Below are 110,000 nucleotides of genomic sequence, written 5' to 3'. Positions count from 1 at the left end.
CAGACAGTAAATACTCACTTAAATCATAAATATGATCAACTAAGACGTGGCAGTAAAGTACTTGCCAAGAGTTAATTAAGTTTTTATCCATGTTTATCTGCTTTTCCACCTAATCCTCATCCCCTCTTTTCTCTGCAGGCTGCCCTCTGTTTGAACCCTCTGAATTAAATCAACACCAAGGTCTGATGCTTTTCCCTTAAATGAGACCTAAAGAGGGTTGGACCGGTGCTGTCACCCTATAACTCTTCTTCTTCTGTGTTTATTGCTCTGGGAGGAGACAACACACTGCCGCAGGATGAGTTTTGGATGTCTGGACCCCTTTTTACCCAACAGAAATGTAATGGAATAATCAGCGGAGAGATCAACTCTGACAGAAGTGGTGATTGTACACTAAAAGTACTGAAAAACAAAACTGATCCCAGCACTCGTTTCTTGTTTTTTTGTGTGGAAATATCGTGCAGGAAGTGGGGTACATGGACAACCCCCTCTTCTTATCTGAGCTAATTCAAGAGTCATGCCTCTCGTAAGATCAGACAAACCCAAGAGTTATCACAAGGAGTTAATTTGATTGTTTTGCCCCGTCCTCTCAAAGGCACAATGGAATAAATTGAGTTCCCAAACGCAAACAACACGACCAGACAGGAGGAAAAACCCTCGAACATCCAGCCCCTTCCCCCTGGCTGCAGTGTGGAAGAAGGGGTGTGTTCGGAGGTTCAGCTCCACCAGGCTGCTGCTCGCAGATGGAGGCCCACCAACACTCCCCAGATAGCAGCAGTGAGGAGTGCACCGTCCTGGAGGCTCCGCCTGGAAAAAACGCCTGCCCGCAGCATGCAGGGAAGGTAGGAATGCAACATATAAGACGCTTCGTACCAAGGTTATTATAGTTAACGAAAACTAACTTAACGAAAAAACATTTAACTAACTAAAACTGTATTTTGTGGTTACAAAACTAACTAAAACTAACTAAAATTATAGTGAAAATGTCCTTCGTTTTCGTTTTTGTCAACTTTTGTCATTCACAATTCAGTGTTTTTATTTGAACATGCAACACATGGTAAATATGTTTACTGAGACTGGGATGTCTACACTAGAACCAAAATTCAAAACACCCAGAACTGTAAGAGATAATAACCTTATTGGGGCTGAGATGATAAACCAAAGGAAATAAAGGAAACATTTATTATGAACTCTTTGAATCACGCACCCTACAAATACCCCATTACAAAAAAAACTAAAACTAACATTAAAACTAATAAAAACTAATCTAAAACTAAGCATTTTCAAAAACTAAAAACTAAACTAAAACTAGAAAACTCACTCTAAAAACTAACTAAAACTAACTGAATTTCAAAACAAAAATTCACAACAAAATTAAAACTAAAACTAATGAAAAATCCAAAACTATTATAACCTTGCTTCGTACTATATCTCTACCGATATGAGTAGATAAAGATAAAGATAGGTGTAGATTCTGGGACTCATGACAATGTTATATCAGCTTGAAACAACTCACTCACTGCTTTGTACCCAAGATTCTCTTTCAGGCAAATCACAACAAAAAGAATCGATTGTTTGTTCCTGAACTTTTTACATAATTTTGGGTTTGCACAGGGCTAAAACTGAGACCAAAACCCAGCCCATTCCTGCACAAGTCCTTTCATTTACATTTAGTCATTTAGCAGATGCTTTTATCCAAAGTGACTTACAGAAAAAGGGAAACAATCAGGGAATAGTGCAAAAAGAGCTGTTAGTGCAACAATAAGTGCTAGTGAGTAGGGCTGGGCGATATGGACCAAAAGTCATATCCTGATATATTTAGGCTGAATATTGATATAAGATATATATCCTGATATTTTTATCACAAAGTGAGAGCAAATGTTCAGTCAAAGTCAAATATGACATGTCACAAGTAATTTTATTCAAATTATTTATTTAAGCGAACATAAATACTGGAGAACAACAGGAGTACCTTTTAAAAAAAAATCAAAGCTCCATAAAGTGCACATTTAAAAAAAAAAAAAACTTAAATAGAAATAGCCAATGAAATAAATCAGGCCAATGTTTTTCTGAACTAAATATATTTATATGAGAAAAGAGAATAACGAACATTACAAAATAACTAAATATGACAAACCCAAGTGAGGGCAGCATTTATATATAACAAAAGGGAAAAAAAGAACTCCATCGATATATATGAGATATGGTCTAATTCCATATCACATTTAAAAATATATCAATATATTTTTTATATCGATATATCGCCCAGCCATACTAGTGAGGCTCTTTAAGGAGTAAAGTTGTCTTGTGGTGCTAGAAGAGATGGTCCTCTCTGAAGGTCTTCAGGAGTTTTTAAAGGTAGAGAGGGACGTCCCCGCTCTGGTAGGAACTGGTAGTGGTTCCACCAACGGGGAACAACAAAAACAAAGAGTTTGCCTTGGCAGCTGTTCATTGGAAGAGCTCAGCAGTGGTGAGGTAGCGTATGCCTGAATCAGGGCGTTCAAGTACCCAACTGAACCAGACGGGACTCCAAAAACGACCTCAATTAGCCTTAGTTTTGCTTTATTTTGTTACATATGAGATGCATATACTTGCATACTGGTTTCTTTCCATTTTCCCACTGGGGATAAAATATTCTCTTGCAACCCATGACATACAGTACCGACCACTTATATTCGGGCGTCAATGCTCGGACCTCATCCATCTTATATCTCAGCCTTCACTTTGACATGCGAAAGGTTTCTTGACTTTATCTTGCATGGTTGTTGGGCTATTGTGACGGATAAATACACAATACATACATACAACACATGGCAAAGTACTCAAAGTATTTAATCTAGTGATTTTATTCGAAATTTGTCTAGCTTCACAAGACAAACAAGGAAGCAAAGTCAGAGAGAGAAAGTGAAAAGCTCTGACAAACACTGCTCCCTGTCTCAGTACACAGTTAAGTGAACTTAACTGTGGTTGTACTGCACTTTATCCAAATCTCCCTCCAACTGTATCCTCCATCCTCCTCGCTTTGTCTTACTAACCTTTCCATCTGCAGGTGGCAGAGCTGTTCTGTTCAGCCTGTGAGTGTGTGCTGTGTGAGGACTGTGTGCCGGAGCACGAGGAGCACCCGAAGCAGCCCCTGATCCAGGCCCTGGAGCAGCACCGCAGCAGCCTGCAGGAGAGGCTGGGGGCCGTCCAGAGCAGGTGGAGCACGTCGTCAATGTGCTTTTAATGGACTCGTCATAATTTAACTTCCATCAACTTCTGTTATTTAGATAATAACACCATCTAAATACAATATTCTTGCCTTGAATACAAGATAAAGTTTGATATCTGCCCACTGTGAGGCTAAAACAAATTGAAAGTACTCATTATAATGGTTTAATGTTTTAACTGGTGAAAGCAAAGCAAATATGTTGTTGGGTAGTTTGATCTGTAACACTAGATTTTAAATACTCATCACCAGTGGTTAAGTAAAAGTGCTAATCCCACACTGTGAAATGACTCCACTACAGTAAAAGTCCTGCAGTCAAAACTTACTGAAGTAAAAGTTCAAAAGCATCAACAAGTACTTAAAATGTCAAAAGTAAAAGTACTCATGATGCAGAATGGACCCACTCAGATTGTTTTATATTCTAAATTTGGTATTAGATTATTATTATTATTGATGCATTTATATAAGCAAAGTTTTCATTTAGTAAAAACAGACAGAATTTTAACTACTTAATATACTGTTATGAGGTTTAATAAAAAAATACATATATATCTTATGTTTTCATGTTAAATCTCAACCTGAAAAGTAATTAAAGCTGAAGAAGAGTAAAAAGTACAATATTTACATCAAAATGTAGTGGAGTAGAAGTATACAGTTAAATAAAATGTATAACCTCAGTATATTACTTGAGTAAATGTACTTAGATACATTTCACCACAGCTCATCACACATGTGTCCTATGTAAAATCTCAATATGCTCAATATAAGTAACTATAGCTGTGGAGTAAATGTAGAGATAAAAAAAAAAGGTGCTGTATTAACCTGTTAACTGTGGTGGAGTAGAAGCATAAAGTAGCCAAAAATGGAAATACTCAAGTTAAGTACAAATGTCTTAAAATTGTAAAGTAAAAGTAGTTAGTAACATCCCACCAATTCTAAACACTCAGGGAATAAACATGCACGAATAGGTAATGAGGCCCAGTTAACAGAGTGAAGGGGAGAGGCTGACACCTGGTGGACATGCAGGGAGATGCAGGCCATGGAACAACAAGGACACAATCATTTCTCTGTATTTATCTCTCCAGACTCCCTCAGATCTCAGACGCCCTGTCCTTCGTTAAGGAGATCCTCCAACAGCTGACTAATCAGAGAGCTTCCATCGAAGAGGACATCCAGTCGAGCTTCGAGGATCTGCACAAGCAGCTGGACGTCCGGAAGAGCGTCCTGCTGATGGAGCTGGAGGTCACATACGGACTCAAGCAGAAGGTGCACACGTGCTTTTGCACCAAACTTTGGTCAGAGATTAATTCCAGTCGATAAAGCGCCTAATCTTTTATCTTTCTCCAGGTCCTCCAGGCGCAGGTGGACAACCTTGTCCGGGGGGAGGGGGACATCATGGCCTCCTGTACCCAGACAGAGGAGGCTCTGGCTGGGGAGGCGTGCGTGGCGAGCCTGCAGGTGGAGCAGGAGCTGCAGGAGAGGCTGGGGGAGCTCACCTGCCTCGGCGTGCCGTGTCAGCCGGAGGAGAACGACCAGCTGGATCTGCTGATGGAGACGGACGGGCTCAGGAAGTCCATTCACAACCTGGGGACCATCGTCACCACCAGGTGAGACAAACCGGGGGGGCTGTGGCTCAGTTGGTAGAGCAGTCACCCACTGGTTGGATGGTTGATGGTTCAATCCCTAACCATGGCAGCTTACATGTTGAAGTATCCTTGGGCAAGAAACTGAACCTCAAATTGCTCCCGAAGCTGCATTCATCAGTGTATTAATGAACTCCCAATGGTGGCAGGTGGCACCGTTTAGGGTAGCCTCTGCCACCAGTATGAATGTAAGTGTGAATAAGTGCAGTCTTTGGTGTAAAGAGCTTTGAGTGGTCGCAAAGACTAGAAAAGCGCAATATAAGTGCAGGTCCATTTACCAAACAACACTCAGGGCCCCTGCTGGAGACTCATTTCTCCATTTAACACAACTTTACTGTCCTGTTCTTCCTCAGCGCGGTGGCGAGCCAGAGTGAAGCCATGGGTGCCGGCCTGGAGCAATGCATTGTGGGACATCCTGCCTCGGTTACAATAGTGACAAGAGACAAGTCAGGGGGAGCCTGTAAAAGTGGAAATGCAATCCTGTCAGCTGAGGTTCGTGTAAGCCCACACGCAAATAAAAGTCTGCAGATACATCAACAAAAAATAACAAAACTCTACATGTCTTAACGCAGGTGTTCACCCCAGATGGCAGCATAGTGGACGGTGAAATAGTGGACCACAAGAACGGGACTTATGAGTTTGTGTACATCGTGCCGAAGGAGGGCGACTTCTCGTTGGCGCTCCGTCTGTATGACCAGCATATCAAAGGAAGCCCCTTCAAACTGACCGTCAATAGGGTCTCAGAGGCAGAAGTAGAGGTGGGTGCAGCTGTCTGTGAAGTTTGAAATGTTACTCGACTAACACTTGAAGATCAACTGGCCTAAATCCTGTCAGTCTCAACAAAAGTGGCCAAATACATTTTCAGTACCTGCTGCAGCTTTCGGAATGATGCCTTTTGGAAAAAAAAGGACAGAAACATGCTGAAAATGAAAAAACATTGCAGACAAAATGAAAAACAATGCAACATGTAAAAGAGAATCTAAATTCTTCCTCCTTTTTAAACATTAGTTTTCAAGTTCACTTTAACACCAACTAAACACCTAAAGTTCATACTTGAAAGCATGGTGTTTTCCCTGCAGGTGTCCCCCTCCACCACCACAGCAACCAACTCTGCCGCCTACGCCACCCCGTCCACCGGCTCCTCTGAGGGGGCAAAGAGACGAGGGAAGTCCCCCGGCCAGAAGAAAAAGGGCTCCAAGAGGGCCAGCAGCGCCCTGGGCACCCCACGGCGCAAAACCCAGAACCCCATCGAGGACGACCTCATCTTCAGGATCGGTGAGACGTTCATCTGCACAGATAAACCGGGGAGCTGGTGCTGCTAGTTACAGCAGACTGATCAAAACATAAACAACTACAATGATAAACTGCAGCTCTAGGTGAAACCTCCTTGACACATAGTTCAGAATGTAAACTGATAACACAACCTGAAAATGTATTTTATATCTATAAAATGACCAAAAAGCAGTAAATAAAGGCCACTCCTTGGTCTTGTCATCAAACACTCTGTGGGTTTGTTTACTCTCTTTTATTTTGTGTAAATACCAAATTACAAACAATCTCTTTCATTTAATTTAAATTTTTTATTTTTCTCTTTTCCAAATGCCCAGAATCTTCACAAACATTGAGGTAAAAATTGGGTCTCGACATATTGAACTATTTGCATTTTTGCAACCTCTTACAGGATCTAGTTTTTCCGAACGGGTGATGTTTTAAAAGAGACATTTTGAATAAAGTGATTTGGGCAGAAATATCACAAGCTTTATTTTGGTTACTTTTTTACTTTTGTCATGGAAATGTGTATATCCAATGATCAAATCAAGGACTGTTGGAAAACATACTTTTCAAATCAGCGGGTTGGTTGGTGGTTGGTTCAGAGGGGAGGATCTTTCTTGGCTCATGCTACACACTTCCATCAAGTTACATGAAAACTGGGCAAGTAGTTTTTTTTAACCTAAACCTGCTGACAAAAACCCCTCAACGCTGTTGTTGGAAAGCCAACGGTTAAAGGAGTAAATATCCTCAAATTGAAACAATAAACTATTTTCCTGCTCTCTTCAGGAACAAAGGGGAGGAATAAAGGAGAGTTCACCAACCTTCAGGGAGTGGCTGCCTCCTCCAGTGGCAGGATTCTGATTGCAGACAGCAACAATCAGTGTGTCCAGGTAACGCACGCTTTGTCCGGCAGTTCAGACTTGGTTTTAAGGGTAAATGTAGGTTTATAAGTTATGTCTATGATGGTCCTCACAACTGTCTCCTCACTCTAGATTTTTTCCAATGAGGGGGAATTCAAGAGCCGTTTCGGGGTGCGAGGGCGGTCGCCGGGTCAACTGCAGCGCCCCACAGGCGTGGCGGTGCACCCCACCGGGGACATCATCATTGCAGACTACGACAACAAGTGGGTCAGCATATTCTCCAGTGAAGGCAAGTTTAAGGTAAGTGCACCGATGTGGCTTTGAGCTGTGAAGAGATGAATGGTTACTGTTAAGTCTGATTGATATAGAAATAGAACTTTCTTAAGCACAAAGGGGTTCGAACTTCATGTCATGTGTTTTGTTGAATGGTTTTTCTCCTCTCAGGCGAAACTTGGCTCTGGTAGACTTATGGGGCCAAAGGGCGTGTCCGTGGACCAGAACGGTCACGTGATCGTGGTTGACAACAAGGCGTGCACTGTCTTCATCTTCCAGTTGACCGGCAAGCTCATCACCAAGTTTGGCAGTCGGGGCAATGGTGATAAGCAATTTGCAGGTAGTTTTTGTTCCTAGACATTGACAAAAAGCTGACACACAATGCCAATCTTCAATGTTCTATAGATTGACGTATGATCTTCCATGATTTATGTCTGCTGATAGCATTTATAACTACGTGTGCAGTTGAAGTTTTTGGTACTGAACCTTGTGAGCCCCTAGGGCTGGGGTTAGGGTCAGACCCAGCAAAAAAGTAACAGAAGAACCATAAGGCCAAAATGAGAGGTAACATCTTCCAGTTTCTGAGAACTTTCTTGTTTAGCATGTGGACCTGCAGACAGGTGGGTTTGAAGAGGTTAAAGAACTTGAAGTGTCAGCTGAAGTGTGAACAGCAGCACTGAAAGCACAATCTGTTTTTGTTGTTTCTGTCCTGAAGGTCCACACTTTGCAGCAGTGAACAAGAACAATGAGATCATCGTGACTGACTTCCATAACCACTCTGTCAAGGTAACAGAACATTTTCACAATACATTTTTTCCTTGACCCATTCAGAATGAAATAATACCTTTAGCTTAGTATCATCCCAGCTAAGAGGCAGATATTTAATTTGTTGTTGACGCTCGAATATGGATCCTGAAATATTCTTTCTTTGTCCCGGTCAGGTTTTCACCCCCGAAGGAGAGCTGGTGTTGAAATTCGGCTCTAATGGCGAGGGAAATGGCCAGTTCAATGCTCCCACTGGTGTTGCTGTGGACATTAACGGGAACATCATCGTAGCTGACTGGGGCAACAGCAGAATTCAGGTACAGTGATCCTGTTCAGTGCTCGTCTTTGGAGTGTTAAGTGCAATAATCAAACCATGTTTTATCTCACTGTTAAAACATTTCCAGGTGTTTGACGGGAGCGGCTCCTTCCTCTCCTACATCAACACATCAGCGGACCCTTTGTACGGACCCCAGGGCCTGTCTCTGACCTCAGACGGACATGTGGTGGTGGCTGACTCTGGCAACCACTGCTTCAAAGTCTACCGCTACCTACAATGATGGAGGAAGGAAAGACAGACGGCGGGAGGCAGTTGTTGTTGGAGAGGAACGGCGTGGTGCACGATGTCAAATTCTGGGAATATTTGCATGAGCCTTGACTGCAGCCAGTTACAATGGAAGAAGGGATGGATAGAAAAGAGGAGGAACAAAGATTAGCCATCATTACATCATTAGAACACGATGAAACTATGATCTTGTTTTGACATCTTTGAAGATTTGGATAAAGTACTGTTGTAGTACATGAAACAGTGGATGACAGAGTTTGGTGGTGCATGATTGGTCTTTGAACTACCTCCTCTGAAAGTCTCCCCATCAAACAGGGAAGAGGAAAGTAGCAGATGAAGGGGAGTGAACTGTTGGTGGTTTAGGGAGTTTGCTGCCCTTATGCAAACTTGAGAAATATTGCAGGATGGGACCCAGGAGTGATGAAAGACTGGAGTAAAAACAGTTATGCAACGACTGATTCATGATGTCAACCTCTGGAACTCCCTCTTTCTCCCGGTTTGGCATTAATAGAGAAACAGTGGGAAAAAAAGGCTTTAAAAAATACATGAAGTACAAATAAAACGTCTTTGGAGACCACTGCTTCCTAAACCGATAATGGACTGAAGATGGACAAAAGGATCAAGGAATTATTAAAAGCATGAGTGAAGAAGAAGGCACCTGAAGAGCGCAGACCTCCGCCAAGGCCATGCCCAATCTCACAAGGTTAACTTAAGTGAAAAAGAAATCAGTACTGCCCCGTGATTCTGACTCCACCTCCAACCTCCACCAAGGTTCATTAAAATTGCCCCAGTTTTTTTCTCCCATAATCCTGCAAACAGAACACACTGAAAACGGGACAATGAGCTTGGCGGAGGTTATAAAATAAAGCATGGTGCTTTGGAGAGAATGGACTGGACGATGAAACACTTTCTAATGTTCTGCCTTCTCATGTTGTATGTAACAGACAGAATAATGGCCAGTGAGCTAAAAGAGGTCTACGTCTTGGTTTGACATCATGTCCAGGTCATTACCACAGATTTATCCTATGTCTTTTGTACCATAGACTAAATTTGTGCACCAACATCAACTCTAATATGTGGAAGCTAACATAAGCTACCAACTCTTAGAGCTTGTCAGGGCGTCATTGAGCAAAGCACTTAACTTTAAACTGGTCCAACAGTAGAGGACTGGTTGGACTGGGTGAGTGGATGTGTAAATCTGTAAATATGCAGCAAGGGACTGCTTCAAAGGGGCGTCCATGCCCAGCCAAATTTACAGTGACTCCATTGTTGAATGAAAGTCATGAAAAAAGATGAAGACATTGGCCACTTTTAGCCTGTTGTCCATTGTTTGTACATTAGGATTGTCTGAATATGGAATGTTTATTTTGTTTCTTGCCATATGCTAGTATTCTTTAAAAGTCTTAGGCAATAGATTCATCATTAGAAATGACTGCTTGACTATGATTATGATTGTTTGGATGATTGTTTCAATTGGTTGATTGACATGGTAGCTTTGACGAGCAGCATCGTCCTATCTATGCTTGGTTCTGAGTGTTAATATATTTTTCCTGAGAAGTCTGCTGCAAGGAAATGGGGGGAAAAAGTCTATAAATCTATCCTATATATTTGTGAGAATACCTCTAATAACATCATGTGAATTGCTCAGAATTAATCAACACATCTGGAATCAATAACAGCTTTACACACTTCTGCTCGAGGACATTCTAGAATGCTTCGATTCATTCTTCAACATTGCCAAGGATTGTAGAATGCTTCGAGAGTTCTTCAACATTGCTGAGGATTCTAGAATGCTTCTAGAGTTCAATATTGTCAAGAATTCTAGAATGCTTTGAGGATTCTCCAACATTGACGAGGATTCTAGAATACTTCGAGAGTTCTTCAACATTGCCGAGGATTCTGGAATGATTCAAGGACTCTAGAATGCTTTGAGGATTGTAGCATGATTCAAGGATTCTTCAACATTGCCAAGGATTCTAGAATGCCTCAAGAGTTCTTTAACATTGCCAAGGATTCTAGAATGATTCGAGAGTTCTTCAACGTTGCCGAGGATTCTAGAGTGCTTCGAGGATTCTAGAATGCTCCAAGAGTTCTTCAACATTGCTGAGGATTCTAGAATGCTTCGAGAGTTTCTTCAACGTTGCCAAGGATTCTAGAATGATTCGAGGATTCTTCAGCAATGTCAAGCATTCTAGAATCCTTGAAAGAGTTCTTCAACATTGCTGAGGATTCTAGAATGCTTTGAGAGTTCTTTAACATTGAGCAGGATTCGAGAATGCTTTGAGGATTCGAGAATGATTCGAGGATTCTAGAATGCTTTGAGAATTCTGGAGAATGATTCGAGGTTTCTTCAGCAATGTCAAGGATTCTAGAATGCTTTGAGGATTCTAGAATGCTTCAAGAGTTCTTCAACATTGCCAAGGATTCTAGAATGATTCGAGGTTTCCCTGAAGTACCGTCGCCGGCTTGTACAATTCCACGTGTTCCGCCATCACTCATGAAACAACGCCTCAGTGTTCTAGCAGCATGCCTCTGTATTTTGTGATTATCGACATCAAAAGTACACATTCTTAAACTTTAAGCTCCCATTTGGACAAAACAACACCTAAGGAGATCTACAGTGATGTTAAGTGCAGTAAAGGATATGAGAAAAAAAGTGACATTATGCTAAGCATTTAAAATATTACTTTTGGAAAAAGTCCTCCATACGTGATAGTAATAAGAGTAATAAAAAGCATTTACATTGATTATTAAACAGGCATTTAAATGACTAAATTCCGCCTTCAGTTAGACAGTTTTACCTTCATCATTAAGCTAACAGGTGCTCGTGGTAGAAGAAGTTCACACCTGAAACGGTAAACGCTATGTTAAGTTATTACTTAATTTATTTATCTATTTATTTATATATTTTGTCATTGTAATCTTTATATCTTGCCATTTGATTGTGTTCCACCGTGTGCATTGAAATTCTTAAGTGCCCATTATATTTCTTCTTTTTGTGCATTTTCTCTGTTTTGTTCCAATCAAAATATGATTGTTGGTATTTGATACATTTTATACTGACTGTTGTGAGTGGACGAATCAGCGTTTCGAGTTTTATTCTATGGTTTATTTTTGTGAAATGAAAGTTGTCATGCTGTGGGGGGAAATAATCAAGCTAGCCAGTTAGCAAAAACAGCTTTTCACACTGTATTTCTGATTGAAACCAATGGACATATGTAGCACAAAGCTAAGCTGGAATGTCCAGTATTAATGTTTTAGAATAAACAATGTGGGGTTTATTCTAAAACACTAATACCGGACATTTTGTAACAAAGGGTGCAACACTGTTTTTGTCTATTTATAGCCGTTGGTTTCCTGATGATGAATGCTAACAAAGCTCGCCGTCAGAGCGACAAAGACACGTTCAACAATTAATCGATTTAAATGAACGAGTCCCAAAAAGATTTCCTGTCGTTTCCGTATTTGTGCCGATCGTCTGTTAAAACATCCTCTGAATTTGTTTAAGCGCCCAATAGAGTTGCTGATTCGCCAACGTTGGGGAGCTGGGAGAAAACTTTTGGATTTGTTGGCGCTATTGATTGTTTCAACAGAATCAGGTTTTGTTTGGTAAAGTATCTGGGCCTTGTTTGCTGGAGCCTTAATGTCATTAATACATATGAATGTTGTTCAAAGTTGATATGATGGAGTTGCCTTCTCACTAAGCTTGATTTTAAATTTGTTGCAAACACAAGTAAAAGGTCATAAATAACCATCCTAAACAAACAGCTCATTTGTAGACTATGCATCCATTTGAGGGAAATTTTCCCAAATTCCTTAATCAGAACACAAAAAATGTTCGTCATGACAAATATTTACATATGGTTTGGTTGTGTATCACCGTTGCTTCAAAGCATTCGATTTATTTTGTCCCTCAAATGGATAAGAAGTGTTTTGACAGCTCTTACAGTGCTGATTTCTTACAGTTTCACCTGCCTGCTCTCTCTCTCTCTCTCTCTCAGTGTATTTACTATCTGTCATGTCTGGTCACTGTTATGGACTGTCTCTTTAAAAGTCACACACACTCAACACTGAAATAAAGCATTGATTCCTAAATGGCAGCTTATTGTTGTGGTTTAGTTTTGTTAAAACTCAACATGTAATGCTGATATTTGCATCCTGACATTAGTGACCTTTAGGGCTTGTGTGCGAAGTTAGTCACAGTTATATCGCACACTGGCAGCCCAAAATTTATATTAAAAAAATATATATAAGCTATCCTAACCTTCTTAACCCAAACAAGCTGTTTCAGGGCCTTTTTGTTGTTCTTGTTGCTCTTTTTACATTCTCCTCTCTGTGTCCTTGTATTTCACGTCAACATATAAAATCTATATAAATCTGTAAGTCTTGCAGCTCTATGGAATCAGTACAATCAGTTTTACAATTCAGTTTTCAGTGAATATTTGTTACATGACCTCAGCAGAGTTAATCATGTCTTCACAGTGTCTCTGAGGAGCAGAATTTAATGTTTTTTAACAGGATCTGGTTAGTGCAAACGCTTTAATTTAAATGACACATGTAGAATAAAGAGATTCTGACACAAATATCAACATTCAACACAAGTTTGGTCACTTTTTATAATGGAAACTTTTGCAACCAATGATCCATTCAAGGACCATGGGAAAGTTCAAACTCTTGACGATAATGCCTGTTTTTATACGACAAACAGCATATTATTTGGCAAATTGTAAAGGGTTTAACTAATGAATATGTCATCTACTTGGAGATCTTACTTGATTTTCCTGCCTTATCCTGATATGGTTGGTTTATGTAACAATATTGAAACCCATCCCCACTTGACTTAACCACCAATGTTGCTCGGGCTACAAACAAAGGTCAAGGTGTTACAAGTTATACAACTGAACCTCCCAACATGACATTAAAGTGAATTCATGTAAAGCTCTTGTATTAAAATTACTCCATCGCATATTAATAGTTTTTTTTCCAGGGCAACACATTGCACCTTGTGGTAAACTAAAGTCCACCCGGCCCCAATGTGCACAATGATAAATGACACTTTAACATATGAAAAGCAATCAGCATTTAATATGAGCTCACTGTGTGGGACTACACCTTAACACCAGGACAACTCACATAATAAACCACAGACACAAACAGCAGCATTAAACACACAGTAGAGATTTATTCAGTCATTTGCATGGCCAGCAGCAGCTATGTAAGTCCTGCACGTCTTCAGAGAACACAACATACTTTTGCATCTCTGACCACAAACACAAAACCAGGACTTGATTATCATATAATCAATAATTTCACTTATAAACCCATTCCTGCACTGTGGGGACATTAAGGCGTATCCTCAATCGTTGATGGGACTTTTGGAGGTTAGGTTTTAAGATAAAGCTCAGAATTAGGTTTAGGTTACATTTATTATAGAGGTTAGCAAGTGAGATGTGATGTTTAAGGTCAGGTTAGGGCCTGGGGAATATATTCTGTTGATCTACTGTGGAAAGACAATCTGAGTGATGTTTATTTGCAGCTGCAACTGCTGAACAAACTTTAAAATATTGCTTGAACACCTGAATAAAACTGTAGTCTGCACAAGAATCCCATCACAGTCCAATATTAGAGCTAGACTAGTCCAAACATATTGCATTTGCTAGAAATCACCCCAAACCACCAAAGAAAATAATAAGCAAACCCCTGCAAAACACAGAGGAAATTACTAGAAATTCTAGAGTTACAACAAGCAAACAAACAAACCAAACCACAAACTCTTAGACAGAAGTAATAAAATTAACTTTCAAACCCAAAGAGAGCACTTGAACGATTTAACATAAAACCAATCTATATATCTTATAACATTGTTGGACTCAAAGAGACAATTTAAACAAAAAGATAAAATTATATACATCAGACCCACAATCTTGGTTGGCTTTAACATTTGACCACCAAAATGCTTCATCCTATTTACATTTGTTTGTGTTGACGAATGCTCATAGGAGTCTATGGGTGGTGTTGACAAATGGTCTATTGTAGCGTTTAGGATGGAGATCTTGTTGCACCATCAGTAAATATCCGTTCACACAGCTGATGTCGCAGCATCTGGAGGAATTTAAGGTGAACACTTCAACATGCAGTATGCCGACCTTCAGGCCTTCCTGAGACATTGGACTGGGAAGACTGGGAAGGACGGATGGATGGATGGATGTGCTGATGGACAGATTTACAGACAACCTGACTACATAGAAGATAGAGGGTCTGCCCACTTTTAGCAGCCACCCCTGCAAGCACCTACTAATAATAGTAACTAACGATCAAACAGATACGCCCCGACAACACAGACCAAACAGTCTAATAAACACTACATAGACCTCTTTGGCATCCTCTCTGACAGCAAAGTCACCACTATGCTTTAACTGTGTAATGTTGTTTTTTGTTTGTTGATTGTTGTTGTTGCATTGTTCATTGAAATTCCAAAAAATGAAGTCCAAAAATGACATTTTTGAGTAAATTGCTGAAAAGAACTGGTGTGATTATTATTTGAGCAGATAAATCTGTATTCTGTTTTAATATTTCTCAAATTTATTCCAATCAGTATTTAATCCAAAATATGCAAAATATGCATAATTGAATGCATATTTTATTTTGTGTGAGCAGTACATTTTATTCCATTTTAATCTATTTAATCTTATTGTAATTTACTGTTCTATTGTTTACATCATCTCTTCGTATTGAGTTATCTATTTATTGTTGTGCAGCACTTTGGAAACCTTGTGTTTGCTAAAATTGTGCTATATTAATAAAGTGGATTGTATTGGATTGGAAAATAGCCTTATCTCACTGAGATAAGCAGAAAACTGACACAGCTGTCAGGTTGGAGGTTGGAGTTCAATAAGAGTCACGTTTACCCTTTTCCTGCATAGAAATGTGTTTCCCACTCTATCTGGTTTAAAATTATGCATGTTTTGAGGCCAGAAATGCTGAATTTTAATTGTCTGTCGCTGAAGTACAACTATATGCAACTTGCCGCTCCGAGCAACGGGGAAATTACTGATGGAAAGGCAATAAATCACAGTGGGCATTCAATAGTTACTTTTACAGGGAACTATGCTGGTGTATTAAGGCTAATACATACTCCGCAAGAGCAGAGAAACTCAAGAGCAGAACTCCTGGGAAGTCCTCATAGGGTCCTCCCACTCCAGCACACGTCTCATTCAAATTCAAATTTATGACCAATCATACAGTAATTGTCGGACACCACACTTCCTGCAGCCCTGGGAGAGAGAACACATTTCTATGTTCTTGTTCTTGGAGTTTGAATTAGCCTTTAGAGAACCTGGTCTCACAGGAATCCGTGAAATAGCCACAGATTCGCTTAACTCAAAATCTGTGAAATAGCCACGGAATAACTCAAATTTCCGTGAAACTGACACGGATTTCACTACAATGCAAGTTAATGACAGTCATATCCCGTGGCTATTGGTTTGTTCCAAGTCACGTGACTTTCAAGGTCCCGGCGGTCAGAACAAAAAACATGGCGGACAGTTGTCTCATTTTTAGAGAAAAAATCTATATTTTGACTTAGTTTCTGCATAAAAATGGATTTTGATCACATTTCTAGCGAGAAATATATGTTTTATTTTCTAAATATTCACTCAGTGAATGTACATAATCACTTTGCATGTTGGAATAGCCACGGGATATGACTGTCATTAACTTGCATTGTAGCGAAATCCGTGTCAGTTTCACGGAAATTTGAGTGATTCCGCGGCTATTCCACGGATTTTGAGTTAAGCAAATCCGTGGCTATTTCACGGATTGCTGTGAGACCATGTTGCCTTCAGACTATATGAAGTTCTGAAAGTATCGGTTTTTATTATAGTATTTGGTGTTTGCTCAGCACCATGGGAGTTTTCCTGCCCTGTGCAGATACAGCAGAGGCAACACCAGAGTGCTGGGCAGATTCAGTAAGAATGCAGATGACATCAGCATACATTTGACATGATTGCTCAACATGTTTGAGGAAAACAGACTAATGGAAACGATAAGCCCCAACAACCACACACCCAGCACCACCAGTATGGCTACGATGGTGTGAAAAGCCCTCCGCTTGGACGGGTCCACCCTTTCCTTCCCCCCGCCGCCGTCCCCCGGCCCCGGGCCGAATATGACGCAGAGCACAGACAGGCTGCAGAAAGACACGACCAGGAGGGAGAAGACCAGGAGGCAGAGCAGAGGGACCACAGGTACGTCCGGCATGTACACGGCTGTGAAACACATGGAGCCAAAGTTCAGCAGCCAGACACACCCGATGCTGACGTTCCTGATCCGGACCCCGCGCCCATTCTTCAGCCCCATGTAGACGACGGGGTGAACCACGGCCAGGTAGCGCTCCACACAGGTCAGCACGTGGAAGAAGTTCTCTCCATAGAGCATGATAGAAGAAGTATAGATTCCCAGTTCTGCCAGCTTTATTAGGTTGGTATTTGCGCCACAGAAGAAGCAGATGCACCCAAAAGCCCAGATCAGAACCACGGCAGTCATGTGGTAGGTGAAGATGTCGGAGTGGCTCGTGGTTTTAAAGGAGCGCTGCTGCCGCCAGCGCTGGAGGCCCAGGTAGAGGACCAGAGCGCAGGGAGGCAGGGAGAGCACGGCCCGGACAGAGATACACGCAAAGCTGATGTACATGCTGACTCTGGAGCTGAGGCAGAGGTGGAGGAGGAGGAGGGAGGTGCTGGAGTTGGAAGACGAGTTAGATGACATATTATCCTCTGAGTGTCTGAGTGGCTGCTGGCCTGAAGGAGAGAGGAGGCGCACAGAAAGGGAAGAAAGTTATTAGACACACTGTCGTAAAAATAAGCAGACTTTCAAAAGCCTTCAGGAGGAGGAGGAGGAGGAGGAGAGAGGAGGAGGAAGAGGAGGAGAGAGGAGGAGGAAGAGGAGGAGAGGAGGGGGAGAGAGGAAGAGGAGAGGAGGGAGGAGAAGAGGAGGAGAGGAGAGGAGGAGAGGAGGAGGAGAGGGGAGAGGAGGAGGAGAGGAGGAGGAGAGAGGAAGAGGAGGAGGAGAGGAAAGGAGAGAGGAGAGGAAAGAGGAGGAGAGAGGAGAGGAGAGGAGAGGAGAGAGGAGGAGAGGAGGAGAGAAGGAGAGAGGAGAGGAAAGAGGAGTAGAGAGGAGAGGAGAGGAAGGAGGAGGAGAGGAGAGGAGAGAGGAGGAGGAGAGAGGAAGAGGAAGGGGAGAGGAGGAGGAGAGGAGAGGAGGGAGGAGGAGAAAGGAGAGAGGAGAGGAGAGGAAAGAGGAGGAGAGAGGAGAGGAGAGGAGAGAGGAGGAGGAGAGGAAAGAGGAGGAGAGAGGAGAGGAGAGAGGAGGAGGAGAGGAAAGAGGAGGAGAGAGGAGAGGAGAGGAGAAGAGGAGAGCGGAGGAGGAGAGGAGAGGATAGGAGGGAGGAGGAGAGGAGGAGGAGGGAGGGAGGAGGAGAGGAGGAGGAGGAGAAACATTACAGAAACATAAAACATGACTTTGGTAGTTAATGCTGTTAATGTTGGACAGCTGAGCCATAAACTGCTCTAACACATTTATTAAACACGTTATATTCCATCATTCTGCTGTAAACATGGAGCAGTGCTCAAGGTTACAATTAGTTTGAATTATTTAAATTCTGTTGTATTTAAATTTAATTACTTTTAAAAATATCTGCAGAAAGTTTAGAAAAGTTAAATGTTCTATAAGCCAGTGGAAAAAACAAATGAATAAACACTGAAAAAAAACCTGTTTAATTTACGGAAAAATCCGGCAGTGTGGTTGCCAGAACTTCACCATAAAAAATACAGTGAGTGGGTTTTCTACTGTAAATTTAAATGTAAATATGAGCAAAAACTGTAATATAGACTGAATAATCCAGGATATTTTAGGGTAATTGTGTCTTTGTGACATTATGGTATTTCTCCATTAATTTGACATAAATTATTTTTTTCATATTTTCATTGTTTAAGTTCTGTATTATTCCTTGATTTACAGTAATTAAGTGTCTACTATGGTGATATAGAATTTTTCAATTTTACGCCCTATTTCTAATTCAATTCAATTGCAATTTGACAGTGTTTTACTGTAACTCTCACCTCACTGGACTCTGTTTATCACTCTGCACTCTGATTCATCACCAGTGACAGTTACTCCACCCATCATTGACTCCTATACAACAAGGTGGGATGGGCACCTTTATCTGTGAGACGAGACATACACTGGTTCCTTTTCATTTATAAAGTCTTGATAGGTGACATGCCACCATACCTCAGCACTTTATTAAACTGGTCACATAGTAATTATCCAACACGCTCTAGTGATTAATGCTTAATGCTCAATGTTCCCCAAACTAATACTGAATTTGAAGGTTTTCCCTCTTACGGAGCAGAAAAACGGTGTTTAACCAGTGCAATCCACTCGTTTAAAGGTACTGCACAGGTGTAGGCATCATTTTCTGCAAGGAAAAACCATGCACAGCCATTATGGTTTTTGTGGTATGAAAATTATTTTATAGCTGCCACGTCACAAATGACCCCTAAGACGATATTTTTACTTATAGGTGTCCAGCTTTTAAGGAAAGAATAAACAAAGGCAGTTTTTTTTTTTACATTTTCTCATGTTGGGGGATCCATTTTGACAGCACAAGAGTTAAAAAAAGCAGCTTGATTGACTGCATTTTAAAACCCAAATCTACTTTGCATGAACAATCCACTTGTTTTTATTACAGCACACCTTTCATGATTGGTTTACTGTTTTACTAAAGTAGGTTTATTTTTTTTAAATTATTTTTATTACTAAAGATACTGCATAGACATAAACGACAACAAATTTTTTAGCATGCGTGCAAGCATGCATGGTTTTTATGTTTTTTTGGGGGTATGAAATGATTTATAGCTGCAGAAGACAAGATTTGCACACTGTTGGTGTTCAGCTTTCATACAAATATGAATAAAGGAAATGTTTATACTTTTTCTCATGTTGAGGTCGTTCTACACTGAAAAAAGAACCAACTGAATTGAATTGTTTCATTTGGTAACACCTAAATGAATTAAGTTCTTTCAAATTAATTTAAAATCAGTTGTGTTAATCTAACTTATTAAATTAATTTGAAAGAACTTAATTCATTTCGGTGTTACCAAATGAAACAATTCAATTCAGTTGGTTCAACTATTTTCTTTTTTCAGTGTAGGAAAAGTCATCAAATTTCAAATTGAGAAAAGATCCTTAAGGAGGTTTCCTCACAGTGGCAACACTAAGACCACACAAGAGGTAAAGTTACCAAAACACACCAACCTGGTGAGTGGTGTTGATGATCCCGGGGCATCAGGCGTTCAGTCGTTGCCCAGCGGAGGAGTTGTCGAATTAAAAAGTGAGCGTGCGGACTACTAATTGTAAGCGACCTCTTAGACTGTGATGGATGGATTTTCTCATTTCCATATCTGTCGCTGAGCCTCAGTCCCTTATCAGGATTCAAACGAGCTGCGAACAGACAGGTGTTCATTCAAATCACGACGGTCCTGCAGAGCGTGTGTACTCAGGGCAGCCGGCCGGAAAATCTCCTTAGTTTGCTTTGCAATGAACCTAAATGCAAACAACTTTAGCGTGCATGACAGCAGCCCTGATTATCATTAGCTGGGTAGAGCCAATAATCAGTTCATAGACTGAAGAAGTACAGTCTTCACTGAGAACTGACATCAATATATTAGCATTTTAGCATCTATAACTGTAGTCAGAGGTGGAAGAATTCAGATCAATTAGTTCAGCAAAAGTACTAATACCACACTGCAGAATTACTCCACTACAGTAAAAGTCCTGCATTCAAAACTTACTGAAGTTAAAGTACAAAATTATCAGCATCAAAAGGGAACGTATCTAGATTGTTTTTGTACAAATCTTTTCTCAAAGTAGGTCATGTACACTGTAAAAAAAAACCTGTTGTTTTTACGGTAAAAAACCGGCAGCTGTGGTTGCCAGAATTTTACCGTAATAAATACGGTGCAACTTTTTTTAATATTACGGTAAAAAGATATTAGCACTGTTGATTTCACATTTAAGAGTGCCATTTTATTAAATTTTTTACTGTATAAATAAAAGATTTTTCCATCAAAAGAAACGCTGTTTTGCCATATAATTGACAAGAAAATACTTTATAAATGCTGCATAAATGAAAGATTTTACCATTAAATATTACAGTATATTTTTGTTACAGATATGGTGTTTAGTACATTTAACAGTGAGAGAAAGATTTTTTTACAAAAGATAAATGCAATAATTACAGTGGTGGCTTGTATATATATTACATTAAATACATATTACAGTGTATTTTACAGTGGAATAATGTATGTTTCAAAAAACAAAACTGTAAAAAATACTGTTTTGGCTGATATAAACATTAACGGTGTTTTATTGTTAGTGAAACTGAATTAAGTCATTCATCATTTTACGGTCTTTTACTGTCGTGGTTTAGCAGTTTTTCACCGTAAAATCTACAGACATTTTTTACAGTGTACTTCTGTAAGCTCTTACAAGGACCGGTGGGTTGGCAGGGCTTTTGGGCCGAATGACTTAAAAAACAAACAAAACAAAATTCATTTTTCATTTCTGTTTTGGTTGACTGATTGCCCAAAGACCAATAAAACAGGTAGAGGGAGGGCCGAAGGCCATGGCCCCTCCTCCTTGGCCCCTTCTGCTGTCAATCAATCAGCCAGTGACATCACGGCCCGACAGGTCCTTTTGGCCGAACAACCTTGTTTTTGGTAGACTCATTGGCCATTGGTAAAAAAACAAAACAGGTACAGGGAGAGCCCTCCTCCTTGGGCCCATCGGCTGTCAATCAATCAGTTACGGCACAGCCAGGTAATAAAAATGTAGAAGAAACGCATAGAAGTCGTGGCGCAATTAAGAGAAAACACAGTGTGTATGTTAAGGTGCAAAAAGGTAAGTCAAGGCAGTGCAAATATGAGTTAAAAGACCAGCATTAGATATTAAAAATGGGCTAAATAAAGTGACTATGTTAGCTGGGGGGCCTTGGCCGTGCAGTAATGGATTGTAAAACACAGCAATAGATGAATAAATAAATATGGGCATTATGGTGTACAGTGTAAACATTGGAAGGAAGATAACAGTCAATACAAGTGTTTAAAGTGCATAGAATCCAGGCTGGAGGGGGGTATAGTAAGTTATTAACTACTACTACTTTTTAACTACACAATGTTTGACTTTTTATTATTTTATCTCTTTTTTTATCCTGCTGTATCCAGCATATGTTTTTATTTCTATTTCCCTGTTTTAATTGACTGTTTTTACTATTTTCAATTGTGTCTTGCTGTTTTTAATGTGTATATAAAGCACTTTGAATTACCTTGTGTTGAATTGTGCTATACAAATAAACTTGCCTTGCCTTGCCTTGCCTTGCCTTGCCTTGCCATTAATGAGGTAAAAACAGTGATGTACAGGACAGTGATGTCATACAGAGGGTGGAGATTATGAAGAGAAGTCCAATTTTTTTGGGTGCGCACAGCCAGAGGGCACGAGCATATTAGAAGAGGAAAAAGAGAGGAAAGTTCCTGCTGTCTCCATTATGTGTTCACTGATGACAGGAAGTTTGGCCCGCCAGGACATTTAGTGGAGTTTATGGACTAACTTAATTAATAAATTGGTTGAATTTCATTGACTGGCACTGCAACATGCTAGACTGTTGTGACCAGTTTAACATTCTAGTGCCTTGTCACAATTACATGTTGGTCAGTCCTGTTAGTGTTGTGAAGCTGATTTGCTGTCCCAGCACGAGTTGTTGACTTTTGTAATGACTGTTGTCTTGGAGGTGATAAACAGACCAGCAGTTAGACCAGACCTGGGCATTGGGCGGCCCGCGGGCCACATCCGGCCCGTTGGCTGTCCTTGTCCGGCCCGCATGAGGTTACCAAGAAATTAGAAATCAATATAACCGCAGTGCTTTTATTTTGAAAAAAATAGCAAACATTATCATTAGCACTAGAGCTAACAAGCACTTTTACTATAGTTAAGACAACAAATATAGCCACTAATATATATGACAGAATAAAATAAACTCTAACAAACCTTGTGTCCTGTCAGTCAGCCACTATAGAAGCCTTTTTCATACTTTATATCAACTTTATATGAATTACGACGCACTCATTATTTACCGTTCGTTTTTTCATTTCACCGTTCTACCGGTTATTTCCTGTCACTACCTTTCAAAATTAAAGCACCCGTTTTACACTGGACGACACCTTTTCAAAATAAAAGCATCACAACATTGTAAAACACCTTGAAAATGTACAAACATGAAAAACAAGCTATATAATAAAAAAAAATCAAATAGGAACCTTGCTAAAGGTCATTTACAGTTGTGTTTAAAATAAATGTTAAAGTGATATAGTGATTGGAGTATTTACTACTTTTTACTGCTATACTTGATTTACTCCACATTAACAGTCTTATCATAACATGTGTTCCTATCAGTAGCAGCTCAAAACCAGATAATTTACTATATTTTATAAAGCGATTACATTAATATTGAGCAGAATTTAGTTCAGAGTTTTGGTCCGGCCCCTGCAACCTTCGTGGTATTGGTCATGTGGCCCCTTAGGAAAATTAATTGCCCACCCCTGAGTTAGACAGTGGAGGTTCTGATATTAGTGTGACAGGGTTAAATGTGCTAGTAGGACTTTTCTGTCTCTGCAGACTAATTTGTATGTATATATGTGACATTTGTTTCTCGAGCATCAGTAAAACAGCATTTTACAGTGAGCAATAGAGTTTCCACTGTACTTCTACAGTACTGTATGTTTTCCTGCAGGCCTATTGGCTTGGTTTGCTGTGCTGCATGTTATCACACTTATATTTAAGTAATCCATCATGACTTCCTGTGTTTTGACTGACACTCAGGGAGAAGGGCTGTCTCATGTAGCCTACATGTAGTATAGTTTGGAGTGATGTGGTTAGTACATGTTCAGGAGAGCGCTAAGATAGTTGCTGAGTCATCTGTTGTGGTGGGCCGGTCGGGGCAAAAATGCCAGGAACGATTTTTTGTGTGGTTATCCATACTTATAAAAAAATGGTTTCAACAATATTGATTGTGTCTGTTGTTTACTGTACTGTTTTTCAGAGGGTGTAGCGGGCTTATTTTTAGGAGTATTCTAGAGATAGTGATAACATATCATACCACGTTGGGAAGTTGTTGAAAAAACGCCGCAAATTTAGTCTGTTTTAGCGATTTTCAAAGCGGTCATGTGACCTCTGACATCATGCTATCAGAATGAAAATAGGCTCTCTGTGTTCCTACAAGTCTCTTCTTTACACACACATGTCTTTATGCTGATAACATGCAGTTTAAGGCAAAAACAACATAGTTTTTCTCATGTGGTACAAATTTGCTATTTCCGCCTACTGTATTTGAATATTTGTACATACTTCTTCTTCTTATCGTGTCCACAAGACAGTCAGTTACAAGGCTTGGCTAGATGTGGTTCAGCCACATCTGAACACATTTCTGTCCCTTCTCATTAAACTCTGCTAAGTCCGATGCTGTGCAGGGCTGTTCCAGCAGGGGGCATATCAGGAGGTGCTGCATGGTCTGTGGTTCAGTGCCACAGTCACACACGGCGTCCCCATCATTCAGATGTCCCCATTTTGCGAGAGTGGCTTTTGCACATCCAACACCAGATCTTAGTCTGTTTAAGCATTTCCACATTGTGTAGTTGGTGTCTGCTCCGGGGGGCAGTGCCTCACTCGCCTTTAGCTCCATTGTTGTTTCTGGTGGAAGGTTGTCAAGTCTTTCTTCACGCCGAGTGACTCTTTTGCTACTTGTGCTCGGTGTTCCGAGGGGTGGGACACTTTTCAGGAAACTTTTTCTGGACTTAAGGCGGCTTTTGGCTGGTAAATGGCCGAAGAGAGGATGTCTTTGGTCAGTGGACTGTTGTTGCCGCTCCTTCTTGCTTGCTGCTTGTCGTCGTATCTCTGGTGGGGCTGTTCCTGCCAGGATGTACAGGCGCTCTGTAGGTGTTGGTTTTAGGCAGCCGGTGATAAGACGGCAGGTAGCATTTAGGGCGGGGTCCAACTTCTTGGCATGGGCAGCTCGCTCCCATACTGGGCAGGCATACTCAGTAGTAAAACTCAGTGTACATACTGAGGTCCCTAAACAGGCTTTTAATGACATAAACTGGGTATCAGTGTAAAGCTGAGACTCTTGTGGATTCAATGAGCCCAGTTCTCTTCATGTGGGAAGATGTCAGTCATCAGTAGTAGTCAGTTCATTGCAGTGAGGGCATTTCTTGAGTCTGGACCTCAGTGTATAAAATGAGCTGCTGTGACCTCTAGGATAATCACAGCCTCATGAAACTTTACAACCACAAACTAGAGACCTGGAGCATTCAGAGGATGTGCAGCTTTACTAGGTATATTGACAATAAGGGGTTTCTCAGCAGTTTGTTTGTTTCTGAAAATACAGATATCTCCAAAATGACCAAAGGTTTTGAACCCAAATCACAGCAAGGATTCTACTATGTTGTTCCAAAGGTCTTGGCATGTTGATGTTATGTTCTGGAGGGATTTTCTGACCATTTTTATCCTTTCTCGTTATGAATAAAATTGCAATATTCAGCACCAAATGTGTGTAGCAAATGATATCGACCCAAAAATTGCTGCAAAAACAACACAGTTGAACACGGACTGCACTTTAATGTTTATTGTTTATTGTATCCTCTGGATCCCCATTAGTCTTCATAGGGTCCACATTAAATCAAACAATTATTACACAATTACATCATTACAGAATTTATACAGAGAATAACATGTTTTGTCCCTTTATTCAACATAATAGGCTTCAATAAATAATTAATTAATTCATGAAGTCATTTTAATCAGATATTTTTGACCAGAACAAATTGTCACACAGTGCTGAGCTGCATCTCTTCAAATCTTCAGCTTCACAGCTTTCAGATGATGTCACCACCAAGGTTATTATAGTTAACGAAAACTAACGAAAATAACGAAAACTAGAATTGAAAAAACATTTTCGTTAACTGAAATAAAAATAAAAACTAGAGTTTTTAAAAAAACGATAACTAACTGAAACTGTATTGCTTGGTTACAAAACTAACTAAAATTATAGTGAAAATGTCCTTAGTTTTCGTTTTTTGTCAACTTTTTTCATTCATAATTCAGTGTTTTTATTTCAACATGCAACACATGGTGAATATGTTTACTGAGACTGGGATGTTTACACTAGAACCAAAATACAAAACACCCAGAACTGTAAGAGTTAATAACCTTATTGGGGCTGAGATGAATAAACCAAAGGAAATAAAGGCAAAATTTATTATGATCTATTTGAATCTCGCACCCAACACATAGCCCATTACAAAAAAACTAAAACTAACACTAAAACTAATAAAAACTAAACTAAAACTAAGCATTTTCAAAAAATAAAAACTAAACCAAAACTAGAAAACTCACTCTAAAAACTAACTAAAACTAACTGAATTTGAAAACAAAAATTCACAACGAAATTAAAACTAAAACTAATGAAAAATCCAAAACTATTATAACCTTGGTCACCACTTCTATGTGGCATTTATTGTTGACCTGCTATCTCCCCCTAAACATCCACTGCCCACAAACACCAAAAAGCTCTTTGAACAATAAGAGGTTAAAACAAACACAACTTTGAAAAGCTGATAGAGAATCATTTTTGCATGTTTGTGCATGAATGGAAACATAGAATAACACCACTAGCTTTTAGCCAAAGCACACAATGACCAGCTGCTATATGTCTATATTACCATCTATTTCCATGTTCTAAGATTCACAATATACCCGGCTGGTGGTTTTGGTCCTGCCTCCGAGTACGCTTAACATAATACACATACATTACTACACACACACAGCAGTCAGCAGACAGGACAAGACGGATCAGCAGCCAACTCTTCACCTACGTAAGATGGCAGTTGTTTTTTGGTTTTTAATCATGTTGATTTAATCTTCGTTGCTTCATCATTTTCTGTATTAAAACTGTCAAGACTTAGCTATTTTTTTTACAACAAAAAGGTCAATGATTTCAGTCAGACTTAAGTCTTAAGTAATAAACTTAACTTAAATGCAAATATTTCTGGTCACTGCCACAGAATTGATTTAATCATTTAATCAGTGGCTTTACTTAAAAAAATCATATAATTTGGTTTGAATGTCCGGTATATAAATGCAAAATGTCATGGGCCACACCCAGTGGAGGCAGTTCATGATAGAAAACATTATTCATCTTTTTATTTTTTTAACCCATAAGAACCCATGGTGACACCCATGTAACAAACACGTTAAATCTTCTATTTTTTGTTACTAGGCTAAGTTTAAACCCATTTAACTATTCTAATCCGTTAACAGGGTGTCCTGTATTGCATTTAACTTGTTTTGAACATATTTCCTGAACAAATTAAAGTCACAATTTTGATAAACAAAAAGACACATGGTTATTTGTATCTATTTATTATCGATTTATTATTATTATGCTACTTTAAAACAAATCTAAAAAATAATTTGTTGTTAAACAGAACTAATAATGTCACAATTTTGATAGATGTTGTGGGGATGCAGAGAAAAAGGCAAATTTGTGTCTCGTTTTTTTTTTTTTAATTTTAAAATACGAAATATTATAAACATAAATATTATAAACATAAATACTATAAGCGCCCAATGTAATGTTTATGTCACATCACAGATCTTTGACATTTAGGGATAGTGTTTTTGAAAACACATCAGAAATGCTGGTATATCCCCCATAACTTTCCTTTAAGGATAACTGGTCTGGGTTCTTATGGGTTAAATGCCTTGCAGTAACAGCATTTATGCTATTTTTTTGTCAAGCCTGTATTACATTATTGCAGCACATTTATTAGGTGTGTGGCACCCTGAATGAGACTCCAAGTACTTCTTGTGATCTTTATCTGATATTCTTGATTATTTTAGGGTTAGGGTTGTCAAACTATATTGACTAGACGGTATATAATAATAATAATAATAATAGTACAGTATATAATATAATATGTAATAATAGATAACAATATAAAAATAAAATGAAAAATATAAATAAAGTAATAATAAGTAAAATAATATGATATATAATAATAATAGTAATAATAATAATAATAAATAAATAAATAGGGCCAGTATAATAATAATAATAGTAGTATATTACAGTATATAGTAATAATAGTAATAATGGCAGCAACAGTATATATAATAATAATAACAGTAATAATATTAATAGCATAGCAAAGTGTCGTGCGTAGATTTAGTGCATAGATTTAGTGCATTTCAGTAATGTTGGTTCTGGCAGAGGTAGATGAGTTATAGAGTCTTATTGCAGAAGGAAGGAACGACTTTCTGTATCGTTCCTTAGAGCAGCTATTCTCAACCTTTTTGAGTTGCGAACCCCAATTTAACATGCATGTTGTCCGCGACCCTCGCTCACTGAACAGAATTTCACACACACAGTTCAGATCACCCAAAAAAGAAACAAAATGACCACAAAAAGACACAAAATGACTAAAAAAAGACACAAAATGACAAAAAAAAGACACAAATTGACCCAAAAAAGACACAAAATGACTAAAAAAAGAAACAAAGTGATCAAAAAAAGACACAAAATGACAGAAAAAAGACACAAAATGACCAAAAAAAGACATAAATGACCAAAAAAGACACAAATTGACCACAAAATGATAAAAAGAAAGACACAAAATGGAAAAAAAGACGCAAAATTACCAAAAAGACTGAAACAAATGAACACTTTAACACAGTGGAGACAGAGCTGACTTCCAAATTGATTTGGCGACCCCCAGAAATCATCTCGCGACCCCAACTGGGGTCCCGACCCCAAGGTTGAGAATAGCTGCCTTAGAGCAGCGGGGTTGTATGAGTCTGTGGCTGAAGCTGCTCTTTATCTTGTTTAGTGTTTTGTGGAGGGGGTGAGAGAGTGAGAAACTACCTGAGGGTTTGCTGTTCACACATTCATATCTCCATCAGAAGGGAATCGTTATAACTTTGGTGACCGACTGACTTTCTAATCACCTCAAAATTAACTGTGTTTGGTGCCATTTTTCAGACGTCAGTAGCCTGAGGAAGTGATCTTTCTCTCACAGAATCAAGCTGTCTTTTTGTTCCTAAACCTAACCACAGGGTTGTAACAAAAAAAAAAAAACATATTTAAAAATCACATTGGCAGCCACAGACTCCTGTTTGTATAATCCTGTGTGAGCTGTTGGAAACATATATGCAGTGTCGCTGACTCCTCAGTAAAGGCTAATACATACTCCGCAAGAACAGAGAAAGTTGTTCTCTCTCCCACAGCTGCAGGAACAGAATGACGTCCGACAGCTATTGTGTGATTGGTCAGAAATTTGAATTTGCCTTTGATGTGTGCTGCAGTGGGAGTCCTGAGTCTGAGAGGAGTCCTGCACTTGAGTTTCTAATGAAGTCTGAAATGTAACACTTTACTTGAAGGTATCGTCATAATAGTGACATGATACTGTCATAACTGTGACATGACACAGTCATAAACATGTCATAAACATTATGTCAATGTCATAAACGTTTATGACTGCTGTCATTAAGGGTCATTCGGTTTTTGTCATGACAAGTTGACATTCCTTGGGTTGTCTTGATTATGACAACTTGACTTTAATCAAAGTGACATTACCACAAAATGTCTTTGTCATGGCAACTTGACATAAACAAAATATGTTTCTATATTTGTGTTTATGGCAAGTTGGCATAATGATTATTATAATTAGATGTGCAAGGTTACAGACCAATTCTAGCACTTGGTCATAGATGTTTGACAGAATACCAACAAGATACCCAAAACTGACTGTCATGACACCATTGTGACGCTGTAATGAAGATATTCTTTGACCTCAAGTAAAGTGGTAGCATTTTGATTTGTACATATCACAAAGTACAAACTGACATACAATTACATATGACAATATTTTTTTTGACTTCACTACTATTTACAGTGCACTAAATTGGAGGAAGGGTTCAGGAGTAGCAATCCAGTACACAAGTTGTCATAATCAAGACAACCCAAGGAATGTCAACTTGTCATGACAAAAACCGAATGACAACGTTGACAACGTGAACGTTTATGACATTGACATAATGTTTATGACACGTTTATGACTGTGTCATGTCACAGTTATGACAGTATCATGTCACTATTATGACGATACCTTCAAGTAAAGTGTTACCGTCTGGAATGTCCTGGCCAGAACTCTGCTGACAGCTGGAGGTTTGGTCTTGTGGAGTATGTATTAAGGCTAATACATACAAATGGGATGTCCGAACAATGAGCAGTCACTATATGTTCAAAAGTTTCAAAGTAATTAAATTCTTACAGCCACAGCTGTACTGTGAGCATATAGACCAGGGGTGTCAAACTCAAATACACAATGGGCCAAAATGTAAAACTTGAATAAAATCGCGGGCCAACATTGAACAAATAAACCTTTTAACGTGCTCAGATTTATTCTCCTCATGCTCACATTTTGTGCTCACGCTCAAATTTTTGCTGCTTTCTTTCAAAATGCTTGCTCGAACTAAAAAAATCACATTATAATATCCCCGCTAATATAAGATTAGAAAAAAATCCAAGAGAAGTCTTTTTAGGATTCCTTAAGATTAATTATACATAAATATGCTGGCGTCTTAAAAAGGTGACGATTCAAATAGCTGGCTAAATTTGTAAATTGGTGTATTTTAAGAGAGAAGCAGTTTTACAAACAGACAATATACTACCCGCCCCAAAAAGGGCGAAGGAACGCACCCAAGACAGCATCCGTCATTTGATTGGTCCACACTCTAGCTGTCTCCCTTTTTGCCGGTGAAGCACGCTATTATGGCCGCGTTCAGACTGCAGGCGAATCTGATTCAAATCAGATTCCTTCTCAAATCCGACTGATCTGACAGGTTGCCATAGTAACGGCGTCAGAGCAATTATATGACGTCTGATGCGGTGACGACGTCAGACGTCATATAATTGCGACAACAACAACAAACATGATGGAGGCAGGTCACCTCAGTATATTGGCCTTATCACTGTCCAGTAGAGGAGCAGAACATCTCAGACGCACCAGGGGAGAAACCGGGCGGATGGACGCCCCCGTCGGGCCCGTATGAGTCGGGCGCGGCTGCCGGTGGACACTCCTCTCCGCGCTGGCGGCGCTACACGTGTGGCGTAGAGTGACGTCACGGACAGTCAAAACCGATCTGAGTGTTTGGAGGTTCAGACTGAGACACATCTGTCCAAATGCGATCTGAAACTACCTCCTGAAGGTGGTTTCGATCCGGTTCGCAAAAATCGGATTTCATGTGATTTGTGACTGTTCAGACTTCAAAAGAGCCATCCAGTTCCAATCTGGATGGGCTAAAAATCGGATTCTGGCTGGCAGTCTGAACGCGGCCTATAAGCTCTGGGAGGGACATCTCCAGTCTGAGCAGTTACCTCAACCTGAGAGGACGTGCCTGTTCTGAGTGCGAGCACAAACGTTTTGAGAGAGCAGACTTTAGATTTGAGCGCGTGTACTTTAAATCTGATCACAGGACATATGTCTGTGTCCAAGAAGAAGAAATGTGGGCATAAGCATGTGATTTTTGAGTTCAAGCAAACATTTTGAAGGAAAGCAGCAGAAATGTGAGTGAGTGCGAGCACAAAATGTGAGCATGAAGAGAATAAATCTGAGCAGGAGAAGGAGCTGTGTCACTGAAAAGGAATAAAATCATGCTCTCAAACTGAAAATCCACGCTCTTGAATAAAGACAGGATATTTCGTCCATATGAGCATTGTAATTATTTGTTCCTACACGGCTGATTTCAATAATTTTATTTGTCTTATTTCCCTTTTCCTCTTCTCTTTCACTCTTTCCCCTCCATCTGTCTCTTCAGGCTCCTTCTGTATGAAAATGTCTGCCAACTTCATTAATGACTCACTCCCTGCTGATGGCTGCATCATTGGTGTGTTCATCTTCTCGGCCTCCACCGTTTTCAGCGTCCTCCTCCTCCTCCCTCTCTGCCTCTTCGTCCTCTATCTGGGACTCCAGCGATGGAGACAACAGCGCTCCGTTTCCTCGGCAGCCGCCAGAAATCTCTCCGACTTCGTCACCTACAACGTGGCTGTCATGGAGCTGATCGGTGTGTTCGGGAGCGTTGTCAACATTTGCGGCTTTTTCATTTTCCAACAGCTGAGGATAGTGGGAGCCTACATTTCGTCTTTCCTCTGGTATGGACAGATGCTCTTCCCAATGCTGACCTGTGTGGAGCACTACCTGGCTGTTGTGCACCCCATCACCTACCTGAGACTGAGGCAGGTGGGCGGGGCCCGGATCAGAAATATCAGTATTGTGTTGATTTGGCTGATGTGTATTTTTGGGATAGTTTTCTTTCACTTGGTGATGCACATCCCTAAATGCCTCTTTATAGCATCGGCCCTCGAAATGATCTTCATATTAATCGCAATGACTTTCTTCAGCCTTTCTGTTCTCTGCGTTCTGATTCGCCCACGGCCAGGAGAGCCGGCTGGGGACAGGGTGCGGGTCGACCAATCAAAGCGGACCGCTTTCCGCACCATTATCATGATAACGGCAGCGATGTTCTTGAGGTTCGGAGGGAATCTGCTTTACACTTCGATAGGAACCTCACCAACACTGAGTCGCAGTGCATGTTTGGTGCAACTATTGATGGGCTGGTTGAATCTGCCTATCAGTCTGGTGTTACCTCTGCTGTTTCTGCACAAAGCTGGAAAACTACCAGGCTGCAAACGCAAAACTGGACTCAGATGAAGATCAGATCAGATTAGTTGCCTTTAAAGCAGCCTGATCTCGCAAAATGATGTGAAATGAGCACGACTTCTTGACGGAAAGTGTGAAAATAACACGCCACCAGCACGAAAGTTCTAAAAATAGCACAGTTCGTGGTTGTAAAACAGCTGCAGTTTCTGTGAGTTTAGGCTACAAAACCACTGACCTAGGTTTAGGGCAGAAACCTTCCTGGTCAGGTGTTCTAAAGAAAGTTTAAACAGGACATAGATATACCGGAAATGCCAGAAGTGAAGCCACAGAAGTTACGTAAAAAAATGTGATTCACAAACCGTGAGCCACGGAAGTTAAATACAGAACTTAAGTTACGTAAAAAGACATAATGTACAAACCATGAGCCACATAAGTTACGTAAAGAACTTAACTTACGTTAAAAAAAACCATAATTAACAAACTGTGGGCCACGTAAGTTACGTAAAAAGTTTTATTTTCATATGGGACACGAATCTCCTGGTGAAAGTTCGTTGCATGATTTTCAAAAATTACATGCCACCAGTAGGGGTGTGCCATATCGTATCGTTCACGATTATACCGGTATATTTTTTTAATGGAAAAAAAAATGCATATCATGATATTTGCAACATCCCTGCTTCTTGACGTAGTAGCACAAGGGTTTCCTATTAATTACCTAGACTGTGAGTAAATCAGTCAAGAGTACTACTACATTTGAGATTCATGATTGATTTTTATTTTGTTCAAGGTTTTTTATTTATTTGTACAGACTAAATCATATTTTCTATTTCTATTTTTCAGTATTTTGTAATATCGTCAAGAATATCGTTATCACAAAAATACCCTGAAATATCATAATAATCTTTTAGGGCCATATCGTCCACCCCTAGCCACCATCACTGAATTCGGTGTTAAGGGGTAATAATTTTGTGAGATCATGCTGCCTTAGAGGTACAATATGGAGTTTCTGACCATTAGTAGCGCAATGGGGCAATGAGTGTGTGAGTAGGCTCCTGAGGATGCACATGCATGTAAATAATGCAGAACGTACATATTGACCTGCTGTAACGGCTACTGCAGGATAAATACAATTATACTATCTTATCTTATATATTCCTTACCCTCTTTGCTGCAGTTATGCTCAAGGAACATAGCACACACACACACACACACACACACACACACACAAATGTAGCGTAGAAGAAGACTAGCAAAGGAATATGCAAAGAATGCACAATCAATTACAAAAAAATTTCCTATGTATATGTTTCATGATAAAGGAAATGCATTCATCACGTGTTCTGCCAAAATGATACGGACCATGTAGTTTGGGGAGAAACTGAAAATAAATAAAACTTTTGCTTGTTGATAATAATGAAATTCTGCAGGGTAGCTTCAGTGTCTGGCTGACGTGGATGCACTGGCTGGCTTTTGTACTTGTGTGTCTGATAATAAAATGCATTTTAAAGTGCCAATGAAACCCTCTGACATGTGTCTGTCTCCTAGGAAACAGCCAATCACAGAAGCTGAGATCTGGATGTACCATTTGTATTTGGTTCATTAAGTTACGTGACTCAATGTCATTTTCTTTACTGATGATGTGATGTTCTTTATGAACACTGACTGGTTCTCGTGTTTCTCAGGATGCTTCCATTGAGCAACTGAGTCAAAAAGTTGAAAAATTCAAATCATTAACAGAATAATGTATTTGACTGTGACTCCCAAAGTGCATTTTAGTAAGAGAAATCCAATTTCCTATCTCAAAATTGTTGTCAGTGTGCAACTTACTGAGTGGAAGCTAAAGATTACAGTACTGAGAAAACAGAAAACACCATCTGGTCATTGGAGCAGTTAATTTTTTAATTCTGGCTCAAATATCCAGTGTTTTTCTATCAAGTGACACTAAGCATGTTATTTAAAGAAAAAATAGAAAGAATCATTAAAATCAAAAGAAAAAAAACATAGAAAGAATATTTAAATTCAAGAAATGAATTGGGCAACAATATAGTTTAAACATTTTAAAAAGCATATTTAATATTTGTATTAAATATTATATTTTTAATATCATATTTGTGCAACAGACATCAGTACTGATTATAACAAGACAATGTTGATTCATTTTCAGAATTTTAACCCATTTGATGGCTTCTTTTTTCTTTTTCATAATGCCACTGTTGCTTTTTCATAAAAAAATATGCAAGGAAATAATAATAATAATAACTTACTGTATACTAATTGAAAGGATTTATTTTATTTTTCCACATGAGTAATACATGCAAAATATATATCAATAAATAAATAAAAAGTGCAAATATAAAGACAAAAAATAAAAAATTAAATAAATGTGGAAATATGAAGACAAATAACAGAATATAACTGAATAATTATAAGATTTTGCATTTCATTTCACATTTTCTGTATATATTTACTAATAAGATAAGTCAAAATAAAGGGATAAAAATAATAATTTGCCTAACTTTCTGTAACAATGAATAAAAGTTGTTAATATTTATGAAGCAGCTAACACATTTCCAACCTTCCATGCGTGACATTAATAAATTTGAATAAACACAAACACTTCAGCCTGCAGCTCATTTGAATCCTGTCCAACATAACAGACAGAGGAAATTAATGATAGGAAAAATAATAACAACATCATTCTGCAGATCAATCTTAATCCTTCCCACAAAAACGCAGAAATCTGACCAATGAATCCATTTCTACTGAGGTATACTGGAGCTGTGAGACTCATCAGCGGCTGACCTCTGACCTCAGCGTGGAAGAATAATATGAAAAAGAGAATTTGCATCCCTCGATTCAGAGTAGAGCAACATGAGATCCATCATTTGTTTGACAACATGCAAAAAAGCCCCACAGTCACACACACATCACAGATGTTAAGATCGCACATGATTGAGTGAGTAGCAGTCAGTGAGTTTGGATGTCCAGGAGAACAAGGTGGGTGTCCTTCATATTATTACATTTTTTGCTATTCCATTATCTACACTGTAGAAATAATGTGCTAAATGTGTACCTTTAGGGGTTCAACAGCTTGTCACTGGCTTGGGAACACATGCTGTATGTACCTTTTTGGCACCAAATAGTAAAAATGAACTTAGTTAGTTGAGTTCCAATAGTAAACCATTGGGATCACACACTATATGGGCCTATTTGGACCTAAAAAGTAAAAAAAAAAAAGTACACCAGTTAGTTGAGGTCCAGTAATGAACCCTTAAGGGACATTAATGTAGGCTGTACTATGGAGGACAAAAATTGAAATTGACTCCTACTTTATTATTGGACCTCAATATGTGTACTTTTCTGAGCCAAAAAGGAACATTTATGTTCCCAAGCCAATGTCAAGGGTGCAACAGCTGTACCTTAAAGGCTACTGCCCCTTGGATAAAAAGTCACGATTACCCCGATCATTTCGTTTTTTTGACATCAATGATGAAAAAGACTTGGTGGTAAAATGGCTGTTTTGAGCCTGACTCAAATTTAAAAAATTTAGCATAGATGGGTCAGCAAATTGTAAATACTATGATGAGAGTCAGTCTCTTTCTGTGGTGCTCCCCCATTTGGTACAAAATTATTTTCTTCCTCATCCTTCATCTCAATATACACAGCCTTCCGAAGAACTACAATTATTTAATTCATTATTTGTCCAGTTTGGATCATGAATTTTCTGTTATTGGCCTTTTGGAAACTTGGTTGGCTGAAGATGTGGAATCTCGCTATGACTGTTCTGTCTCCTTTTTCTCCACAAAGGCAACACCACCAACCCAACCGACATGTCAGGCAACTCCTCCTCCTCCTCCTCCTTCCTTTCCCACTGCATGGACTCCACAGCTGGATTTTTTATGAGTGTTGCCTTCAGCATCACAAAGATCCTCCTCCTCCCTATCTCCGTCCTCGTCCTCTACCTGGGCCACCAACGATGGCGGCGGCAGCGCTCCTTTGCAACTATGAGCCATTCTGACATCTTCACCTACCACATGGCTGCTGTGGAGCTCATCTATGCCGCTGGGAGTCCTGTCTACCTCTTCGGCTGGTACATTGGACACTTTGAGGTGTCAGTGGTGGGGTCCTTCGTGTCCGGTTTGGTTTTTCCTGCACAGATGCTCTTTCACATCCTGACCTGTGTGGATCGATACCTGGCTGTCGTTCACCCCGTCACCTACATGGGGCTGAGGCAGTCCGGCGGGGCCCGGATCAGAAACATCAGCAGCGTGAGTGTTTGGCTGCTGTGCGTCGGATGGAGCATTTTAACAGTCGGCTTCCATTTATCCATCATGTCATTTGTCGGCCTATTGGTCTTCTCTTTGATAGTCGTGTCTTTCTGCAGCGTTCGTGTCCTCTGTGTCCTGATTCGTCCCGGGCCGGGTGAAGTGGGCGGGGGCAGGGGCAGGGAGCGGGTCGACCAATCAAAGCAGAGGGCTTTCTACACCATGACTGCCATAATGGGAGTGCTGTGGCTGTGGTGTGGAGGGTGCCTCGTTTGTGTTGTTCTGGAGAAATCACATGTGCTGCGCCACAGTGACGGCTGTGTGGCGCTGATATTAGGAGTCTGGCTCAACCTGCCAGGCAGTCTGATTTTACCTCTGCTGTTTCTGCACAGAGCAGGAAAACTGCTGAGTTAAGAAACTAATTTGCATTAACCACTACTTACAAATTCATTAAATAGAGAGGATAAATTACAATTTTTGGTGTAGAAATGCCCTGCTGTGAGTAACTATTTCACCAGTTGTTTTTTAGTTTATATTTGTATCTGAGCTCTTAAATTACAGATCAGTTTGTCACATGCTGCTCTTTCTTTCTCTGTATTTACCAAATGTCAATATGTGTATTGCTGCCCATATTCACTTAAAAACAAAATAAAATATACATATTATTGGAGGCCAGTTGTTGTGGTCTTGTTTTTGATGTTTATTGGGCTTACCCAATGTGTTTTACCAATGTTTTATCATGACTAAGTGCTTGTTAATAATACGATTTTTAAAATAATCTAGTAAACTTTAATCTGAGGGGAATCGATCAAATGGAATTGCTTCCCATAAAACTGGATGTTAGATAAGTATTTAAAAATAAGGTGGATGCGATGAGTTGGGGAAGGGAATGGCTTCATGATCAAAACATATTGACAAGGGTTTCCACAAGAAGGCAGATTGGAAGGAAAGTCTGGCTGACTGTGGGTTCTGTGGGTCTCAGAGCTCCCCAAAAGCGACATTAGACAATTATTGTTCAGGTTTTTTTCGTTGGTGGAGGTTGGTTTAATTAAAACATACCAGTTCTCAAGGCCAAAAGACAAAAGTTACTTTGGTGTCAGGACGCGCACACATACTGGACAGCCTCATCGAACCAGAGCCACTGTGTTAAGCAACAAGCCAAGGAACTACGAGTATAACTAAAGAGTGTTAAGCTGAACCCAACATTGATAACTTATGAAGGTCAGGTTTGAAACTAACACAGCTGCATTTGTTGTCACCATTTTGCCTAGAAGTGATCAGTTGAGGTCGATTAAAGTTATAGATTAGATTGTTTTCAAAGACAGTCATCCCTTTAGATGCTGCACAAGTGGATGACATCTGATTATAGATTTCAAGCCATATTTCACTGCCAAAATCAACCTCTTTGATGCAGACTGACAATTACACCCTTAAGGCAGCCAAGCAAAGATGCTAGATTTAAGTCCCTAGAGCTCGTCATGGTGGTGAGTTATTGCTGCAGCTTTGTTGATGTTGGCTGCAGCTCTGATTGCTGATTTCATGGACGTCTCGATCCACGCATGAGGGAAGGCCGTGTGCTCGCCAGCAAAGTGCACCCTGCCCTCACTCCTGAAGAGCTCCTTGGAGTACTCTAAATGCTGGTAGGGTGTGAAGAGAGCAAAGGCCCCCAAGCTGTGAGGATCCTCGCTCCACCTCTTCACCACCACCCCTGTGCAGAGAGACCTGACGCGCTCACCGTGGATCTTGACCAAATCTTTCAGAGCCATTTCTTTCAGGTCTTCATCGCTCGCACCTAAGAAGAGGAGGGAGTCGTCGGACCAGGTGTAGGAAGCCAGGAGGACGCCGATGGTCTGATTAGCTGGGAAGCTGTGGCTGGGGTAGTAGATGTACCGAGAAGGCCTGTCGGTGATGCTCTTTCCTCCTCGGATGCCGTCCTCCTCCCAGAACTTCTTGCTGAAGGTGAGAATGATTTTAGTTGAGCTTTCGTAGTGGACCCCACGCAACACCTCCATCTTTCTGATGGAAAGAGGTGGATGAAAGTCCATGAAAAGGGCTGCTTTGGCTGTTGTTGTTACCAGAACGATGTCAGCAGAAATATCTGTCCAGGGGGAGTGGCTGCCAGTCTGATATGAGACAATTACACCATTATCTGATTGGCTGATGCGTTTGACTTTGGAGTCAAGTAGGATGGGAACATCGAGGACAGTGAGGAAAGCTTTGGTGAGGAGATCTGTCCCTCCAGTCACTTCGCTGTAACTTAAAAACAAAAGGACACATTGTAAGTCTTATTGTATTGGGCACAAATGTTAGTACTGATGTTGTTGTTGCTGTTGTTGATACTTGATGTTAAAGATAAAGCTGAATAAATATACATAAAAGCTACTGGTTGCAAAGATTAATAGAAACCAAAGTGGTGAAACTATGACTCAGTTATGCCCTAAAAAAGAAGCATTTGAGTCTTTGCACACAACCCTGTCTGTGAAAGTGATTCAGTGTGGAATGAGGAAGTGTTATGAAAGTATTTTTGAATTAGTTTTACGCATCAGCTTGCCTTAAACCAAGTGCACGTTGGATTTGCCAAACTCTTTCACCCAAGGTTTCCCAAAGTTAAAAACTCTACGTCTGACAACTTGTCAAAACGGATCTGATGAGAATGTTTCTATTGGTCACATTTGCCAACTTGAGAAAGTAGGCTACATCTGATCTTCTCTTTACTTCTCTTGTTATTGTTCCCAGAACAACGTCCATCTCTTTTCATGTGCACAAATGAGTAAAACATCCTGAAAACCACCAAAGAAGAACTTTGAGTGTGCATTGTTATCTACATTTCTGCTATAAGACTATTTTGATTCCACCCTGGCTTTGAACCAAACAAAAGTTAATGCACAAATGTGTTATATGAACAACTCGTACCTGGTTTTGTCGCTGACATCGCTCTGGATGTAGATCATCTCAGTCAGTGCCAGGTGCATGAGGCTCTGTTCATTGAGCAAGTCTCCGATCATCCTCACTGCTTCTGGACTCAAGCCGCCCTCTTCCTTCAGATACTCCTGCAAAACAACACAAATGTTTTGTTGTTTGGTGTTCAATCACTCAACTTTAAATTTAATCTTACATTCCTGGTGATGTACATTTTGAGCTAAGCATCTTAAAATAAGTTCTCTTTTTCCATATGCGCATCCAATTTGTGCCATGGTTCGGCTGTTTCATTGTTCTGACAGCCCAGTAGTCTGAAGAATTTCCAATTGAACCAAAAACCATTTGTCCGAGGGTCCATTATCCCAAAAACACACTTTCCTTTTGTATTTTTGCTGTTAAGTGTGTTTTGCTACTATTTTCACATACAAGTGATACTTTTAACCCAAACCATAATCCCTAACCCTAAGCAAGTGGATTGGTGCCCAAACCATTTCTTAAACAGCGTCATAAATAAATCTTATTTTTTAAGAAGCACATCAAAACACAACCCGGATTGTTTAAATTGAGAACTATGTTATCAGAGACTGGAAAGTAGAATGGCCACTGGTCACTGGACTCTGAACAAATCCAGCGTATATTTTCAGGTAATTGGGCTGTCGCACCAATGGGTTTGTGTTTTGCGATAATGGGCCTTTGGACAATTGGGCTTTTGGTCCAATGGGACATTTTTTTTAAATATTGGGTTATCAGATCATTGGGACCATCAGATTTGCGTTGGAGGACTACAACATTGACATTTTTTTTTCAGAGCACAAAGTCTTTTGTGTCCGACTTGGTGCTCATGTCGTAGAACGTAACAAGATCACATTGGGATTTACCTTCACAGAATAGTGGTCATACTTCCGTAGTGCAGCTTTGCAGCCATGTGCCTCCACTTCATCTTTCACCTACAGAAAGACACCCAGGTGTTATTTAAGCAATAAGCAAACACTGTTGTTTCCAGAGCTTATTAATGGATATATTTCACCACATATCCAGGTCAGTGCCCACCTTCTGCAGAGCTCGCTGAAACAGATCGTCGGCTGACTTCTTCCTCTCGCTTCTGGGCAGTTTGTACTTCAGGATGTCTGGATTTGCTTTTACTGCGTATGTCCTCTTCCGCAGTCCATGGACAAAGTAAAATGTGTTGATGTCCTCCATTACAAACTTATTCAGTTTGACTCCCAGTTCTTGAGCGAACCAGCGGACGATACTGTGAATAGATGAGACACTTGTTGACATGGAGCTTTTCCACATCAATTTTGAGATCTTTTTCTTAAGGCAAATGAAACAGGAAATGTCACCTGTCAAAAAGTGTTGAGTATATAGGTATTGCACCCAGTGGTTACGACCCAAAATATAACATTTGTGGCGATTTATTTTAAATTGAAAAACATTTTTACTTACAGGTGAGAACTTGGGATCCTCATGGCTCCCAGTTCAGCATACCAGCCCTCTTCTTCATTCCTGTAGGTCTCCACTCGTCCTCCAACACGACCACTCGACTCGACTATGGTAACCTTGTCAGAACCGTAAATAAAGTGCTTCATCAGAAACATTTAAAGCTTTGCTGTTTTGACAATATATTATTATATACTATTCATTTCAGCAGTCACTGAACAAATTCAACGTATATTTTCAGGTCATTTGGCTGTCGCACCAATGGGATTGTGTTTTGGGTTAATGGGCCTTCGGAGAATTGGGCTTTTGGTCCAATGGGACATTTTTTTGGCTATTGGGGTGTCAGATCATTGGGCAGTCCCTATCAGATTTCGCCCGATTTGTGCCATGTTATTGGCTGTTTCATTCGTCTGACAGCCCAATAGTCAGAAAAGAATTTCCAAGTGAACCAAAAACCATTAGTCCCATTAGGCCCATTAACCCAAAAAATACACTTTCCCTGTTGCTATTTATTGTACCATTGCTGGTGTGACTTTTATTTAAAAAAAGGGTTCTTATTCAGACAAATTTCCACATAATTTCCGTTATTGAGCTAGTTGGCCTTTTATTGGTGGTGACAAATCTGTCATCGTGTTTTAACATTTTGTGGCTAAACAAAGCGATGAAAGCAGCTTTAAAGCATCAACTGGTTGCTTGTACCTTGTGTCCTGCGTCTTGCAGTAGTTTGGCAGCCGTCAGTCCCGCCACGCCAGCTCCGACAATAACCACATGATGGGATGTGTTTAAGTGCGGGAGGCCGGTTTTAACGGTGTGCAGCAGCTTGTGATAGTCTTTGTCCTCCAGACAATCAGCCAGATGTTCCTTCATGCTGACAGCAGCAGTGTTGCTGTGGTACATAATGAGCAGCAGCAGCACACAGGCAGCAGCTGGATACACAGAGAATCAAACAGGGAACTCTTGTCAAAAGATGCGTAACCTCCCGTGATGTTGAAATATTCAATCCAAAAGTGTGAAGGAGAAGACTAAAGCCAGAGTCTGGCTAAGTAAACTCTGCCTCTGTTCTTTACCGACCTTTAAAACACAAAGAAGTCATGATTGACGTCTGGCTCCCGCTCTGTTCCACCAGCTTCTCTAACTCAATGTAATCTCTCGTTCAGCATTTTTTTCACAGCCTTTTTGGAAAACTCAAGTATGTTCCTGAGGTTTATGTTCCATACTGTGAGACAAACTCTTGAAACCTGACTTTATTATACCTGGTCTAATTAGGATAAATGTGAAAAATCTAAATTATTTAGTAGTCTTTAAACATTTAGTCCTGCTTGATCATTTATAATAAGAAGTACATTTGCTCAAGTGCTGTACTTAAGTTACATTTTGAGGTACTTGTACTTTACTAGAGTATTTCCACACATGTAACTTTATACTTCTACTACTCTACATTTATTTTTTTTAAATACTTTTTTATTTTCATTTACCATTTTCACTTATGCAGCGCAACAGCTTTCAAACATTTTAAGTTTTCAAACAAAACAAAAAAGCAAAAAATAAATTAATAAAAATGAATGAATAATAGAATAAATATAAAAATAAAATATAAAGTAAATAAAAAAAAATATATAAAATACAATAATAAAATTAATAATTATAATAATACATATTGATAACAATAATTATTATTTTATCAGTAAGAAATAATAATAATAATAATATTATTATTATTATTATTATTATTATTAATAATAATAATAATAATAATAATAAAAAACAGAAAACAAACTAAATAAAACAGGTTGGATATAGACAGGTAGTTCTTACAAACAGGTTGAATTCTGAACATAGTTACCAACATTAAAGCCATGCATTCACCCCTATAAACTGCAAAAAAGGTGTGTCTAAAAACAAGATAAAAACGCTAAATCTGAGGAAAATTATCTTGCTGCATGGATTTCACTTGACAAGATTACTTAAATTACGATTGTTAAATCTAGAAATAAGCATGTTGAACGCTTAAGATAAGAAATTAACTCTTAAAACAAGATAAATTATCTAACACAATTTTTTAAAATCTTGGTAAGAAACAAATAATTTGCAGTGTATATAGGATTTAACCAGGAGAGTTCCATTAAATCGGACTAAACCTTGGGTTGTGAAAGTGCTCTAAGCTGTCATAGCAAGTTGTTATTTTGTCTGCAAATCCTATTTCTTCTAGTCAGTTCGCGACACACTATGAAGTGGAAAAAGTCTGGCTGACTGTCCTCTCCTTATGTCATCTTGCAGTTATGAACTTAAACTGAAACCTTAAAAATCTTGTGCTCAGAGCAGAACTTCTACACACCACTCAAACCACTGGAAAAGAAACAGATGAAGGAACTGACCACTGACTGTCACAGAGTAACAAAATGATTCAAACTGAACTCTGAACACCTTAAAGTCTGTGAAACAGAGCAGCTAATTTCAGGTTTTTAATGGCTTTTATTTTCTTTTGAGGTGTTTTCAGAGTTTTTAAAGCTTGTCTTAATAAAAGAATGCACAATATTGCTGCAAAATACTCACATAATTTCCATTTGAGCAGATGTGGATCCATCGGAGTTTGGCAGCTTTTCTTTCCGTCTTTGGTGGCACAAGGAGACAAAATGTTTAAGTCACATTTTGTAAAGTTACAATACATCTTTTACATTAAAGTTATGTACATTTATGTTATGATCCTGTTGAAAATTGTATTCTGCTATGACACCAAAAGGTCTCTGTTATTCTACATTGTCTTTGGATTACTTTGGTTTATTGATACATATTTTACTGTTATATATTATATAATCATAGTGAGATTTAAAGAGTTATTCCTACCTTTCATGGAGCTTAAACACCGAGCTGTGGTCTGACAGTGATCAGATGTAATCATCTCTTATATACTGCAATTTGACTCAATGCTGGAATTTTTCTCTCATCTGACCGGCCTGATCATAAACATCACGCCTTCTTTTTTGTTACCAGGGGCTTTAAGTTTCATGGTTAACCAGCAATCAGATGATCTCCAATAACCAGCTGAGTCTTATGATCAGAAAAAAAAGTACAGTTACTCAACATCATCAACGAGGAGACGTGAGTCATCTTACGGGAAAGCTGCCAAACCAGATGAGGAAATACAAGGATTTTTTCTGAATCAGTCGTTCATCTACTATCTGTTTGTCAATGCCACAGTCACATGCTTTCAGAGAAGTGAAAGGAATCAAAGTGTTTCATCACAGTGATTCACAGCCCATAAACAGTTCTCTGTGTTGTATATTCTGCAGACTTCATAAGCAGTGGTGGTTTTAGTGTCTGCTGCAGCCCGGGGTGATTAGCTGATGCAGCAAACAATTCACACGTCCACAAACCCAGATCAGTTATAAAATCTTAAAGACACATGTTGCCATTGAGAGCGCTGGTTAGCAAGACAGCAGAGAAGTTGATACAGGATAAACTATTTGAATAGGAAACAAAAATGGGAAATACTAATGAATAAAGTAATGAATTAACAGATAAAATAGAGAGCAAAAAGTAATGGATAAACAGCTAAAATAGTTGTAAAATAATGGATAAAGAGGTAAAATAGTTGTAAAGTAATGGATACAAAGGTAAAATAGTTAGAAAGTAATGGATAAACAGGTAAAATAGTTGTAAAGGAATGGATAAACTGGTAAAATAGTAAAAATAATGGATAAACAGGTAAAATAGTGGTAAAATAATGGAAAAACAGGTAAAATAGTTAAAATAATGGATAACAAGGTGAAATAGTTGTAAAATAATGAATAAACAGGTCAATTTGTTAGAAAGTAATGGATAAACACATAAAATAGCTGTAAAATAATGGATACCCAGGTAAAATAGTTGAAGTAATGGATTAACAGGTAAAGTTAAAATAATAGATAAATGGGTAAGATAGTTAAAGTAATGGGTAATGTTAGAGCATGGGCTTTTAAACCCTCCAACGCTCACCCGGCTCTTTTTTCTAAACTTGGTCTTACAAAACACTCAGAACAAATGAATAAAGTTAACCAATTATTGAAAGAATAATAGCCAAATGCAATGCTCAGCGCTGGACTCTGCAATGTGATCTCGATGATTAGAGAGTGATTACAAATTTTACATTCCTCTTCGTGGGTTGGGCACACCCCGTCCCGATTCATCCTATCTCTCCTCCCTATCTTGCTTCTCATCCCAGCCCAGGCCTGAGCTGAACTCCTACACATGCCTTCTGTTTGAACTTAAGTAACCCGGTCATGAATTAAAAAAACTCAGCCAATCCGAATATATTCTTTATTCCTACAGAAACCAGGTAAATTAGTTAGAAAGGAATGGATAAACTGGTAAAATAGTTTTAAAAAATGGATAAACTGGTAAAATAGTTAAAATAATGGATAAACAGGTAAAATAGTCGTAAAATAATGGATAAACAAGTAAAATAGTTAAAATAATGGGTAACCAGGTAAATTAGTTAGAAAGGAATGGATGGTAAAATAGTTAAAATAATGGATAAACAGGTAAAACAGTCATAAAATAATGGAAAAAAAGGTAAAATAGTTAAAATAATGTATAACAAGGTAAAACAGTTGTAAAATAATGGATAACCAGGTAAAAATAATTAAAGTAATGGATAAAAAGCTAAAATAGAAATAAAAAAATAATGGATAAACAGGCAAAATAATTAAAATAATGGATAAAAGGTAAAATAGATGGCAAAATGTAATGGATAAACAGGTAAACTAGTCACAAAGTAATGGATAAACAGGTAGAATAGTTAGAAAAATGTACGTGTTGAATCTCCAGCTTCTGCTGATCAGATCTAAGTGATCGTAGTAAGGCTGTAAAGTGTCAGGCAGGTGTGTGCAAGGTAGCAAGGAAAAGGACCAAAACAGAGACAATAACACTTCAGTGATTTATTGGTCAATTGATCCATAAGCGTAGAGGTGAGGACTTCATGTCCAGACAGAAGAAGGTGAGAAACCACAAGTTAACAGGCAGCAGCATTAATAATGTGGTGAGAAGCCGCTGAAGACATGCTGGGGATAAATAACCTGGGGAAACAAGTGTATGTAGGAGTCAGGGGGACGTCCATCTGGTTTCATTATATGAAAATATTGTTGAGCAATAGCCATAACTTGTAACATTCAAATGGACATATATGGAATTTGCCCGATGGATTTATCATTAGAAATCAATAACAACAACAACTATTTGTTTTGTTGTAGCTTTATTCCTGTGAGTCAAAGCTGCAGCAACCATGCGGTCATTGGGTTATTACAGTCAGGGTACACCAGCCCAAAGCATCAGCATTTGATTAATATTAGCATTAAGATGTACGATACATTTCAAAGGCTTTAGCTAGATATAATGAACCTTTGGCCTTTAACTCAAACTCCACCCTAGAGCTCGTCATGGTGGTGAGCTCTTGCTGCCGCTTTGTTGATGTTGGCTGCAGCTCTGATTGCAGATTTCATGGACGTCTCGATCCACGCGTGAGGGAAGGCCGTGTGCTCGCCAGCAAAGTGCACCCTGCCCTCACTCCTGAAGAGCTCCTTGGAGTACTCTAAATGCTGGTAGGGTGTGAAGAGAGCAAAGGCCCCCAAGCTGTGAGGATCCTCGCTCCACCTCTTCACCACCACCCCTGTGCAGAGAGACCTGACGCGCTCACCGTGGATCTTGACCAAATCTTTCAGAGCCATTTCTTTCAGGTCTTCATCAGTCGCACCTAAGAAGAGGAGGGAGTCGTCGGACCAGGTGTAGGAAGCCAGGAGGACGCCGATGTTTCTGTTCTGTGGGAAGCTGTGGCTGGGGTAGTAGATGAAGCGAGAGGGCCTGTCGGTGATGCTCTTTCCTCCTCGGATGCCGTCGTCCTCCCAGAACTTCTGGCTGAAGGTGAGGAGGATTTTGGTGGAGCTGTCGTAGTGGAGTGCCCTCAGTGCATCCATCTTTTGGATGGAGAGATATGGTTCAAAGTCCATGTAAAGGGCTGCTTTGGCTGTGGTTGTTACCAGGACGATGTCAGCAGGAAGGTCAGTTAAAGGAGGCTCTTGGCCTGTCTGGTACGATACGATCACACCTTTATCTGACTGGCTGATGCGTTTGACTTTGGAGTTGAGGAAAATTGGGACATGAAGGACTTTGAGAAAAGCTTCTGGGAGGAGGTCTGACCCACCAGTCACTTCTGTATACCTTCGAAACAAGCAAAAAACAACAACAAATAAATAAAAAAAACGAATAAAAAACGTAACTTTCTTTCGCCAACAGGGGGCCCTATAACTTTGTGTCAATATTGATGTATGGCTATGTTCAGGCCTGGACTCTGATCACACATGACACATTTGGTGCAGATTGGACAATGTATTCTCAAGTTAGAGCCACTTCCTGTACAAGCGAGTACTCTAAATTCACCGCGATTCAACGCTGGAAATTTTGTTTAATCACAAAGGTCCGAAGATGATACAGACCAAGTTTAAAGTTATTCAGGTTAAATCTCTAGGAGGAGTTAGTTAAAGTACAGAGCCTGGAAATGGCCCAAAATGCCCTCAATTTGCTCATTAGATTTAAGTTGGCCGACTTTCTATTAGTTTTTCGGTATGAGTCCAAGAGGCTTTTTGTACATCTACACATGTTACATCTATATACCAAATTTCATGTCTCTAAGTTTAACCTACTGCGGGGGTTAAGCTAAGAACTGCATAAAAAATGTCACTTTCTGTCGCCAGCAGGGGGCACTATGACGATCTGTCAATATTGATATAGGGCTGTTTTCAGGGCTGGACTCTGATTATGTATGACAATTTTGGTGCAGATTGGACAATGTATACTCAAGTTAGAACCACTTCCTGTTCATGGCGCTAAAAATTTGCCACACCACCAGAGACATACCGTTTAATTTAAACACACCATCTCGGTGCATAATGTATGTGCACAATGCATCATCATCACGTTGAGGCTTTCCTGACCCATTTTGAAGTTCATATGGTGAACCGGCTAGGAGCAGGAAAAATGTTACTTCCTGTCACCAATGGGCGGCACTATGACAATGTGTCAAAATGGATATTTGGCTATGCTCAGGCTTGGAGTCTGATCGCACATGACAAATTTGGGGCAGATTGGACAATGTATGCTAAAATTATACCAACTTTCGTTTAATTGCGAGTAAGCAATTTTCGCCGCGCTGCCAGAGCCACGCCGCCAGAGCCACGCCGCCAGAGCCACGCCTTTTCATGAAAATGCACATTCTTCTCAACAATACATCATCAACTTGTCAAGGCTTTTCTGACCAAGTTTGAAGCTGATAGATTAACCAGCTTAGAGCAGAACATCATAGAGTAAAAATGTTACTTCCTGTAGCCGACAGGGGGCAATGATAATGTGCCAATATTAATATATTTTTGTGTTCAGGGCTGGACTCTCATCACGCATGAGTAATTTGGGCCAAACTGGACAAAGTTTGCTGATGTTAGAGCACTTCAAGTCATAAGAGTGTGACTTTTGCGAGTCATCGAAATTTGCAAAGCCACCACACCTACACTGTTAAATGAAAATGTACAGTTTTCTCTAAAAAGTGGAGAAAATATGTTGAGCAGGCCAAACTATATAACTACAACTATCGTTAAATATTAACATATCAACGGGTTCAGCCCGGGACTGTCGTCATGCATGAGAACTTTGGGACAGATTGAATAATGTAAGCTCAAGTTATTGCAACTTCCTGTTTTATGAAGAAAATGCCATATTTCGTTGCCATGCCACGCCCACATACTTTAAAAAAAAATTAAATTGCAAACCAGTTTTGTAATCACCAACTTCTTAAGATGATACTGACCAAATTTTAAATTGATGAGGTTAAAACTTTGGGAGCAAAAAACCCCACAAAAAATCGAAGTTTCAGTCAAGATGGCCAACTTCCTGTTCGTTTTCAAGTATGGGTCTTTGAGACTTTTTGTTGTGTCTCCCTATGATAAACGTATGTACCAATTTTCGTTTCTCTATTCTCTTCTGGTTCTCGTTTCTCATTCAAGTGCAAGGAGCCAAATTTTCTTGACTTTCGAGGGGACGCCACTGAGCCTATTTGCCATGCCCTTTCGCGCGACAACTAAAATATAAAATTTTACACCAGTCTTGATGTACGTTCAAAATGTCGCAACTTTTTGAGTATGATAAAGCCTCCAAAAATCCAATTTACTTATTTAAAATGTGGCCAAACATGCTAATACTCTGTTTACCTGCTTTTCCCTTTTCCCTTGGTTTTAACATCAAAGGTTACTCTCCTATACCTAGACTAACTCAGGGATGGTAGGTAAACAGCAGGTAAACTGAGTATCAGCAAAAACAATGGTACAATGGTTTATTAACAGAAAGTGTAGAATGTGGGGCCTCACTCAGTTTGGTCGTTGATGTCAGCCTGGTCGTAGATCATCTCAGTCAGTGCTGTGAACATGAGGCTCTGCTGGTTCAACAGGTCACCAATCATCCTCAACGCTTCTGAACTCAGGCCTCCCACTTCTTTCAGATAATCCTGTTCAACAAACATGACGTGCAGTCAGGGTGGCTCACAAAAAGGTCTCAATTTAAACTTGGTGAACTCTATTTAGTGAGTCAGTGATTTTAAACACCAACAATTATATATATATATATTTGGACATTTGGGTTGTGGAAAGGTTCAATAACCACACCCAATCTATGGTATTTGTAATGCATTAAAATACACAGTGATTTAATTTTTCATTCATGACATCATGTTGTGATTTACCTTCACAGAATAACGGTCATATTTCATCAGCGCAGCCCTGCAGCCATTAGCCTCCACTTCATCCTTCACCTATAAAAAAGAAACTCAACTGTATAACCAAAGTTGACAGAAAATTGGGAGAAGAGGCCCAGAAATAAAACAATTCCAAATACTTTTTTGCGTGTCACTAACCAGGAAACTTTGTCTGCTTAGTGAAGCAAGCATAATTTAGCAAGTATTTTCCAAAGCTGGTGAATCTGTGAAACTATTTTCCTTCATTCTGTCTTCTTACGTACCCGCTGCAGAGCTTTTTGTACCAGCTCGTCAGCTGACTTCCCTTTCTCACTCTCCAGTACGTTGTACTTCAGAACGTCAGGGTTTGCTTTGACTGTGCTCGTCTTCTCCAGCGTCCCGTTAATAAAGATAAATGTGTTGGGGTCATCCATGATGAATTTATTCAACTTGACCCCCAGCGTTTTGACAAACCAGTGGACAATTCTGTGGAGAGAGGAGGTGGCGGTGGCATCGTTAGCTTGTTTCTGTGAGGGATCTTCCCCGTGTCAGACACTAAATACAGAAAGATCCTCCTGGCACAAACCAACAGCGGTTGATGTCCAAGCAAGACATTTAATGCAGGAACATGTACATGTACATCATTTGTTACATTTTGGTGAAGTACAAACCACAATTGACAAGACTGGCAGTCTGCACAATAAATTGTAAAGCATACAATTCATTGTTGACATCAGTGCAGACTGCCAGCCCCCAACTTTAAGGAGAAGCCTGTCCTATTCCTGAGTAAGAAACAGTTTGAACTGTGGAAAAGAGGGGCTTGCTATTAAGTGGGCTGTTGATTCATTGAAGTATTACCTTTTGTGCTACAGACTGATCACAGGCCTTTTAAATGGATGCATCAAAATGGAAGGATCCTGCATTGGTTGGTGCCAAGCTCTCCAGCTATACCCGTTCACTATACAGCACTGTCTTGGTAAGAAAAACCTCATTGTGGCCTCACCTGTGTAAGCTAGAGGGGAGGAGGTGTGAAGTATGAGGAAGCACCAACTCCCTGTGAGCTGATAGCTATCAGCTGATAGCTATCAGCTTGTTCTTAAGAAAGCAGATAGACTTTTCCTTTGTTTTTGTATTTTGGCACAGAAACTTTTTTCCCCGCGTGACTGCAAATAGCAAGATATGGCATGACACAACGACACTGTCACTATGGAGGTGTGTCATTTAACCTCTAAAAGGTTTTCCATTTCCCACAGAATTTATTTTCTAACCACAGTGAAGAGAAACACTTTCACATCAGCTGCCATGCCACTTTGTACGTTTCAAGGAATGTATGCCTTTGGTTGGCATGAAAATTGAAAAAATAAATAATAATAAATCCAAGATTAAAAAAAGAAGAAGAATAAGAGTAGTTCTATTGTACAGCAAGGCAATCAGTGCTCCCTAAAGGCCTCTAGTCACAGCAGCAAATAAACCCTATGTCACCAAGCCTCAAGCACAGCCTTTTTCATGTTTCATTTACTGTCACTTTATGGTGTATTGGGCTGAAATTTGCTGAAATTTGTATCTACTTTGTCTAAATTGCCCAGCATTTGTAAATATTTTGAACCAGTGCTTTGTGTCTGCATAATCATGCATCATCACACACTGCTTAAACCTCCAATTCATTAACCCTCTGGAGTCACCAATCACACCAGCAAGAGCAAATCACATGACAACTTCATGATTCCATGTGTTAGTGTAACTTCACTTGTTTTGACAAACCAGTGGACAATTCTGTGGAGAGAGGAGGTGACGGTGGCATCATTAGCTTGTTTCTGTGAGGGATCTTCCCCGTGTCAGACGCTAAATGCAGAAAGATCCTTCCGGCACAAACCAACAGCGGTTGATGTCCAAGCAAGACATTTAATGCAGGAACATGTACATGTACATCATTTGTTACATTTTGGTGAAGTACAAACCACAATTGACAAGACTGGCAGTCTGCACAATAAATTGTAAAGCATACAATTCATTGTTGACACCAGTGCAGACTGCCAGCCCCCAACTTTAAAATAAAAAAAGACAAAAACTCACTTGTGAAAACTTGGGATCCTCATGGCTCCCAGTTCAGCATACCAGCCTTCTTCTTCATTCCTGTAGGTCTCCACTCGTCCTCCAACACGTCCACTAGACTCCACTATGGTTACCTTGCCAGAACAGATAAATACACATAGGGAAAGTCATGTTATGTTTCAAAGACAGTAGGTGTTGCTGCTGATATCACTGTGCAGAGGTTTTTGTTTGTACCTTGTGTCCTGCGTCTTGCAGCAGTTTGGCAGCCGTCAGTCCCGCCATGCCAGCTCCGACAATAACAACATGATGAGAAGTGTTTACGTGAGGGAGTCCGTCCTCCAGAGTCTGCAGCAGGTCGTCGTAGTCTTTGTCCTCCAGACAATCAGCCAGCTGTGCCTCAATGCTGGGGTCAGCAGCATGGCCGTGGTGGAGCATGAGCAGCAGCAGCACACAGCACACAGGAACTAAAAACCACAGACAAAGAGACAAGTTCTTATCAAATATTCTGTTTTTTATTTACAAAAATAGCTGATAAGAGTTGAATTTAAGAGCTGATATCTAGACAATATTCATGGTTTCTGGATAATGATTTTGGTTATTATCATGAAAACCATGGGCAATGTCTAGATAACAGCTCTTAAATTCAACTCTCATCAGCTATTTTTGTTGTTATTTTTGTCAAAACAAATGTACCTTCACTTGTACTAGAAATTAAAATTAGCAAGGAAATGAAGAAAACAAAGCTGGTCTAATCATTTTTTCATGACTGTAGGTGAGTCAGGGGCAGGCAGGGTCAGCAACAGGAAAGGTGAGCGGTGGAAGGTCTTGCATGAAGGCGTAGAACAATCTGGCAGTGAGTGTGTGCAGGAGCAGCTTCTGTCCTGATTGCAGTGAATTGCAGCTGTGAGTCCAGGTGGGAGGAGTTGGCTGATGAGGTGGGAGTGGCTGGCAGGTAGAGTGGAGACAGGCTGCAGGAATGAGCAGAAGGGTGTGGAGCTGAACTGTGCAGCTCTGAGAACAGAATGCAGAAACTCTTTGCTGCAGCTTATTGATCTTCTTGCTGAGACAGACAAAGCTCTTGCAACTGGACAGCTGGGCAGTCCGTGGCCTAGAGAGTTGCCGGTTCGAATCCCGGTACTGACAGGTTAAGGACTGAAGTGCCCTTGAGCAAGGCACCTAACATCATAGCATATCTAGAATTTACCCATGTGGGATTAATAAAGTAATTAATCCTAAAAAAAAAACCCAGTGAGGACTACTTCATTCTCACAGCCTGCTAACTAACAGTTGGAGCTGCTGAGTCACAGTGACATGACATGACATGACATGGCATGACGTTCTTGGCCTGTGCAGCACTTTGGGACCCATTGCCTTTGCCAATTTAATACAAACCAGATTAACTTGACTACTACAGTAAAAGTCAGAAAGTTAACATTTTAAAGAAACAAAACATTAATTTTTCTAGAAAATACTCACACAGTTTCCAATTTGCCTCACGTAGATCCATCTCAGTTGTTTGTTTTTTTGCCTTCAGTGACCTGAAAATGAAGACGGTGAAGAGAAAAATACACTAGATAACAACTTTCCTGACGTCTCCAACCGTTTCAATTGGTCATTGCCATTTATTTTTTTTACTTACATCTCTGCAATTTGCTGATTATATTAAAAACAAACTCAGCAACAGAAAACCTGCTACAAGGAGCCCTGAAGAAAAATCACCAAGTGTTGAATAAAATTTGAATGATTTTCCATTCTGTAAATTGTAAACTAATGGAATACCACATTAAAAAAATTAATTAATTAATTAATCAAAAGGTTTAAAGCATCTCTCCCTTTAATTCAGTAGTTCTCAACCTTTTTGAGTCGCGACCCCCAATTTAACATGCATGTTGTCCGCGACCCCCACTCACTTTATATTTTATTGTTACTTTTAATCTAAGTCCTTTGCTATAAGTTTAAAGGTCCATTCTGACCTCCTGAGTGTGTAACAGTCAGCTTCAAGCCAGAGACTCCTTGGAAAGTAAGAACTTGGAACTTTGGTTTTTGTCAGAAAAGACACAAAATTACCCAAAAAAAGAATCAAATTGACCACAAAATGACACAAAATGATCAAAAATTACATAATATTAAGCAAAAAAGGACTCAAATTGACCCCCAAATGACAAAAAAATACCACAAAAAGACACAAATTGACCAAAAAAGACACAAATTGACCAAAAAAAGACACAAAATGACCCAAAAAAGAAACAAAATGGCCCAAAAAAAGGAAACAAAATGACCAAAAAGACACAAATTCACCAGAAAAGAAAAAAAATGACCAAAAAAGACACAAATTGACCAAAAAAAGACACAAAATGACCCAAAAAAGAAACAAAATGGCCCAAAAAAAGGAAACAAAATGACCAAAAAGACACAAATTCACCAGAAAAGAAAAAAAATGACCAAAAAAAGACACAAAATGACAAAACAAAGACACAAAATGACCAAAAAATACACAAAATGACAAAAAAAAGACATTAAATTACCAAAAATACTAGAACACATGAACACTTTAACACAGTGGAGATAGAGCTGACTTCCAAAATGATTTGGCGACCCCCAGAAATCATCTCGCGACCCCAATTGGGGTCCCGACCCCAAGGTTGAGAATAGCTGCTTTAATTAACAGTGTATGTTGCAACTTTCACCCACTACATTTAAAAATAAATAAATACTTGCATTAATGTTCTTATTGATATGAAACAAAATGAAATGGCAGATGCTTACCTTGTGAGGTGTGTAAATGTCCTGATCAGCTTTTGAAAAAATCTGCAGTGACAGTGTAACCTCTTATACATGAACATTTTGGCATAGAAACTTTTTTTAACACGTGACCGCAAATAGCGAGACTTGTCATGACTGCTCTGTATTCCTTGGAAAAGCGTCCAACCTCGTAAACAACAGCTAAACCGTTCTGCCCTGAGAACTGCCCCTATGGAGGTGTGTCACTTCTGTTATTGGGTTGTGACAGAAATGTGTTTACATTGTAACATGATTTTCTGAAGAAATACACAATAGACCAGGTGTGGTGAATCAGAAACCTTAACTGCAATGCTTCCTCTAACTGGTTTTCCATTTCCCACAGAATTTATTTTCTAACCATAGTGAAGAGAACCATTTTAACATCAGCTGCCATGCCAAGTTTGTACTTTTCAAGGAACGTAAGCCTTTGGTTGTGTGAGGAAGCACAAACTCCCTCACTAGCTGTTAGCTTAAAGCCTTGTTCTTAAGAAAGGAGGATAAGATTCTTTGTTTCCTTTATTTTGTATCAAATGGTTACAGGTAGTGATGGCAGTATGACACAGCTTCGATATGTGCTTCAACCCCTGAACTACAATTCCATAAACCCACTGCTTCAAAGCTTGCTTGAGTTTGAGAAAAAGCATGTGACATATGACGTCTGAAGCAAAAACTGCTTCTTTGCCTGAAAGACTTGATCCACCATCTAAAGAACATGGTGGTCCAGAGATACGAGGAGGAGAAGACCAAGGCCAATGGTGTCAGGCAGAGGGTAGAGGCTGTGAGCCTGACTGCTGACATGTGGACCTCCATTAATATGGACGCATATCTAGCAGTGCCCTGCCATTATGTGGATGACTCTATGAAGCTTGCCACAGTGCCTTTCCCTGAAGCTCATACAGCTGCTAACATCACTGCTGCAACGAGGTCTCTCATGGGGGACTTTGGAGGCAAAGTGACAGATTCAGGAGCTAATATGGTTGCCTCTGTCAGAATTTTAAATCTAAAATATGCTCATTCACTAAATTTAGTGGTGAAGAAGTCAATTGATGCAACTCCTGGCCTAGAAGACATGTGCACAAGCGCACAAAAAGTGGTCACGTTCTTGAAAACCAGCACAACAGCAAAAGAGAAGCTCAGAGAAGTGCACGAACAGAAGAATCAGCCAGGGAAAAAGCTTATTCAGGAGGTGGACACACGCTGGATCAGCACCTTTCTCATGCTACAACGCCTCTTCGAAGAGAGACAGTGACTCTGACAATCCTATTACAGTAGGATTGCCAGAGGAGAAGAGAGTCTCGGGCTTAAAGGGAAAAATAAGCCACAACACAGCTAAACTACTGATGCTATTTAGACCCAAACAGCACTGACCCCTTTCAACACTGCTGGATCCTACATTCAAAACCATTGGATTCTCCAATCAAGTACAGGCATTCGTAAAACGACTGACAGCACAATGTTCATATGTGATAAGATGCACACCACCTGACACACCTGCAGCCCTCCACATCAGCTCAACCAGCAACAGCAAATTATGAAAATCCATCATCCACAGGTAAAATTATAAATAGTTAATTGATGAAATGCGGGGCAAAATAAGCACAGGTAAAAGAGGATACAAATTGTCTTTCAGATATTAACCTTTGGGAAACTCTGGACAGAGATGCTTCAAAAGAGCCCGGACTTCACAAAACTATTTCTGGTCCAGGTTGATGACTCTGGTGGTGGACTCGGAGCCGTGCTGGCCCAGGGAGAGCCTGACGAGGAGAAGCCTGTCCTATTCCTGAGTAAGAAACAGTTTGAACTGTGGAAAAGAGGGGCTTGCTATTAAGTGGGCTGTTGATTCATTGAAGTATTACCTTTTGTGCTACAGACTGATCACAGGCCTTTTAAATGGATGCATCAAAATGGAAGGACCTGCGTTGGTTGGTGCCAAGCTCTCCAGCCATACCCGTTCACTATACAGCACTGTCCTGGTAAGAAAAACCTCATTGTGGCCTCACCTGTGTAAGCTAGAGGGGAGGAGGTGTGAAGTATGAGGAAGCACCAACTCCCTGTGAGCTGATAGCTGATAGCTATCAGCTGATAGCTATCAGCTTGTTCTTAAGAAAGCAGATAGACTTTTCCTTTGTTTTTGTATTTTGGCACAGAAACTTTTTTCCCCGCGTGACTGCAAATAGCAAGATATGGCATGACACAACGACACTGTCACTATGGAGGTGTGTCATTTAACCTCTAAAAGGTTTTCCATTTCCCACAGAATTATTTTCTAACCGCAGTGAAGATGCCATGCCACTTTGTACGTTTCAAGGAATGTATGCCTTTGGTTGGCATGAAAATTGAAAAAATAAATAATAATAAATCCAAGATTAAAAAAAAAAAGAAGAATAACAGTAGCTCTATTGTACAGCAAGGCAATCAGTGCTCCCTAAAGGCCTCTAGTCACAACAGCAAATAAACCCTATGTCACCAAGCCTCAGGCACAGCCTATTTCATGTTTCATTTACTGTCACTTTATGGTGTATTGGGCTGAAATTTGTATCTACTTTGTTTAAATTGCCCAGCATTTTTAAATATTTTGTGTCTGCAGTGCTGGCAGCGTGTTTCCCTTTAATCATGCATCATCACACACTGCTTAAACCTCCAATTCATTAACCCTCTGGACTCACCAATCACACCAGCAAGAGCAAATCACATGACAACTTCATGATTCCATGTGTTAGTGTAACTTCACTTGAAAATCAGTCCAGGTGCATTTATTATTATAAATTGTGTAAAACTGAAACATGTACCTATAAATAAAAGCAGGCATTTTTTTGGTTGAACTTTTATTTCTGTGAGGCAAAGCTGCAGTAAACATATGGACCAAGTTACAGTAATGTGACAAAGCGGCAATAGACAATACATGATTGGCAGAAAAAAATGTATATTGGAATACATTTTTTCGTCAATATTCTTTATAAAATAATGTTATTTTTCTTATGCTTAAGTGATTATGAAACGCCTCATATTGGTAATACAGGTTTAAATTGATTAATATTAGCATTAAGATGTACGATACATTTCAAAGGCTTTAGCTAGATATAATGAACCTTTGGCCTTTAACTCAAACTCCACCCTAGAGCTCGTCATGGTGGTGAGCTCTTGCTGCAGCTTTGTTGATGTTGGCTGCAGCTCTGATTGCAGATTTCATGGACGTCTCGATCCACGCATGAGGGAAGGCCGTGTGCTCGCCAGCAAAGTGCACCCTGCCCTCACTCCTGAAGAGCTCCTTGGAGTACTCTAAATGCTGGTAGGGTGTGAAGAGAGCAAAGGCCCCCAAGCTGTGAGGATCCTCGCTCCACCTCTTCACCACCACCCCTGTGCAGAGAGACCTGACGCGCTCACCGTGGATCTTGACCAAATCTTTCAGAGCCATTTCTTTCAGGTCTTCATCGCTCGCACCTAAGAAGAGGAGGGAGTCGTCGGACCAGGTGTAGGAAGCCAGGAGGACGCCGATGTTTCTGTTCTGTGGGAAGCTGTGGCTGGGGTAGTAGATGAAGCGAGAGGGCCTGTCGGTGATGCTCTTTCCTCCTCGGATGCCGTCGTCCTCCCAGAACTTCTGGCTGAAGGTGAGGAGGATTTTGGTGGAGCTGTCGTAGTGGAGTGCCCTCAGTGCATCCATCTTTTGGATGGAGAGATATGGTTCAAAGTCCATGTAAAGGGCTGCTTTGGCTGTGGTTGTTACCAGGACGATGTCAGCAGGAAGGTCAGTTAAAGGAGACTCTTGGCCTGTCTGGTACGATACGATCACACCTTTATCTGACTGGCTGATGCGTTTGACTTTGGAGTTGAAGAAAATTGGGACATGAAGGACTTTGAGAAAAGCTTTTGGGAGGAGGTCTGACCCACCAGTCACTTCTGTATACCTTCGAAACAAGCAAAAAACCCAAATCAATCCTGTTATTAAATGCATTCTTCTGGTTGCGATATGTCAGTATGTAGTGAGTTATCATTGGTTATGAATGAGACTGTGAGAGCAGCTTGGAGGCATTCATAGATTATCAAAACAAAACTTAAAATTGTGATATTTCTCTGAAAATCACTTTATTTGACATGTCTTATTTGAAACGTGGACAAACATGTTAATACTCAGGGACAGTAGGTAACCAGCACGTAAACCGAGTATCAGCAAAAACAATGGTACAATGGTTTATTAACAGAAAGTGTAGAATGTGGGGCCTCACTCAGTGTAGTCGTTGATCTGACTCTGCTCGTAGATCATCTCAGTCAGTGCTGTGAACATGAGGCTCTGCTGGTTCAACAGGTCACCAATCATCCTCAACGCTTCTGAACTCAGGCCTCCCACTTCTTTCAGATAATCCTGTTCAACAAACATAACGTGCAGTCAGGATGGCTCACAAAAAAGTTGCAATTTAAACTTGGTGAAATATATCTTTTAAACATCAATAATTATACATATATTTTTGGACATTTGGGTAGTGGAAAGGTTCAATAACCACACCCAATCTATGGAATTTGTAATGAATTAAAATACACAGTGATTTAATTTTTCATTCATGACATCATGTTGTGATTTACCTTCACAGAATAACGGTCATATTTCATCAGCGCAGCCCTGCAGCCATTAGCCTCCACTTCATTCCTCACCTATAAAAAAGAAACTCAACTGTATAACCAAAGTTGACACAGAAAGTTGGGAGAAGAGGCCCAGAAACATAACAATTCCAAATATTTTTGTGCTTGCGTCACCAACTGGGCAACTTTGTCTGCTTAGTGAAGCAAGCATCATTTAGCAAGTATTTTCCAAAGCTGGTGAATCTGTGAAACTATTTTCCTTCATTCTGTCTCCTTACGTACCCACTGCAGAGCTTTTTGTACCAGATCGTCAGCTGACTTCCCTTTCTCACTCTCCAGTACGTTGTACTTCAGAACGTCAGGGTTTGCTTTGACTGTGCTCGTCTTCTTCAGCGTCCCGTTAATAAAGATAAATGTGTTGGGGTCATCCATGATGAATTTATTCAACTTGACCCCCAGCGTTTTGACAAACCAGTGGACAATTCTGTGGAGAGAAGAGGTGGCGGTGGCATCGTTAGCTTGTTTCTGTGAGGGATCTTCCCCGTGTCAGACACTAAATGCAGAAAGATCCTCCTGGCACAAACCAACAGCGGTTGATGTCCAAGCAAGACATTTAATGCAGGAACATGTACATGTACATCATTTGTTACATTTTGGTGAAGTACAAACCACAATTGACAAGACTGGCAGTCTGCACTGGTGTCAACACTGAATTGTATGCTTTACAATAGCGTAACCCACTGAGCCCCCCAGTTTAAAAAAAAAGAAGACAAAAACTCACTTGTGAGAACTTGGGATCCTCATGGCTCCCAGTTCAGCATACCAGCCTTCTTTTTCATTCCTGTGGGTCTCCACTCGTCCTCCAACACGACCACTAGACTCCACTATGGTTACCTTGCCAGAACAGATAAATACACAAAGGGAAAGTCATGTTATGTTTCAAAGACAGTAGGTGTTGCTGCTGATATCACTGTGCAGAGGTTTTTGTTTGTACCTTGTGTCCTGCGTCTTGCAGCAGTTTGGCAGCCGTCAGTCCCGCCATGCCAGCTCCAACAATAACAACATGATGAGAAGTGTTTACGTGAGGGAGTCCGGTCTCCAGAGTCTGCAGCAGGTCGTCGTAGTCTTTGTCCTCCAGACAATCAGCCAGCTGTGCCTCAATGCTGGGGTCAGCAGCATGGCCGTGGTGGAGCGTGAGCAGCAGCAGCACACAGCACACAGGAACTAAAAACCACAGACAAAGAGACAAGTTCTTATCAAATATTCTGGTTTCCAATAATTCTATGGAGTGGTCAATGGTGATAGACATTTTTGGAAGTTTAGGACGTCGTACTGATTTTGTAGCTGGATCGGATCAGCTGACATGACACTCTGCTTCATTCACGCAGCCTCCCAACTCACAGTGGGAGCTGCTGAGTTACTGGGGATTTCCACTGGGTGCATAATGGCCGCAGAACGGCAGCATAGCGAGCCAGCCATATACACGCGAGATAACGAGAACACGTGATAATCCTGAACATACGGGAGACCGCAAGATCCCGTGATAAACTGTGTGTATAAAGTAAACAACAACAACCAACAGCTTACTTTGCTTCTCTGAGGTGAAAGATATGTTGATCTGACCATCTATCCTTATAAAAACAATGTGTTATGTCATAAATGATTGTATGATGTTCCACTTCAACAATCAGTCTCTTGTCGTCCGTGTCGCCGATCCTCTGAGACCCTTTGATTGATTGATTGATTGATTGATTGATTGCTGATCTGGTGCCCCGGTCATAACATAATGTTGATGTGAAGTAGTTTTAGGCTGCATGAACTGCGTATTGTGTTTTATTTTGAAAGGGGGCGGAAGTGTATTATGTTGATTCTGAGTCGGACTTCCTGTCTGGTGCGATCTGCTCTGTTGAGATTTACGCGGTTTAGCAGCGGCTCGCGGAGAAAATAGAAGTCCTACCTAATGCTCACGGAGAGCCGCGGCTGAGACGTTGCTGTCACGTTCCGCGGCGCGCCCGGTGGAAACGCTCTCATTGAAATCAGGCTTTACAGTCATGAGCCCTTTCTTGGACACTGTACCAACTTCCTACAAACCAGACTGACTATTACAGTAAAAGTCAATAAGAGTTTCAAAGGAAGTTAATGTTTATAAACATGTCTTCAATATTAATTGAGCTCAAAAATACTCACACAATTTCCATTTTGCCTCACGCAAAGCCATCTCAGCTGGTCAGTGTGTCCTCTTTGGACTGTTGCTGCCAAAGACACAAATTAAAAATAATTTAAAAATATGTTTCCGGCAGCTGTGTCCAGTTGGTCATTGACATTTCATTTTCACTCTACATTTAATGTCATTTTTACACTTAAAAATATTGAGTTGATTTGAAAGCTCTCAAATAGGTTAAACAAAACATGAGTAATGAGTAAATTAAAGTAATATTTTCAAGTACGTCTGAACGAAATGACTTGGCTCAATAACCACATAAATTAAGTAAATGTAACTGAAATATTATGTTAACCATATGGAAAATATTTAAACCATGTAATCTGTGAGTCAAATAATATAGTCAACTCAAATACTCATCATGATGATATTCAGCATTTTTATTTAGTATGCATACCTCACATTTAAAGGCTCCTTGAATAATTTCTTAGAGTGTATTAAAACACATATAGAAACAATAGAAAACCTGAGACAAGGAACCCCGAAGACAAACCTAGGCATGTGATTTAGATTGTAAATCACCAGGTTTTGAATAAAATATAAAGGATTTTATAATCTGTAAATTGTAATTTTAACAAAATACTGTATTTAAAATATACACTCTCCCTTCAATTAATATGTTGTAACACTATGACAGGCAGGTCATCGTTCTGTTATCAGAGAGGGAGTGAGGTGTCAGAGTTCTTATTCAGCTTATCTACACGTCTATGAGCAATGTGCCTTTCACAGACTGCAAACACACTGTTCACCACAAACTGGGTGACGCTGCACCATCAACTCAGAGTCTGACCACATCCTCCGTGTTTTAGAGTTCTCACCATAGACTGTATATAAATGAGGTTATCACACATGAACAGACAGGCAGGACTTCATTTTGATGGCCACCCCATGCGGCCAATCATGTGCGAGGACAGACTAGGATCATACCATTATGTGAAAGAAGAAAGGGGCGTTTATATTAAGTCTTTTTACTGCTGAAATAGGACGTGCAAACAGTTGTTAGTAGTATTAGTGTGCATTATGTCTAATATCACTCTGATCCCTGTAAATTACCACCTTCATTGACGTTAACCCTGTCGGCTAAAGTAAAAAAGAAAAAAAGTGGCAAATCTAGGAGAAAAAAGTAGCAGATTTATGAGATTAAAAAGTCGGAAAAATAGGCTAGTGTTTTGTTTTTTTAAATTGCTCCATCATCACAGAAGCTGCCACATGCCGTGTCCTCTGTCTACAGGGAGACTTCATCAAATTGTACTTTGCAATTGGATTTAGCAATAAGGAAATAGTTGTGGTTTTAGCCAAGAATCACCATATTATCAGAAGTATCCGGACATTGCAGAGACATTGTTGTGAATTGGGCCTTTTCAGAAGAGAACACTGTACTGATGTGGATGAGGTGAAAGCTTTTCTACATCAGTAACTACAACACACGGACAGATGGGAGGATATCGCTGGTTATATCTATGACACTTTTTTCTCATAAATCTGTTACTTTTTTCTCATAGATTTGCCACTTTTTTCTCGAAATATTACCTCCCTCCCCCAAGACTGTTTTTTTTTTTCATACTTGTCCCTAATACACTGTTGTAGTATTGTACGCAGAGCTGGACTTTTTTTTCTTTTGGGTGGTTAAAAATGGGTAAATGGATGGTTAAAATCAATGATTTAAAAAAAATAATAAAATAAAACGGGTAGAGGTAGGGCTGAGAGTCTAGGCCGTCTCCTCCTTGGGCCCATCAGCAATCAATCAATCAACCAACCAATCAACCAACCAATCAACCAACCAACCAACCAATCAATCAATCAATCAATCAATCAATCAATCAATCAATCAATCAATCAATCAATCAATCAATCAATCAATCAATCAATCAGTCACGGACAGAAAATACAAAAGGAGAAGCAAACATAGACTGACTGACATGTTGAGCAGCAGTCGGACCTTTCTCAGCAGCTGTAGCACCACTGGCTGCAGTGGTGCTCAACGCGTAGCTTTCAAAATAAAAGCACATTGAAGTTTTGACAAGAAAGCTGTCAAAATATGACCCTTTAAATAAACATACAAGAAGCCTTATTAGGGCCACGGGGCAATTGCACCGAGCACTATTGGTATACTGTGGAGTTTTTCTTCTTCCCCTTTCGGACACAATTTCGTCCTGTTACTAGTCCTGCAACTCTTCGAGTCAGCAAAATTTTGCATTGAAGTGAATGGGACGGCTGAAAAAAATGAGCGAAAAAGAACATCAGCTGGAAATTTTCAAACATCTACTTCTCCTGCATGATTTCACCTAGAGACATTAAAACTTTAATTGACTCCCATATTAAAAACGCAGGAAGATTTCTGTAGAAAAGCATATTTAACAGTTTTTCAGATCGCTCTTACAAAGCTATTTCTTCATTTTTCTTCACAAAAAACATATGTAGCTGTTCAGGAAGAACTCAGGACGCTCAAAGTGAAGTCGGATCAATGATAGATATTATGGTTTTGCCAAAAATGCTTTTTGTTCGAGGCCAGAAATTCCAGTCTGTCCACCTCTGGCTGCTGTCACTGTGTCGGAACATTCTACACTGGCAGTTAATTCCGTTGATTGCTCTGCCTTTGATCCTTTGATGTGATTACAGTTACAGATACACGCACACACACACACACACACACTCCTCCAGATACACATGCTTCACCCACACACACACGTAACTTTATGTGATTTTAGTTACACACACACACAAGCGCGCGTAAGCGCGCACACTCCTCCAGATACACATGCTTCACACACACACACGTAACTTTATGTTATTTTAGTTACACACACACACACAAATGCGTGCTTAAGTGCGCACACTCCTCCAGATACACATGTTTCTCACACACACACAGACACACACACACACACACACACATTTTGAGGTTAAAGGTCATAGGTTGCTGTATACATAAATACTTGAAAAGGAATGCTTGTTGTAGGTGTGCTCCTTGTATATTATATAGTATCATAACATTACTAGTATTAATTGTTTGAAATCTCTGAAGAATCTCATCATAGTGTACACACACCGGCAGTAGCCCCCGTGGCCCTTTCAGAATTTCCCCCAGGGAATTTCCTAGTTCTTCTTTATAATATTTCCCTACTTTGCAATCAGGTAGACAAACTCATTATTTTATGATCACAGAATCAGATCAGTGTATATGATGAATACTGGTTTTAGAGTGCAAAAGGCCTCGAAATTGGGCGTGTCTTTTTTTTCACTGTAGTCCATAGTCCTGCACCATGCAAGAACTGTACGGGGCACTAAAACAATACAATGCAAATTGTACCGGATGGTAATGATAGTATCCTTCACTCGGGCCCGTGGAATAATAATTATGCCACTTATATAAATCTTTTTCTGCAGCTCTATGGAATCAGCACAATCATAACAACTCAAACATGTCTTTGTGCAAAAAAACACAGTTCGAATGACAGAAATCATAAGTTGAATTATTTTAAAAAAATTGGAATAAAATGGAATTTATATATAAACACTTTTCCAAGTTCCAACAACTTAAATCAACTTCTCCCCTTAATTAACCCCACATTTTTGGGTGTTTTGAGATTCAACGCATGTTAGACAAATCTTGGTAATAATCTATATTTTTATTTCTTATACTATGAAAGATAAATCAAAACAGCAGATTCTTACCCTGTGAGGAGTTTGGAGGTCAGGATCAGCTGTGAGCTGAGTTACCTCCAGTAAACCCATTTTATGTGAACAAGCTTCCTGTTAACTCAGTTATCATGAACAGACAGACATGAGTATGACATCTCTTCAAAATAGATATGGCTGCTTTGAATTTCACATGTCCTTAAAACAAGGTCATTGAGATACACTGTTATTAAAACGTGAAAGCTTTTTTAATTGTTTTTTTCCTGGTTTTACCAGGAGCATGAGTTTATGTTGTTCTTTCTATGATCTTTGGTGAATTATGATAACCAAATCCTGGTTTAAAAAAAACAAACAGAATAGACTGCTGACTGTGATATTTCATTATGAGCTCAACATCATCATCAACATGTCTATGTGTCATAATCTTAAAATGTCTTTTCTAACCACCTTCTTGTCATTCTCACCTCCTTCTGCTTTTTAGGAAGAGAAATACTTTCGCATGAGCTGCTGCACATTTTTGTACTTTTCAAGGAATTCAATTCTTTGGTGTTAAAATAAGAAGAAAAATAAGTTTCCTGACTTCTCGAACTGACAGCTGTGTTCAGTTGGTCATTGACATTTAATTTCCCATCTACATTTAATGCAATTTGCTGATAATATTAAAACAAATACAGAAACAACAGAAAACCTGAGACAGGAACCCCTAAAGACAAACCCAGTCATGTGCTTTTGATTGTGAATCACCAGATTTTGAATAAAATGTGAAAGATTTTATATTCTGTAGATTGTAATCCTAATAAAATACTGTATTTCAAATAAACACTGTTAAAATGAAAACTTAAAACCATTTCTCCCTTTAATTACCCACTCATTTTTGAAATTTTGGCATTTGACACAATGTTAGACAAATATTGGTAATAATCTATTTTTATTCCTTATATGATGAAACATAAATTAAAATGGCAGATTCTTACCCTCCAGTGAACCCTTTTATGTGAACGAGCTTCCTGTGAACTTACCACACGAGAACAGACAAGTCGCTCTCACTGCCAGTTTGTGTTTGAGGACGATAGGCCAAGTAAAACCAGAGATAAGGTCAAATATATTTAGTATAAAATATAGAAATAGATGTCCTCATTTTACCAAATGATACCAACATGGCAACATTCACAGACTGCAAACACAACACACTGTTTACCACAAACTGTATTTTAAAGCTTCCTGTGAACTAAGTTATCACTCATGAACAGACAGCGATGGAACAAGTCGATCTCACTGACAACTCTTCAAAATAGATATGGCTCTTTGAATTTCACACGTCCTTAAAACAAGCTCAGTGAGATACGCAGTTATTAAAAACAATGTTTACTCATGTCAGACAACTGTAATAACAAGCTGTACCTATTGTTTTGTGAAATGTATTCTTCCATTATTATTATTATTATGCATCATTTATACAAAATTTGCACAGAAATGACCATTTATTTGTAATACAGTGAGCAGATATACATAAAACTGTCTTTTAAAGCTTCTCCTCAGGTCAGCAGCCAGTCAGCGAGCTGTAGGACACAAAGAACAAGTACAAGTTATATAAATACTGGTTCTGAAAACTCTCACAGTGTATGCTTATTTTTGCATGTAAGTGCCTAAAAAAATCATGGGTTCATTATTAATTATGATTAAAGAACCCCATCAAGCAGTTTCAAGACATTTTTTTTGCTCTTTTTCCATTCTCATCTCTGTTCTTGTGTTGCACTGAAATATATAAAACCTCTATAAATCTATAAGTCCTGCAGCTCTATGGAATCAGCACAATCATGGCTGGAAGTGGGTACAACTTAAACACGTCTTTGTGCAGAATAACACAGAATGACAGAAATCTGAAAAAAGGTTGAATTTCTCTTGGAATAAAACAGAATTTATATATAAAGATTTGATATAAAGTGGCCACAAGTATCACAAATGTTGTAAAACCAGTTTTCTCCACACAGTGTACATATAAAAGTATTTTCATGTTTCCAGCCTCTCCTGTCCTCTCCTCTCTGCTCTGTGTAAACAGATTTTCAGTGAATATTGGCTGTGTCTCTGAGGAGCAGAATTTAATGTTTTTAACAGGATCTGGTTAGTGCAAATGCTTTATTTTAAATGACACACGTAGAATAAAGAGATTCTGACACAAATATCAACATTTAAGTTTTGGTCACTTTTTATGATGGAAACTTTGCGTAAATAATGATCTGTTCAAGGACCGTCGGAAAGTTCTAACTGTGACTATGTTTGTTTTTACAGTGTTTTTCTATGATAAACGGAGGATTTTTTAAGGAAACCATCATTTTAAAGCAGTTTAAGCAGGAGATTAAACCCAAAATTCATACATAGTTTTATAGACCAATGAGACCATCTCTGTAATCATACAAGCGGGAAGCCAATCTTTCCCCTCTCTCCCACCCACACCATACGAGCTGAATGCAGCATTAAAAGCAGTACTGGCCTCAGACTTACCTACTGAATGGAGGAATATAAGGGATTCTCTGTTTCATCTGGATATATATCTGCAGCAGGCTCTGCTTTTAAAAAACAGATGGAATTATGTTAGTATGTTGTCTCTCACTTGGTATATATCAACAATATTTAAACAGCTTTTTGATTCCAATAAGTCTCACCCAGTTGTTGAGGGTCTCCCAGGCTCAAGACATAGTAAAGTGGTCCAGGCACCATTTCATCTGCATCTGATGGAGAGAGACAGAGTTATTGAGCTGATATATACATACATTAACTTCTTGATCAATTCAAGATTGAATATGAATCTTAAATCCTAACAGTCAAGCTGTTTTGTGCTGTGGTATCAACCTGACTTGAGGGAGTAAATAACAGTACCTTCCTTCTTCCTGTTTCTTGTCACAGTAGCGTACATCACTCTGTTTGCAGCAGCTGCATCAGCCTCTGCAGAGACTGAAACATTCATTTACACAGAGACATGCACATCTCCCATTAGTTCATTTGTCTTATACCACAAATGTCTCAACAGTTACCCCCTGGACCCCATTCCCTCCATCCTCGTCAATGCTTGCTTCCCTTGTCTCACCCCACTCATAACTGACATCTGAAACTCCTCTCTCACCTCTGGCACTGGTCCCTCTTGGTTCAAGCTTACTGCCATCACACCCATCCTCAAGACCCAGACCCACACAACCCGACAATTTTAGACCCAATTCAAACCTCCCATTTCTCTCCAAAATACTAGAACATTCCATCACTGCTCATGTCAAGCCTACACTTCGACCAACTCTACTACACATTCCAATCTGTCCTCCTTACCCACCACAGCACAAAACCGCTCTATTAAAAGTCACCAATGACCTCCTACTCGACTCTGACTCCGGCTCCCTCAACATACTCGTCGTCCTTCAACACCATCAACCACTCCATTATGCATTGGCATCACTGGCTGAGCACTCTCATGGTTCAAATCCTACCTTTCGGACAGATTTCACTACATCTCCATTAATAACTGCATATCCCATGTCATCCCAGTTACACATGGTGTCCCCCAAGGCTCGGTGCTTGGTCCCCTCCTTTTCATCCTGTACATGCTAACCCTTGGTCACATCATACGCCGTCACGCACTACATTTTCACTGCTATGCAGACGATATCCAACTCTACCTCTCCACAAAGACGTCACTACTGCCATTCTGTACACCATCACTATCTGCCTCACTGAAATAAATAAATAATAATACAGGAAGGCCGGATCATCATCTTACTTTATATTTCTACGTAGGATGCCAAAAATATAGCAGAATATTAATACATGGTTTGTGTTCTCACCTGTTTGGTCTTGAGCCGAGCATAATCCATAGAAAAGTGTAGACAGGTAGGGCAACACTGCAGCAAAATGAAAAGGGAAAATAACAGCATAAAGAGAAAACCAGCAACAGAAGATTTTTGAAAATTGCACTCAACAGAAAGTTTTCTGGGTGAGAATTTTGTACGACGATTTTTGCCCCAAATATTATTAGTGAAGCATTTCCAAACTGTATTTGGGGAGGATTTGACTAACCGCTTCAATCTGTGATACATTGAAGTCACAAAATAACATTTTTGAGAGTAAAAGAACTTTGATTGCAGAGATTCTATCGGGAGGATTTCTGCTTGCAGAACTGGGTTGTTAAAATCAGTAATCCATGGTTAGACAAGGATACATCAAAGCACCATCACACTAAATACAGACATACAGAGACTATAACAAACTCCAAGGTAAGATAAAGCCTAGTGTCACCTCCAGTTTGACTGAAAGATGAACTTTCGGAGGGCAGCGACAGATATCAGAGCTTCCGTAAAATATACACGTACCTCTGTGGTGATAACCTTTGGTGAGGTGAAGAAGCCCCACGACCAGCACGGCCAGCAATAAAACAGTGACGACGACCCACGGGGTTGAATTAGAGGAGGTTGAATCGGAGGACGGTGGTTTAGAGGTATCTTTAGTAAAAACAATAAGAGAATAATTGTAAAGTGCAAGGTGCTTATGCAAGAAAGCACACTTAGATTGCAAAGATCTTTGTAGTTGTAAATGTCACAAATAATAAAAGTGAAGCTAATTAAGTTCAATTAAATGCATGCATGTTATCCATTTTTCAGAATACATGCATTGTATATGGCCTATATTTATGTATATCCAAACACTAAGGAACTGAGTTGGAAATTACGTAAATACATTGTAAAAATGAACATATCTATTTGATCGAATATTCATCTAGTGATATTCTCAGTAGCTTCAATGGATTCTTTGACCCAGAAAATATTTATTTTGACACCTTTAAAGTGTCTTGGAAGACATATCGGTTCTCATAGATTTTATATGGCGGCCATCTTGGATCCGCCATCTTGATAAAGTGGCTCCCACCAAAAATTGTTCGGCATGTCCCCAGATCTGGTCCAAACCCGTCTGACTATAACTGTCTGCATATAAACACAAGCTCATGATTATGACCTGATCATTATTTGTCAGTTTTTCACTTCCTGGATCAACAGCTTGAACCCAACACAACAACAAACAAATCTAACATCTAAGAGGTAAAATTAAGTCTAGTTCTATAGTTTTATACTAAATATTTGACCTTAACACCTTATTTATTATTTGGCCTGTCATCATCAAGCCAGTACTTTAAAGGGATGTCCTGGCTCAACCTCTTCTGTCTTGTGAGGTCAATTCTGGCTCTTATTTTCCTGTACTCTGATTGTATTCTTACTCATTTGCTGGATTTTGTCTTACTTATTTTGCAGATGACAATCAATGTATATATATGAATTCAAATAAACTCACAAAATGTGCTACCTTGTACGATTACTTGGTTTAAGGTTTTTTGACCTTACAACACTGATATGACTCACCTGTAACAGCCAGCCAGCTCTCTGGGGATTCTCCAGCTCCAGAGATGCTGCACTTGTAGAGTCCTTCATCAGACTTAGAAACACTGTCGATGGTCATGTTTCCTGTAGCGCTGCTCTCCATGAAGTCGCCGTCTTTATAGAAACCAGCTGTGAGGTTTGAGGAAGTTGTCTTGTTTCTGCAGCTCAGAGTCACAGCGTCTCCCTCCATCACAGGAAGGACAGGACTCTCCAGGATCACTGAACCATCTGAACGACAAGTGTTTTTTATTTGTTTAATGTCAAGCATGAGTAAGAACAAATCTTGTCTAAATATAAACATACCAGTGACGGTGATGTTGACGCTGTTGCTTCTCTTCCCCCCTGCAGCCTCACACCAGTACTCTCCACTGTCAGTAGTATAAAGATTTTTGAGGGTGCAGGACGACTTGGTGGTCACCCCAGAAATTGGACCACAACTCAAAGCTTCTGTTTTGATCTTCCTTGAAATTTTCCATCCTGTCAACCCCTCGCATACAAAAGAGACAGACTTGTATTCAAAGACTTGGAGTCTAGATGGAATGATCCGAATAGCTGCATCTGTCACAGAAACCCACACAGAACAGAGTTACTGAATTCAATAGTAACCATATCTTATTTTCATCATCAGTCATCAAATCTACTTTAACTACCTTTTATACATAAACAAACAAAACTACGTACCAACTGTCTGAGCACCAGGCTGCAGAAACACAGTCATCACTAGGGAGATAAAGGAAAGAGCGAAACATAAAACAGATGTACATGTATTTAAAAGCTATTTCTGCCTTCTTTATCATATATGATTTCCATAGAAACACTGAAAAATAAAGGATTCAGTTCAAGTCAAAAACACAACTTTATGGTCCAAAAAGTCACTGATAAGTTACTTTCTTGATTATTATCAATCGTTTTTGATAAATATTAACTTAAAACGTTGTCGATGGACTTTGAATATGAAAGAACTTCAGAATGAGGCCATACTCACACAGCGAGAAGCAGAAAGCTGCGACCTCCATGTTGTCTTGCTGCTGACTGACTGATCACTGACGTGCTAAAAGAAGGTGAGCGCTCTTTTCCTGTGTGGTTTATTTCGTCTCTGTCTTCGAGAGTAAAAATAGCCTCAGTAGTGAAGTTAAATATCAGTGGGTGGAACCATAAGATACGACTAGGCCCTTTATCCTGAAACACAGGAGGTTCTGTTTTTCTATTTTATTGACAGTTGATCAAGAAAACATGTATAATATCAACATGATTCCCATTTTCTCTCAGTTTTTTTTCTTTTCTCATCCTTCCTTTCTCTTTAATTGTCACAAACTCACATCTCAAGTCTAACTCCGCCCACTGCAGTACAGCATCCACAATATAGATCTGTTCTTCCACCAGAAAAATATTTATTACATGTACAAAATAAAAAACCAGACATGCATATGGTTGATGTTGATATATTTATTTATTTTTTGCAGACAACTTTACAATCTAAATATTGCACCATAATATTGCAGATACAATTATAATGTAATGTTTAATTTTTATTTTTCAGATAGTAGAAAATTCAAGCAAAGACTGAGACTTAATGTCCTGTTGTATATTTTAATGCACATCATTGCATAATACACTTAAGCATGTGGTGAAGAAGAGCTGCGGTCGCTCTGCAGAGGGTTTCGTACGTGTCACGGTCAAAGTGGACTGTCAAGAATAGCTTCATCTGACTTCTGAGAATCTTCATATCTTGATGCAATCATCACACATCTGCTTCTTGACCCTAAAAATAGTGAATCAGTGAAAAAAAACATCTTAGAGCATCAACCATCATTCTGTCGAACACACTGTATTCAGAAAACAATCTTCCTTTTCTAAATTACCTCCAATGTTCCCACAGTGAAGTATTCCCAGCAACACGAACAGAGGAGCCATCATCACAAGGGGGAGAACAGTTCTTAAGATGAGGAACATGTTGTCTGAGGAGAGATGAGTGTCTGTGTGCAGCGCTGCAAAGAGAACATAAAGGATCATTACATGAGATACAGGGGTGACTCCAGGTGTTATATGTTGTATTCATTTCGTGGCGGTGGTTCGATCCTTGACCATGGCAGCCTACATGTCGAAGTATCCTTGAGCAAGATACTGAACTCTAATTTGCAGGTGGCACTGTTTAAGGTAGCCTCTGCCACCAGTATGAATATGTGTGTGAATGGGTGAATGAGCGCAGTCTGTAGTCTATAGTGCTTTGAGCGGTCGCAAAGTAACTTGAAAAGCACCATTTACCATTACCATTCAAAGATTAGGGTGATGAAATTGGGTGTGTAGTGAGCTGGGTGAAGACTCTGACTGTTGTTTCAAACTGCCTGACCTTCATTGAGTCTCTGGGTGGTGTCCTTGAAAGGATACTGTCTGGGGACTTCAACACATAATGTGGGAACTCAAGTGGTGTTTGGGAAGTCTACTCTTTGCAGATGATGTGGTTCTGTTGGGATTATCAATTCGTGACCTCCAGCAAGTGAAGGCGGGGCAGACAGTAGATGGATAGCTGGGCAACGTGTGAGGCAAACAAGCAGCGTGACTCATCTTCAGGTGGCAACCAGAAGCTGAAGATTTAATACACACTGAGATAACAACAGAGGCAGACACCGAACCACCAAGGGAAGAGACAAACTGGAACCAGAAGTGTCGAGGCAGAACTTGGAGCCAAAAGACGAAAGGCATAGTGGCTGTCCGTGAGTCAGGCAGAACAGGTAAGTCAAAGGCAGGCAAGGTTGGCAACAGGCAGGCAGACTGGGTTAGAGTGTTGGCTGGTCCTGCATGAAGTTGAAGAACAATCTAGCAAGTCCTGGTGAGTCCAGGATAGCTGCATCTGTCACAGAAAACCACACAGAGCAGAGATACTGAATTCAATAGCAACCATATCTTATTTTCATCATCAGTCATCAGATCTACTTTTTATAGCTTTTATACACAAACAAACAAAACTACATACCAACTGTCTGAGCACCAGGCTGAAGAAGCACAGTCATCACTAGGAAGATAAAGGAAAGTGCGAAACATAAAACAGATGTTCATATATTTAAAATCTATTTTGGCCTTCTTTATCATATATGATTTCCATAGAAACACTGAAAAATAAAGGATTCAGTTCAAGTCAAAAACACAACTTTATGGTCCAAAAAGTCACTGATGAGTTACTTTCTTGATTATTATCAATCATATTTGATAAATATTAACTTAAAACACTGTTGATGTACTTTGAATATGAAAGAACTTCAGAATGAGGCCATACTCACACATCGAGAAACAGAAAGCTGCGACCTCCATGTTGTCTTGCTGCTGACTGACTGAACATCACTGACGGGCTAAAAGAAGGTGAGCGCTCTTTTCCTGTGTGGTTTATTTCGTCTCTGTATGCAATAGTAAAAAATAGCCTCAGTAGTGACGTTAAATATCAGTGGGTGGAACCATAAGATACGACTAGGCCCTTTATCCTGAAACACAGGAGGTTCTGTTTTTCTATTTTATTGACAGTTGATCAAGAAAACATGTATAATATCAACATGATTCCCATTTTCTCTCAGTTTTTCTCTTTTCTCATCCTTCCTTTCTATTTAATTGTCACAAACTCACATCTCAAGTCTAACTCCGCCCACTGCAGTACAGCATCCACAGTATAGATCTGTTTTTCCATCAGAAAAATATTTATTACATGTACAAAATAAAAAACCAGACATGCATATGGTTGATGTTGATATATTTATTTATTTTTTGCAGACAACTTTACAATCTAAACATTGCACCATAATATTGCAAAGATACAATTATAATGTAATGTTTAATTTTTATTTTTCAGATAGTAGAAAATTCAAGCAAAGACTGAGACTTAATGTCCTGTTATATATTTTAATGCACATCATTGCATAATACACTTAAGCATGTGGTGAAGAAGAGCTGCGGTCGCTCTGCAGAGGGTTTCGTACGTGTCACGGTCAAAGTGGACTGTCAAGAATAGCTTCATCTGACTTCTGAGAATCTTCATGTCTTGATGCAATCGTAACACATTTGCTTCTTGACCCTAAAAATAGTGAATCAGTGAAAAATACATCTTAGAGCATCAACCATCATTCTGTCGAACACACTGTATTCAGAAAACAATCTTCCTTTTCTAAATTATGTCTCTGATGATCCAAAACAAACAACATGCTTTATTATCTTAACAACCCGACTAGATTTCAGAGTAATCTAACTACTTCAATTGCTACATTTACATTTGAGTGGACATGTGTTATTGTTGTTTACCTCCAATGTTCCCACAGTGAAGTATTCCCAGCAACACGAACAGAGGAGCCATCATCACAAGGGGGAGAACAGTTCTTAAGATGAGGAACATGTTTGAGGAGGGATGAGTCTCTGTGTGCAGCACTGCAAAGAGAACAGAAAGGATGATTACATGAGATACAGGGGTGACTCCAGGTGTTATATGTTGTATTCATTTCGTGGCGGTGGTTCGATCCTTGACCATGGCAGCCTACATGTCGAAGTATCCTTGAGCAAGATACTGAACTCTAATTTGCAGGTGGCACTGATTAGGGTAGCCTCTGCCACCAGTATGAATGTGTGTGTGAATGGGTGAATGAGCGCAGTCTGTAGTCTAAAGTGCTTTGAGCGGTCGCAAAGTAACTTGAAAAGTGCCATTTACCATTACCATTCAAAGATTAGGGTGATGAGGTTGGGTGCGTAGTGAGCTGGGTGAAGACTCTGACTGTTGTTTCAAACTGCCTGACCTTCATTGAGTCTCTGGTTGGTGTCCTTGAAAGGATACTGTCTGGGGACTTCAACACATAATGTGGGAACTCAAGTGGTGTTTGGGAACTCTACTCTTTGCAGATGATGTGGTTCTGTTGGGATTATCAAGTCGTGACCTCCAGCAAGTGAAGGCGAGGCAGACAGTAGATGGATAGCTGGGCAGCGTGTGAGGCAAACAAGCAGCGTGACTCATCTTCAGGTGGCAACGAGAAGCTGAAGATTAAATACACACTGAGATAACAACAGAGGCAGACACCGAACCACCAAGGGAAGAGACAAACTGGAACCAGAAGTGTCGAGGCAGAACTAGAAGCCAAAAGACGAAAGGCATAGTGGTTGTCCGTGAGTCAGGCAGAACAGGTAAGTCAAAGGCAGGCAAGGTCGGCAACTGGCAGGCAGACTGGGTTAGAGTGTTGGCTGGTCCTGCATGAAGTTGAAGAACAATCTAGCAAGTCCTGGTGAGTCCAGGTTGGAGAGGGTGGCTGAGACCGGCAGTGTGAGGTGAGTGGACAGAGAGCAGGTGGACTGTGACAGTGAACCACCTCAACTCCCAGCTAGAGAGACATGTTTAATAGCCATTAAGGGTCTCACCTGTAACAGCCAGCCAGCTCTCTGGTGACTCTCCAGCTCCAGAGATGCTGCACTTGTAGAGTCCTTCATCTGACTTGGAAACACCTTCGAGGGTCATCTTTCCCGTAGAGCTGCTCTCCATGAAGCGGCCATCTTTATAGAAACCAGCTGTGAGGTTTAAGGGAGTTATCTTGTTTCTGCAGCTCAGAGTCACAGCGTCTCCCTCCATCACAGGAAGAACAGGACTCTCCAGGATCACTGAACCATCTGAACAACAAGTGTTTGTTATTTGTTTGACATCAAGCATGAGTAAGAACAAATCTTGTTTAAATACAAATGTACTAGTGACGGTGATGTTGACGCTGTTGCTTCTCTCCCCCCCTGCAGCCTCACACCAGTACTCTCCACTGTCACTATCACTGGCTCAACCTCTTCTGTCTTGTGAGATCTATTCTGGCTCTTATTTTCCTGTACTCTGATTGTATTCTTACTCATTTGCTGGATTTTGTGTTACTTATTTTGCAGATGACAATCAATGTATATATATGAATTCAAATAAACTCACAAAATGTGCTACCTTGTACGATTACTTGGTTTAAGGTTTTTTGACCTTACAACACTGATATGACTCACCTGTAACAGCCAGCCAGCTCTCTGGGGATTCTCCAGCTCCAGAGATGCTGCACTTGTAGAGTCCTTCATCGGACTTAGAAACACTGTCGATGGTCGTCTTTCCTGTTGCGCTGCTCTCCATGAAGTGGCCGTCTTTATAGAAACCAGCTGTGAGGTTTGAGGAAGTTGTCTTGTTTCTGCAGCTCAGAGTCACAGCGTCTCCCTCCATCACAGGAAGGACAGGACTCTCAAGGATCACTGAACCATCTGAACGACAACTGTTTTTTATTTGTTTAATGTCAAGCATGAGTAAGAACAAATCTTGTCTAAATATAAACATACCAGTGATGGTGATGTTGACGCTGTTGCTTCTCTCCCCCCCTGCAGCCTCACACCAGTACTCTCCACTGTCAGTAGTATAGAGATTTTTATCGGAGCAGAACGACTCGGTGGACACCCCCCAATTTAGACCGCAAGTCGAAGTTTCTGTTTTGATCTTCCTTAAAACGTTCCATCCAGTCGTACCATTGCATTGAAAAGAGACAGACTCATATTCAAAGACTTGGAGTCTAGATGGAATGATACGAAAAGCTCCATCTGTTACAGAAAAACACACAGAGAAGAGATGAAGTTACAAAACTTGTTGGTGAAATCAGTAAATCGTAGCTTTTATACATAAACAAACAAAACTACTTACCAATTGTCAGAACACCCAGCTGCAGGAACACAGTCATCGCTGGAGAGACAAAGGAAAGAGTGTAAAAAACATAAAATCGACACTTATATACATACTATCTATAAGCCTGCTCACTTCCGCCATCTTTATCAAATATGATTACCATTGAAACACTGAAAAATAAAGGATCCAGCCACTGTGAGAAGGAGTCGAGTCGAAAACACAAGTTTATGATCCAAAGTCAGTAATAGGTTTTTTGTATTGTTTCCATAATTGGAATCTTTATCATATTTGCTAAATTTGAACTGAAAACAACGTCTATGTAGAATGAGGCCATACTCACACAGTGTGATGTAGAAAGCTGCGACCTCCATGTTGTCTTGCTGCTGACTGACTGAAAGGTTAAAGTCTCTTCCTGTGTGGTTTATTTCTTCTCTTTAAGCAACACTAATATTAGGGCTTTAGAGATGAAACGTGAGCTGCTGTTATGGTAGAAATAGCCTCAGTAGTGACGTTAAATATCAGTGGGTGGAGCCAAAAGATACGACAAGGCCCTTTATCCTTAAACACAGGAAGCTCTGTTTTTCTCTTGTATTGACAGGTGATCATGAAAACAAGTTGACAAACTGGTTCAATATAATATCAACTTCGTGATTCCCATTTTCTCTCTGTTTTTCTCTTTTCTCATCCTTTCTCTCTCTTTAATTGTCACACACTCACCTCTCAAGTCTTATTCTGCCTCCTGCAGTACAGCATGCACAGTATAGATCTGTTTTACCCCCAGAAAAATATTTATGACATTATACTAAATAAAAAACTACACACACATGTGGTTGATGTTGATATATTTATTTTGTTGCAGAGAACTTTACTTTACAATCTAAATATTGCACCATAATATTGCAAAGATACAATTGAAGGGCTTGAAGCAGAAAGAAATCCTGTGCCTGAAATTTTTTTGCCAAAACAAATACTGCATAATGGAAAACTGACATTCTTGCATTGACATGACATTGTTAACAAGATCAAAATACAGAATCCTGTCAGAAATTTTGCTCCTTTCAAAATAAAACAATACGCAGATCATGCAGCCTAATACTACTTCACATCAACATTACGTCTTGACCGCGGGCACCAGATCAGCAATCAATCAATCAAAGGGTCTCAGAGGGTTGGAGACATGGACGACAAGAGTCGGATTGTTGAAGTGGAACAGCATATAATCATTTATGACAACATATTCTTTCTATAAGGAGAGATGGTCAGATCTTACACGTAGGAGAAGCAAAGTAAGCTGTTTGTTGTTGTTATTGTTGTTTACCTTATACACAGTTTATAACGGGATCTCGCGGTCAGGTTCAGGATTATCGCTTGTTGTCGTTACCTCGCGTGTATACGGCTGGCTCGCTACGCTGCAGTTACACGCCTGGTGGGAAGTGACGCCGGGCAGAGGACGGAGCAAACCCACGGCGGAGCCGTTCCGCGCCCGGTGGAAATCCCCAGTAAGGTTGACGTATGGGAGAGCGCACGCACGGACCCTATAGCCATGTTTCGACTACCACCGGGAAAGTCTCATGCCACACCCTCTCAAATGTCCGCTCACTCTGCGTGTCTCCACAACAAGTTAGCCCCCAGAGCGATTTAGAGACTCTGGAGGTGACGTATGGTTTTCGCCGTTGCTAACTGTGCACAGCAAATGATCATAAACAAAGCAGCATGGCTAATTATGATGCACAGTGTCTCCGCTGATCATAAACATAGTGATCGTGAATTAACGGTACGCGCTAACTGTGCACAGAGTGTCCGGTGCTTGTTGTAAACAAACAGATCGCTAAGTGAACACCTCCTGCAGCAGCAGCACATACACACTGTACTGCTACAGAGCTAACTGTTAGCTTGTTAGCACATACACACTGTACTGCTACATAGCTAACTGTTAGCTTGTTAGCAGATACACACTGTACTGCTACAGAGCTAACTGTTAGCCTGTTAACACATACAGACTGTACTGCTACAGAGCTAACTGCCGCTAACGGCGGCTCTTCTTAACGAGCCGGCCTCCGTCTCGTTAGCGGCTCGTTAAGAAGAGTAAGAAGGAGTCGCTGGATTTGTCTCCAATTACTTTCTTGAAAAATAGTAATGACGTGGGTCTAAAGCACGCTTGCCGATGAGTCTTCTTCTCCGGCAGGCCATACGCTATCCACCGTAATGCTGCCCTCCCCGGTCATATCCAGATCTAACTAACTAAGGGTTTTTGTTGTTTTTTTTTTGTTTTTTTTTAAACATGATTAAAAAAAAAAAAAAAAACACCAAAAAAATCCCGAGCCGGATTTCCGGCACCGTGCCGGAGGTCTTCAAGCCCTGCAATTGTAATGTAATGTTTAATTTTTATTTTTCAGATAGCAGAAAATAAAAGCAAAGACTGAGACTTCATGTCCTGATGTATTTTAGCATGTGGTGAAGAAGAGCTGCGGTCGCTCTGCAGAGGGTTTCGTACGTGTCACGGTCAAAGTGGACTGTCACAAATAGCTTCATCTGACTTCTGAGAATCTTCATGTCCTGACGCAATCATCACACATCTGCTTCTTGACCCTGAAAACAGTGAATCTGTGAAAAAACCCATCTTAGAGCACCAACCATCATATAGAAACCAGCTGTGAGGTTTGAGGAAGTTGTCTTGTTTCTGCAGCTCAGAGTCACAGCGTCTCCCTCTGTCACAGGAAGGACAGGACTCTCCAGGATCACTGAACCATCTGAACAACAAGTGTTTGTTATTTGTTTGATATCAAGCATGAGTAAGAACAAATATTACAGTCTAAATATAAACATACCAGTGATGGTGACATTGACGGTGTTGCTTCTCTCCCCCCCTGCAGCCTCACACCAGTACTCTCCACTGTCACTAGTATAGAGATTTTTATAGACGTAGGACGACTCAGTGGACACCCCCCAATATAGACCACAAGTTGAAGTTTCTGTTTTGATCTTCTTTAAAACGCAGTGGCGGGCGGTGCATTTCACACTTAGGCCTTCAGTGATGTCCAACTTAGTCAATAAATACCTTTCATTTTGCCAGCATTTATAACACCAGGACTGGAGAGTAGTTAGAAACACACTTAAGCACTACTAGGCATTGCATCACCTCAGTTGTGTACAAAATGGGCTATTATCCGGCGCATCAGCAATTAAAACATATCTGGTATGCTACTGTCAAAACTTAAAAATAAAAGGGTCTTTAAAATTATCTTTCCAAAAAGTTTTATTAAATGAGTCCGCAAAGAATATGCAAGCTTTAACAAGATTGTACAATACATTGCAAAATCGCAGTTTAATATCAGAAAAACACTAACGAGACGGCCCTACTTTGGCGACAGCGACACAATAAACAAGTCTCTTTGTGAAAAAACGTTTTCATGTCAAAACGTGACGTATCACGACTTTCTGTGACCTGTTGCTTTGAGTACAACCACACAGCTGCGCCAATGCGCCAGATTATTTACATACCGTTAACAGTCCCGGCCGGGTGTGACTCTGTTGATCTGCATAGCGCTGCCGTGGCTCAAACTAGTAAGTATCCATATTATTATATATATATATTATATCCAATCACAGGACGCGTAAATGTCACGTTCAACGTGAGGCCAGCTAGAGGGCCTTACTGACACAACTCATGATCTGATTGGCTATCGCAACTATCTATCAACTGTATTTGCCCGTTCACTTACAGTGCACAGACGCCCGCATTGTTGATTCTGAAGGCCCGGGCAGATTTCATACAGCCTGGCAACATAAAATAGCTGAATTCTGATTGGATAAAAACTCTAACCTAAAAACAACAGCACTGGAAGGAGCATAATATGACATGAAGAGAATATGAATACTTTTAGATATTTTGGGAAAGAAAATTAAAAATTAAATTAACCTTTATCGTAATTATGATCATGATTTCTGGTTATGTTAGGCCAGCAGAGAAGGGCTTGCTGGCCCTGACGGCCCACCACTGTTAAAAAGTTCCATCCAGTCATACCATTGCATTGAAAAGAGACGGATTCATATTCAAAGACTTGGAGTCTAGATGGAATGATACGAAAAGCTCCATCTGTTACAGAAAAACACACAGAGAAGAGATGAAGTTACAAAATTTGTCGGTGAAATCAGCGAAGTAATGACTCTATATCATTTCATTGTGTCATTATAGGCCTATCTACTTTTCGGACGGATAAGTTGAACTGTCAACTGTCTGAGCAGCAGGCTGCAGAAACACAATCATCACTAGGAAGATAAAGAAAAGAGCGAATCATAAAACAGATATTCATATATGTAAAATCTATTTCTTCCTTCTTTATCATATATATGATTATATACATATGATTTCCATAGAACCACTGAAAAATAAAGGATTCAGTTCAAGTCAAAAACACAACTTTATGGTCCAAAAAGTCACTGATGAGTTACTTTCTTGATAATGATCAATCGTATTTGATAAATGTTAACTTAAAACACTGTTGATGGACTTTGAATATGAAAGAACTTCAGAATGAGGCCATACTCACACAGCGAGAAACAGAAAGCTGCGACCTCCATGTTGTCTTGCTGCTGACTGACTGATCACTGACGTGCTAAAAGAAGGTGAGCGCTCTTTTCCTGTGTGGTTTATTTCGTCTCTGTATGTGAGAATAAAAATAGCCTCAGTAGTGACATTAAATATCAGTGGGTGGAACCAAAATATACGACAAGGCCCTTTATCCTGAAACGCGGGAAGTTCCGTTTTTCTCTTTTATTGACAGGTGATCATGAAAACAACTAGACAAACTGGTTCAATTTAATATCAACTTCATGATTCCCATTTTCTCTCTGTTTTTCTCTTTTCTCATCCTTCCTTTCTCTTTAATTGTCACACACTCATGTTTCAAGTCTTATTCTGCCCCCTGCAGTACAGCATCCACAGTACAGATCTGTTTTTCCCCCAGAAAAATATATATTACATATACAAAATAAAAAAACAGAAAAAAACAGACATGCATATGGTTGATGTTGATATATATTTTTTTATTTTTTTGCAGACAACTTTACTTTACAATCTAAATATTGCACCATAATATTGCAATGATACAATTATAATGGAATGGTTTTCTTTTTTTTAAGATAGTAGAAAATACAAGCAAAGACTGAGACTTAATGTCCTGATGTGTATTTTAATGCACATCATTGCACAGTGCACTTTTAGCATGTGGTGAAGAAGAGCTGTGGTCGCTCTGCAGAGGGTTTCGTACGCGTCATGGTCAAAGTGGACTGTCAAGAATAGCTTCATCTGACTTCTGAGAATCTTCATGTGTTGATGCAATCATCACACATCTGCTTCTGGGCCCTAAAAACAGGAATTTATTAATAATCAGTGGAAAAACATCTAAGAGCGCCACCATCATTCTGTCACACACATCATATTCAGAAAACAATCTTCCTTTTCTAAATTGTGTCACTGTTGATGCAAAACATACACTATGATCATGTGTTAGCACAACATGGACTAAATACATTAAAAACGTACATAACAAGACATTCAGAGATGAACAAGAAGCATGTTGAGCTTCCAGATGAAGCATGACTTGATGCTTCATTATCTTAACAACCCGACTAGATTTCAGTATAACCTAACTACCTCAATTGATACATTTATTCTGAGTGGACATGTGTTATTGTTGTTTACCTCCAATGTTCCCACAGTGAAGTATTCCCAAAAACACGAACAGAGGAGCCATCATCACAAGGGGGAGAACAGTTCTTAAGATGAGGAACACGTTTGAGGAGGGATGAGTCTCTGTGTGCAGCGCTGCAAAGAGAACAGAAAGGGTGATAACATGAGATACAGGGGTGGTTCGATCCTTGACCATGGCAGCCTACATGTCGAAGTATCCTTGAGCAGAATACTGAACTCTAATTTGCAGGTGGCACTGATTAGGGTAGCCTCTGCCACCAGTATGAATGTGTGTGTGAATGGGTGAATGAGCGCAGTCTGTGGTCTAAAGTGCTTTGAGCGGTCGCAAAGTGACTAGAAAAGCGCCATTTACCATTACCATTCAAAGATTAGGGAGATGAGGTTGGGTGCGTAGTGAGCTGGGTGAAGACTCTGACTGTTGTTTCACACTTCCTGACCTTCATTGAGTCTCTGGGTGGTGTCCTTGAAAGGATACTGTCTGGGGACTTCAACACATAATGTGGGAACTCAAGTGGTGTTTGGGAAGTCTACTCTTTGCAGATGATGTGGTTCTGTTGGGATTATCAAGTCGTGACCTCCAGCAAGTGAAGGCGGGGCAGACAGTAGATGGATAGCTGGGCAGCGTGTGAGGCAAACAAGCAGCGTGACTCATCTTCAGGTGGCAACGAGAAGCTGAAGATTTAATACACACTGAGATAACAACAGAGGCAGACACCGAACCACCAAGGGAAGAGACAAACTGGAACCAGAAGTGTCGAGGCAGAACTAGAAGCCAAAAGACGAAAGGCATAGTGGTTGTCCGTGAGTCAGGCAGAACAGGTAAGTCAAAGGCAGGCAAGGTCGGCAACAGGCAGGCAGACTGGGTTAGAGTGTTGGCTGGTCTTGCATGAAGTCGAAGAACAATATGGCAAGTCCTAATGAGTCCAGGTGGGAGAGGTGGCTGATGAGGTGAGAGTGGCCAACCGGTGGTGTGAGGTGAGTGGACAGAGAGCAGGTGGACTGTGACACTGAACCACCTCAACTCCCAGCTTGAGATATGTTTAATAACCATTAAGGGTCTCACCTGTAACAGCCAGCCAGCTCTCTGGGGATTCTCCAGCTTCAGAGATCCTGCACTTGTAGAGTCCTTCATCTGACTTGGAAACACCTTTGATGGTCGTCTTTCCTGTAGAGCTACTCTCCATGAAGCGGCCATCTTTATAGAAACCAGCTGTGGGGTTTAAGGGAGTTGTCTTGTTTCTGCAGCTCAGAGTCACAGCGTCTCCCTCTGTCACAGGAAGGACAGGACTCTCCAGGATCACTGAAACAGCTGAACAATGGGTGTTTGTCATTTGTTTAATATTAAGCGTGAGTAAGAACAAATCTTGTCTAAATACAAACATACCAGTGATGTTGATGTTGACAATGTTGCTCCTCTTCCCCCCTTCAGCCTCACACCAGTACTCTCCACTGTCCTCTGGATAAGCCCCTTTAATGGTGCAGGACGTCTCGGTGGACACCCCCCACTCTAAACCACCACAAGTCGAAACTTCTGTCCTGATCTTCCTTAAAACTCTCCCTCCTGCCAAGCCCTCGCATTTAAAAGAGAGGGACTCGTATTCAAAGACTTGGAGTTGGGTTGGAATGATCCAGAAAGCTGCATCTGTCACAGAAAACCACAACCAGAAGTAATGACTCTGTATACTGTTCGTTGTGTCATCATATCTTCTTTTTCTGGCTTTTATACATAAACAAACAAAGCTACGTACCAACTGTTTGAGCACCCAGCCACAGAAACACAGTCATCACTGGGGAGACAAAGGAAAGATATACTGCATCACTACTCTCTCTTTAAATCTGCCGTTTTGATCAGACTAGTTATTGTACAGAAATAACAGATTCAGCCAATGTAAGATGTCGTCAATTAATGATGCAAGATTAAGCTAATAAGTTGATTTCTTGTCACTGTTTTATTGATAAAGTGAGTACTCACACAGTCCGATGCAGGAAGCTGCGACCTCCATGACGTCTCGCTGCTCACTGTTTGAACATCAGACTCACATGTACGAATGAGTTGAAAATTCTCTTCCTGTTTGGTTTATTTCTGCTAATACGACACTAACTTTAGATTGAAAATGTGAGCTGCTGTCGTGGTAGAAAAAGCCTCAGTGGTGAAGTTGAATATCGGTGGGCGGAATCAACAAAAGCCAGACTAAATATTACTGTTTTCTAGGTGGGCTACATGGTGGTGTAGTGGTTAGCACTCTTCACGGCAAGAGGGTCACCATTTCGACTTCGGCCTGCAGCTTTTCTTCTATGTGGAGTTTGCATGTTGTCCCCGTGTCAGCGTGGGTTCTCACCGGGTACTCCTGCTTCCTCCCACAGTCCAAAAACGTGCATTTAGGTTTAATTGATGATTCTAAATTGCCCGTAGGTGTGAATGAGAGCGTGATTGTCTGTCTCTATGTGTCTGCCCTGTGAAAGTCTGGTGACCTGTCCAGCGTGTACCCCACCTTTCACCCATAGACTGTATATAAATAATGGACCCATTGCGTTACACTCATCGCCATCTTGTGTCGCCATCTTGTTTCCGATACGGGGAGCAGACCATATTTGGACTGTGGAGGAGCGAGAGGGATCTGATCACTGACTACAACCTCTCTACACCTCAACCTGACTGACTCATGTTAGCATCAACTGGAGCATTAACTGGGATGTTCATTTTGGCTAGCAAAAAACAAAAACAATATCCGCGTTAGTGACCTCGGAAAAATGAACAGCGATTCCTTGGAGTGTCTATTAGTCCAACCAAACGCTGAACAAGATATTTTTACTGAACAAAACGTTCAAATAAACTGTAATTAAGTGAAAATACAGTGAAATGGTAAGAATTATGACATTAAACCGGTAAATATCCTTTTTTTATATGTATATAACATTATCTATAACTTTATTGACACGTTGCCGTGGATACGCATTATTCTCCTTCTCTTGTGATGACGGCTCGCCTTGTAAGTGACCTGTCAATCAAAGGTAGCCACGCCCCAAATCTTACGATTTGAGGCTTTTATTCATTTTATTACATTATTTCAACATTTATTTTTGTCTTTCAGTGGGAGAGACTTCGGAAAGTTTTTTGATAAAGAAGAAAAAATACGATTCAGAATCTCAGATTTCCAAATGTTAAGTATGTTTACATATACTTTTTGTGATTCTTATCACTTACATTATCAGCATCTCTGATGATTCATCTCTCCTCTCGACTTGAAAGACAAACAGCTGAAGCTCCACAACAGAAGCTGAGAAAGTGGAAACTGGAGCTTGGATATGCTTTGAATATTTCTCCAGTTTTTCATTTTTGTTTACCTGCAAATGTTTATGTCTTTGCATATTAAAAAAAATCAATATTAATCGTTCACTGTCCCTTCATTAGGAGGTCAGTACTCACATTCATCTTACATGGTCTTGAGAGTGACACAAACTGAACCAGGATCAGGAGCAATACCAGTGTGATCCACTGGGGGGCAGCACTGTGCTTGAAATGTTTCTTAATCATTTCATGAGTAATAATTCAGGCTTAATGGATTGTTTATTTGTTTTATATGGTTTGTCTGTTTGTTGATGAACTTACTAAAAGTCAAATACTGTCCAATCCTTAAAATGACACAAAATGACCAAAAAAAGACGAAAAAATGAAAAAAGGACAAAATTGTTAAAAAAGAAACATAATGGTAAAAAAGACAAAATGGCAAAAAAGACAAAATTGTAAAAGTAAAAAAAGGAGACACAGAAGACAGAATGACCACAAAATAACAAAAAAGATGAAAAATGACAAAAAAGGCATACATTAACAACAACAAAAAGCCTACAGAAAATGACCAAAATCAGTTTTCTCCACATATTGTATTGAAGTAATGTCATGTTTCCAGCCTCTCCTGTCCTCTCCTCACATTTTTAAATGGCACATGAAGAATAAAGTGATTCTGACAGAAATATCAACATTTTAAGCTTTGATTTAGTCACTTTTTGATCACGGAAACTTTATATGTCTATAATATGTATATAATATGTCTGTTTTTGCAGTCTTTATGATAAACTGTATTTTTGTTGATCTATAAAAAAAACAACCATAGATTTCTGAGGGTAAAAAACAACTTTCACATCAGTATTTACATAAAGACTATGATTATTTTCAAATAGTTCTGCTATTAATGTGGTCTCATGGTCCAAAATATGAGTAAAGACTTAATATTAATGACGTCACAGGTGGGACTTTGGTCTCTGGTTTCTGTCTCACCATGGAAAATAAAATAGAATGACAGAAACCAGAAACCTTCGACCACCCTTTAACCTTGGACCCACAGTGGAAAACAGCCAGCACTGACTGTATGTGAAGCTGCAGCAGCTCCACTCTGGTAAACAGCAGATAGAACAATGTGGTTACAAACTGATGGCTCCTAAAATAGAAGCGTAACTCTTTAACTGCTGCGAGTTAAAGCTCGCTCTCTCATGAGGAGGCATCAGGTCACTTACACTTCATAACTAGTCAGATATTATCAATAATTAGGGTCAACACACTGAAGAAACACTTCATTTCTTACTCAACCTGCAAAGTATTCCATTGTTTCTCTAAACATTTGTTATAAAGCACAGAAATATGCCTCTATCTTTTTATGAGCATTTAAAATTCTCCAGTGAAAGTGATTAAAAATGTAACAGATATAAAAAGTTCAGTTGATTGTTGATCATAATAAAAATGTCTCCTCTGTGCGGTAATAAGACCTGAACACATCAACGGGACAGAAACAGACTCCCAGAAGTCTCCGCTCACAGCAACCTGCAAGACACAAGAGTCCAAAACCGACGTTATTTATATTAAAAATGCATTTTCCAGCATAAAAGTGTAGATTATGTTATAAAGCTTTTCTCCACACTGCCAGGAATACAATTCTTGTTTGGAAAAAGTGAATTTATTTGGACATGAAGCCCAGTTTTAATATGTTAACAGCCTAAACTTGTTATATTAGATTGTGTGGTTGCATCCTACTCTCCAATAAAGACACATTTAAGTATTTTTTTCTGGCAAAATGAGTACATGAGTGAAATATATCAAGTTCCAGTTGAGTAGTTTTACCTTTTACCACAGTGAACTGTTGGTCAAACGTTGACCAGGCTCAGCGCGTGGTAAACAGCCATCGAGTTCTCTTCGTCATCTACCAGAGACACAGTTACAGAAAGTGTGAGATGATCGTGAGCACATTATTCAACAATAATTTACATACACAAAGCTGTACATACAGGGAGACAATGTGCATCTAGAATAAATGATTACTTCTGATTCGTGGCCCCATTGTGTATGTATAACAGCGGCCGCCTGTCTGTGGGTTTCCCGCGTGGTTTTTGTCTGAGCAGCCTAACACTCCTGAAGCAGACACTTTCTAATAGAGTCTATTCACAGGTTGAAGTTAAAGAGGGCCAGCTGTCATACTAACCGTGTGTCTCAGTGTCGAGGTCATCACCATTCTCAGCCCCGGGTTTTGCGATGGCCGCATATGTTGGCTGGAAGGGAACATCTTCAGTGGCCTCGTCAGTCACTAAAATATAATAAAATACAACATATCAGTAGCAGGTAGGTATAAATGCAGATTGTTCTTTACACTCATAACAGCTGGCAGAAGATACATTAACTGGCTTCCAAAGAAAATATAAAAATTACACTTTAAATCATGGTAAATGGAGTGCACTTATATAGTGCTTTTATCCAAAGAGTATTACACTACACACTACGCTAAATGCAGATAGTTCTTTTGAGTCCAAGTTGACATCTGTGCAAAATTTGAAGAAATCACCTAAAGGAGGGGTTCCTGGGGAACCTGGTCTCACAGGAATCCGTGAAATAGCCACGGATTCTCTTAACTCAAAATTCGTGGAAAAGCCACGGTATAACTCAAATTTCTGTGAAACTGACACGGATTTCGCTACAATGCAAGTTAATGACAGTCATATCCCGTGGCTATTCCATGGATATTTTTTCCTATTAATTTGTTCCAAGTCACGTGACTTTCAAGGTCCCGGCGGTCAGAACAAAAAACATGTCGGACAGTTCTGTCATTTTTAGTGAAAAAATCAATATTTTGACTTAGTTTCTGCATAAAAATGGATTTTGATCACATTTCTAGCGTGAAATATATGTTTTATTTTCTAAATATTCACTCAGTGAATGTACATAATCACTTTGTATGTTGGAATAGCCACGGGATATGACTGTCATTAACTTGCATTGGAGCGAAATCCGTGTCAGTTTCACGGAAATTTGAGTGATTCCGTGGCTATTCCACGGATTTTGAGTTAAGCAAATCCGTGGCTATTTCACGGATTCCTGTGAGACCATGTTGTCCTGGGATATTATATATTGCAAGAATAGTAAAAACAGAGGGTCACAGTACAGTTGCCTTCCTTCATCCTTGAGTCCAAGTTGACATTTGTGCAACATTTGAAGAAATTCCCATAAGGGCGGTTCTTCAAAAAACATGTTGGCAAGAATCGGAAAAAGGGTTACCTTGACCTCTGGCCCCCCAAATCTAATCAGTTCATCTTTGAGTCCAAGTGGATGCTTGTGCCATATAGGAACAAAACCAAAGGTTTTTCCTGATATATGGCTTCATGAGAATGGGTTTGGGCCATGAGGTCACAGGGATCTTAACTTTTGACCTTTGATGCCAAAAATGTCACTTCATCCTTGAGTCCAAGTCGACATTTGTGCAACATTTGAAGAAATTCCCTTAAGGAGGGTTCTTGAAATAATTTGTTTACAAGAATGGGAAACAGGGTCACAGTACAGTGATCTTAACCTTGGACCCCCAAAATCTAATATGTTCATCCTTGAGTCCAATGGATATCTTTAAAACACATATACTCAAAAATACAGTAAAACAGGTTGGTGTTGCTCACCTATTTGTGGAGAAGAGGTCGACGGTAAGGAGGAAGGAGAGGTTGGGGTATCTGCTTGGATAAAAAAAAAAACAGCTCAGTTGTTTCACTCTGTGTCAAATATTAAAGTGGTATTTTAATTTATGTCCTCTGTACCTGTGGAGACCATGTTGTCCTGGGATATTATATATTGCAAGAATAGTAAAAACAGAGGGTCACAGTACAGTTGCCTTCCTTCATCCTTGAGTCCAAGTTCACATTTGTGCAACATTTGAAGAAATTCCCATAAGGGCGGTTCTTCAAAAAACATGTTGGCAAGAATCGGAAAAAGGGTTACCTTGACCTCTGGCCCCCCAAATCTAATCAGTTCATCTTTGAGTCCAAGTGGATGCTTGTGCCATATTGGAACAAAACCAAAGGTTTTTCCTGATATATGGCTTCATGAGAATGGGTTTGGGCCATGAGGTCACAGGGATCTTAACTTTTGACCTTTGATGCCAAAAATGTCACTTCATCCTTGAGTCCAAGTCGACATTTGTGCAACATTTGAAGAAATTCCCTTAAGGAGGGTTCTTGAAATAATTTGTTTACAAGAATGGGAAACAGGGTCACAGTACAGTGATCTTAACCTTGGACCCCCAAAATCTAATGTTCATCCTTGAGTCCAATGGATATCTTTAAAACACATATACTCAAAAATACAGTAAAAGAGGTTGGTGTTGCTCACCTATTTGTGGAGAAGAGGTCGACGGTAAGGAGGAAGGAGAGGTTGGGGTATCTGCTTGGATAAAAAAAAACAGCTCAGTTGTTTCACTCTGTGTCAAATATTAAAGTGGTATTTTAATTTATGTCCTCTGTACCTGTGGAGACCATGTTGTCCTGGGATATTATATATTGCAAGAATAGTAAAAACAGAGGGTCACAGTACAGTTGCCTTCCTTCATCCTTGAGTCCAAGTTGACATTTGTGCAATATTTGAAGAAATTCCCATAAGGGCGGTTCTTCAAAAAACATGTTGGCAAGAATCGGAAAAAGGGTTACCTTGACCTCTGGCCCCCCAAATCTAATCAGTTCATCTTTGAGTCCAAGTGGATGCTTGTGCCATATTGGAACAAAACCAAAGGTTTTTCCTGATATATGGCTTCATGAGAATGGGTTTGGGCCATGAGGTCACAGGGATCTTAACTTTTGACCTTTGATGCCAAAAATGTCACTTCATCCTTGAGTCCAAGTCGACATTTGTGCAACATTTGAAGAAATTCCCTTAAGGAGGGTTCATGAAATAATTTGTTTACAAGAATGGGAAACAGTGTCACAGTACAGTGATCTTAACCTTGGACCCCCAAAATCTAATATGTTCATCCTTGAGTCCAATGGATATCTTTAAAACACATATACTCAAAAATACAGTAAAAGAAGTTGGTGTTGCTCACCTATTTGTGGAGAAGCGATCGACGGTAAGGAGGAAGGAGAGGTTGGGGTATCTGCTTGGATAAAAAAACCCAGCTCAGTTGTTTCACTCTGTGTCAAATATTAAAGTGGTATTTTAATTTATGTCCTCTGTACCTGTGGTGATGGTTTGACGTTTCCTGCATCGCAGCGATCCCACAAACAGCAGCAGAACTAACAGGAAGGCGCAGACACCGATGCAGATCAGCAGATAGAGCTGAGGGACATCCTGAAGCTCTTCTTCAGCTGCTGGAGACATAACGGTAGTGTGAGCTGCATGAGAGATGTCCACTGTAAAAAAACAGAAAAAAAAAACAAAGTTATTTTACAGATAATTTATTTAAAAATACAGATAATATATGTAACATTTCTGTATCTATCTATCTATCTATCTATCTATCTATCTATCTATCTATCTATATATATATATATATATATATATAAATATAGAGTAAATTGTATTTATTAATTTTTTTAGAATATGAAGGGAAGTGTATGGCAACTTTTGAGTTGAGTTTAGACTTTTTTTCTTACGATTACTTTTTAATTTTTCTTAAATTATTAAATTAAAACTTTCACTGTAAAAAAAAACAACCAAAATTTACCTTAATTTTACAGTCAGCATTATGATGTGTATGTTTTTTTGTTTTACATAGAATTCACTATTATTAAACGTTCAAACCCCTTAAGCAATTTAATAATTGTTCAAAACAAAAAACTATGTCCCATTACATCAATTATTTAAAAGATTTGAAACAGATTATATAAATGTAAAACAATACAAATTTTATTAAGTATAAGTATTTTTTTATTGCATTTGCACTTAATGTAGAAAATAACAACCCTAAAAATAATACAGTAAATTACTTTTTTTTACAGTGTGGTTAATAGTGCACATTCATTACAATAACTTTGTCCATTTCTGCATAAAAAATATACAAAATGTATCTCACATCTCCACCAAAGTGCACAACCAGTTCCAAGTTGGTGTTTGTTAAACTTCTATCAGGCCTAAAACTTTATTTTATGGTTCATCTCACCTCCGACAGCCAGCCAGCTCTCTGGGGACTCTCCAGCTCCAGAGATGCTGCACTTGTAGAGTCCTTCGTTGGACTCAGAAACACTGTCGATGGTGAAGTTTCCTGTAGAGCTGCTGTCCATGAAGTATCCGTCTTTATAGAAATCAGCGGTGAAGTTGATGGATGTCTGTTTCCTCCTGCAGCTCAGAGTCACAGCGTCTCCCTCCATCACAGGGAGGACAGGACTCTCCAGGATCACTGGACCAGCTCAACAACACACAGCAAAAACATTATATAAAAACATGTAACATGTGTTAAGTTTGAGTTGTTTTATTATTTATTTTATTAAATTACTTTTAGTCCCATTCTCAATAGTGGCACAAGTATTATAGATTTATAGATACATCCAGGAGGGATTCGCCAAAAATCCACCATTTATGGTAAAGGATGAAAAAAGTAAAAACAGGCATTATCGTCAGAATATGAACTTTCCGATCGTCCTCGAAGGGATCATAAGTTAAATTCTGCTCCTCGGAGTCACTGTGAAGACATGATTGATTCTGCTGACAGGAGAGGCTGTTTACACAGAGCAGAGCGGAGAGGACAGGAGAGGCTGTTTACACAGAGCAGAGAGGAGAGGACAGGAGAGGCTGTTTACACAGAGCAGAGAGGAGAGGACAGGAGAGGCTGTTTACACAGAGCAGAGAGGAGAGGACTGACATGACGATACTGAGAATATGTACAATATGCGGAGAAAACTGGTTTTGGTCATTTTATGTAGTTTTTTGTCATTTTGTGCCTCTTTGTCATTTTGTGTCTCTTTTTGGTAATTTTTTTGGCTTTTAAAGGGGAGAATGTCAAAAGAGCAAAAAAGCACCCTGAAGCTACTTGTTGGGCGTTTTTCTATGATTTCTGAGTGAATTTATGCACATTTAGTCTCTTTGGACATCAACTGATCTTCAAACCGAGATGTTCACAGACTAAGAATGTTGTGTACTTAGAGTTTATTTGCTTACCAGTGACGGTGATGTTGACAGTGTTGCTTGTCTTGCTTCCTCCCATCTCACACCAGTATGTCCCACTGTCCATCTCTGGATAGGCAGTTTCTATTCGACACGGTCCTGTTGATGTCAACCAGGTAGCACCACATGTTGTAATAACACCTTTCTTCATCCGCACCACTCTCCATCCAATCAGTCCCTGCAGACCCTCACAGCTCACAGAGAAGGAGTCGTGTGCAAAGAGCTGCTGACTGTTGGGATCAACCTGAGGAAAGGCTGCGACAAACCAAAACAAACGAAAATAATTCTTTCATTTAGACACGCACTGTAAAAATAAAATAAAATGGAGGATCAGAGCAAGGGAGGAGAAAAAAATAATGAGAGGAGGACTGATTTTTTCAAGAAAAAATTGAGATGTTGAGAATGAAGTGACTTTTTGAGCTGGTAAAGGTTCAGTAAGTCATCAGAGGTACATTGTTTCTATCCAACAGTTTCTGCAGCTACAAGCTGATTCTCGTGTCATAAACTGATCAATAACCTAAATATTTAAGATGCAGCAGAACTAAAATCACACACACATTAATGAGATATTCTTGGTAGAAGCTGGTACAACTATTGTTTATAATAATCTGCTTTTATGTCATTTTGACAAATATTAGACATATTAATGACAATCAGGTTGTCGCTACTACAAAATTATACATACGCTTCTACTTTAACTCAACTCAAAAAGTGACTTTATTCTCTACATTTTGACTTTTTTCTTGAAGTGCATTATTAATATTTTTTCCCCCTCTCATTATATTTTTTCTCTGAGATATAATTTCTTTATCTAATATCTCTTATGAAAAAAATATCTGTATCATAACTAAAGTTTTTTTTTACATAAGTATAAAGCGACTTTTAGCAGTTTTTTTTACTATACATTACATTTTTTAACATTGAATAAAATAAATGTACATTATTATTATATTCAGCGACATTTTTAAATGTATAATTTTGTATTTTTAGATTTTGAAATTTTAACGAAAAATTGCATAAACACATTTTAAAAAAATAATGTCTTTATCAATTTACAGATTTCAACTTTTTACTTTACTTTTGCGATAAAGGGTATTTACGTTTTACATTTGCACTTTTTTTGTGTGATTTACTTTTTATAATTAAAAAAAAAATAAAAATTTAACATTTTTTTTAAAGTTCTTCCGTAGCAAAAAAGTCAAATTAACATTTTATTCAGCAAAATGATGTGTATTTTTTTGTATTTTTGCATAGAAAAACAAAAAAATATAATATCTGATTGTATTAATTTACAAATTTCAGCTTTTATTTTATGGTTAATATTTGTAATAAAATGTATTTACTAGTGTTTTCAATGGAAATGTACACAAAAAAGTAAAATAATACAATAAAATATTTTTTACAATTTTCAGTGCAATATTTCCAACCGACTGACACACACAAACTCATCCTTGAACCCTTTATTTCTTAATGCTCAAGTAAAACATTTCAATCTTATACATATTTGCATGTAGGTATTGTCACTTGACTTACAGAAGCCAACTCAAGACATAAATATTTTAAATGACATCAAATAGTACATCACTAGCTCCACCACATAGTAAAAATTTTAAAAATGTAACTTACCAGAGTTCTGAGAATAAATGAAGGCAACTTGTGCCTCCAGCAGCAAAAACACAGCCGTCACTGCAGAGACAACAGATGCAACTTATGTATCATATTTAACAGAACTGTAATATATTACATATCTGTAATTTCTGCTCCATAATCAGTGAGCAGCTGACAACTCTCTTTATATTATCTGTGCATTAAATCTTATCAGTGCATCTTGAATAACTGACTTCAGATCCTGTTATCTCAGTGTTCCAGTACTCACCCAGCCTGCAGAGAGCTGTGACCTCCATGGTGCCGCGCTGCCGACTGTCTGAACATCAGGCGGACTCTATGCATCATGTTTGTCAGAGACTATTCTCCTCCTCTTCCTGTTACTCCGCTGCTGAGGAAACAGCACTTTAACAACACAACAGGTGGTAGTAATGTTAGAGCGTAAAGCTTTTACAGCTTCTACCTCTCACCCGGGTTCTTTATTCTAAACTTGGTCTTACAAAACACTCAGGACAAAGGAATAAAGTCAACCATTTATTGAAAGAATCATAGCCAAATGCAATGTTCAGCGCTGGACTCTGCCAAGTGACCCCAATGGCACCACAGGACAATGGGTGGGCTCTTTAGCGCAATTGGTCAATTTGGAAATGATATGCACTGGTTACCACCCCTTAACCAAGCATCTGGGGATTGAACATCTCACTGATCTTTCAAACTTTATGTGTATGTGTTGTTGTCTGCTGAAGCTTCACATCCTATCCTTTGCTCCCCCATGCATACCTTTCCCTGAACTCTGACCTCTCCTAACCGTAAATGACCAGTCGTGTCAGTGTATGACCCAGGTCAGGTCAGAATTTTAAGTCCGATTGCAATTTTCTGCAATTTTTAAAAGGCCTGACCTGCCAATTCCGATTTTGGCCGATACTGATTTTTTTAATAACCCACAGCATACACCTTCAATGTTTGAATCTTATTTTATTGAAAAACAATAACAAAGCAGTATTTTTCTTTAACAAATGAAGGAAATCATAATGCCTGAGGTAGTTAACAATTTACAGGACAAACTAACAAAAGAACTGCAACCGTAAATAAAGTGTCCTTAGTTTTGGGTTTCGTTATAGTACAACATACATACAACTAGGGATGGGCATCGATTTTTGAATATTCGAATAGTCATTAAATCATAAAAAATCATATAATAGTTCATCATATCTGGAAGAAAAAAAAGTAGTATTACTGGTGCCTTCCGCACGGGGGCAGCGTAGCATTGGATGATACAGGGTGGCGGCTAGATGCCAAGCTGTAGAAGAAGAAACAAACGGAGGAGACGGTGTTTTTACACATACACACTGTACAGCTACAGAGCTAACTGTAGCTAACTGCCGCTAACGGCACTTCTTAACGAGCCGGCCTCCGGCTCTTTAGCGGTTCGTTAAGAAGAGTAAGAAGGAGCCGCTGGATTTGTCTCCAGTCACTTTCTTGAAAAATAGTCACGAAGGGGGTCTGAAAAGCTGCTAAATTTAGAAACAAAGTTGGGAGCACTGCTTCGTCGGTGGGGTGTTATTATCGAATATTCGATAATATAAAGTATTTTTGCCTGAAATGCACATCCTACATACAACAGTCATGCAGAGGTATGCATACGTGCAGACGCACTTTCAGACCTTTGCGGAGGTAGATAAGATCGGTTTGACGAAAAAGAATCGGCCGATTGCAGATCCCGCAAAATCAAGGAAATCGGTGCACCCTACACTGCAAAAAAGCCAACTTGTATTTTTTGGCCTCAAACAGTGATTTAAGTTGGTAAAACTTGGAAATATAAATTATTGACATTTAGGGCAATAATGTAAGTTAGCACAACAAAGGAAGCCAGTTGTCTGCTCAAAAACAAGTTTGTGAGTTGTTGTTACTTATATCTTTAAGTTGGGGTTCACAACAAGGGACAATAGTTCTGCTAACTCTTATTTCTTTGTTGTGAAATGCAGGAAAGCGGTGAAATTCGGTCATTAGCGAAAGCTAGCGGCTAACTGATGCTAGCGGCTAACTGATGCTAGAAGCGCTGCTTGTTACAGCTACAAGAGTAGCTCAGTGTATAAAATGAGCTGCTGTGACCTCTAGGATAATCACAACCTCATGAAACTACTTTATCTTCTATTTTCTTCTAAATGGGGCCCTCCAGCGGAACGCTTTGCACCCATTAGTTGGCTGTAGAGGACTTGGCGGGGCAGGCGGTGTTCAGGCATGTGTATGGTGTGTCCTATCCAGCGCAGATGTTTTTTGGCCACAGCTGCTTCCATGCAGATTGAGCCAGTGTTGCTAAGGATGTCTGTATGGGGGATACAATCTTCCCAGGACAGACTGAGGATCTTCTGTAGGCAGCGGACATGGAAGGCTTCTAGGTTGGTGATGTGCTAGCGGTATGGGATCCATGACTCAGCCCCATAAAGCAGAGTGGAGAGACATACCGTGTTGTAAACAGCGACCTTGGTGCTGACCTTCAGGTTACGGTTTTCAAAAACCCTGCTGCGCAGGCATCCAAAAGATGATGAGGCTTTATTTATCCGGGTGTGTATTTCTGTGTCAAGGGAGCAGCATGAGGACAAAGTGGAGCTTAGGTTGGTGAAGTGATCCACTGTTTAAAGTGAAGCACCGTTTATGTGAAAACTGGGGTGTGTGGTGAGATGGGACATGACCTCGTTTTTTTGAATGTTAACCTGTAGGCCAAAGGATTGATACAGGCTGGATATTGTGGTGAGGGCGTGCTGCATAGAATCCGGGCTGTGAGCTAAGATGGCACAGTCATCAGCATACAGAAGCTCACAGATTTGGCGGGTCTTTGTCCTTGTGCGGGCCTGGAGCCGACGGATGTTGAAGAGGCTTCCGTCAAGGCAGTATTCCACATGGACACCGTCTTCATGTCCCATGACAGGGTGGAAGAGGCAGGTGATGGCAGAGAGGAGGATGTTAAAGAGCACCGGAGCCAAGACACAGCCTTGCTTCACCCCAACTTTTACTTCAAAGAACTCTGACTGAGGTGAGGATTAAGGTGAGGGCGTGGTTGCGCAGACCTCACTCCCACCATCTTCACTCCTACCAGATGGACCTCCAGTGGCATGAGAGAACCCATGACGACCTTCGTCTGGCAGGAGTTGCAGGGGGCTGCCGGTGGTCCGGTCAGTAGGACTCCGCCTGTGCCTGTCCCCAGGTGCAGGTTTTTCTTTGGGGTTTGCTCCCCTAGCCACTGTACCCTCCCGAGTTAACCCACGTGGCAGTGGGGTTGCCTTCTTCCGCCTTCCCAGCCGTTGTGGTGGTTGTCATACCCATCATCTTCCGCCTGCTCCACAGTTGGGGTCATGGGGCATGCCACGTCTCTGGGGCCCACTGCTGCTCTGAGATCCTGTACAACTTAGCCTGGGACCGTAAGGGACCAGTGACCATGTGCGCCACTGGGAGGCGTGTACGAGATCTTGGCGGTGGAGAGGCTATGTACCGGCTGAGGAGGCTTACTCACTCGGCTCCTCTTTTCCCCCCTGGAAACAAGGAGCTAGCCGGTGGCAGTAGCTGAAAGCAGAGAGAAGCAAGCAGAAGCAGCATGCAGCATGCACAAACTACAAGCACTACTACTCCAACACTACTGCACGGACGCATCACACGCCCTGTGCGCGACCTCACACACACACACACACACAATCCAACACACACACACACACACACACACACACACTCAGGTACATATCTTACAAGCACACATACTCAAACTGGACTGAAATTGATCAAAAGATCACTGTGTTGGTCTTTAGCTAAAAAAGGTGAAAAAAATAAGTTGTTAATATTTTTTACTACATGTCCTAAAACAGTCTAATGTCAGGGTTCAGGGTTCATATCTTCAACTTAAAATTAAACGCCATTCAAAATGAATTTGTTTTCAACCAGCATTTGTGGCTTTTATTCATTTAATTACATTATTTCAACATTTATTTTTGTCTTTCAGTGGGAGAGACTTCGGAAAGTTTTTCGATAAAGAAGAAAAAATAAGATTCAGACTCTCAGATTTCCAAATGTTAAGTATGTTTACATATACTTTTTGTGATTCTTATCACTTACATTATCAGCATCTCTGATGATTCATCTCTCCTCTCGACTTGAAAGACAACAAACAGCTGAAGCTCCACAAAAGAAGCTGAGAAAGTAGAAACTGGAGCTTGGATATGCTTTGTATGTTTCTCCAGCCTTTTATTATTGTTTATGTATTATATTATATGTTATTATTATTATATATTATATATATATATATTAAAGAAATCAACATCAATCATTCATTAGGAGGTCAGTACTCACATTGATCTTACATGGTCTTGAGAGTGACACAAACTGAACCAGGATCAGGAGCAATACCAGTGTGATCCACTGGGGGGCAGCACTGTGCTTGAAATGTTTCTTAATCATTCCATGAGTAATAATTCAGGCTTAATGGATTGTTTATTTGTTTTATATGGTTTGTCTGTTTGTTGATGAACTTACTAAAAGTCAAATACTGTCCAATCCTTAAAAAAACCTCTAGTGTCTTACAGAGGTAAATTCTCTCAACCAGAAGTTGGTGAACTTTATATTAGTGGGAAAGGTCACGTTACAGTTTTTCCTCACTGTGTTCTTGTGATTCACTGCAATATATATAAATCTCTATGAATCTATACGTCCTGCAGCTCTGTGGAATCAGCACAATCAGAACAACTCAAACATGTCTTTGTGCAGAATAACACAGTTAGAATGACAGAAACCAGAAACTTTTCCAAGTGTCACAAATGTTGTAAAAACCCCACATAATTACATAAAAAAAGACAAAAAATGACTAAAATGACACAAAATGACCAAAAAAAGACTAAACATGAAAAGGACAAAATTGTTAAAAAAAAGAATCAAAATGGTCAAAAAAGACAAAATGACAAAGAAGACACAAAAAACCCACAAAATTGCAAAAAAAAAAGGAGACACAAAATAACAAAAAAGATGAAAAAAGTAAAAAAAGTAAAAAAAAAAAAAGACCAAAATCAGCCTCTCCTGTCCTCTCCTCACATTTTAAATGACACATGAAGAATAAAGTGATTCTGACAGAAATATCAACATTTTAAGCTTTGATTTAGTCACTTTTTATCACGGAAACTTTCGTAAATGATGATCCATTCAAGGACCATCGAAAAGTTACAATTTTAACAATAAGTCTGTTTTTGCAGTCTCTATGATAAACTGTATTTTTGTTGATCTATAAAAAAAACAACCATACATTTCTAAGGGTAAAAAACTACTTTCACATCAGTATTTACATAAAGACTACGATTATTTTCAAATAGTTCTGCTATTAATGTGGTCTCATGGTCCAAAATATGAGTAAAGACTTAATATTGATGACGTCACAGGTGGGACTTTGGTCTCTGGTTTCTGTCTCACCATGGGAAATAAAATAGAATGACAGAAACCAGAAACCTTCGACCACCCTTTAACCTTGGACCCACAGTGGAAAACAGCCAGCACTGACTGTATGTGAAGCTGCAGCAGCTCCACTCTGGTAAACAGCAGATAGAACAATGTGGTTACAAACTGATGGCTCCTAAAATAGAAGCGTAACTCTGCTGCGAGTTAAAGCTCACTCTCTCATGAGGAGGCATCAGGTCACTTCATCAGGTCACTTCATAACTAGTCAGATATTATCAATAATTAGGGTCAACACACTGAAGAAACACTTCATTTATTACTCAACCTGCAAAGTATTCCATTGTTTCTCTAAACATTTGTTATAAAGCACAGAAATATGCCTCTATCTTTTATCATGAGCATTTAAAATTCTCAGATGAAGGTGATAAAACATGTAACAGATATAAAAAGTTCAGTTGAAATAAAAAAATGTCTCCTCTGTGCGGTAATAAGACCTGAACACATCAACGGGACAGAAACAGACTCCCAGAAGTCTCCGCTCACAGCAACCTGCAAGACACAAGAGTCCAAAACCGACGTTATTTATGTTAAAAATGCATTTTCCAGCATAAAAGTGTAGATGTTCGCCGTACTGCCAGGAAAACAATTCTGGTTCGGAAAAAGTGCATTTTATTTTGATATGAAGCCCAGTTTGCATCCTACTTGCCTATAAAAACACATTTAAGTCATTTTTTCCCAGCAAAATGAGTTGATCTTCCATTTAAAAAGTAATAAAAAAAACATAGATCAATAAATTATTTTATAAAAAAATTATTAATTGGGGTTTATAATATTAGATACTACTACTACTACTACTACTACTACTACTACTAATAATAATAATAATAATAGAAAGAAAGAAATTTAGATTTTTTTTAATGTGCAGGTTTTCTTGAAAGTAAAAAAAATGCATAAAACAAAAAAACAAAAAGTTTTCACTTGTAAAAGGGTATTTTTACATAGTGGTATTCCTACTTTTACTTGAGTAAAAGATCAAATTAGTGCTTTAAGTCTGTTTTATGGATAAAAGTAGGCCGCTTTTACTCAAGTAGAACTTTGATTGCAGGATTTGTATTCTTAAGACATTGTGGCACTATAACTTTTAGTTACTGGGTTACTTAATAAAAACATCTGGAAAATAACACTAGTGGAGTCTGCAAGTTACGCAACATAATAAAATATTGTGTAAAGGTAGTTGAAACTATATCAAGTTCCAGTTGAGTAGTTTTACCTTTGACCAGGTGGACTGTTGGTCAAACGTTCACCAGGCTCAGCGTGTGGTAAACAGGCATCAAAGAGGGCTCATCTTCATCTGACAGAGACACAATTACAGAAAGTGTGAGATGATCATGAACACATTATTAAACAATTATTTACATACACACAGCTGTACATACAGGGAGGCAGAAACAGACATTACTATGCCGAGAAATTCACTGTAATGTGCACCTAGAACAATTGATTACTTCTGATTCGTGGCCCTGTTGTGTATTTATAACAGCGGCCACCCACTCATTCTCCCATGCACGGTGTCTTAGTGTACTTGATTTCCTGATAAAAATAAACCTCATATGTGCATTGACTTCTACTATTTTAATGATGACTTCTTGACATACGTGGCCTGCCCACACAGAAGCTGTTGCACAGTGAAGCGAGGGGCCCGTCTATTTCTGTCTGTGGGTTTCCCAAGTGGTTTTTGTCTGAGCAGCCTAACGCTCCTGAAGCAGACACTTTCTAATAGAGTCTATTCACAGGTAGAAGTTACAGAGGGCCAGCTCTCATACTAACCGTGTGTCTCAGTGACGAGGTCATAACCATTCTCAGCCCCGGGTTTTGCGATGGCCGCATATGTTGGCTGGAAGGGAACATCTTCAGGGGCCTCGTCAGTCACTAAAGTAATAACAAACAATATATCAGTAGCAGGTAGGTATAAATGCAGATCGTCCTGTACACTAGTAACAGCTGGCACAAGATACTTTAACTGGCTTCCAAAGAAAATATCAAAATAACACTTTAAATCAGCTCAAATTGGCTGTATAAAATGGACAAATGCAATGGATTTTCTTGCATAAATCCATGATTACCTTTCACACAGTGTCAACAGGCACTTAAAAAATGTTTACCATGCTATGTTAGTATCATTTCTGTCAGCACAACCTATATGACCTGATCATTAGTTTTTCACTTTGATTATTGGATCAACATTTTGAACCCAAAACCCAATAACAGACATGAGGAGATCATCTAGATCTATATTTTATCCCGAATATATTTGACCTTATCTTCGGTTTCACTTGTTCTGTCATCATCAAACACAAACTGGCCTCATGGAGTTTGAAGGCAGAACTTTAGAGGGAAGCTGACGGCAGGAAACACACTGCTGAAGGTTTTATAGTGTGATGTCATGAAGATCAAAGTGGACATGATTGGTGACTCCAGATGGTTAAGGCCAAAAATGTGATTCAGGGGGTCAACGTGAACTTGACCTTTGACCTGAAAAAATTAATAATTTAATTTTTGAGTCCAATTGGATGTTTGTGCAAATTTTCCTCAAGGTGTTCCTGAGAAATGGCATTCATGGGGTCACAGGGACCTTAACCTTTGATCTTTGAGGGCAAAAATGTCATGTTCATCCTTGAGTCCAAGTTGACATTTGTGCAAAATTTGAAGAAATCGCCCTAAGGGGGGGTTCCTGAGATATTATATCGGAAGAATAGGAAAAACAGAGGGTCACAGTACAGTTGTCTTGGCCTCTGGTCCTTAACATGTAATCAGTTCATCATTGAGTCCAGGTGGATATCTGTGTCTGTTTGAAAGCACATATGGACTCATACATTTTTTAGTCCAATTGGATGTTTGTGCCGAATTCCCTCAATGTGTTCCTGAGATATGGCATTCATGGGGCCACAGGGACCTTGATTTTTGACCTTTGACCACCAAGATTAAATCAGTTCATCTTTGAGTCCAAGTGCCATATTTGAACAAATTCCCTCAGGGTTTTTCCTGATATATGGCTTCATGAGAATGGGTTGGTGCCATGAAGTCAAAGGGATCTTAACTTTTCACCTTTGATGCCAAAAATGTCAGTTCATCCTTGAGTCCAAGTTGACATCTGCGCAAAATTTTAAGAAATCCCCTTAATGGGAGGTTCCTGGGATATTATCTCACAAGAATAGGACAAACAGAGGGTCACAGTACAGTGACCTTGACCTTGGTCCTCCAAAATCTAATATGTTCATCCTTGAGTCCAATGGATATCTTTAAAACACATATACTCAAAAATACAGTAAAAGAGGTTGGTGTTGCTCACCTATTTGTGGAGAAGAGATTGACGGCAAGGAGGAAGGAGAGGTTGGGGTATCTGCTTGGATGAAAGAAACAGCTCAGTTAAATCACACTTTTTGTCTAATATCAACACGGTATCTTACTTTTTTATCTCTCTACCTGTGGTGATGGTTTGACGTTTTCTGCATCGCAGCGATCCCACAAACAGCAGCAGAACTAACAGGAAGGCGCAGACACCGATGCTGATCAGCAGATAGAGCTGAGGGACATCCTGAAGCTCTTCTTCAGCTCCTGGAGACATAACGGTAGCATGAACTGCATGAGAGATGTCCACTGTAAAAAAAACAGTCGTAAAAAAATGGTAAAAGCCTTGAAGTTGCCAACAAACTAACCATCAAATAACAGTTACTTTTTTTATAGATAATTTCTTTAAAATTACAGATAATATATGTAACATTTCTATATATATATATATCTATTTATTTATATATATATATATATATATATATATATATATATATAGTAAATAATATTTATTTTTAAGAATTATTATTTATTTTAAGAATATGACGGTAAGTATTTGGCAACTTTTGAGTTGAGTTTAGATATTTTTTTTACAATTACTTTTTATTTTATTTTTATATTAAATTTTAAAATTTCACTGTAAAAAAGAATAACAGAAAGTTACCTTCATTTTACAATCAGCATTTTTTCATTTATTCTTAAGCAATTGAATAATTGTTTGAAAAAAAAAACGATGTCCCACTTAAACTCATTGTCTCATTTAAAAGATTTGATACAGATTATATAAATGTAAATAAATAAAAATTAAAAAAGGATTTTTTTATTGCATTTACACTTATGTATGTACAAATAGAAAATAACAACCCTAAAAATAATACAGTAAATTACTTTAAAAATAACATATTTTTTTAATAGTGCACATTCAGTACAATTGTTTTGTCCATTTCTGCATAAAAAATATACAGAATTTATCTCACATCTCCACCAAAGTGCACAACCAGTTCCAAGTTGGTGTTTGTTAAACTTCTACCAGGCCTGAAACTTTATTTTATGGTTCATCTCACCTCCGACAGCCAGCCAGCTCTCTGGGGACTCTCCAGCTCCAGAGATGCTGCACTTGTAGAGTCCTTCGTTGGACTCAGAAACACTGTCGATGGTGAAGTTTCCTGTAGAGCTGCTGTCCATGAAGTATCCGTCTTTATAGAAATCAGCGGTGAAGTTGATGGACGTCTGTTTCCTCCTGCAGCTCAGAGTCACAGCGTCTCCCTCCATCACAGGGAGGACAGGACTCTCCAGGATCACTGGACCAGCTCAACAACACACAGCAAAAACATTATATAAAAACATGTAATATGTGTTAAGTTTGAGTTGTTTTATATTGAAAATATCTATACATTGATCTTTAATGTACAATAGATGATAGGTTACCACAACAATTCATCTACACTACTACTATTAGTCCAATTCTCAGTAGTGCAACACAAAAAAATTATAGAGTAATAGGTACATCCAGGAGGAATTTGCCATAAATCAACCATTTATATTAAAAGGGAAAAAAAATGTAAAAACAGGCATTATCGTCACAATATGAACTTTCAGACGTTCTTCAAAGGGATCATCCGTTATAAACGTTTCCATTCGGAAATCTTTAATATGTCATTTAAAATAAAGTGTTTGCACTAACCAGATCCTGTTAAAAACATTAAATTCTGCTCCTCAGAGACACTGTGAAGACATGATTGATTCTGCTCAGACCACGTGACAAATATTCACTGAAAATCTGTTTACACAGAGCAGAGAGGAGAGGACAGGAGAGGCTGTTTACACAGAGCAGAGAGGAGAGGACAGGAGAGGCTGGAAACATGACAATACTTCACTAGAAAATTTCCTCATGGGAAATTCTGAAAGGGCCACGGGGGCTACTGCCGGTGTGTATACACTATGATGAGATTTTTCAGAGATTTAATACTAGTAATGTTACGATACTATATTATATACAAGGAGAACACCTACAACAAGCATTCCTTTTCAAGTAGATCAAGTTGTCCACCATAAGGTTGGCGTTTTTTTTCCCCGGACCCGGCTGTCACAGTCCAAGTTTCCTGTGCAAAACATTGAGCCCTTACTATGGGTTCAGTATGCTGTTTCAATACTGCTGCGATCAGTATTGACAAATTCTGCTCAGTTCAATAGTGTGTGTGTATTTGTAACTGTACTCATTACCTGTGTTGTGTGTGGGGGGAGGGATGTGCTGTGTCTGTGTATGTATCTGAAAGAGGAGTGTGTGTGTGTGTGTGTGTGTGTGTGTGTGTGTGTTAGTGTGCATGGTTGTGTTTGACAGAGACTTGATATTTTTGTATGGGAGACAGGGTCAGCAGTAGATTAACTGTGGCTCAGAGGTTACCACGGCAACTTCAGGTGGTTGTCAATGATGACAGACGCAGAAACATTGAGAAAAAGAGTTTTTTCCTCCTCTGCACTCGTCTCACATTTGGGCTCATTCTGACCAAACAGTAGCTCCTATGTCACACACTGTGACACGAACATTCCGTGCAATACACATCCATTATAATCTCAGAATTTCTCCAAAAATGATCATGGTCATTGAACATGGATTGATAAAAAACTATATGATCTATTGAAACGTGGATTAATAAACCAATACACAAGACTTGTGTCTACTATTTAAAGTTTAAATGGAGTCTCTAGGTGAAATTATGCCGGAGAAGTAGACGTTTGAAAATCTTCAATTATTGTTCTTTTTTGCTAATTTTTTTTGGCCGTCCCATTCACTTCAATGCAAAATTTTGCAATTTTTTTCGCGACTTACTTAATGAAAAATTCGTATTCTGTAGAGAAAAGTAATAGCACACCGATCCCGATCAAACCGCACATTTTGATATAGAATTTATAGCGGGACGAAATTGTGTCCGGAAGAGGAAGAAGAAAAAAAACAAAGTATAACAACTGGTCCCTACGGCTATTAGATGGCTGTAGGGCCCAGTGCTCGGCGCGATTGCCCCGTGGCCTTAAATATGTACAATATGTGGAGAAAACTGGGTCTGTTTATTTTTCGTCTTTTTTTTTGTTATTTTGTGGGGGTTTTAAAACATTAATGACACTTGGGGGCACTTGGACAAGTGTTTACAGTATATATAAATTCCATTTTAATCCAATTTTAAAAAATAATTTATAAGAGAAATTCAACTTTTTTCGGATTTCTGTCATTCTAACTGTGTTATTCTGGACAAAGACATGTTTCACTTGTTTGTGAATTGTGCTGATTCCACCAAGCTGCAGGACTTAGGACATAGATTTATAGAGATTTTATATGTTGCGGTGAAACACAAGGACACAGAGAGGAAAATTCATCTTGTTTCTATTATTTCTGAGCGAATTTATGCACATTTAATCCCATTGGACATCAACTGATCTTCAAACCGAGATGTTCACGGACTAAAAATGTTGTGTACTTAGAGTTGTGTATTTGCTTACCAGTGACGGTGATGTTGACAGTGTTGCTTTTCTTTCTTCCTCCCATCTCACACCAGTATGTCCCACTGTCCATGTCTGGATAGGCAGTTTCTATTCGACACGGTCCTGTTGATGTCAACCAGGTGGGAGCACATGTTATAGTTTTACCTTTGATCATCCTCATCACTCTCCATCCAGTCAGTCCCTGCAGACCCTCACAGCTCACAGAGAAGGAGTCGTGTGCAAAGAGCTGCTGACTGTTGGGATCCACCTGAGGAAAGGCTGCATCTAAAACACACACACACACACACACACACACACACAGTATTAAACCAAAATGTTTTCAATTAAATGTGTGTTTTTCCAAATAACTTGAAAAATTGGATTTGAATTCAAGACAATGTTATCAACATGAATGCAGCAGCGTCAAAAATGACAATAATTGTATCAGTTGTATGAAAAAACAAAAAACAACAGTCATCAAAAGTTGCCAAACACTTAAATGCAGTAAACAACCATAATACTTTTTATTTCATAAAAATATCGCATTGCAATTCTACAAATCTACAATGTTCCTCAGCAGAACTTTTATCCAAGGCGATGTACAAATGAGAGTTAATATAATATACAAGCAAATGTTTTTTTAAATTTTATTGTGTGTGCAACCGGTTATCTTTATTTTTTTCACAATATTTTTTCAAGTTTAAGTCCAATTAATATAATATTCAGCAATATTATGTGTATTTTTTCTATTTTTGCATAGAAGAAAAGAACAAAAAAACAAAAAATAATATAATGTCCCATTGTTTTAATTTACAAATTTCGGCTTTTATTTTTTGGTTAATATTTGTAATAAAATGTATTAACTTGGCATTTACACTAAATAGAGTAAAACAATACAATAAAATAACTTTTTTCTTTTACAGTGCAGTATATCCAACATACTTTGATCAAACAATTATGCACAGGTCATCTTTAAACCCTTTTTTTGTTAATGCTCAAATAAAACATCAAGCCTGTTTATTACAGTAGTTTAATTTTAAACATACTTGCATGTAAATATTGTCACTTGACATGCAGAAGCCAACTCAAGATATATGATTTAAATGACATCAGATACAGATACATCACATCATCAAGTGACAATGTAACTTACCAGATTTCTGAGAATTAATGAAGGCAACATGTGCCTCCAGCAGCAAAAACACAGTCATCACTGCAGAGACAACAGATTACATATAAAAATATATTTTATACATTATCCATAATCAGTGAGCAGCTGACAACTCTCTTTATATTATCTGTGCATTAAATCTTATCAGTGCATCTTGAATAACTGACTTCAGCTCCTGTTATCTCAGTGTTCCAGTACTCACCCAGCCTGCAGAGAGCTGTGACCTCCATGGTGCCGCGCTGCCGACTGTCTGAACATCAGGCGGACTCTATGCATCATGTTTGTCAGAGACTATTCTCCTCCTCTTCCTGTTTCTCTGCTGCTGAGGAAACAGCACTTTAACAACACAACAGGTGATAATAAACAGGTAAATAATCTTGACCCTTATTATTATTAGACATATTGAATTATTTGAGATATCTAGGTTCATGTTTTAGAAAAACACAAAAATAAAACCTGGTGCATTCTTTTGCCGTTTTTTTTTTTTTTTTTTTGATGAGGCTGAATATATCTGAATGAAAATGGGCTCTTTTGGTACCATGACTGTCCTCTCTACAGACAGGCCCGCTTTATGCTGATAACATGTATTTTAAGGCAGAAAACGTTTTTTTCTCATGCCTTATTTTTCGCCTACTGTATATGAATATTCCTGCATCCTGGGGTCCCTAAACAGTCTGTGAGCTGCATAAATCGACTCTTGTGGTTTCAATGAGCCCCTTAGTAATCTGACCACTTCGCCTTTTTGTCATTTTTTCCCTCTTCTTCTTCTTTCCATTGGTTCCAAACATGTCTTGATATCTTGTCATGAAGGTGATGAAATAAAGCCCCTAAAATACTAGTCTCCCATTGGCTAATATCATGCAGTTTAAAAGCAAAAACACACAATTTTTCTCATGCGGTAAATAATGTCCCTAAACAGTCTTGGAACTGCATAAAAACGAGGAAGAACAACTGGCATGCCCATTTACAAAGCGGCCCCTTGACCTCTGACAGATTTCTGAATGAAAATATGTCCTGTCAGAAATAATGTGCTGAATTTGTAGATTTATGGGTACAATGGCTCGTCACTGGGGCAGTACCCTACAGCTGTTGTACCCTTGACACTGGCTTGGGAACATATACTGTATTTCACTTTTTAGCCCTCAAAAAAGTAAGTCAGGATTTAGTTAAGTTCCAATAATTAACCTTTAGGGGAACATTAATGTAGTTTATACATTAAGAGACATAAATGGACTCCTATACCGTGCCCTTATTTCTGATTATTGGACCTCAAGGTATTTACTTTTTTGGGGGACCAAAAAAGTATTTATATGTTTCCAAGTCAATGTCTTTAAGGGTACAAAAGTGATACTTTAGAGCAGAGGTGTCAAACTCTGGCCCGCGGGCCAAATTGGCCCGCAGTATAATTATATTTGGCCCAGAAAGGCAATACCAAATTATTATTATTATACAGCGCAAATAATACTACAAATCCCAGAATGCTCTGCTGGTGTTTTGGTTGAACACAGTAGATCAGTGTGGAGCAAACTGAGCAACAATTAAAGTTGTCTTTATGCACTTTTTCTTGCTAGTCCAAGGTTTGAATGGCTGCACATTCATTGAAGGATATTATTATTATTAGTCATTTGGTTTATTATTGTTATTTTATTCTCACATTTATTTTTAGCCTGTGGAAAAAGATTACTGTTAAATTTAAATTTAAAGAAGGCCGCATATAAAATAAAGGGACATACGATTTTTATTTAAAT

At 39.4% G+C, this 110,000-nt stretch overlaps 7 protein-coding genes and 1 long non-coding RNA gene across 8 annotated transcripts in view; 1 reads left to right on the top strand and 7 right to left on the bottom strand.

The window, feature by feature from the left end:
• Window positions 1–11,676, top strand: part of LOC131989641 (tripartite motif-containing protein 2-like) — a 20,174-nt gene extending 8,498 nt beyond the window's left edge. The window contains exons 2-14 of the mRNA XM_059354932.1: window positions 139–839; window positions 3,047–3,195; window positions 4,291–4,471; window positions 4,553–4,812; window positions 5,202–5,340; window positions 5,421–5,606; window positions 5,928–6,123; window positions 6,907–7,010; window positions 7,113–7,280; window positions 7,425–7,593; window positions 7,969–8,039; window positions 8,195–8,335; window positions 8,423–11,676. Coding sequence (XP_059210915.1) covers window positions 741–839; window positions 3,047–3,195; window positions 4,291–4,471; window positions 4,553–4,812; window positions 5,202–5,340; window positions 5,421–5,606; window positions 5,928–6,123; window positions 6,907–7,010; window positions 7,113–7,280; window positions 7,425–7,593; window positions 7,969–8,039; window positions 8,195–8,335; window positions 8,423–8,575 — 2,016 coding nt within the window. The 5' untranslated portion in view covers window positions 139–740 and the 3' untranslated portion in view covers window positions 8,576–11,676. The remainder of the gene's footprint in view (window positions 1–138; window positions 840–3,046; window positions 3,196–4,290; window positions 4,472–4,552; window positions 4,813–5,201; window positions 5,341–5,420; window positions 5,607–5,927; window positions 6,124–6,906; window positions 7,011–7,112; window positions 7,281–7,424; window positions 7,594–7,968; window positions 8,040–8,194; window positions 8,336–8,422) is intronic.
• A 26,457-nt stretch (window positions 11,677–38,133) lies between these two features.
• On the bottom strand, window positions 38,134–43,634 carry LOC131989836 (L-amino-acid oxidase-like). The gene is made up of 7 exons (XM_059355178.1): window positions 43,580–43,634; window positions 41,726–41,952; window positions 41,033–41,145; window positions 40,637–40,838; window positions 40,465–40,533; window positions 39,581–39,717; window positions 38,134–38,923 (listed from the first exon to the last, which is right to left on the bottom strand). The coding sequence occupies exons 1-7, from the start codon at window positions 43,608–43,610 to the stop codon at window positions 38,134–38,136; spliced, it is 1,569 nt and encodes a 522-aa protein (XP_059211161.1). The 5' UTR covers window positions 43,611–43,634.
• A 2,274-nt stretch (window positions 43,635–45,908) lies between these two features.
• Window positions 45,909–53,035, bottom strand: LOC131989287 (L-amino-acid oxidase-like). The gene is made up of 7 exons (XM_059354478.1): window positions 53,032–53,035; window positions 52,062–52,291; window positions 51,849–51,961; window positions 50,060–50,261; window positions 49,785–49,853; window positions 49,414–49,550; window positions 45,909–47,218 (listed from the first exon to the last, which is right to left on the bottom strand). The coding sequence occupies exons 1-7, from the start codon at window positions 53,033–53,035 to the stop codon at window positions 46,429–46,431; spliced, it is 1,545 nt and encodes a 514-aa protein (XP_059210461.1). The 3' UTR covers window positions 45,909–46,428.
• A 4,423-nt stretch (window positions 53,036–57,458) lies between these two features.
• On the bottom strand, window positions 57,459–61,433 carry LOC131989782 (L-amino-acid oxidase-like). Its single transcript, XM_059355112.1, has 7 exons — window positions 61,371–61,433; window positions 60,178–60,407; window positions 59,965–60,077; window positions 59,466–59,667; window positions 59,187–59,255; window positions 58,832–58,968; window positions 57,459–58,513 (listed from the first exon to the last, which is right to left on the bottom strand). The coding sequence occupies exons 1-7, from the start codon at window positions 61,399–61,401 to the stop codon at window positions 57,724–57,726; spliced, it is 1,572 nt and encodes a 523-aa protein (XP_059211095.1). The 5' UTR covers window positions 61,402–61,433; the 3' UTR covers window positions 57,459–57,723.
• A 6,373-nt stretch (window positions 61,434–67,806) lies between these two features.
• LOC131990017 (low affinity immunoglobulin gamma Fc region receptor II-a-like) lies at window positions 67,807–73,022 on the bottom strand. The gene is made up of 6 exons (XM_059355400.1): window positions 73,007–73,022; window positions 70,761–71,009; window positions 70,440–70,685; window positions 69,399–69,527; window positions 68,874–68,930; window positions 67,807–67,995 (listed from the first exon to the last, which is right to left on the bottom strand). Exons 1-6 carry the CDS (start codon window positions 73,020–73,022, stop codon window positions 67,889–67,891), a joined length of 804 nt encoding a protein of 267 aa, XP_059211383.1. The 3' UTR covers window positions 67,807–67,888.
• Window positions 73,023–75,646: 2,624 nt separating this feature from the next.
• LOC131989286 (high affinity immunoglobulin gamma Fc receptor I-like) lies at window positions 75,647–77,480 on the bottom strand. The gene is made up of 4 exons (XM_059354477.1): window positions 77,450–77,480; window positions 77,128–77,166; window positions 76,773–77,027; window positions 75,647–76,085 (listed from the first exon to the last, which is right to left on the bottom strand). Exons 1-4 carry the CDS (start codon window positions 77,478–77,480, stop codon window positions 75,817–75,819), a joined length of 594 nt encoding a protein of 197 aa, XP_059210460.1. The 3' UTR covers window positions 75,647–75,816.
• Window positions 77,481–87,933: 10,453 nt separating this feature from the next.
• LOC131989059 (uncharacterized) lies at window positions 87,934–89,819 on the bottom strand. Its single transcript, XR_009395924.1, has 3 exons — window positions 89,753–89,819; window positions 88,294–88,395; window positions 87,934–88,014 (listed from the first exon to the last, which is right to left on the bottom strand). It is a non-coding gene; the product is annotated as an uncharacterized LOC131989059 (long non-coding RNA).
• Window positions 89,820–101,548: 11,729 nt separating this feature from the next.
• On the bottom strand, window positions 101,549–108,482 carry LOC131989285 (low affinity immunoglobulin gamma Fc region receptor II-b-like). The gene is made up of 8 exons (XM_059354475.1): window positions 108,455–108,482; window positions 108,235–108,294; window positions 107,100–107,366; window positions 104,669–104,914; window positions 103,740–103,871; window positions 103,606–103,656; window positions 102,084–102,185; window positions 101,549–101,607 (listed from the first exon to the last, which is right to left on the bottom strand). Exons 1-8 carry the CDS (start codon window positions 108,480–108,482, stop codon window positions 101,549–101,551), a joined length of 945 nt encoding a protein of 314 aa, XP_059210458.1.
• Window positions 108,483–110,000: the final 1,518 nt, after the last annotated feature.

This window comes from Centropristis striata, chromosome 17, assembly GCF_030273125.1.
Source record: "Centropristis striata isolate RG_2023a ecotype Rhode Island chromosome 17, C.striata_1.0, whole genome shotgun sequence".
In the NCBI taxonomy this organism is placed as follows: domain Eukaryota; kingdom Metazoa; phylum Chordata; class Actinopteri; order Perciformes; family Serranidae; genus Centropristis; species Centropristis striata.
Note: the sequence above shows the minus strand (reverse complement) of the source record. Positions and strands in the feature narration are given on the sequence as shown.

Coding starts and splice junctions, on each gene's coding strand:
- LOC131989836 (XM_059355178.1), bottom strand. CDS start 43,610: ATGGATCCACATCTGCTCAAATGGAAATTAT. Junction 39,718..40,464: donor ATGACCACTATTCTGTGAAG/GTAAATCCCAAT, acceptor GTTGTTTTGCAG/GAGTATCTGAAGGAAGAGGG. Junction 38,924..39,580: donor GATGTCAGCGACAAAACCAG/GTACGAGTTGTT, acceptor TTTGTTTTTAAG/TTACAGCGAAGTGACTGGAG.
- LOC131989287 (XM_059354478.1), bottom strand. Junction 51,962..52,061: donor TGCAAGACGCAGGACACAAG/GTACAAACAAAA, acceptor TGTTCTGGCAAG/GTAACCATAGTGGAGTCTAG. Junction 49,551..49,784: donor ATGACCGTTATTCTGTGAAG/GTAAATCACAAC, acceptor TTTGTTGAACAG/GATTATCTGAAAGAAGTGGG.
- LOC131989782 (XM_059355112.1), bottom strand. CDS start 61,401: ATGGCTTTGCGTGAGGCAAAATGGAAATTGT. Junction 60,408..61,370: donor TGAGGCAAAATGGAAATTGT/GTGAGTATTTTT, acceptor TGTGGTTTTTAG/TTCCTGTGTGCTGTGTGCTG. Junction 58,969..59,186: donor ATGACCGTTATTCTGTGAAG/GTAAATCACAAC, acceptor TTTGTTGAACAG/GATTATCTGAAAGAAGTGGG.
- LOC131990017 (XM_059355400.1), bottom strand. Junction 70,686..70,760: donor CGTCAACATCACCGTCACTG/GTATGTTTATAT, acceptor CTTGTCGTTCAG/ATGGTTCAGTGATCCTGGAG. Junction 68,931..69,398: donor CAAAGGTTATCACCACAGAG/GTACGTGTATAT, acceptor ATTTTGCTGCAG/TGTTGCCCTACCTGTCTACA.
- LOC131989286 (XM_059354477.1), bottom strand. CDS start 77,480: ATGGAGGTCGCAGCTTTCTACATCACACTGT. Junction 77,167..77,449: donor AGCTTTCTACATCACACTGT/GTGAGTATGGCC, acceptor TTGTCTCTCCAG/CGATGACTGTGTTCCTGCAG. Junction 77,028..77,127: donor GCTGGGTGTTCTGACAATTG/GTAAGTAGTTTT, acceptor TTTCTGTAACAG/ATGGAGCTTTTCGTATCATT.
- LOC131989285 (XM_059354475.1), bottom strand. CDS start 108,482: ATGGAGGTCACAGCTCTCTGCAGGCTGG. Junction 102,186..103,605: donor AATCTCTTCTCCACAAATAG/GTGAGCAACACC, acceptor TTATTACTTTAG/TGACTGACGAGGCCCCTGAA. Junction 101,608..102,083: donor CCTCGTCACTGAGACACACG/GTTAGTATGAGA, acceptor TGTCTCTGTCAG/ATGAAGATGAGCCCTCTTTG.